At 34.1% G+C, this 144,179-nt stretch overlaps 2 protein-coding genes across 3 annotated transcripts in view; both read left to right on the top strand.

Moving 5' to 3' along the window:
• The first annotated feature begins 9,859 nt into the window (after nucleotides 1–9,859).
• On the top strand, nucleotides 9,860–101,400 carry LOC145260468 (uncharacterized). Of its 2 annotated transcripts, XM_080118555.1 has the most exons (9): nucleotides 9,860–10,073; nucleotides 27,140–27,522; nucleotides 31,494–31,657; nucleotides 35,088–35,255; nucleotides 40,888–40,981; nucleotides 43,349–43,522; nucleotides 86,654–86,787; nucleotides 93,313–93,469; nucleotides 99,394–101,400. In XM_080118555.1, exons 2-9 carry the CDS (start codon nucleotides 27,148–27,150, stop codon nucleotides 100,414–100,416), a joined length of 2,289 nt encoding a protein of 762 aa, XP_079974681.1. In that variant the 5' UTR covers nucleotides 9,860–10,073; nucleotides 27,140–27,147; the 3' UTR covers nucleotides 100,417–101,400. The 2 variants fall into 2 exon arrangements, with proteins under 2 accessions (XP_079974681.1, XP_079974680.1); XM_080118554.1 differs by lacking the exons at nucleotides 9,860–10,073; nucleotides 27,140–27,522; nucleotides 31,494–31,657; ... (1 more) ...; nucleotides 40,888–40,981; nucleotides 43,349–43,522 and adding an exon at nucleotides 63,206–65,554.
• Nucleotides 101,401–127,058: 25,658 nt separating this feature from the next.
• The window catches only part of LOC145260469 (cysteine-rich venom protein latisemin-like), a 63,643-nt gene continuing 46,522 nt past the window's right edge, over nucleotides 127,059–144,179 (top strand). The window contains exons 1-5 of the mRNA XM_080118557.1: nucleotides 127,059–127,219; nucleotides 133,186–133,397; nucleotides 136,732–136,778; nucleotides 138,888–138,963; nucleotides 144,009–144,100. Coding sequence (XP_079974683.1) covers nucleotides 133,370–133,397; nucleotides 136,732–136,778; nucleotides 138,888–138,963; nucleotides 144,009–144,100 — 243 coding nt within the window. The 5' untranslated portion in view covers nucleotides 127,059–127,219; nucleotides 133,186–133,369. The remainder of the gene's footprint in view (nucleotides 127,220–133,185; nucleotides 133,398–136,731; nucleotides 136,779–138,887; nucleotides 138,964–144,008; nucleotides 144,101–144,179) is intronic.

Consider the following 144,179-nt stretch of genomic DNA (forward strand, 5'->3'; position numbering starts at 1 on the left):
AAACCACCTTACAGGGGTTGCTCTCCATAAGAAGAAAGAAATGTTGATGTTTATGACTGCTGTAAACACATATTCGACCCTATGGCCTCGGTGGTTATAAAAAAGGATGGGAGGTGAGGAAAGGATGCCATAGAGGCCACAACCAAGAATACATGAGATGAATAACGTTGAAAGTGTGTAGATTCTGACTCCATATAATTAAAGACAGACGAATATTGAAGGTTGAGAACCGACTTTATTCACTGCCAACAATTTGTATTAGGAGGGGCAATAGGATATATATGTGGTTGGGGACTGCTTGTGAACTCCAAATTCCCAAGAAACTTCAATGAATACACTAAATATGGACTGATCTCGTGAAGGTTGCCAACATCCCTAAATGAAAGTGTTTCTGTCGAATGGACTCGACTTGAATGGCACATCCACTTAGCCACTGTTACCTCCCTAATACTGACGCTCATGGTTCTGGTTGTGGTGGTGGTGGTGGTGGTGGTGGTGAGGGATGATTTTTCATCTACAAAATATCAATATCAATTGTGAAAAACAAAAGCCTTTTCAAAATCCAGTAGAAGTTTGCGTGTCGACCTGATAATTCTTGTGATTTTACCTTTTATCTTGAAGAAGCTTTCAAATGTCTTTCTGATGGTGACTGAGATAGCCAATGAAAGTTAGAATCTGAGTAGCTTCTTAGATCAAATCTCGTTATTTATTATAACCAAATGAAATCTCAAGGATCATATTTCGTACTATTACTGTCGGCGTGAAAGTTGTGAAGACTATCAATTTGTTGCGATAAGGAAATGTTGCCGTCAATGATGTATAGTAGATACTACCTGGCGTTGCCCTGGAATGTTTTTTTTTTTTTTTTTAACTTTCTATTTCGTTTCACTCATTTTTATTTTTTTAATGTTACCGATTTTTTGTTTACCAAATTAAATTTTTTTTAAATATGATTTTAGAAGTTAAATTCAATTATTGCAGTATCTTTTTCGTCATTAAATTATGAATTGAACTAAACTGTTATAAAACAAAAAACAACAACAAAAAAAAAGGATTTTAGTGAGGTAATAGCAGATCATAAACCGATTTCGAAAGCTAGTAGATGACCTTTTCTCTAATACTTCTTTCTCACAGAAGAGACTGGTAGTCTTTTTCTATTATATTTTTATTTTCATGGTAGGTGTTTGATTGCACTCTGATCTATGGTCTCTTCGTCCTTATAAAACATTCACAACAAAAACTTGTCTAGCTACAACCACTGCCAATAATTTTCCTTTATAAAGTGGTGGTGTTTTTGAGAGTGTCGAGAAAGGAGACAGACATTTTGCTGTGTTTGACATGCATATCTAATTTGAATAAAGAAAGGGTCACCAAAGTTCAAAAGGAAAACACCAACCTCTTCACGTACCACAGGGCTCTCTGGACAAATTTATTTTTAGTTGACCTTTGACAACTAAATATTTTCGTTTACTAGCCAAATAGAAAAGTTACTAGCCAAATCCATGTGATTTTTGGAATATGACATCTTCATTCTGTGACGATTTTGTACATAATAAAGTTTTTTTTTTGTATTTTTTTTAAATAAGTGTAATTCTAAATATACAATAAATTTTATGTTGATACTTGAAAGTATAAACATTCTAATTACTTCAGATATTTTTTTTAAACAGCCTTCGTTAAAAAAAAAAGAGTGTATTGTTCTATTAAACTTTTATTGTTTAAATAATTTAACTTTGTTCGTTTTATAAAAAAAATAAAAAGTTGAAAAGATATTTTTCCCTCAGTAGTGAGCTTTGGAAGATTGTCAGGGAAAAAAATACAATCGTCAAAAGATAAGCGTTTCATTATTTCTAGTCGCCACTTTGAACAATCACTTGCAAATGCGACTATTTCAGCCGCAATGTAGAGACCTGTACCATTAACATGAATACGTCTTTTATGTAACTGGAAGAAGATTACAGGAATATGAACAGCTAAATTGATTTGCTAGATCGGCAGACGTTGTAATAGAAATGTATTATACTGTGGTAGGTGGCCGTGATTATACTTCCTGTTGATCTTGAGTTTATTCCTGCCTCTCATCCCTATGGCAATAATAACGTGAGGCGAGAGGAAATGCCACGTCCGTCTACCTTGAAGTCTTGATTCAAACTGATTTATATTACATATGAATCAAGATTTCAGTGGGACCTTAATATTCCACATGTGCAGTGATGTGTTTATATAAATCCCTGAGTTTAGAGGTGCTTGTTTTTGGCAACCAAATCAAAACTCGTCTATATATTAATACGATGGCATGTCTGTTATTTTCTGTGTCACGCTTACATCCGAGTTGTTTAATTGTTATGTACTTCAATTTCTTGTAATAAATAATTTTACCAAGAATTCCTCATAAGTTTTGGTTTGGGTTTCAATTATAGCTAATGGCACTCTAATAATCTATTTTTTAAAAATAATTTTATCAAGAATTCTTCATAAGTCTTGGTTTCGGTTTCGGTTTCGATTTTAGCTGATGGTACCTTAGTAATCTATTTTTTTATAAAATAACTATATCAAGCATTCTTCATAAGCTTTGGTTTTGGTTTCGATTATAGCTGAAGGAACTAAAGTTATCTATCTATCTATCTATCTATCTATCTATCTATCTATCTATATATATATATATATATATATATATATATATATATATACTAGCAAAAGTACCCGTCGTTCACTGGGTTCAAAAACAGCCTACAGAAAATGGACTCTGATTTATGAAAAGGTTATGAAAAGGAAGGGTTGTAAATTTGGGTTGAATTTGGGGGGGGGGTATCAAAACCAAAGCAAAATATGATGAAAGTAAAAATAAAATAGATAAACCCTATAATTTATTATAACATACCTGTTCACACTGAAACACTTATCACAATATTCTGTGGATCTATATTAAAAAACCTAGTTAAACTTTGTGACATATTACCATTCTATGGAGGTCATGTGCAAACGAACATCCCATAATTTTATTATACCATATTTCTTCAAACAGAAACATAATTATCAAAGTATACTTACACAGATAGATATGAAAAGTCTTTATTAAAGTTTGTGCCTATTTCCATTCTATGGAGGCCAGGCGCGAACGCAGACTCCACAATTTTATTATACCATCCCTATTTAAGTTAAAACATACTTATCAAAGTATTATTATATACATCTATATCAAAAACACTTGTAAACGTTTTTTTTTTTAATTTTAAAATTTTTTATTTCCATACTTTGTAGACCAGGCGCGAACGCAGACCCCACAATTGTAATGAACCACTGTTCTGCCAGATCAAACATACCCATTCCTGTGTCTCGATACATCTTCTATCATTATATGTAATCAGTTTTTTAAAATAGTCAACTATATAGGAGCCTATTCGTGACCACACACACACACACACACACACACACACACACACACACAGACATTCAGCTTTATATTATATATATATATATATATATATATATATATATATATATATATATATATATTCATAAGTTTGGGATTCGGTTTTGACTGAAGCTGATGACCCAAGTCATATGGATATATTTTTTATTTTTTTTATATTTATAACATATAAAAATCGATAGAACATTAACTCTATAATAATATATACGAAATCTGCAAGAATTAAAATATCATATTTAAGCGTATATTACAACCTGGCTATGCTAGGCGCCCCTGATAGTTTGGATAAATACTTTTGCAGTTTTAACAAAAAAGCTACAATAATATCAGAGTGTCTCCATTTACGCTAAATATATGCAGAACGCCAACATCAATATATTACACATGAATCAGTCCCTTGCGGAATTTTCACAGGTCCCGCTAGTTATTATGAAAGTGGTTGCATGTATAAAAGTAAACAGATATTTTATCATGTCATTGCTATAACCTAAAACTAACCATAACGCTCATGGACAAAGTGGAAGACAATATTATGGTGATGCTTCTCAGCTAACTACAACATGGTCATTTTCAAGTCTAATGTTAGCAAATTCTTGTTGAGTCGTCCTTTTAAATAATCAAATTCTATTCAGTTTCAATCATCGTCACCACTACTCAATGTGTGTTTTTTAGTTTTTTTTTGTTTTTTTTTTACTCACATTCACGTCTGACAAAGCATATCGTCACTTGGATGTAAGGGGCTACTATTTGAGACCATGCCTAGGAAAGATCAAGAAAATGTTCATTTACATTACATTTAAACGTCTGCATATCAGTACAGTCAGGGAAGCAGGTAGCAGGAAGGGAATTCCAAAGTGTAGCTGTTCAAGGGAAGAAACTATTAGAGTAGAAAGATTTCTGGAATTTAGGGACCTTAACAGTGAAGGGGTGAGATTTTGTTGCTAAGCAGGTTTGTTGGAGATACGTACGTCGAGGGGGTACAAATGCAATGAGTTTATCAGAGCACATTCCATTAAAATATTTGTAAAACAGGCACAGAGATGCAACATTGCAGTGATGGGACAGGGGCTGGAGCTTTGTTGATAAAATGGCACCTATTAGATTGAAAACTCCTTTTTGGACCTTATCCAAGAGGGAGAAGCTAATAGTAGATGCACCAGCCCAGATGTGTCAACAATACTCCACGTTATTTCACTTTCTGCCTAATAACTCCTATCCTCGAGTGGGCTTTTGAGCTCTGATAAGTGGTGACTCGTTTGTACAAAAAATATTTTGTCTGACTATCAATGTCTAAAAATATTGGATGTAAAACGCTTCCAAAACTTTCAATCTTTTAATATATGAGGATTTGATAAGAATTTTAAAGCCAGCTTCCAAATGATTTTTCTATTCGACAGTTTTAAATTCCATTCAAATGTTGAAGGGTCACACTGAAGGAAACAAACGCCTTTAGTATAACGATAGATTCTTTAAATTTATCTTTTAAAATTTCCTTTCTCTCGAGTATTTCCCAAATTCTGGGTTTTTTTTTTCTCTTCTCAAAATATTGACTCACATTGCCTAATTATTTCTTTATCCAGAATAAGAATCTCCAACATGCGCCCCTTTAATCTATCTGGCTGCAGTACAGTCGAAACTGTAATGGAAAAAGTAATAGACAAGAATGATAATGACAACTCATACGAATAATAAATTAATATTTATTTAATAAGATATATATAGAATAAGAGACATTGAAATGGAGTTTCATTCTATATTTCAAAGTAACTTTATTTGTCATCTTTGTTAGTAGCGTGAACAATGAGGAAACAGGTTAGTAGGTGGAAGTGTTCTTGTGTAAAGATAGGTTTAATATATATTGTCAGCTTGTTGAGGGAAGAGCAGCTGAGTTCACACATGCCTGCAGAAAGCAGTCGTCAGGAGAAGGAGGCCAGTTAAAGGAGAAAGAAAGAGCGTGTTGTAGTCGGTGTGTGTGTGTCGGTGTATTCACAAGAGCAGTTGTGTAGCATGACAAACAAAGTTTGTTTGGATATCGCCGCACGTGGAAACAAATGTGAGTTTGAAGAGAGCCATGTTGGCTTGTTGTACTCACGTTCGGCCTGAGGCCAAAGCCTCAGGTTAATATCGGGGAGCCAGGGAGAAAGAGGGGTAAGAGTTTCAGATTTCGCCTTTTATGTACTTGGTCACATGATTGAGAGCTGGCTTGCGATTGGACAAGCCAGGGAGAAAATGGATTTCAAATCTCGAGCCACGAGAATTAGCTCCTGCTTGTGATTGTAGCAAGTTTCGGCTGCTACAAATACTATGTGACACTAGCTGAACGAGAAAAGATAACCAAGTGTCAGGACCTCAAGAATGATTTAAACATGACATGGTCTCTGAAAGAAATAGACATTATACCGTTTGTGATAAGTGCAACTGGTCGAGTGAAAAAGAATTTTAAGAAGTACCTGGAAACAATCCCTGGAAGACCAAGCTCTAATGAAATACAGATTGCAGCCATAAAGGGAACAACATCTTTTCTAAAAGAAAGCCCTCGGATATAAATCCCAATCATAATGAAATCAAGTGTTAGCTATGGGAGGAGTTAACTCCCTTGATCTCTTCAAAAATCTATCAAGTAAAATAAATAAAAACAAAAAGCGAGTTTTCTTATGTAATAGCCCTATCTGCTTTTAACCAATGAGACGAAAGCTATCTCCTCCTTCTAAGATTATTGTCAATTTTACAAAAAATAACTTTGTATATTGAAATCCACACATGGACGAAAAGAACTTTGCGGCTGATACAAGCACTCTTCTCAATAAATTTATTTGTAAATAAAATTTCTAAAATAATAAATTTGAAACAAAAGTTCAGATGTATACCCTCTAAAAAGCAAAGTAAAATTATAGTTCCGGCCATTGACAGACAAAAAAAATGAAAACAATTTATGAAGTTTTTGAAGACATTCACTGAGCATTTTAATAGACTAGAATTTGGGACCATATAGCTGCAAATTCTAGTATATATTAAATTGTTTTTTATATGAATATGTAATTAAAGCCAAATAAATTGTTTCAACAATTAAAATAATTTCCAACACTATTGATAATATTTATCCATTCATTTTATCAATTATTTTTGAAAAAAGAGGGCGTATTTTTTTAGAGAGGGTATCGCCATTGGAGAGTCCCATCCGTGCAAGAAAATTTGTTTTTTTAGATGGATGGGGGTCATTTTTATTTCTATTTGAAAAAAAATAAAAATTTTCCTTACACGGATGTGACTCTCTAATGGCTACGCGCCCCCCAACCCCCAAATAATTTTCATTAAGTTCCAGTAAGCTACAAAATAAAAATAAAAATAAATTCTCCCACGTGACGTGTTTTTGTCGAGCGTTGCCAATATGGGGGATCGATTTACTAAAATGTTCTAATTAAAAACTAAGTATCTCTTTAAAATGTCTGAATATGGAGTGTTTTTGCTTTTAGTTTTTGATAAGCTAGTAAATTAGCATCCAATCGATAATAATTTGCTAGAAAATTACAAAACTCAAAAAAAAAAAAAAAAAAAATTATAAGGGGTGTGTGCATTGTTCACGCCCACCAAACATTCTTCGGAACAGAAAAAGATGACTAGGCACATCTGCAATAATTGTTGGCACTTTTGCGTTTTCTCACACCACATGTAGATAAACATGACTGAGCAAGATCACACGATGTAACAACTGCTGGCAGAGTTACCCTTTGGTGAAATATTAGTCGTGGTAGTCCATCCATGTGGATGACGATGTCTTCTTCATTTATTTACTTATTTTTTAAATTTTTTTTATTTTATTTTATTTTTTTTTAATTGACTCTGTGACTCTGTTGATGACTGACGCCCGGTGTGTGATCTACACTGATTTGCATAGATAGAGCACAGGAAGACAGAATTGGAGTTTTGATGGTGAGTAGCTGCCGCTTGTCAGTATCTCAGTGTGTGACACTCCACTCACACATGTCGCTCATGCTCGTTGTTTAAGAAGGCCATCCCACTATCATATGTGGAGCGCCAAGTATTTCTATTCGCTGCCAAAGTCTCCAAAAGATTGAAGGAGATATTGCAGCGCTTGATGCAGTCTATGTAGCGTTTCTTCAGGCAGTTGACATTTCGTCGGCCATGAGTGAGCTGACCAAAGAGAATTCTCCGAGGTAGTCTGTTTGAGGGCATCCTGATGACGTGGTCCAACCATCAAAGTTTATGACGGATAAGGAGTGACTCTAGAGGGGCAACTCCAGCTCTCTTGTGAATTTTTTTCTCCCTTTTTTTTTTTTACATTTTTCTTAAATTGTTTCTGCTAGGGGATGGGACATCCAACCAGATGTCTGACATTTACCCCTATTTTAGTGAGTCCAACCAAGAGATCTTTTCAGGATTCTAGCCGTCCCTTTCAGTGCAATCGTTTGTATTTCACTTGCACTTGGTTCACCGGGTATGCTTGCTATGTACTTTTTAAAGTTCTTTTTCATAAGCCCAGTTGCTCCTATGATGACTGGTATAATTGAAACGTCTTTTAATTTCCAATTTCGTTTCATATCATACATAAGTCCTTGATACTTTGTTATCTTTTCCCTCTCAACTCTGTTAAGCCCTGTATTATTGGGTACACTGACCTCTATTATGGTCGCTTTTTTGTTTGCTCTGTCCCAAATCACTATATCTGGTTCTGAATGGGACACCTTGTGCCATCAATGGAGGCCGAGAATCTGCTATAGTCGTCTGATGTGAAATGATTCTAACAGCCTGATATGATGGCGATATGGAGCTCATGCCGTGGAACCATACAGGAGGGTGGGTATGACGATTGTGATGAATTATGGTCCTCAACTATACTGGCAACTGCATTTCTTAGAACTTTTTGCATTCTTGCTGACGATTGGCGGGAAACATGAAATATATTACAATTTTACTAGACATACATTACAGTCCAATTTTAGGAATTAAACAAATAAAGGTTAATTAATTAAAAGTGAAAAATACAGTTTAATGTAAGATTATCAAAGTAACCTTGGTTAACGTTAATCTCTCAAGAAAAATATTTTTGCTGATTTACCTTAGGCGCCCATACAGGAGAATCCTGACAAGTTCAATCCATCCTACTTTTATGACCATCATTTATTGATGGCAGTGGTTGTGATGTAGCAATCATAAATAAAAAATTATTTTCTCATACGAAGGACTATCCCTGCTAGGTGATTGGACTACACAATGACCAATCAGCTTGCAGAGCTCATCAATTTAATCTGTTCCTTGAAAAACTACTTCATTGTTCATTTCCTGTCCATTGGAAGCTTCAGCAGTGACTATCTTCGTCTGACAGACTTTCGACACCCCAAAGAACTTTCCGTCATTCTTTTTTTCACTTGGACACTGTCCAACTTCTTCTATCTGTATCAATGCTGGAATTTTCTGTTTCGTTGCCTTCTACTTTTTTCTCCTCTACTTCTTGTAAAAGTCGACACCAAACAAACAACACGTGGGATCTGTCTTTTATACTCCCGAGGCCCACATATATGCAAATGAGTATGAGCTTCACTTTCAGCCCAGTCATGCATGCACAGTGTCATTCCTGGATGTGTCGACATGACATTCACCTTGTCACACATTGTCTACACTCCCCACTGATCTTTGATCACAGCATGCACAAGTTCATGCTGGTAATCTCCAGTGTGTGCTTTGTTGCATGTGTGGTTCTAAAATTTTTCAATTTTGTGTTGTCTGTTGGACATACAGTGTTATATACACAGTGTCATTTAAAGTCTCATGATCTGCTCCAGTGCTCCACGGCACTCCACTGCTCCACTAGACAGGATTGTATTTGTTTGGGATCGTACATTCTTCACATGTCGCGGGATGCTGTTGACACTAACAGCTTCTGGGCTGATATCGCTAACAGAGGTGATCAGCCTGATCACCTCACCTCTGTTACCGTTCTTTCGTAATTTGTGGAATATGACATCGTCGTTCTGTAACGAGTACGTACGCCATACAGACTTTTCTGTATTTTCTTTAGTTTTAATTGTCGCCATCAATGCCAATCTGAATAAGCACCAAAAATGTTTTCCTTTAAAAATATTTCTTTAACCCCCCCCCCACCACCACCACCAATCTTCACTCCAAACTGGAATCCTGGAAACTTAAACGAGTCCGTCATTGATAGGATTTTCAAGTTAAATTCAATGTTTACCTTTTGTTTATTAAATTGTTAGGTGAAAGTACAGAATAGTTAAAAAGCTACCACCCCTATGTTAACAATGGGTTTAACATTATTATTTCAGCAGGGTCGATATTCTGCATAAGTATAGAGGATTGTGATATGTATATGTAATAAAGGAAGACACAGTTGCATGTAAAAAGCGAAATGTGAACGGAAAACAAAAACAAGAAAACGAACCGGAAGTTACCGGTGTTCGACGCGCGATTCTCAAAAGTAAACAAACAGTCCGTCTTCTCCCTTCTTTCTCCCGACTCCTTTTTTTTCTCACTCCTTTTTCTTCTTTTAAGACAATATGAAACTGTTGATCATGTATCTAACAGGTTTATGCGATTAATTGCCGAACGTTTAAAGCTTTTGTTCACATCCGTCAACCCCATTTCAGTTCTTCGAAACGAAGAGGTAAGTAAAATAAAACAATAAAAAAATAAATAAAAATAAAAACAACAACGAAATTATCTTGAGAGTCAGATGCAATGCACCCACGACTTGCTTATAAGACGATCGCTTCCTTCTTTTCTTTTTAGTAGCGGTTGGATATTATTATTATGCAATGCATTGTCATGCGATTTATCATATAACGAGCTGATATTCTCTCGGCGTTGTCCAGGTGAAGATATATTCTCAAGGACTTAGAAAAGAAAATAATAATAATAATAATGATAACAAAAAAAAAATATATATATATATTGTCATGTTTACATTAAAAAAATAAATACAGATATATATTTGGTTTTTATTTAGAATTCAATCTAATTAAAACAAAAACAAAACTAAAGAAAAATCTTTATGATATACATAACCGTCACGGAACCGAAATGTCATATTCCAAAAAACCACGTAAATTGATCAAGTAGTTTTATTTTATTCTTTTTTTTTTTTTTACAAAGAAAGTTATTTTTTTTTTACACGATTTGAAGCGCTTAATTTGAAATCGGTAGCATTACAAGACTGATCTCGCAAGTTTGAATTATTGTGGACTTCTCTGCCTTTGTTTTTTTTTTTACAAGATGGTGACGCGAGACAGTCCCTTTTTGCTTATTTATAAAAGTTGATTCCCTTAATTAAAAAGTAAAACTACTTGATCAATTTACGAAGTTTTTGGAATATGACATCTTCGTTCCGTGACGGGTACGTATAAAAGATTTATCTGTATTTATGTTTTTTTTTTTTAATGAGGTTGAATTCTAAATATGAACCATTAATTCGTTTTAGTCCTGCATCATTTTAATTTTGATTTCAATGATTTCACTTTATAGTAAATACATTAATGGAATAATACAGACCGTGTTATTTTTCAAGTTAGATCGAATTTTCACGGTATCCTTTGTTTATTAAATTCTTAGGCGAAAGTACAGAATAGTTAACAATGCCCTCCCTCGCCCTATCAACGTTAAGAATGTGTTTCTACGTGATAAGAACTAGGATTAAAAAAAAAAAAAGAATTGTTTTAGTTTTGACTTATCTTATTGGCACTTGTACAGTTTAATCAAGACATTACAAAAATGAAAATATCGAAAAAAGGTTATATTGTACGTATCCGTTATGGAATTAAATTCTCCGAAAAAAAAAAAAAATGTCATTTAATTTCATAAAGTAGTTTTTTTTTTTTTTTTTTTTTTTTTTTTTACAGCGAAAAAAAAAATTGTCATGATACCGAGCAGAATGTTCGATTTTTAGGAAGAAAACTAAGCTAGTATTAAAGATGGGGAGGGAGTGTCGGCGCTTTAGACAGAGTTATCTCCCCGTGGCGTGTTCAAAAAAATTAAAAGATGGCTACCTTCAACGCGCTGTCATAAAAACGTGTTTTTCCGCTGTAAAAAAAAGAAAACAAAAAAACTACTCGATCAAATTAAGTTAATTTTTTTTTTCAGAGATCTTCAGTCCAAAACGGATACGTACAATATAACCTTTTTTTTTTTTTTTCGAGATTTTCATTTTTTAATGTCTTGATTAAACTGTACAAGTACCATTTTATTTTTGATTTCAATAAAATGATTCAATGTGTATTCATTTGTCAAAGTTATGTATAGACGAGAAACAAACACATACACAAGAGTTCTATTTATTTATTGCGGACTATTATCCTCATCTTTTATAGTTGTTGTTTCACAGCGTTTCGGCCAACAATTCCTCTGGCTTTCGTCGTAACTATAAAAGAAGAGAATAATAGTTTGCAAAAAAATATACAAATTACTCATCTCAAAAGAATTCCAATAATAAAACAATATATACAAGCGTTTTTGTATAACAATTTTATTAATACAGATTCGAAATACTGCATATATCAGTCTTTATATAAAGGAAGGCACACACACACATACATATCTTGAAAATCATATTAAAAAATAGCACGATTCATAAACTGCAGAAGTACAAACTTCAAAACTAATGAACTGATCATTATGAATTTTTGAACAGCTGCTAGGTGTAAGAGTGGGTAATGTGTATTATATTTAGTTTCATTACGTTTTTTATATACGACATAATCACATTGCCACACCGTTTTTTGCTGGATCACCAAAGTTAAGCAATGTTGAGCCTAGTCAGTAATAGATGGGTGACCGATTTGGGAATACCAGGCGCTGTATGTAGTGGGGGACGTCGGCATCTCCCTGCAAGAGTTGCAAAAACCTAATGTTGTCATCTCCACTAACAGGGATATACATGCGACTGGGGGCTACTTGTGAATTTCATACTCCCATGAAACTTCCTCCTTCGGAGAAATTTGGTTAAACCTGCATTAGGGTTAGTGTTCCGGTTTCATTTTTTTTTTTTTTTCATAATTACTGGGAGGCATTTGTGGAAATTTAGTACCTCCGATTTATATGAAATTTTAACAATCGGTATTAGATGTCAATTAATAAATATCCTCAAATTTTCAGTTTCTTTGGAATATTTTAAAGGGTTTTTATAATTAAAAAAAAAAGAAGAAATTTGAACATTCTCAATTCCGACTCATTCAGTTCGATTCTTCCGAACTCAACTCCCGCCATCTTCACTGCCGGTCTTAGATTCCCTCATTGATATGAAAATTACATCAAACTACATTCATCCCCAACCCTTAAAGATCACCTCATAAACTTAAAACCCTGCTAGTCTCGCTACTAGCCCACTCAGATCGTTGCTTCTTTAAGTTTTCCCTTTCTTAACACTTTAAATTTTTAAAAGTTCGACGTGAATCCTTTTGATCTTTCCATTTTTCAACGCTTTCACTTTTTAAATTCGACGCATGCCATTTAAGATTCCCATTCTTTTGACATTTCCAATTTTTGCAGTTTGACGTGACCCATTTAATCTTTCCCTTCCTCGGGGCTTTTAAATCTCCATGTGACTCATTTAATTCTCTCTTTGACAACGTTTTCAAATTTCATCTCGGTCAGCGACTTTATTTTTCAGGCAAAAATAGCTTATTAATTAAAAAAAAGGAAATAGATCTTTGTCAGCATTCGAACATTCTCAGCACTGACCTGTCCAGTCCGGTTCTTCCGAACTCGACTCCTATCTTAACTGTCGGCCTTATATTCCCTTATTCCAGTGTTTAGCATCATTGATATGCAAATCACATCAAACTACAGTTTTTAGGGGACATAATATCGACACAACCTTCCATTTGAAAATTGAAATATTTCAGATTTACATTAAATTTGATCCATATTCATTAGACACCAATTAAGCAAGATTCCCTATATTGCTATTTGTTATTAAGATTTTTTAAGTGTAAATCTGAAATTAAAAGACATTTTCTAGAATCAAAATCATTTAATAGATTTTGATTAAAATTGGAATAAGGATTCTAGATATAAGGTTCATTATCATTATATTTTGATTTAAATCTTCGTAAGGCCACGAAAAAGTGGTGGAAAACTGTTCTGTTCAGAGAATTAATTTTTCTCCTTGGACGGGTAGTATAACACTGTAGGTATGCAAATGCGTGCGAAAGGGAAAAATAAAGACTTTAAAAAAGGAGATCACGTTAGAGACGATGATGTTTGAGAGTACGCTCGAGAAGGCAATGAGAGAATGAGGCTAAACATTGGCATGAGGGAGGAATATAAGGCCGAGAAATGTTGTCGTACAACAAAAAAAAAAGCGAGTTAAAGTTCTTTCTATTCTTTGTCTGCTTTGGGACTGACGTCACAACGTCTGTTATTTCCTGGACAACAACGTTACAGATGTCTTCTAATATATATATATATATATATATATATATATATATATATATATGCTATTATATAAAAGTTAAAAGTCACTTTGTGTGTGTGTGTGTGTGTGTGTGTGTGTGTGTGAAAGTTTGTTTCTTCTGGATTCCGAAACGGCTTGGCTGATATTTTTGAAATTTCATATAGATGTACTTGATGTGTCTGGGAGTGTTCTTATGTAGGTTTTGTATCAGAATTAGTATCGAAAATCGCTAATCAAACCAATCTGATTAAAGAAAGAAGTCTGGTTTTGACCCATGTAAACACTTTTATACAACCTAACATCACAAGTGCATTTGAGAAGTTTCATCACCACACAAGCAGAAAGGCTCAGCGAAAAAGATCAATAGTAGGTTCTTTGATAAGACAGGAGCAGGTTCGAAATGAATGTTTCTGTTTAGAGCACAAGTGAACCATGATACTTGACTTTTGTATTTTAAACTTTAATTCAAGCCATTATATCTACTATAAAACAAAAATCACTTTTCTCTACGTGTGTATGTTAGTTCATTCTCTATGAACTCCAAGATGACTGGGCTGATTGTTTTGAAGTTTCACACAAATGTACTTGATGTGTCTGGAAGTGTTCTTACATAGATTTTGTATGGGAATGCCCTCCATAAATATTGAAAATCGATAATTGAAAACGTTTGAAACGTTAGAGAAGGGAGTCCGATTTTCACTTACGTAAACACTTACTTGCCAACCTAATAGATACTGTTCCCACAGAACATATAACACTTTCTAGACAGTTCCTTATGGGACAAACATCTTTGTCTGCTCGGCACCAGACACAGGAAGAACATAGTTTTTTTGTAGTCACAACACATTGACGTATCGTTCTGAACATGCTCCTGAAAATGCAAACCATTTTCTCCTCCAAAAACTCATGACAACCAATTGGATTTCACACATTTAACATTTATTCAAGGTTGCGACATTATATGCTTTTGGAGCGCACACAGTTTCTTTTTGGTGATTACATCCCACTGTCTTCCCAGCTGATTGCTTCTATGATTGTCGACTCCAACTTTCAGACTTGAACTGCCTAACTAGTTCGTTGTCTTCTCTAACTCTGGCTAACATGTATATATAAAAACTATTCCTTTGTTTAACTCTAAATACGTAATAATGCAATGTTTTGTTATTGTTAACTAAATTCTATTTTACCAAGTTAAAATTCCTGATACATATCTAGCTTCGTTTTCTCAAATTCCTAACGTCTATCGAAATATCTCGTTTCAATAACACTTTTTCTCTATTGCATTTTTCACATTCAAACATGTAGATTTTGATAACAACAATGATAATAATAATCGCTTAAGTGATTTGACAATGCACGAGAGTGCTAATATATAACAATATCAGTGGGTCACAGTGGAATATGAGAGGGTCTCCTGTCTATTTATATTCCTCCCATAGCAGGATGATGTGACACAAGGGTCAAAAACTGTGATTTGAAAAGCCAGCATCCTAGAAGAAAACCACTCTGGCCTGCAAAAAATATCTGGGCGACCCTGTCTGCATTTGCCGGTAGGGGCGCCTCAGATGATTAACAATAAACTAACTTCTTCTCAAAATGTGAGAAGGCAAAGCCTAGGAGGGTGAACTTTTTAGAACTGCACAAAACGAGGAGGATACCTCAGCCATCTCAACAATAACCTAGAATCTGGTGATTTTGCCCCTCCTCCCTGGCTGAGCTCCTGAGTATATATCTCACCCCCCCCCCCCCCGGGAAGGTGTGACACAGGAGTTAGAAAGTGGGATTGAAGATCCATTGTTTAGGAGGAGGAGGAGCACTCTGGCCTGCAAAAAATGCTTAGAGGTGTCAGGTGATAAACTAACCCCTTTCCAGACAGATAAGGTAAAGCCAGGAAGAGTGAACCTCCTAAAACTGCACAAGATCAACAACATACCACAGCCAACAGAGAACAAGCCCTCTCAACAATAACCTAGACTCTAGTGGCTTTGCACCCCCCACCCCTCTTCTCAGCTGAGCTTCTGGGTACTTATTTCTCTTTCATCACAGGAAATGTAACACCAGGATTGGAAGATGGGATTGAAAAGTCAGTGTCCCACTCTGATCTCCAAAAGGTGCTGAGGCAGCTCCATTGGCATTCCCTGGTCGTGGCGCCTCAGGCGATTATCAATAAACTAATCCCTTTTCAAAAAGAGAAGGTGAACCTGGGAGGATAAACCTCCTAGAACTGCACAGGACTATATCTCCCCCAACCCCTCAAAAAAAAAAGGTTGTCTGGTAATATTTAGAATATACCATTTGACTGTTGCGCTCTCAGTAGATAACAATGTTGCGATAATTAATTCCCAGTTTCTGAAGAAACAATATAACTTAAATAAAATTTTCTGTTCATAGTATCACATGTCGTTCGAACAAGTAATTGAAACATTGTGTGTTGATGTAGTGGAAAAAAAACGTAGTTAAGAATGTCACTCGTGGGCATTTGTGCGAGAGAAATGCGAGCCATTTTTTAGTCGTAAAACCACCTACAATAACACACTTGATACTCGGTAGACCAGACCAAAACGAATGTTTTGCAATAGCAGCAGGAGCAGGTGTAAAATGAAGGCTGCGACAGATTTTTTTTTTAATACATTTCTTAATTGTGAATAATATATAACTGTTTTAATTTTCTTATCATTTTATTCTGACTGAGGTTGGAGCATCCTACAGGATGCCAGACACTCACCCGCTATCTCGTACATTCCAACTGAGAGATCCTTTTAAGATTCTAATCGTCCCTTTAAGTGCAATTGTTTGTATCTCTCTTGCACTTGGTTCACTGGGTATATTTGTCAAATAGTTTTGGAAATTCTTTTTTTTTTTTACTCATATAATTACTAGAATGATGGAGATCTTCCTAAAATTCCAGTTTCTTTTCATGTCGTACATAATACCTTGGTATTTTGTTATCTTTTCCCCTCTCAGTTCTGTTTAACCTTCTTGTCCGATATCACTATGTCAGATTTAATAGCTCCGTTTTCTAGATACACAGCTGTAGGAATTGCATAGTCATAGTGGATGGTGAATGACTTATTTTCAACTGTTCTTTCTGGTAAACATGTTCCCAGGACTTGCTGCAGCACTCGATATTCAACTTTTTACAAACGGTCCAGTGGAGATATTTATGTACTCCATTGCGTTGCATTGTATAGTAGCTGTCCAGAACCTTACAGTGCGATATTTAATAGCTTACACTCTTTACTTCTGTATGGCAAAACTTGCACTTGTTATCATTGCTGAGACCACTCATTTACTTAAAAGCATTGGTTATCAAGCCTTGATCTTGGCAGCCATTAAAATCCTCTCCTGATCAGAGTGGAGCAATCCTCTTTTTAGTCAGTCTATAGAGTCTTTCTTACCTCTGGGTGAATTTATCCAGAAAATATTTGGCATGCTGTTGGTTGATCTACTTTTCCAGTTTTTTGCAATGAAAGGTCTTGGTGTATTTTTGGTGATTATTTTAGGTTATTTCAGTCTTAGAGTGTTGCAAGTGGAGAGAAGTAGAATTTAGCCTATTTGAGAATTTGAGTAAATATGTTTATTATGCTATCATAGTGCGAACATTCACGTGACTGTAAGTTCAGTAGGTATTGCAGAGCGTGTGTATATGTTTGCTTGCCTTTGTTTTAGTCAAAAGTTGTCCATGTAGTCACTTCTCTTCTTATTTTGGTTTCCTTGCTTTTTAGTTTCCTATTTCACCGCTCTTTGTGTTGTTCACCTTAGTGATGCTTTCAGCAGCAGTAATCAGCCTCTTTGTATTTTCTGCTATAAGCCTTTTCTAGTTCTTACACTGCATCATCCACAGTTTTCAATACATAGATAAGATGCACCGAGCAGCTCCTGGCCGGATGTGGCAACAGTACTCTATTTTAGGACGTATTTGGATCTTATAGAGATAGAGAATTGCATTAGCAGTGAGATACCTACTGGAACAGTACAATGATCTAACCATTTTTCTAGCAATCTTAGCAACCAATTTGATGTATGTGTTCCATTTCAGATTAGGAGTGAAGGTTAGTACTAGAAGCTTATCAAGACATGGTGCTTCCACAAGATGAGAGCCATTTCAATTAGGGTCATATGGATTATAGAGCGATTATGATGAAAAGAGAGAAGCTTGGTTTTAGATACATTAAAATTAACCAGCCACCTTTTTCCCCATTTTTCCCATTACACCATGTGCTCAAGATCAGAAAAGAGATAATTAGAAAGATCTTGGTCATTGTTAGTCTTTAAAGTGTTGCCATCAATTGTGGTGTCGTCTGCACAAATGTCTCTGAATGATCTAAGAATGTGATTTGGGAGATTGTTGAGGAAGATCGAGAAGAGAGTTGGGCCCAGGATGGAACCTTGAAGGACGTCAGCATTGATACTATGAGCTTCTGATTTCTTCTAATTGATGGCTACTCTTATAAAAGCCAAGTACGTCCAAGGATGGAGTACTGCTGCCACATCTGAGCAGGAGCTGCTAAAAACAGCCTATCCTGCCTTGACAGAGTACAAAATAGACTTTGTGATTTAGTGGGGGGGATGCCCTTTTCTCTTCCCTGCAACCTCTCTCCCCCAGAAGAGACGTTGCGAGCCTGTCTTTGTTTTATCGTTATTTCCATGGCAGGTGCTCATCTGAGCTCCAATCTCTCGTCCCCCCTCGCCAATCTTTCATGAGAAACACCCGTCTGGCTGAAACTACTGTCAATAATTTTCCCCACGCTTTATCTGTGCCTAAATCCAAACGTAGATTCCATGAGCAAAGCTTCTTTCTTAGAACTGCACGCCAGTGGAACTCTCTGCTGCTTGCCTGTTACTACAACTTGGAAATCTGACTACAACTTGGACATCTTCAAGTCCAACATAAACAAACTCCTGACAAACCGTCCCCTTAAGTAAGACACTCTATTAAAACCCCCAATACTAATGATTACTACAATACTATCTCATTGATTACTGTACACGCCCTGAGTGGCCTTCGGGCCTTGATAAGTGGTGACCCCCATGTAAAAAAAATGCAATAAAAAAAAAAAAGCCTATCAGAGAGAAAGGATGTAATAATTGAGAGGACATTTCCAGCTATTTCATAGCTGGAAATCTTGCGAAGTAGACCATTATGACATACCCTATCAAAAGCCTTGGATATGTCAAAAGCTGTTGCTCTAGAAATGAAGCCCTTGTTGAGAGATTCACTAATGCTGTGTGATATAGCAGTTAGCACATCAACTATAGATCTAGCAGAATGGAAACCATATTGCATGTCACTAAGGTTATTTCTGCTGAGGTGGTTGCCCACTTCTCTGTTTATCAAAGACTTATTGGAAGTTTTACAAGCAGACCTAAATAACATTGCATTTGCCAAATTGATATTTAATTATGTATTACTAGCGGGGTTACCTGGCGTTGCCCGGGTGTGTAGAGGTGGTGTAGTAAGGATATTGAGCAAGAGCGAGGAGTAAAAAAAGGAGAAGCAAATGGAAAAAATCACATAAATAATCCTGTTTAAATGTTAAAACTTTCAACAACAAAAATAAATAAATAAAAAAAACAGTCCGGCGTTGTCTGGGTGTGTCGACTAAAAAAAAAAAAAAATCAAAACAAACAACAACTGGGTGGAGAGAGATGTTTAATAAAAAAAAAAAGTGATAGTAGGCAGGCAGGCTCGAACCTGTAATGCGAAGGAGGAAAAAAAAACATGATGTCTTAATTGATGTTTTCATCGCGCGACCGGAAATTAAGCATAGTCAGTCAAAATAATAAAAAAAGATGACTTGCAAAAATGGCGATGCAAAAACCGACCCCTCCTTGTAGAAAACGGCCCAGTTGAGGTTGAAGGAATTAATGTTTTTGGCCAATTTTCAATATTTGTTGTCCGAAGGATCGAGTTTGAAAACGATCCCAGTTTGGTACTTTTCCAACGTGTCTGTTGGAAGTTTTTGGCAGACATACAAACACCCACACACATTTTGCCTTTTATATATACAGACTAGCGGGGGTACCCGGCGTTGCCCGGGTGTTACGAGGTGTGTGTGCTCTTAAATCAAAAAGAAACCCGGGGGAGGGGGGTAAAAAAAAGTTTTGGTAAGTTGGTAGGATCGAACCCGAAGCCCTGAAGCGAAGTTGGAAAATAAAATGTGGAAAAAAGACATGACACGTTAATCGCTCGGCCAGCCAGAATGAGTTACTGAAAGATGTTTGAATTTATTTAAGTAAGAAGAGAATTGACAGGTGCCCGCACTTCATAGAGTTAACATTTTGTGCGTGCATTACGACGAGGACGACGTAAGCAATAACTATTCAGCAGTTAACATTTTCTGCGGGACAGTTTTTAATGAGTAACCCGGTTTGTTTGTTTTTACCTAACTTTGGGGAAAAACAGCTCTCCTGTTTATTAGGGGAGTGTCTCGTCTCAAAAGCAACCGTCTGATATGATGACGGTAAGCCGACATTAACCAAACGTTACATCGCTTTCTAGAGACCATTGGCCGTGGGCCAGTGATTCGAATTGAGTTTCACTTTTTTTATGCCAAAAAATTAAAGCAATATGCGGCGATCCCAAAAATGTTGAATATTTAACGTTTCAAAGTCGGCCAAATTAAATAGACGGGCGATCCCCGTCCGTAACTCATAGATATTATGATTTCGACGTGATATAAAAAGTTTTAAAAATGAGCGACGGCCTCAAGAAGCCGCCGAAAAAAATCCTTTTGTGGACATACACAAAAAGCGAACATACATACATTTTTGCTTTTATATATATATAGACTAGCAGGGGGTACCCGGCGTTGCCCGGGTGTTTGGAGGTGTGTGTGGTTTTGGGTAAATAAAAACTCCGGAGGCAGGGGGTGGGGATCAAAATAAAGAAAAAGTTTTGGTAGGTAAGTATGAGGATCGAACCCGAACCCGAACCCTTGAGGCAAAGTTGGAAATTAAAGCGTGAAAAAAAATGTGCGACGTTAACCATTGGGCCACCGCAAAATACTAATGGAAACACGTTTGAATTTATTTAACTATTTAGAATTGGCAGGTGCACGTTTTAATGACGTAATGAGGTCAACTTTGACTGTGGGGTAGTATTTCATTTACTGCGGGAACGCTTTTTTTTATTTTTATTTTCCCAAGATGTTGTCCGAATTGAATAGCAATTGTCTGACATAAGGAAAATATTTCCACATTGATCAAATCTGATTGCTTTCGGACATTTTCGACGATCGCGACTGGAAAAATACCGTCAGAATTAGTGTCGTTTTTATTATTCGAAAAAGCCTAATCCACATGCGGCGAGCGAAAATGTTGAATATTTATCTTCCCAAAGTCGAGCAAATTAAATAGACAGGCGACCTCCGTTGTTAACTTGTAGATATTATGATTTATATGTGATATAAAAAGTTTTAAGAAGTTGTGAACCGACCGACTGCTTTTTGGAAAAAAGCCTTTCTTGGACATACACAAAAAGCGAACATACATACACACACACATTTTCGCTTTTATGTATATAGACTAGCGGGGGATAGCCAGCATTGCTTGGGTGTTTTAGAGGTGTGCGTGTTGGGCGGGGGGGGGGAGGGGAAATTAAAACAAAAGAATAAGCGAAGTAAGAACTCTGTTTAAATATAAAAAAAAACAATGTTAAAACTTCTTTAAAAAAATCGTTGCTCGGGTGTTTGTGTTGGGGGGGGGGGCTTAAAAAAACAATTTTGGTAAATAGTTAGGATCGAACCTGAAGCCTTGAGGCGAAGGTGGAAAAGAAAGTGTGCAAAAAACCTGACACGTTACTCGATCGGCCAACAAAGAGCAACTGAAACATGTTTGAATTTATTTATTTAAGTATAAAAAACAGAATTGACACGTGCCCGCAATAAAAGTTAACTCTGCTGCTTCTATTTGACCTCATTAATGAGGTCAAATAGAAGTAGCGGACTTAACTTTTGCTGCGGGGCAGCTTTTGGGTTTGTTTACCCAATTTTGGCTGGTTGTTTCCCCAAGATGTTGGGGGTGAAGGAAACCAGCTCCCCATTGTCCAGAGTGAATAGCAATTGTCTGATATAAGGAGTTTGGACCCACATTGATCAAAGTTGATTGCTTCTGGATGTTCCCCGGTTCGATTGCCGGGAACAGCGCCTTAGCTTTGAATTAGTTTCTATTTTATACAAAAAAGCTGAACGAACACAAGACGGGCTGAAATAGCAATAATTTTGTAAAAATCGACGTAAATAAATCTAGACGCAATGTGCGTTCACAAATCATACATATTATGATCTAGGGGCTATATAAACACTTCTAAGCGATAGTAACCCCCCCGAGACCGTCGGCAAAAAAAGCCTTTTCGAGACATACAAAAAATGCTTGCGTGTCTCTTGCCTTTTATATATATAGACTAGCGAATCGTACCCGGCGTTGCCTGGGAGTTTGGAGGTGTGTGTGATTTTGGATAAATCAAAACTCCGGGGTTGGGGGGGCTTAAAATAATAAAAAATGTTTTGGTAGGTCAGTATGAGGATCGAACCCGAACCCTTGAGGCAAAGTTGTAAATTAAAGTGTGAAAAAAAAAGAGTGCGACGGTTTTAACCATTGGGCCACCGCGAGATGCTAACGGAAACACATTTGAATTTATTTAATTACTTGGATTTGGCAGGTGCACATTTTAATGACTTAATGAGGTCAAGTTTGACTGTGGGGTAGTATTTCATTTACTGCGGGAACGCTTTTTTTTATTTTTATTTTCCCAAGATGTTATTGGAAAAAGACTAACCCACATGCGGCGAGCGACAAATGTTGAATATTTATCTCCCTGAAGTCGAGCAAATTAAATAGACAGGCGATCTCCGTTGTTAACTCTGAGATATTACGATTTATATGTGATATAAAAAGTTTTAAGAAGTTGTGAACCGACCGACCGCTTCTCTGAAAAAAGCCGTTTGTAGACATACAGAAAAAGCGAACACACATACACACATTTTCGTTTTTATATTTATAGAAGATTAGTAAATTACAACATTTTCTAATCCAAGTTATTCACATAATGGAAACTTAATTCCAATTTATTTAATCGATTACATACTATATCCAGCCATATATGTCCTTCTGTAAGTTAAACTTCATGATAAACGCTGCTATTTTTCTGATTTGATAATCATTTGATGTTCATTAGCCAATCATATTGCTGTGTTTGTTACAAACTTTCTACAGAAAGAGAGAGAGAGAGAGAGAGAGAGAGAGAGAGAGAGAGTGAGAGAGAGATCCTAGCCATATAAAGATTTTATTATATTTTCATAAGCAAAGCTAAAAAAGTATATTAATGCATTATTTGTGTCCATGTGTTTTTCTATGTTTCTGAATTTTTGAGATGATTGATAATTTGTCTTAATTGGACTACTATTCTCATCGCGAGTGTTATTCTCATAATATTTTGGCCAATGTAAATTGCGCAAGAACCCGTGGCACAACAGATAAAGTACTAGATAAAATTCAGTTCCATGTGACAATCCTCAGTGTGGATGATACTAAGAATACAATTGCAAATTACTTACGGCGTCTACCTGGTCATGGCTGATGGAACGAGAATATACAAATGTTCTGTTTGAATTCCGTGCAGATTCCCAAGTTCTCACAGTAAACCTGAAGAAAGTTGGACATTATATCAGCTGAAATATTGTGAGAATCCAATAAGACAACTTTATATCTAAGATATTTACTGTTCTAGGGCCAAGATCACACTGTAGTATCTGTTCTGATGCTACACTTCATCTTTTCTGTTCTCAGTTAGTGGAGGAGAAATCCTTCATGACCGAGACAATTTTTATTTTTGTTCCTATCTGTAGAATCAAGAATGCGCTTACCTTCCCTCTCCACCATTATGGACCATTTAACTAATTTCAACATATTTATGCAGTAGCAATTAGTGGTATGCTAATTGCCATTGGACCAGCCTACAATTAGTCAGGGATGGTGGATTGTTCTATTTTGAGGCGCCTGATTGGCTAAACATGCCAGGAGGGGCAGGTGCCACTCTACAAATGCCAGCTGCTCTGGCATTCAGGGGTTTTACTGTTCTAGACTTCTGCCAGGAACTACACTCTGTCAATTATCGCATCCGCTCAGCACAACATCTTCATTGGATTAGCTGGCTCACCCTAGCAATATTCTACAGAGTGCCCCTTTTTAGGGAGCTGTATTTTCTCCACATTAAAAACCGACCTTGTTTCTAACTCTGCCCTTGTGGGGAGGCAAGTAAATAGGAACATTGAAGATGAGAAGAGTAAATATCTTACATCAAAAGTTACTTGTTGGAATTCTTGATGCTTCTTCGTCATTAGAGCAAAATTCAAAAATTGAAATATTGAATTTCTTGTAAAACCAATGGTGTCTACTTAATTGTCATGTCACAGTAATGAACATATCCAAAAATTATGAAAAACGATAAGATAGAAAATTAATTATTAATGAAAATAGTTTTTAAAGACAATTAGTGAAAATTGAGTTTTGCTAAAAAAAAAAAAAGAAACTGAAAAGTTCAACTCATAAAAAGGGAGATAAGTATTTTCTGAAATCTTAGGTCAATTTAGCAAAACTCAGTTCTTTGAGAACTGTTTTCATTATCAATTAATTTTTTATCTCATCGTTTTTCTTAATTTTTGGATATGTTTATTACTGCAACATGACAATTAACTAGATACCATTGGTTTTACTTGGGATTCAATTCTTACTGTCAAACCGTCTATCTGCCAATGTGATATTTGATTCTGCTAAAGAGATTGTGGTCTGCAGATTGTGTAAGTGTGTTTTTCAAGACACACAAATAGATTTTGTTCAATTTCAAAGGCAGTGCTGGTCAGAAATGACTAGTGCTTATTTCAATCAAACATGATATAACCATAACAGTATGTAATATATCAGAACATGTACACACTCATATGCTTACACACACACCCATGCACTTACATGTACATGCACGCATTTGCACACACACCGACCTAAATAAATTCTTATTCAGTTCAAATTACAGCTTTAAGTGAAGATGATAAAATAATAATGTTTTCCAAGTCGTTATTGTCTTTTTCCCTTTACTTTTGTATAATGCTGACTTTTTATCTTCTGATGAGAAGCATTTAGCTTCGAAATGCCATGGCCTAATGAGGTTTCTTCTTTAGTCCTCTTTTCTTTATAAAGGCTAAAATACAAAAATATAAGTGAATAAGATGGAGGATAAACAAATGGTAGAATAAGAGGCAAAAAAATACAAAGGAATATGGGATAAGAGAAAAAACGTATAAAATAGTATAAAATTATAAAATAATAATAAAGGTATAAGAAATAAAGGATTTTACTCTTTATAATTTATCTTCTTACTTTTTGTTATTTTATTATATTAATTATTTCTAATAATTTATACTTCATTTAAATACTAAGTTGTAACTCTGATACCCTTACTAATATATATGGACCCAACATAAATCCCTTATTTGAAATATACCTCTTCCATAGTTATAACCCGTTAATACATATGATTAAATAAGCATCCTCTTTCAATCACATCGTAGATTCTTCCCGAGAGTTTAACTGTGCATTTGCACACATATCTGAAACCCACCATGGCATACGTGGTATACACCTACCTTCATTATGTAATAAAAGCTATACTCCTCCTATATCACAGATGTTATTTTAGTTCTCCCATCCCCCCCCCCAACTATTTTAATATTTTATCTCTCACTGCACAATTATTTCGCTCCAAATGTAACTATTGTTAGACGCTGCATCCCTATTATGTTACCTAGCATCTTCTCTCCTCTTCTGATGAGAAGCATTAGGCTTCAAAATGCCATGGTATAAAAAGTTTTACTTATCATACACCCCTAATTGATGCATCATCCTTGTTGAATAAACGAATAAATCTGTATGCAATTAGTATATATTTTTATATCGTCATTTTCTTACTTTATTGATACTCTATAAAAGCTTCAAAGCAATTTGTTGGTCCCCCAACAAATTGCTTTGAATGTATAAAAGTAGTGATTTTATCGATGAAATCAAAATATGTTAAAAATAAAAACAATTATACTGTAGTTGCTGAAATTTTATCTCATTTTTACTGAAAAATAATACAAAAATATCTCTTAATTTTTTTTTTTTTTTTTTTTGGTCCCCCAACAAAAGGAGGGTGGACCTGTAAATTCACCCTTGTCCCTTTGTCTGTCTGCACTTTTCTCAATAACTACGCCTTGGAATTTTTTGAAATTTTGCACTAACATTAAACATGATATGAGTAAAAGTAACAGAATGGATTTTCCGGGAAAACTCTAGCCCCCCCCCCCCCCCCCCAACATCCCCCACGGAGGTGCCTTTCGGATTAAAATGGATAAAATTGACATTTTTGTGTTTATTAAAAAAAAATTGATGTCTTGGATTTTTATAAAACTTTCTGAAAAGTTGTAACTAACTGATTTCTATAATTTTGTTTGTCTATACTTCGCGATCACTCTTGGGTGTACCCGAGGGGCTCATTTAGGGCTAATAAAAACACTCCATTTTTGGGACTGTTTTACCATATTTGTCCAAAATTTTCTGTGTATGTCTACTTAGTAGTTTTGCATGGTGTTGAACTCAAATTTAAATATGTTAAGGACTTTTGGGGCTAAATGGGGGGGGGCAAATAATAGACTTAGTCATTTCTGTTTTTGTATGGTTCAGAACTCAAATTTACATATGTTGAAGCCTAAAACTTCACCGTTTGTTCATTTTCACCAGGATTTGATGTCCCCTGTGGACTTTTAGGGCTAAATGGGGGGAGGGGCGCAAATGCTGAAAATGCTCATTTTTTTATGCCTCGTTCACTGTGCACTCACGGGGGACCATGCATGCTTTACTTGTTGAGCTTTGCATCATCCCGATAAGTCTCCTCTTAAGGAATCTATCTCATTATATATATATATATATATATATATATATATATATATATATATATATATATAGCTAATTACTTTATAAATATTAAAGAATTAACTTTAGTTTTGCTATCTTGGATCATTTTGGTAAACTTAACTGTAATGCTTATTTTATATATATATATATATATATATATATATATATATATATATATATATATATATCAAAATAAACATACAACACATTAAAATTGTTGATTAGCAACTGGATACCCCTGCTATTTCTGCATAAGAAAGAGAAGTTTTTGTAGAACTTCGTAAAACCTTATTTACTTTAATCATGATTTCTTTTATCTTCTTTTTTCTTGGCAGCTTTAAAAATGAAATTCCACGTCACCCTTGGTTACAAGAAGAAAGTGATCGAGGCTGTTTACCCGTACATCATCCGCAGTGTGATTACACGAGCCTTCAACCTTCCCATCTCCAACTTCACCATTCAGAAATGGAATGATGAATGGCACGACTGGGTCGATGTGGAACCACCCGAGCTTACAGATGGGGATCGGTTGAACCTGGTCATAAACCCCCCAGAATTAGTGATGGGTTTGAGTCCTGGAGCGAGCAGCATTATCGGTCATAATCCAGGAGCTCCGTGCTCTAGCCCCATGGTCACTACACCCATAGTTACGAGCAACAATTTCATATCAAATAGTTCAGTGGTTACTAACAGTTCCCTCCTTGTAAATAGTCCGATGGTAAGTTAGTATCATTCTTTTGTGTGTGCATTCTTTTGTGCATGTGGTCACGCAACAGTTTCACATTTTTTAATGCAATTCTTAACATGGGGGAAGGGAAGGGTGTTTTAGGTAAATAATGTTTGTGGTTGATATGAGAAAATAAGTCTGTGTAAGCATTTAAAAATGTTTCTTATCTTAAATATTAGTACATGAGGACTCATTTTGAGCAAAAAGTTTATTTATTTTAACCGTCTAAACTAAATAAAGTTATATCAAAATGATAAATTCGAAATAAATGATATCATAATTTAGGTATTTAAATTTTATGATTTGAAAAGGTTAATTTTCTAAATATAGAATTTTTATTGTTTGCAAACAAAAAATAGAGTTTGAAAATAAATTTTCTTTAACCTATTAGTTTTCGATGTTTATTCATCTCCTGTGAGGAAAAAAAAAAAAATTAGCAAATGTTATTAATCGTCTACACTTTGCTTGCTAAAGGCAATAAACATAGAAAATTAAAAGTTTTCAAATCATTTCAGCTACATAGAATAAGGAAAATAAGATATTGAGGCAGAATATCAAGGCCCGGAAGCCACTCAGGGATAAGGGTTATTGCAAGTACATTACGTTAGTGTGGAGATTTGATGGAGTATTTACTTAAGGGGGCGGTTCATTAGGAATTTGTTAACGTTGGACTTGAACACATCCAAGTTGTAGTCAAGTGGGAAGCAGGCAGACGGAACAGAGTTCCACAGGCGTGCAGTTCTAAGAAAGAAGCTTTGTTCATGGAATCCACGTTTTGATTTAGGCACAGATAAAGAGTGGGGGAAATTTTTCACAGTGGATTCAGCTAGACGGGTGTTTTTCGTGAAAGATTGATGAGGGGAGACCAGAGATTGGAGTTCAGACGAGCACCTGCCATGGAAATAACTATAAAACAAGGATAGGTTCGCAACGTCTCTTCTGTGGGAGAGAGGTTGCAGGGTAGAGAAAAGTGCATCCTCCACTAAGCCACAAAGTCTATTTTGTACTCTGTCAAGGCAGGATACATTATTATACATTATCACATTATTATATGAGGAGTCATTTTAAGGAAAAAGGTTTATTTTATCGATCTAAACTCAAGAAATGCACAATTAAAATGTGTGAACATTGAATGAGTAAGATAAATGAAGGTGACTGTCATTAGCAAATTCAGCCATGACCTTGCGTTTAAAAATCCAAGATCAAGTCAAAGCGGAACTAACTGACGGGACTTTGGTGAGTCTGTTTAGTTTGTGTGTTTATGAATTTATGTGGTCAAAGCAAGTGGTACAAATAAATGTGCAAAATCCTTTGCTGCATCGCAGGCATTTATTCATCATAAATTATTTATGTTAGATTTTTAAAAATTACTTTAAAAGTTGCTGTTATCCTCAAGATCTTTCAAGCTGCACCTGTTGGCCAGTAGAGGGCAGTCAAGGCACTGTTGCATCATATGGTCATCCTCTCCACATTTGCGAATGGTTGAGTTAGTTTTCTAGCCTCATCTGGTCATAGCAACTTTTTTATATACAAAATATTAATTTATTTTATTTAATTTTTTTTTACAAAAAAAAATCACCACTTATCAAGACCTGGAGGCCACTAGAGGATAAGGGCTAATGAGTGTACAGTAGTCAGTGGGACAATGTCGTAGTAATTGTTAGTAGTGGATATTTGGTAAATTGCATTCCTTAAGGAGACGGCTCATCAAGAACTTGTTTACATTGGACTTGAAGGCAGCCATATTGTAGTCAGCTGGAAAGCAGGGAAACAAAAGAGAGTTCCACAGACGTGCGGTTCTAAGAAAGAAGATTTGTTCATGGAATCTACGGTTAGGTTTAGGCACAGATATTAAAAAAAGAATAATGACCATGGCTTTATAACTACATTCACAGAGAAACTAACGCATACTTAAAAGTAAAAAAAGTAAACAATTTTGTTCCAGCAACTCCTAAGTCTTAATTGCTCTCTAAAACTATTGACAAAAAACAAACAAACAAACAAAAAAGAAGATGTACGTTTAATAAACTTTTATTCAATTAATATAATGATAAAATGAAACAATACGGAATTCATTTCAATGTCACAAAAATCTGAGTTAAAAAAAAAAAGCAAAAGGAACTGGCATGTAAAAACTGTTTAATATATCTATATATATATATGTATATATATATTTGTCTTACTATTTCTCGACGTATTAATAGATTCAAGCAACCCTACTAAATAAACAACCTCAACATACAAAAAACCTACCAACAATAATGCAATACTCCTAAATTACCATATAAATGCCCAGAAAAATATAAAACAGTTCTTATAAAAAATTTGATTTACCACTCATACAATATAGCATCAACCCAACAAATATTTTACAAAGAACTAACAAACAAAAGACAAACCTTAATAAACAATAATTTTCCCAATAAAATCGTCGATAAGCACATAAAACTCTATTTAAACTCACTCCACAATAAAAACATAAACCGTAACAAAGTGACACCATCAAAGTATACTATAAAAACCAACTACACATTAACTACAAAACAGATGAAAAAATAATAACAAACCTAATTAAAAGATACACCACATCCACTGACCAAAATAAAAAAATCAAACTAATAATATATTATACTAAATTTAAAACTTCCAATTTAATAATTAAAAATAATAATAGTACTAACACCGCACTAAACCAAACTAATGTAGTGCATGAAGTTATTTGCTTCTTCGAAGAATGTCTCTGAACCCACTTTGAAAACTTATACAACACATACACAGTCCACACAACAACACTCTTCCGACGACTAACCTATCATTTAGCTGACAATAGTGCTATAAAACAACACCTAACATCCCATGATAAAAACCTACAGTCGTCTGACATTAGAAATATCTTAACTAACAATACTAAAGTTTAGTACCTTAACAACTGCACACGATGACTAAAATTACTAGAAGCCATACTTATCAAAAAACTACAGCCCCTTTTTTACCGGATCTCATTTAACACCGGGACAAATATACTAACAGTATTTAATAACTAACAAGAAACTAAATAAATGAACTATAAAATAGGAAAACCGAAATTAAAAATAAAACAATTTGCCCCTAACCTTCTTGCACCCGCCTTTATGACCAATAAAAAAACAAATTTATAAATACAATAAGCCTCAAGGGAAACGAAAAAGAAAACGATAACAACAACAATCGCTCTTGATGATAATCGCATGCACCGATAGAAAGCGCTTGAAAAGAATATGGCTGAACAACAACTTTTGAGCGCCATTTTATACAACATGCCAGCTGAAATTAAAAAGACCGCTCGGCGAATGGAAAAGATATCCAGAAAATCAGAAAAAAGAATAACTGTCGTGTTCAATCAGATGTGCTTGAATAATGACTTGCTGCCAAAATATACAAATATATTTGTCTGTGTGTGTGTTACAAAACTCAGAAAAGCATCAATACTGTTGGTTTAAAACGGGTCCCTTTTGTTTGGATTTGAAACTGACGGTACTAATATTTTTCTGATCTTCTGTAACATGTATAAATAAATACTACACTCTTATCATTATCTAAGTATATTATCTTAATTCTTATATCTTCCCTCTTCATTATCATTTGTAACAATTTTACATTCTAAGGGAGATAACTCTGTTTAGTAATTTTTATCTACCAATTTCTCGAAATTCCAGACATTTATATTTTAATATTTTGACTTTAGTATTTATAAATCCGTTTAAATTAAAACATAATTAAAACATTATCTTCTTTATAACAATTTCAGTAATTGATATGCTGAGACTGCTGTATATTTTTATTGCTCAGTTACAGTGAACAGGTAGGGTCAGAGAGAGTATACAAACCAAAATAGCAAATAAAAAATTTGTAACTTGTTTATTCATGTTTTTGGCTTTAAATTTTATATTGTCTAATCTTTTTTCTTTTGTTTTTGTCAACAGGTGACCAACAGTTCTTTAATGAGTGGCTTTGAAGAATCCGTACCTGCCTCGTCCAATTCTTTGCAGGATATGGTTGATACTTTTATGCCAGATGCGGAAAAGCACGAAGTCGCTTCTTCAACAGTCCCAAATCACACAAAGTCAGACATCCGTAATAAATTAGTGTAAGTATCTGTTGTAGCAGCAGCACCACCACTTACTTGTATAATATTTTATTATCAGCAGCAGCAGCAGCAGCACCACCACCACCACCACCACCTCTTATTTCTATTACATTTTATTATCAGCAGCAGCACCACCTCTTATTTCTATTACATTTTATTATCAGCAGCAGCACCACCTCTTATTTCTATTACTTACTTGTATTATATTTTATTATCAGCAGCAGCACCACTGATTACTTATCAGCAGCAACAGCACCACTTATTTCTATAACATTTTACTATCGTATTTTTCTTGTTCTCGAATTTGACATTTTCTAGCAGTCTACAATCTTGGTCTCCAAGCTTGGTGATCTTAATGATTGAGGTTGTTCAAATTCCATTGTTGATGGTGTACATCTAAGTTTTCTTGGGTTGTCTTCTTTTCCTCTGTCCTTCCAACTTAATGTCTCTCCATTTTCTCATTTAAGAATTGCCTTTCTCAATATGACCAAAACAACATCGCCAGCTGAATGTCAGAAGCTGATCAAGCTTTGATATATCTAGTCTCAATAACAGGGTAATAGAGCCGATATGTTGGGTTTAATCCGACTTGATATTGCATATCCATCTGATCAGTGTTTTGTTATTATGCTCACCTTTATACGCATTACGCTCGTAACATAGTTGCTATGTACCCTCTCCCCGGTAGTAAGAAGGATAGCGTGCAATGTCAAGATTGGCAACAGTTTGCAAAATTTACCTCATATTGATTTTATCATTAGGGTACATCTGGACTCACATCCACCTGTGACATTCAACATACACCTAAGATAACAAGAAGAACCCACCATTTCAAGATGTTGTCATTCAGCTTCACCTTAGTGTGAGGTTGACAGTTATGGAGGTGTGCTTGCCCAAGACACCTTCTACACTTATAGTTGGGGACAGATGCCAACTTTCTGAAGCCACTACACATTTTGTGGATAATGTGCATAGACTGCATTGTATGGCGTTAGATCCCACTTAGTAATTGGATGATTCCAATAGTTTTCCTGATTCTGATACAATTACCGATTCTAATTTTTTAAGATCTCTAAATATTTAACTATAGAATTAACTATATTTCAGATTACCATAAAAACGTATCTAATATGTGTATATATATTCACAATTATAAAAATATACTTATGGAGTGGCGGGTGATCTATAGATTTTAGTTTTACTGGTTGTTTAAAATTAATAAAAATTTCCCAATCTATCATTAGTAACCAGCAATGGAAACTTAAAGTTTTGTAGCTAAAAACAAACAAAAAACAACAATTAAAAGAATCGTTTTTGGCATCAGAAAATATGCAAATTTTTTTTCCAAATATGGTACTGATTCCGATACCCCCCCCCCCCCCATTCTGGTTTTTCCAATTCCTGATTCTGATTAATCGTCCCATACTTGTATTCTGTGCAAAGATATTGACCAGGATTGTTCCGTTATTGACAGATTCACTCTTAACCCTTTGGTTTCTTTACCATTATTAGATAACTGAAGTTAAGCAATGTTAAACCTGGTCAGTATGAAAATGGGTGACCATTTGGGAATTCCGGGTGCTGTATGTGCTTGCCGCTTATCTCAACATTTTTTTCCAGTCAGCCAGCACTTCTTGCCATTGAACTCAAGCAGTACCGATTCAGGAGAGGTATGGTTGGAGATTGCACAACCCTTGTCTCACATATACATGCACAGTTACTGTTCCAGTGGGTAGCCATTGTCTCTTGAGACTGAATTGAGGCATCATCTATGCCACTTTAGAGAAAATAATCAGGAAAAACAACAAGGAGTAAGGATTGAAAAGACAGTTTGCTAAACACAAAATACAGATCTCATTAGTTTTTGTTCTTTTTAATGGACAAAAATCAGACAGTCCGATTCTTATTTACATACTATATGACAATATCGTAATATTAGTATAAATTTAGCAGAGATGCTTATTGTTAAATATCGTAGCCAAATCATATTCCATAAAACCTTTTAGACCCAGACATGTCAAATATGCAGCCCATGGCAAGCTTGTTTGTGGTCTGCACAGATAACAACTTTGAAAACGTGGGGGGTGCAGGAGAAACATATCAAAATATGGAAGGTGTCAGAATTGTTGTGAGAATTTCTTATCAGGTCTTTGCTATAAGGAAGTTTTTTTTTTATGTAATCCACTGACCAGAACATCATGGATACACCGTTTTTCAAATTATCACTATTTTTACTATCAAAGAAGTTAAAAGCATTGTGAAAACTCAAGAGAGATTTACATTAATTCATGGGAAAACTTTTTCACAAAACTAGGTTGACTGATCATCACTTGTCATCTCTGATAAAACCCGGAACTTCACAGAAATTTCGGCTTGACATACCAAAGATTGCCGACAGCAAGCGGTATTAAGCCTTGGAGTAAAACATGAAAATTGTTTGAATATTTGTCCATTTTGAACAATTGTAATGTATGCGCATTGGATTTGTTGCTGCTGCAGTCAAATACAATTTAACCATTAATTAAATTTTTTGTTATATTAAAGAATACATTAACCTCATGCTAATTTCTTTGGTTATATTTTTTTTGTAAAACTACCTGTATGTTTGTACTGGCATTCTTGAATAGGACCAGGCTATTGCATTAAATTAAAAGAAAAAATATTCTGCAATAATTTTGGCACTTCTATATTATAATAACAAAAACATATTGAATTTGAAGTAAAACAAATGGTACCTACGTAATTATCAGGTCTCAAATAGTAACATATCCAAAAATTATGAAAAATGATAGGTAGAAAAATAAATATTAATGAAAAAAGAAATTTATAAAAGGAAGCAAAATCACTATATTATTATGCTTACTAAAAAAGGTTGACTGGTGGGATAATTAAGTTCTGTTGCTTACATCAAAGGATGATGAATGTACTTCAAAATGTCGGACAAATTTTATTCCTCATCTAAACTTTACCAAAAACTGTTTTTCATTAATAATTATTTTTCTACCTTATCATTTTTTTGTAATTTTTAGATATGTTACTATTTGCGACATGACCATTATGTAGGTACCATTTGTTTTACTTGCAATTCAATATCTTTTCATTATTATAATATCGAAGTACCACAATTTTTATTAAGTGTATATTTTTAAAAGTGCCAGACTCTGAATTTGACATGCCTGTTCTAGACAGTGACATTTAATAACAGCTAACGTGTAGACATATTGTGGTTGATATTAAATATTAAATGCCAGGAAAACAAATCTTATAGATTTAGAAGAGTGAAATAGAAAGTGTTCTAAACATTAACAGATACGTAGAGAATTACATTCAAGTGTGTTTTATATAAATTATGTGTTGCTGTTTCTTTCCGTTTATGAGATATCGAATGTTAACTCTTCTGTACTTTTAATCTATTTCCTTTTATTTTCAGCCATTCAGAACACAGGGAGTTCAAACCATGGCCGGTTCCATTCCGTATCCCAACACATTTATTCCGTCCCGAGTTGAAGGCGACTCTAGCTTCAAAACAGATTCTAAGTCGCAAAATGAAATCTGCGCTCATACAATCAATCTATGATGAAATGATCAACTACACTGTGTAAGATTTGACTTTAACTTATTTGGAAATATCTATCTTGTAGATTCCCCTAGATGAAAAACAGAGCAACAAGAAAGTATTTATTTATTCATTTTTGGACATCTGTTATGAAAAGACTCTAGTTGAAAACATATCTCTACTTATATATAAAAGGCACTTTGTGTGTGTGTATGTGTGTGAGTTTTTTTTCCAATGGACTCCGAAATGGTTGGGACAATTTTTATGAAATTTCACACAAATATACTTTCTGTGTCTGGGAGTGTTCTTAGATAGGTTTTGTATTGATAAGTTTCGAAAATTGTTGATCCAAAAATCCAATTAAAGTCTGATTTTGATCAAAGTTAACACTTTTGTAGAGCCTAACATCACAAGTTCGTTTGAGAAGTTTTATCACTGCACAAGTAGAAAGGCCCAGCATATAAAATAAACAATAGGTTCTTTAAGAAGACAGGGGCATGTTTGAAATAGACGTTTCTGTTTAGAATAGTACTGAACCATGACACTTGACTTTTGCATTTGAAACTGTAATTCAAATTATTATATAAAAATATTTTTCTAAAAATCAACAGTAGGTTCATTGATAAGCCAAGGCGCATTCAATTTTTTCGTATTGGTTGGTTGGTTGGTTGTTTTACGGCATATCAACCCTTTTCGGGTTATTTAATGCCGAATCCAAAGATTTTGAAGAAAATTTTTTTTAATAGAATATATTTGTTGTTTTCACGTCGGTTTCTGTTTAACCCATAGTTGGGACCCTAACAGGTACTACCACTCCGGGTCAGAGTGGACCTGGGAGCAATAGTAATTAAAGGGTGGCTCCACACTCCCCAAAGCTCACAAGCTGGGGCCTCACCACTGGATATAGTTTAAGGTCATATCCAGGACCCCCATTGAGGGACTTTTACCCTCTGCAGGGGGGACAATCGGCGTATTCTAAACCCCCACCGACAGGGCCCAAGGCGCATTCGAAATGAATGTTTCTATTTAGGGCACAACTGAACCGTAACACTCACATTTTGAATTTTAAACTTGAATTCTAGCCATTATGTAGAAATAATTTTATTAAATCAACAGTACGTTCTCTACAATGGAATGTAGACTACAATGTATTATGGATACTTGTACAGTTTAGTCAAGACATTAAAAAATGAAAATATCGAAAAAATGGTTATATTGTACGTATCTGTTTTCAACTGAATATCTCCCCCCAAAATTTCATTTAATTTGATCGAGTAGCTTTTTTTTTTTTTTTACAGCGGAAAAACACGTTCTTATGAGAGCGTGTTGAAGTCAGCCATTGTGAAATTTGCTGAACACGCCACGGGGAGATAACTCCATGTAAAGTGTTGATACTCCCTCCCCATCTTTAATTCTAACTTTTCTTCCTAAAAATCAAACCTTTTGCTCGGTATCATAAGAAATTGTTTTTTCGCTGTAAAAAAAAAATACTTGATGAAATTAAGTGAAAATTTTTTTTTCGGAGAACTTTGTTCCATAACGGATACGTGTAATATAACCTTTTTTTTTTTCAATATTTACAGTTTTTAATGTCTTGATAAAACTGTACCAGTACCACATTATGGACTGAGTCACTGCGGGAAGACATATGCTTTCCTCCTGGTGCATTGCAGTGGGTTCCCAACTAGAGCAAGCAATCAATAAATTTGATTGAGAAATAGGCAATTTCCCTGGTTTCAATGACGATAAAAGTATAGCGTGAAACATTTGTTGATCCTGATTCAATGCTGGGTCTCCCTGCTAGGTACTGAATAAATGTGAAAGATTTTTTCATTTATCTCCCCCTTTTATTACCATCAAAACGGCTCACTGTTATTTAAATCAATAATTTAACACTCTATATTCAGTACTGACGAACAATCCAAAGGCAATTATTTTAATCCCTTATTCGCGTAACTAATTTTTAAACAGTTCACAATAAATTAACATTTGGTGCTATACATTTGTAATTTTATTCTCCTATGTTTTCTCTATATATGCAATAACCTTCATTTATATTAACAGTAATTAATTAAAGTGATTTAATAAAAAATTGACCGCTTACTAAAACCTTTCTAAATTAAGCTAACATTGCTCGCTAGAATTCTTACCAACAGGCGTTGGCGAAAAATAATAGAGAAAGGGTTGCTGGTTAGCTGTCTTGTTCACTTTCTTTCTCTTGCACCTCTGTCTTTCTTTTCTGTTAACAATGTCAAACTTTTTTTGTTTTATTGATATTAAATTCATTATTTTGATCTCATAGACAAACCATTTCGCATGGGGAGTTAACTTGATTTTCAGCAGTTAAAATATAAAAAAAGGGTTCTCATCTAACATATCATCATTTAGGCGAATTGATTTTTTGTTTAAAAGATAAATAAATTTGTTGATGTTTATCTATTTATATGAATAAATGCGACAGTTTTGGTCTTATGAATGAAATTTGTATTATTTGAGTTCTTTGAACTACAGTTCTTATCTTGAATGTCATTTTCACAACGTTTCAGTCGATATAACCTCCAACATTCTTCGAGAATTTGGACAGCATTTCGAACGGAACCCTTTATTTACTTCACGGGGCTAGCATACTCTTGTTCTGTCAGCCATGACTGGCTAGAGATACTAAGTAGTTTGCAATTATATTTTTTGATCGCTCATGCCGAGGATTGAACCTTCAATCTTCAGAAGAATATCACTTTTATCATTGATTTTTCCAAGTAACTGCTGCATCACGGGTCCTTGCAGATTTCTAGTACAAATTTTGGGAGCCTGTAACCTGAAAAATGAAGGTTGGAAACCTTAAATTTGAAGGTTGATGGTTCAATTCTCAGTGTGGGTGACCGAAAAATACAATTGCAAATTACTTAGGACCTGTATCCCGTCATGACTCACGGTACAAGAGTATGCTACTCCCATGAAGTAAATAAAGAGTTCTGTTCAAATTTTCATCCAGATTTGATAGAAACATTCCCGAGTTCAACAAGATGCACCTTAAAAAGGTCAGAGAACAGTAGTCCGAAGAATCCAAATAATACGAATAACCAATCCTCATCTCAAAAATTTGGAAACGTATTATGGATGAAATGTATATTATTTCAAATTCTCGTTTCATGTATTTCAAGTAAAAAACTTTGTGAAATAATAACAAACTGGCAAAGACGGCTAGTATCTATATAAAAATATACATAAAGATGTACCCACTATAATATTTGTAATTATTTTTTTATCGGACGTTTAGGAAATTGACCTCCCACCTCTAAATTCCACAATTTACACTTTTTTTTTCTTTTTTCATATTAACCTCATTGTTTAGAAGCTTAACTTTAAAAAAAAAAAAAAATTGAAGAAAAATATTTTTTATGACTTTCTTTGTCAGGGATCAGTTTTCAATTACAATGTTCTACTAAATTGAACACATACCTTGTGACCATTACAGAAAAATATTGCAACTCTCTTATACGACCAGTGTTTATTTCCGTTTAAAAAAAAGGGGTTAGGAAGGAAGCTTTTTAGAACCCCCTTGCACCCTCTCTCTCATCTATCTTATCTATTTTATTCGCGTCGTCTCGTTTGAAAGAATCCCAACTATGAAAAAATGCCCACTTCAAGACTGGACCTTTTGCAAAATTTTACAGAAAATTTGGTGACAAATATTTGTTGTGAATTTAAAAAAATTACTTATCTGCCCTGAAGTGTCGGAAAAAAATTATTTTTTGATTGTTGAATTTTTAAAATCATTTGTTTGTTTTTTTTTTTAATAAATTATTTCTTGCCTTTCGTAACAATTATTTGTTGTGAATTATAAATAAAAAACACTTGTCTGCCTGAATATACTCGAAAACCTGTAAAAGTTGTCATCAAGTGGAAAGAAAGTAAAAATTTACTTTAAGCCCCTTTTTTAGATGGGAATAAACACCAGTCACATAAAGTCGCAATATTTTTCTCTGTGATGGTCACAAAGTATGTGTTCAAACAAAACAAAACAAAACATTATTCTTTAAAAAAAGTGTCTTACACTAAAAGTCTCAGAAAAAAAAAAGAAGGATTTTAATCATTTAATGAAATATTTTATAATGTTATTTGGTTTTCTAATATTTCTAAATAACATTTTTTGAAACTTTATTTTAATATATTGTTATTGTTAAAAGTGACTCTTTATAATTTATTTTGACAATATTTTAAGTAACTGGGCTAAAATAAAATTTAAGAAGCCACTATAAAAGCACCATCCTTTCCGAAGTCATCCAGTGTGCTTTCCTTATGCCATTCAGTGGGAATATTTAAAAGTTGGTACTACTGACTTTGACTGCAATTAATGCTTCTTAATAGAAACATTAATTGCAGTCAAAGTCAGTAGTACCAACTTTTGAAGAAATTTTGTTAATTCTTTGTTTTATTATAAAAAACTAGCCTTGATGCCCGGCATTGCAAAAAAAACAAAAAAAAAAAAGTGGTAGTAGGCAAGCAGGCTCAAATTCGTACCACGAAGGAGGAAAATAATGTGAAAAAAAAAGTGACGTATTTGCCGTTGCGCACATCACCAAACCGGAAGTGACAAATGTTTAAATTAAGGCTAGTCAGTCGAAAAGAGGGGATGACTTTCCAAAATATTGCCGAAAAAAGCGACCCCTCCCTGTAGAAAAGTGCCCAGTTGAAGGTGAAGAAATTAATGGTTTTAGCCAATTTTTTGACATTTGTTGTTTGAAGGATCGAACTTCAAAACAATACCGATTTCGTGAAAATCTGTCATCTCTGTCAAAAGTTTTAGGCAAACATACATACATACATACATTTAAACAGAAAGGCGAGATTTATATTATAGACTAGTGGGGGGTACCCGGCGTTGCCCGGGTATTTGGAGGTGTGTGTATTAAAAAAAAAACGTAAAAGAAAAAAGTTTTAGTAGGAAGGTAGGATTGAACCCCGAAGCCTTGACATGAAGGTGGAAATGAAAGGGAAAATAAGCCAGACACCTAACCATCTCGGCCACAATGTGAGAGGAATTGATAAGCATGTAGAGTTAAGGGTTAAAAAGTGAGTCAAGTCAAAGAGGTTTGATTGACAGGTGGTCGTTTAATGAGGTCATCGCGGGAGTGTTATGATGACGCGGCAGTTTTTTATTTACTGCGGGGCAGCTTTTTGGGGTTTGTTTACTTTGTTTCAATGCGGGACAGTTTTGGTTTCCCCAAGATGATGGTGGGAGGGAAACCAGCTCCCTATTTAAAGGGGATTTCCAAATTGAATAGCAATTGTCTGATATAAGGGAAACTCCGCATTGATCAAAGCTGATTGCTTTTGGACATTCCCGGCAATCGCGATCGGAACAATGATGGCAGCTCCGAATTAGTTTCGCTTTTATTATACGAAAAGGCTGAATTCACACACGGCGATCCAAAAATGTAGAATATTTAGCTTTTCAAAGTCGGAAAAATTAAGTAGACAGGCGACCCCCGTTATTAACTCGCCGATATTAGGATTTCAAAATGATATAAAAAGTTTTAAGAATGAGTGACGGCCTCGAGACCCGCTAAAAAAAGTCTTTTGCAAACATACACAAAAAGTGAACATACATACATACACGCACACATTTTCGCTTTTATATATATAGATTGTTGATTTATTTTTCTCATTTCAGCTATCCGACATCTTCTCAGTACAAAGAAGTAGCAATGGCCATCATTACGGAATATACCCATCTTCGTGATAATATCCCAGGGTGCAAAGGTTATGTAAGTTGTTTATTATTTCTAATCAACACATGCACTAATAGTATAATGGATACTGCTGTAGATAATGGAATCACTTCAGCTGTGGTTGGTGCTGAGTTAGTGTTAATCTCTATATTAATAGAATTATATGACCACTTCAGTGTAGTGAAATTATGGGCAGGCTAAGAGATGATTACCAGTTTGTGTGCACAAGTGTAAGACAATGGAGACGAATAAGAACTCAGATATGGAGAAAGTATATTTGGATGACTAAGCTATTGAGGTTGTTCAGACGTTTTGCGAGGAGCAGGTGCAAGTGTGATTTCAAGAGAGGTTATAGTCAGCTAATGCACTCTCTAACTTCTGGCGTAGCACTACCGGAAGCAGTGACAAGGCAAATCAGTTCCTTCGCTTTTTCTCTTACGTCTATTTTCTTCCCTGTGCATCTACTCTTTTTTTATTACGTTTTTCCAATCTTTCTTTTTTTTTATTACGTTTTTCCAATCTTTCTTTTTTTATTTAATAATCATTGAAAAGTTTTTTCGGTCTTATTTTAATTAAGAATTATTGAAATTAATGGGTTTTTTTTTTTTAACAATTATTGAAAACACTTTGCACTCTCTTTTTTTTTTTTTTAAGAAAAAAAAAAAGATTATTGAAAACACTTTTTAAAATATTTAAAAAACTATTTCGGGAATATTATGTAGATCAGGGAGGGACTGACATGCAAGGTAGCAGAAATCTTAAGACATTTAAACATATCTGCATTATACATACATGCCTTATACATACATGAATGTTTGGATGGTGTACGTATGTACGTGTTAGCAACCATTTTGTACTTATATGTATGGGTATATGTGTTTCGTTTTTGTTTGTGTGTGGTTCGTTTGTGGTACCATTTTCAATAACACTTTCAAACATACGCGTCATATGCAATTGATTTTTTTCACTTTGAATTATTTTAATGTTCCTTGAGGGAAACTAAGTTTTTTTTTTTTGATTTTAGATTTTCTTTTGTTTTTCTCATTTCTCAATGTTTATTTTCATTATGGTTTTAAATATTTAGGTAGATAGTTTTTTTTTTTTTTTACAAAGGGGTTACCATATATCAAGGCTCGGAGGCCACTTGAGGATAAAGGTTAATATGTGTGTATTTTAGTTATTGAGACAGCAGCGTAGTAATCGTTTATGGTGGAAATATGGTATAATTAGATTTACGAGTATAGTTCAATAAGAACTTGTAATCAGTTGGAAAGTGGAACAGTTCCAAAGGCAAACAGTTTTAGGAAAGAAGCTTTATTCATGGAATCCATGTTTAGATTTAGGCGCCAATAGAGAGTGGGGGAATTTATTGACAGTGATTTTGGCTAGACGAGTGTTTTGTGTTAAATATTGGCGAGGCAGGGGGGAGACATAAAACACTTGCCATGAAAATAGCGATAAGGCAAAGACAAGCTTGCAATGTTTCTTCTGTGGAAAAGAGGTTGCAGAAAAGGGCATCGCCTACTAAATTCTGAAGTCTGTTTTGAACTCTGCCAAGGCAGGATAGGGTGCTCCGAGCAGCTCCTGCCCAGATGTGGCAACAGTACTCTATCCTAGGACATACAGCTTTTATACAGGTAGAGAACTGCATTTGCAGTGAAATATCTAATGTAATTTTCCATATATTTTTATTAAGGGTTTTCGTTCGCAATCCATCATTATCGATCTGCCCCGCGGGTTTGAATGATGTTGCTGACTCCTGGTCTAGTGGCCGCTACAGAAATAGGCTTTTTTCATGACAAAAGTAATGCAAGGAGATTCTCACTGAGAGTTTTCATATAAGGTTTTATTTGGGGAGAATTTATTCAGAAAGAGAGAGAGTAATGTTATTGTAGCTAGATAGTTACTTCTTAAATTTAACTTTCTAACTTAATGAAATGAATGACACAGATGGACAGAGATATTGGTTACATTCGCTGAGATTATCAGTTTTCTACATCATTGACTTTGGCTCATTCGCATGGTTTCCATGGAGAAACTCTGACTGAAAACCTTTGTTTCTCTCACTTTAAAATGTTATGTCTTTTGTTATCAACTCTCTGTTTTGTCTGTGGCATTTGCCGTCTGTGCTCTGCCTAAATTTTACTTTTCTTTCATTCAACACAGGGAACAATTCTGTTTTACAGATCTAGGTTATCATGCACTCAGTGTGGCCCTTGCCAAAATCCACACTAGATAACTTAATTGCCATTGTAACATTGCTTGTTAACAATGGCTAGATTTTTCTTAAATTTCAACTTTCTAACAGAAAACATCTTTTATTCATGTGATAGCCACATTCCCATCATGTTTTTTACTGTTTTAGTAAAACAATTTTGTTTTGTGTTTTTCTGCTTTATCTAGGAATCTTGGTCTGCTACACTCTCTGACAAATTCCGTAATGAACGTCGGATAATGACAAATATCGAAGTTGTAGAGAAGCGTAAGCGTCGAAGGGTTGTGACTGAACCGGAATCTTCATCAGGTGACCCAAGCGATAAGTCTATCATTGTTCCGTCCTCTTATCGACAGACCCAGGTAAGATGCTCTTCCCGTTTGTAATTGTATTAGTGTACACTCTCCCTCAAAAATGATAACAGACATCTTGCTACTCATCTCCCTTCATAATATCCCTGCAACTTATGTCCCCGATAGTAGCCCCCAACTTCAACAAAGTGGCACTGTGCCTTGTTTGGGGGGAAAATTGAATAAAAAAAAATTATGCTTTGCCAGTGTTCAAACAAATATTCATCTATAATATAAAAGCGAAAATGTGTGTGTGTTAGTGTGTGCATTTTTTTTGTATGTCCGCCAAAGGCATTTTTTTGGGGTGGGGGTGCGCTAGGAGGGGTCACTAAATCTTACAACTTTTTATATACTGTCTAGATTATAATATGTCCGATTTACGAAACGAGTTCATTTGAATCTTTTATTATGTTACAAAATTTGCGCCGTGATTTCATTTTCTCTACTACTATGGCTTGATGCTTGACCTAGAAAATCACACGTTGACGTTCTTTAACCACCTGCTTTTTTTAAACGTTTAATTTCACCCTTTCTCACTTCTCTGCCCGCGTAGCGTCGTGGTAAGTCAGCAGACTATTCGCCTCAAGGCTTCGGGTTCAAGCCTACCTCCGTCCCCAAACTTTTTTTTTTTCCTTTTTCCCCTGGGCAACGCCGGGCACCCCCGCTAGTCTATATATATAAAAGACAAACCGGCCATGTGCATTTTTGTATGTCCAGCAAAGGCTTTTTTCATCGGGTTTCTCGGTTACTATTCTTTAGAACTTTTTATATTCTCCCTAGATCATAATATCCACAATTTGTGAACGCACGTCGTATCTAGATTTATTTTGATCGACTTTTATAAAATTCACGCTATTTCATCCTCTTTCGTGTTTGTTCGCTTTTTTTCTCGTATAAATAAAGCGAAACTCACCGATGCAAAGGTGTCAGCGCCCTTTCGTGCCAGGATGTCTTGAAAGCAATTAGCTTTGATCAATGTGGGAAAAACCCTTCATATCAGACAATTGCTATTCATTTGAGAGTTTCCCTTTTTCGGGAAGCTTGGTTTCCCCAACATCGTGGGGAAACAAACAAATGAAACGGCAGAAAGCTGAACTGGCTTTCAGTTAACGTTCATTTCTGTACCTGTGTGAACTCCTTCACTTAGCAAGTCAACTTTTTAATTTACATCACTAAATTTCGACGCTTTTCACTTCCTATGGCTTCGTAGCGGTAAAATGTCACGTTTCTTTTCACTTTCTTTTTCGCCTTCATATCACGCCTGCCTGCTTACTAACACTTTTTTTCTTGTGCTCAACACACACCTCCAAACACCTGGCCAACGCCGGGTACCTCCACTAGTTTGTTATATAAATCTCACCTGTCTGTTTAAATGTATGTATGTATGTATGCATGTATGTCTGCCTAAAACTTCCGACAGAGATGACGGATTTTCACGAGATCGGTATTGTTTTGAAGCTCAACCCTTTGGACAACAAATATCGAAAAATTAGCTAAAAACATTGATTCCTTCAACCTCAACTGGGCACTTTTCTACAAGGAGGAATCAATTTTTTCGCCGATATTTTCGAAAGTCATCCCCTCTTTTCGATTGACTAGCCTTAATTTAAACCTTCGCCACGTTTAGTTTAGTGATAGACGCAACGGCAAGGACGTCACGTTTTTTTTTACACATTCTTTCCTCCTTTGTGGTAGGGGTTTGAGCCTGCCCGCCTGCCTGCCTACTATCACTTTTTTTTGTTCAACACACACCTCCAAACATCCGGGCAATGCCAGGCATCCAGGCTAGTCTAAAATAAGGTCAAACTTGGTGAAGTTAAAAGGGAAAAAGAAGAAAACATCTCAAACTGGAAAGTTTAAAGAAAAAATGATAAACATATTAATGGGAACATTGGCAAAGCATAATTTTTTTGACACAGGATGTACACTTGTATAATATAATACATATTTATTATTTTATGTATCTACATAAAATTTTATGTAAATATTTTCAGTATTTACTTTGACAGTGCTCAGTACATAAGTATGCCCATGAAAATAGCGATAAAGCGGAGACAAGCTCGCAGTGTTTCTTCTGTGGGAAAGAGGTTGCAGGGAAGAGAAAAGGCCATCACATACTAGATTATGAAGTCTGTTTTGAACTCTGTCAAGGCAGGGTAGGATGCAGAAAAGTGTCCAGTTGAGAATGAAGGAATTGATATTCAAGATGATGAAACAGAAAATTCTGTGTAGCTTGATTGCTATATATATTTTGAAAACTTGCTCATATAATACATATATATATTTTTAGTATTTACTTCCAGTGCTCAATATGTGAGTAGAGCTTGGTATGGCAATTAGCCTGATGATTTCCCTTGGATATGAAACAAACATTTCTGAGTAGCTTATAAGCCATATATATATATATAGAGAGAGAGAGAGAGAGAAGTAGTTATTATTCTAACAAACAAAAAATGTAATTAATTCACACTCATAAATTTTTATTATTTTTTTTTTTAAGCAAATGTCTGAGTTTTGGTTACTCATTGAATGTAGATTCCTTGTAAATAAATAGTATATACGAAAATCATATTGGAATAAAACTACATAATCCGTTTTCTGTATGAAAATTAGTTTGTGAAACACTTTTGTATATATTAATACAATCATGAACAAATAAACAAACAGGAATATGACATATATATATATATATATATATGAATTTTTTTTATGTTTTGAGGACTGGTTTCTTCTGTGAAAAGCAACCATTTATTAGCATTACAAGCGTATGCTGTATTTTCGTGGACATCGGCAATATTACATACCTAATGTGCTTCAACAAGTCATATCTTTTTTATTTGTGGGTCAATTTAAAAAAAAAATTACATTACTGGAAAGAAAATAGAATAAACATTCCAATGATGTTAATTTATTTTTCTTTTATGCGTTCAATGTTTTTATGCTTGAAGTTAAAAATGAAAAAAAAAATGATAAAAAATTATGGCAGCAAAAAGAGAAACTGTCTTATCAATGTTTGCATTTCATATGTTATGTTTGGATACATATGCGCTGGGTTAAATTTGATTGGATATGGCTAAAATTTTACAGGCTATATGAGCATAGAAGTCCATCTCTACTGGACTTTGATTTTGATTTTTATGACCACAGGAAGCAAAGTTACAACTGAGCAAAGTTGACGAAGAATATTTCCAAATTGATACAATAAATCAGTATATATAATCCATTTTCATATAGATAAGTTTCAGAATTATTTTCATGTATAATACGTAAATATTTGATAATTATTAATTGTGCGGAAATTTCTTTAAAATGTCATCTTTTATAGAAATTCAAATCACTTAAAGGGAAACGGCTCACTATGCGCTAATCATCGCTGTCAGCGTATGAATGAGTTTGTATTCTCTTAAAAATAGAAAACTGTTTTTTCTGCTTTCAAAACGAAGGCAGAAAAAAAGTTTCATTTTTTATTGAGTTTGTCAATTTAAAAAAATTATCAAGTTTTTCAAATTTGATTTCCAAACAATACTATTTTGTTGTTTTTAATGCTTTTAGTACACATGTACTAAAAGCGTTAAAAAACAACAAAATGTACTAAGTACATGCGTTTGTTTTTTAGCGGTAAAAATAAACAAAACAAAATATATAGCAAATAAAAGGTACTTGTGCACTTATGCTACCATGCTGAAATAATAACGTTATTATTTAGAAACTCATTCTTAACATGGGGAAGGAAGGGTGCTTTGTTAACTATTCTGTACTTTCACCTAACAATTAAATAAAATATGTTGTGAAACTTGAATTTATTTTTAACTCATTGTCAAGACCATTTTTTGAATCTAAAACAAACCCGTTTTTTTTTTTTTAACTGAAGATATCTAAATAATAATAATAATAATTAGACGGTTCGATAAAGAATTCCATTGTGATGCATTTTGTAAAGTTTTACCTTGTTTCCACCATAACATTTTTTTTTAAATGACTATCTACTAAGGTTTTCGGGTATGCTGAAAACGAATATCGCATTTAAATTTTCCGCAAATAAGGATCTTTCTGGATATTAAGCAATGCCATTTCTTATGTTATTGCTGGTGGCCATCTTGGTACATGCATTTGCACATAATTTCTTGGGGTTAGGTTTGCGCACTCGCACGTACCAAGATGGCCACCAGCGATAACATAAGAAATGACATTGCTTAATATCCGGAAAACTACTTATTTGTAGAAAATTTAAATGCGATATTTGTTTTCAGCATACCCTAAAACTTATAAAAGTAATCATTTTAAATGTTAAGGTGGAAACAAGATAAAAAATTACCGTTTTATATCTTTGTTTACATAATTGAATTTTCAGTAAAACAACAGAATAGAAATGACAAAAAATACCATCAACTGGTGAATATGTAGTTCGTTGCTTATCAGGATTCCTGGTATCCTGATACTGTGAAAGCTACATCAAGGATTCATGTAGAGTACGATTTATAGTTGCATCTCAGAAAATAGGGGTATATTTTGGGCCAGATAGAGAGGATTTACAAAATTGAAAATCGGACTGGTCCCAAAATGCATAAGTTCTGGTCGACTATGGAAATTTCCATCTTTTACAGAAATCCAAAATCTATATAAAAAATTTTCTTCGATTTATTTGTGAGATTAATTCATATCTACTCATTTTTTTTTTTTGTTGAAAGGAGTAGTAAATACCGGCCATGAATGCATTCAATGGCTACACTCAAGATTAAGCTCTCCTTTGGTGAGGAGGCAGGAAAATGCCTGCTCTCAATAAAGCTATATTTAAATGCTATAATACTTAGTTTTGTTTATGAATAGACACCCACTGTATGATACCATGTGTCAGTTTAACAAAAATTGAAATTTGTACATCTGAATTTATAATTCATAGCTTATGACTGCATAATCAGAAAAAGCACACAATTTTATATAAGAGTGCCAAGTTTCATGAGAATAGCTTGAAAAATAAATAAATGGTGACGAAATTACCAAATTTCTTGAAATGTTGAGGTCGGTAATTTAGCCCACTTTTTCTAAAGAAAAATGTCCACGGAAAAGCATAAATTTTGGCACTTAAAATTCTCATAACTTTTGAACTACTGATGGTATTTGCATAATTCAAACGGTTTTAAGCATCTTTTACATAGCTTTTTCATGCAACTTCATACAATAACAATTATCTAAAAAGAAAAAAATCGACTTGTAATGCTACATTTATTAAGTCGCCTGATGAGAACATCTACTTTTAACTGACCATTTGTCCGAAACATTAACATATCCAGTGTCGCAACATGTAAATTTGCTTGTATTAATAAAAATGATTATTGTGCTTCTTTTATTGAGCACTCTTAATAATCTTGTTAAATTTATTAGTTATCACTCTTGAATATATTTAACAAAAAATACTGTCTTTTATCTATTTGGCTGAAATATGCTCAAATATCAATAAAAACCGACATAGTATTCCAAAACCAAATAAAAGAGAAGAACAGTCATATATATATATATATATATATATATATATATATATATATTAATAGCACCTTATTATTAAAATAAGACTGATGATGAGGGGAGGTTCTGTCATAATTTTGCCATTGCCTATGACCTAACTCAGATTGTCCGCGAGCCCACCCGTGTGCCCGATACTACCGGTCAGTACGCAAGCCTTCTAGACCTTTTCTATCCACTTCCCCTGAGCTATGCTCATGTTCCGTTCTATCTCCTCTGGGATCCTCCGACAACTGCATCGTATCAGTTAAGATAAAAATGAAATATAATAAATCTACAGATGTACCTCTCCACCGTACTGTATACCGATACTCTATGGCGGACTGGGATAGCTTCCGTACATTCATATCTGATCTATCTCTCCATTCCATGTTTAAAAAGGATGTGTCCTCTATAGTATCAGACCTGACCGAATGGTTACTTGTAGGCATAGACCAATTCATACCATCCAAAAAATTCCAACAAAAACCTAACAGCCCGCCATGGTTCTCCCCTGAATGTGCTGCTGCCATCGCACACAGAAATCACTTTTTCCGTAGCTACCAACGTAATAGATCCACTGAAACTAAAGCTGTTTTCAGGACTGCTAGCAACCACTGTAAAAGAGTAATAAAAAATGCAACAAAACTATATGCTCAATCCGTTAAATCCAAAGTAGCTGAGCAGCGGCTTGGTTCTCACCAGTTCTGGCAAATAGCAAATAGGATCCTGAACAGAAAAGTGCGTTCTATCCCAAACATTATCAATGGACCAGAGGTCATCTCAACAGCATCCGACAAAGCCAAACTATTTGCCAAAAACTTTGCGGCAAATTCTACCCTGTGCGACGAAGGCCATCAACTCCCCATATTCCCTCCTATAACAGACAACACGCTATGCGACATACAAATATCTGTGCGTGAGGTCGCCAAGCTAATCAAGAACCTTGACTCCAGTAAAGCAACTGGTCCTGACGGTATTCCAATTATAGTGTTAAAATAATTATAACCAGAACTTGCCCCCATACTTACCAAACTGTTTAAGCATTGCCTTAAGGAGAAGTGCTTCCCAACACCCTGGAAAACCTCATCAGTATGCCCTGTATTTAAGAATTCAGGTGATAAGTCATCCCCCTCTCAGTACAGATCAATAAGTCTCCTGTGTGTCATGAGTAAGTTGCTGGAATCCACAATAAATAGAGAAGTAATCAACCACCTCAACAGAAATAACCTTCTTAGCAACACGCAATATGGTTTCCGTTCTGCTAGATCTACAGCAGATGTGCTAACGGTTATATCTCCTAGGATTAGTGAATCTCTCGAGAAAGGCTTCATTTCTAGGGCAATTGCTCTCGACATATCAAAGGCCTATGAAAAGGTTTGCCATAAAGGCCTACTACACAAGATTTCCAGCTACGGTATGGCTGGAAATGTTTTCTCAGTCATTAAATCATTTCTCTCAGATAGGCTGATAAGAGTAGTGGTTGATGGGCAGAAATCAGAGGCCCACAGTATTAATGCTGGAGTCCCTCAGGGGTTCATACTGGGCCCAACTTTCTTCCTGATCTACATCAATGATCTCCCAAAACACATACTAAAATCTGTCGTTGACATCTATGCTGATGACACAACCATCTATGGCAACACATCAAAGGCCGTAAATGATGATATTCTCTCTGATTCTCTCTCCTCTGATCTTGAGCGTGTGGTGCAGTGGGGAAAGAGGTGGCTGGTTACCTATAATGCATCTAAAACCAAGCTCCTATCCTTACATCATCAACGCTCTGATCCCCATCTGGCATCAATTGAAATGGAGGGCTCTCGTCTAGGGGAGGCCCCATGTTTTGATAAGCTTCTGGGGTTGACCTTTACTCCTGATCTTAAATGGAACACATACATCAAGTCTGTAGCCAAGGTCGCTGGGAAAATGGTGGGATCCTTCTACCGCTCCAGAAGATATCTCACTAATGATGCAATTCTCTATCTATATAAGAGCCAAGTACGCCCAAAGATGGAGTACTGCTGCCACATCTGGGCGGGAGCTGCTAAAAACAGTCTATCCTGCCTTGACAGAGTACAAAATAGACTTTGTGGCTTGGTGGGGAATGCCCTTATCTCTACCCTGCAACTTCTTTTCTACAGAAGAGACGTAGCGAGCCAGTCGTTGTTCTATCATTATTTCCATGGCAAGTGCTCGTCTGAGCTCCATTCTCTCGTCCCCCCTCGCCAATCTTTTTCAAAAACCACCCGACTAGCTGAAACCACCGTCAATAATTTCCCCCACTCCTTATCTGTGCTTTAATCAAAACGTAGATTCCATGAAAAAATCTTCTTTCTTAGAACTGCATGCCCATGGAACGCTGTTCCGCTTGCCTGTTTCCCTCCCGACTTCAACCTGGATGTCTTCAAGTCCAACACAAACAAATTCCTGATGAACTAAGTAATGACACCTTACCAATTCTCCAATACTATTGCTACACTATCCCTTTGATTAGTGTACACACAATAACCCTTATCCCCGATTGGCCATTGGGTCTTGATAAGTGGTGAGCTCCATGTAAAAAAAAAAATAAATATGGAAATTATATTCCAATGTGATGGAAATCGAAAAAGAAAGAAAAAAAATTATTTGCATAATCATCAAAATTTTGTGTTTATTGCAAGAATTTCTCAAGATGATCGATCTGAAGAAATAACACACAAGGAAAATATTTGAAAACATTTAGTGTGTTTGTAAAGTGAATAGAAATATTATTTTTGTCAGTAACGAAACATAGTCATTAGAATTAAAAAAAAATAGTGTGATTATGACGCGAAAATGTTTTTACTCTTTTTTCAAACAGATCATAGTTGTTTGAATTCAAAATGTGTGAAGTGTTTATGGACTAAAATTAATATATATTTTTTTAATCTTTGTATATATACATATGAGAGCGAGGAATTTGAATTGGCAGCTAAAACAAATGATGTTGGATGTTAAAAATTATTAAAGACGTTTGCTGGATCGTAAAAAAAAACAGCATGGTGAAAAAAAAAAAAGGTCTCATCGTGGAAATACAGTGGAGATGTGGAAGGTCTTTAATCTTTCTTTCCTATTTCGTCAAACATTTTTATTAGTGTTGGGACGATTAATCGGAATTGGGAATCGGAAAAATTCAACAAATTTTGGGGTATCAGAATTGGTATTGGAATCGAAAAAATTGATGCCTATTTTCCAATGCCAAAACGATTCTTTCAATTTTCTATTTTTTTAATTTGATTTTGTTTTAAGTAAAATCTTCCATTGCTGGTAATAATGATAAAATAATAAATGTTTATTGATATAAAAAATACTTGTAAAGCTAAAATCAATAGATCATCCTCCACAAATGTGTTTTGGCATTTAGGAAAATATCTGCACATTTAACATTTTTTTTTTACAGAAATCGGAGAAAATAACAACTCTATAGTTAAATATTTAGAGATTTATAAAGAATCGGAATCGGTAATTGTATCGGAATCGGGAAAAATATTAGAATCGTCCCATCACTAATTTTTATACTCATTAACTTTTGTGTAATGAAAAATATTATTAATTATTAGTAAGTGGACGATTCCAAAATTTCTCCAGATTCGGATACAATTACTGATTCTGATTCCAGTTTCTTTTAAAATTTCATAACAGTTAATTAAAGATTTGATGCCTTTTTAAAATGTTCAAATGACTGTATCCCCACCCGCCTCCCATATAATGTTTGCATATATTTTGCAAAACATAAAAATACCTTTTAAAGGGGGGGGGGTGCATATATGAAAAAAGTAGATCTTTCTAAATATGTTTCTCTAATGTTTTTGTTGTAATTTGTTGAAAATTGTGAGACAAGATTTGTTTTTCTTTTAAAACATATATCATTTGCATTTGGTTGTTGTTAATGCCATTTGAAATTTCAAAAACGATTAAAAAGAATCGACGATTAGTATGAACGATAAGAAAGCAGTTTCAGAACAGAATAGTTAACAAAACCCATCCCATGTCAAGGATGAGTTTCTATATATTAAGTTGAGAAGAAGGTTCTTGCAGAGTTTTTAATTTTGATTTCAAATGATGTATTTTCAAATAAGTCTACTTTATACATCATTTTAAAGAGCATTTTTGCGCTTTATCTAATCGTTTAAATTACAATTGTTTTATTAGAACATTGAATACAAGATGGAAAAAAAAAGAAAGTAAATTCACACAATTTTCTTCTTTCAATTTAAACTAGACCGAAAAGCTGCTGAAACAGCTAGCTATATAAGCAAAGCATTTGGTGTAAGAACCACTACTGAACACACAACACAATGGTGGTTTAAGAAATTTTGTGGTGGCGATGAGTCTTGGAGATGTTCGAACAACAATCAATAAAAGCCTCATTTAAAACCAATCCACACACAACTGTTTGAGGTCCTGGATATGACCTAAAACTATATCCGATGGTGATGCCCCACCTTGCGGGCCTTGAGGAGTGTGGAGCCACCCTTTAATTGCCATTGCTCCCAGGTCCACTCTGACCCGGAGTGGTAGTACCTGTTAGGGTCCCAACTATGGGTTAAATAGAATCCAACTTAAAAAGCTCCATTAAAAATCGTTCCTCAAAATAACTAGATTTGGCATTAAATAACCTGAAAAAGGTTGATATGCCGTAAAACAAAAACAACCAACCAACCAACCAACAACTTGCTTCTGAATTAGGCGTAATGTATACAACGATTTCCAACCATGTGAGAGAGATTGGAAAGACAAAAACACTTGATAAATGGATTCCTCATGAATTGAACAACAACCAAAAGAAACGCCATTATAAAGTGTCATCTTCCCTTCTTTTACGCAACAAGTACGACCCGTTTCTTTACTGGGTTGTGACTTGCGGTAAAAAGTGGGTTCTTTATGATAACTGGTGATACTCAGCTGCGTGGTTAGATGCCGATGAAGTTCCATGACACTTCCCAAAGCCAGAGTTGCACCAAAAGAAGGTCATGCTGGCTATTTGGTGATCTGCAACCGGTCTCATCCATTGCAGTTTTTTTTAATGCAGGCAAAACCATTACAGCAGAAAAGTACTGTCAACAAATAGGTTGGTTGTTTTTGTTTTACGGCATATCAACCCTTTTCAGGTTATTTAATGCCGAATCCAAAGATTTTTACGAAAAATCTTTTAAAAGAATATATTTGTTGTTTTCAAATCGGTTTCTATTTAATCCATAGTTGGGACCCTAACAGGTACTACCACTCCGGGTCAGAGTGGACCTGGGAGCAATGGCAATTAAAGGGTGGCTCCACACTCTCCAAAGTCCGCAAGCTGGGGCCTCACCACTGGATATAGTTTAAGGTCATATCCAGGACCATCAACAAATAGATGAAATGCATCAGAAACTTTGATAACAACACCAAGCATTAGTCAATAGAAAAGGCCCAATTTTCCTCCATGACATTGCTCGACTGCCCGTTGCTAAACTGACCCTGCAAAAGTTGAACAAATTAGGCTACAAAACTCTGCCTCATCCACCATACTCTCCAGATCTCTCACCTACCAACTACCTCTTTTTCAAGCATCTTGACAACTTTCTGTGTGAGAAATGCTTAAAAAACCTAAGCGATATCATCGTCACCAGAATGTAAGATTTTTATGCCTCTGGCACGTTTTGTGTTGCCAAAAATGTGTTGATTCTGATGGTGCTTATTTTGATCAATAGACTTTTGTTTGAGCCAAGATATGTTCATCTGAATTTAAAAGTTAAAAACCGCAAGACATTTCTTGTCATCCTGATAATAATGTTACTATTAAAAAAACATTCTTAACATTAGGACGGGTCTCTGTTATTTATTTCCTACCTTCCTTCTAAGAAGAAATGTTCATGTTCTTTTTTTTTTTTTTTTTGGCAACTATAAAGATTTGTTTGGTTATTAGATTGATTTGCGTTAATATAAAAAGAAAAACAAAATACAAATAATAATAATAATAATAATAATAATAATAATATGAATAATATGAATAATAATAATGGCAAATAGATTAACACCTTTAGCTAAATCATTTCCCTCAAATGAGATTCTACTTTTTTTTAGATTGCTATGTGGTAGAAAGAAAAAAAAAACAAAACAATTATTTTAGAATTTTGAGTAAGAAAGAATTTTGACGCATAAATTTAACGTAAAATGATAATAATTTCTGGCCCATTCTGCCTTTTTAATCTTGTCTAACCGCTCAAAAATTTAAAACTGAAAGAACATAACATTTTCGCTCGATTGTTGATATTTATTTGATTTGTTTCTACTAGTTTTTTGTTTAATTTTCGATTTTAGGCAGTTGTCAAGGGTTCTTCTGAAGGTCTTACAATTAGTTATTTTTTATTCTAACTCAACAGAGTGAACACTAAGTCTGTTTTGAACTAAATAATGCTTTAAAATAAATTTAAACACAAATCAACTTATCCAGGTAGGTAGAAAAGTCTTGCCTTTGGTAATATTTATTTGCTGCATATTTGTTTTTCATTTGTTTTTTTTTGTTCTGTTAATTACATTAACAAATGCTCAAATCTCATTCTTCTCTAGGGGGTGGGGGTCTAAGCTTAAATGTAGGTATAATTTCCTTTTTAATTTGAAAAAATTCTAAAGATTTTCCCTTTATGTATTTTATCCAAGTTTTTGATAAATTCATCGTGAGATTTTTAGTTATACTTTTCACTTGTGTCCAAAGCAAAGAAGTACCACAAAAATTGATTATTTCAGAAGCTGACAACAGTGCCCAGATGGCACCAACAAAATGTAAAAACCTTGTCCAGAGCATTTTAAATCTTTTAATAATCAAGTGTGAACTCCCTGAAACATTTAGCGAATATGTGAACAAAGGTTTACAAAGGGATGTTTACAATCAAAGAAATAAATTAAACTCTAAGAATCAATGTTAAATCTGAGAGTAGGATTTATAGCCCATTCCGTGACCTTTACTTTTAATTTGTAAATGCACAACTTCTAATAGATAAATAAATTTGTGTTTGTTTTATTTTTTTATTGTTAAAAAATTGAAAGAATTGTTTTGGAATCAGAAATTGGGCTAGAATTTTTCCAATACCTATTCTGATACCCCAAAATATTCTGATTTTTGCGATTCTCGATTCCAATTAATCATCCCAACACTAATATATATATATATATATATATATATATATATATATATATATATATATACTAACTTAAATGTATTCAAGAGTTAATACTCATCATGAATTAAAAACGAGGTTATTAAGAGTGCTCAATAAAAAAGAGCAAAATATATTTTTATTATTATACACAAATATTACATAGTCGCCACATTGAGCATGCTAATGTTTTGGGCAATTGATTGGCAAGAACCAAAAGTCCTTGTTAGGCGACCGACCGCTTCTCTGAAAAAAGCCTTTCTTGGACATACACAAAAAGCGAACATACATTTTCGCTTTTATATATATATAGATGGTAACCTTCGACCGTCTTTGGGTGTATCTTATCAAATTTGGGAATCTTTCAATCAAACTCGAGAATCTGGACAGAATTTTGAGTTCGACAAGATATACCTGAAGAAAATCAGAAGTTACACTGCCAGCATCATCACGAGAATAACACTTAAGATAAAAATGATTGTCCAAAGAATCCAATAATACAAAGTGTTTTTGGTTTAATCATTTTTCTCACTTGCTATTTCTGTCTGCCAAATTCCTGGAGCATGTTAATACCTATTATAGCTGAAAGAGAGAAATAGACCAAATATCAAAGTCTCATGTATGATATGAAAAGAAACTGGAATCTTAGAGAGATATCAATAGGTGCTACGGGGCTTATGAAGAAGAACCTGAAGTACTACCTAACTAATATTCCTGGTGAACCAAGTGCAAAAAAAAAGATCCAGACAATTGTACTTAAGGAAACAGTGAGGATACTAAAAAGAACTCTCGGTTGGTTTCAATAAAAAGTAGGGCAATATTGGCAGCTGGTTTGGCTGCCCCATACCCAGCATTACAATCTTCAAAAAAAGAAAATGAAAAAAAAAAACAAAGAAAAACGGTAGTCTGAACTATGTTGAACATACTTGTTTCTATGAATTGCCAGGAAAAATACAGGAAAAATATTTAAAATCATGCAGGCTTTTTGACCCAACTCGTTTCATTAGGCAGTAAATGATTGGTCCTTCCCTGACAAATCACAGGCATCATTACTATAACAAACAATAGTTAATCATTAAGAGCAAAAAGTTTTTTTCTTTTATTTGGGAGTCACTACTTATAAAGGCATGAAAGCCACTCGAGGTGAGGGTTAAATGAATGTTAGGTGATAGTATAGTTATCGTTAATGGTATAAATTGGTAGAATGTGATTATTTATGGGGACGGCTCAACAAGAACTTGTTTACATTGGATTTGAAGGCTTCCATGTTGTATTCAATCGGGAAGTAGGCTAACAGAACAGTGTTCCACAGCCGGGTAGTTCTAGGAAAGAAGCTTTGTTCATAGAATCTGTATTTAGATTTAGGCACAGATAGAGAGTGGGGGAAATTGTCTCTAATAGTTGTAGCTAGTCGAGTGTTTTTTGTGGAAGTTTAGCAAAGGGGGACCATAGAGTGGAGTTCAGTCAAGCACTTGCCATGTAAATAACGAAAGAGCAGAGACAGGCTCGCAACAAGGAACCGTTTGGTGCAGGAACCACTACTGAATGCACAGCACAATGGTGGTTTAAGAAATTTTGTGGTGGCGATGAGAGTATTGAATATGACGAGCGTAGTAGTTGGCCATCGGATGTTGACAACGATCAATTAAGAGCGTTAGTCACAGCCAATCCATGCATAACTGTGCAAGAACTTGTTTCTGAATTAGATGTAATGTATACAATGATTTCCAATCACTTGAGAAAGATTGGGATAACAAAACAACTTGATAAATGGATGCCTCGTGAATTCAACGACAACCCCCCCAAAAATGCCTTTATAAAGTGTCAGCTTTCCTTCTTTTACGCAAGAAGAACGACCCGTTTCTCAACTGACTTGCGATGAAAGGTGGATTCTTTACGACAACTGGTGACACTCAGTGGTTAGACGCTGACGAAGCTCTATGACACTTCCTGAAGCCAGAGTTGCACCAAAAGAAGGTCATGCTGACTGTTTCGTGGTCTGCAACCGGTCTCATCCATTACGGTTTTTTGAATGCAGGCGAAACCGTTACGGCGGACAATGTACTGTCAACAAATGGATGAAATACGTCAGAAATTTTGACAACAACAGCCAGCATTAGTCAACATGAAAGGCCCAATTTTCCTCCACGATAATGCCCAACTGCACGTTGCTAAACCGACCTTGTAGAAGTTGAAGGAATTGGTCTGTGAAACTCTGCCTCATCTGTCATACTCTCCAGACCTCTCCCCTACCGACTACCACTTTTTCCAGCATCTCGACAACTTTCTGCATGAGAAATGCTTATAAAACTTTAGCAATGTTAAAAACGCTTTCAGCGACTTCATCATCGCTAGAATGCAAGATTTTTACGTTACTGGCATAAATACACTTGTTTTGCGTTGGCAAACGTGTGTTGATTCTGATGGTGCTTATTTCGATCAATAAATTTTTGTCTGAGCCGAGATATGTTCATCTGAATTTAAAAGTTAAAAACTGCAAGAACTTTCTTGTCAACCTTTTAATAATATTTTATTATCTAACATCAACAGGTTATGTGATTTTGGTGGAACCATCTTCTATTTATGTAACCCGCACTCGACTAGGTTACCCATAATTTTATGGTGGTACTTTTGCTGCAGCATTTTCTTTCTTTTTTTTTTAATACAGTAATAAATAATTAAATTACAAATCATGAAAAACAAACTGATTTCGTTTTAATGACGATTATAGTAAATAGTAGTGATGGGACGATTCCAATATTTTTTTCCCATTCCGTGCTAAATTTCTGATTCCGATACAATTACCGATTCTGATTCTTTATAAAACTGTAATTATTGAACTATAAGATTGTTGCTTTCCCCGATTTTCGTAAAAACACATGTTAAATATGCCGATATTTTCCTAAACATCAAAATACACTTGTGGAAGATGATCCATCGATTTTAGCTTTACTGGTAATTTAAAATCAATAAACATTTATTATTTTATCATTCTTACCAAAATTTTATTTTAAACAAAATCAAATAAAAAAGACAATTAAAAGAATCGTTTTGGCATCAGAAAATAGGCATCAATTTTTCAACCTTCTTAGTGACATGCAATATGGTTTCCAATCTGCAAGATCTACAGCAGATGTGCTAACGGTTATATCACATAGGATTAGTGAATCTCTTGACAAAGGTTTCCTTTCCAGGGCAATTGCTCTTGACATATCGAAGGCCTTCGATAAGATATGGCATAAGGGCCTACTTCACAAGATTTCCAGCTACAGTATTACTGGAAATGTTTTCTCAATCATTAAATCATTTCTCTCTGATAGGTTCATAAGAGTAGTGGTTGATGGACAGAAATCAGAGGCCCAAAGTATTAATGCTGGAGTCCCCCAGGGGTCCATCCTGGGCCCAACTCTCTTCCTGATTGACATCAATGATCTCCCAAAACACATACTTAAATCATTCGTTGACATCTATACTGATGACACGACCATCTATGGCAACACATCAAAGGCCGTAAATGACAAAGTTCTCTCTAATTCTCTCTCCTCTTATCTTGAGCGCGTGGTACAATGGGGAAAGAGGTGGCTGGTCACTTTTAATGCATCCAAAACCAAGCTTCTATCTTTACATCATCAACGCTCTGATCCCCATCTGACATCAATTGAAATGGATGGCTCTTGTCTTGGGGAGGCTCCATGTTTTGACAAGCTTCTGGGTTTGACCTTTATTCCTGATCTGAAATGGAACACGTACATCAAATCTGTTGCCAGGGACGCTGGGAAAATGGTAGGATCCTTCTACCGCTCCAGAAGATATTTCACTACTGATGCAATTCTCTATCTGTATAAAAGCCAAGTACGTCCAAGGATGGAGTACTGCTGCCACATCTGGGCAGGAGCTCCTAAAAACAGCCTATCCTGCCTTGACAGAGTACAAAATAGACTTTGTGATTTGGTGGGGGATGCCCTTTTCTCTTCTCTGCAGCCTCTCTCCACAGAAGAGACGTTGCGAGCCTGTCTTTGTTTTATCGTTATTTCCATGGCAAGTGCTCGTCTGAGCTCCAATGTCTCGTCCCCCATCGCCAATCTTTCAGGAGAAACACCCGTCTGGCTGAAACTACTGTCAATAATTTTCCCCACTCTTTATCTGTGCCTAAATCCAAACGTAGATTCCATGAGCAGAGCTTCTTTCTCAGAAGTGCACGATTGTGGAACTCTCTTCCATTCGCCTGTTTCCCACCTGACTACAACTTGGATGTCTTCAAGTCCAACATAAACAAATTCCTGACAAACCGCCCCCTTAAGTAAGACACTCTATCAAATCTCCAATACTAATGATTACTACAATACTATCTCATTGATTACTGTACACACAATAACCCTTATCCCTGAGTGGCCTCCGGGCCTTGATAAAAAAAAAAAAAAAAGAGCTAGGCGTAATAGTTAAATAAAACCTATTAGCCAATAAGATACCACAAAAAATGAATAATTAATTAAAGTTTGTTTTTTAAAGAATATGCAAATTAGATAACCTTTATTTAATCTCTTGCATATCCATGACTGAGTATAATGTTTTAATAATTTTTAAACAGAAAAATTAGGATCTGGTCTTCGGGCTAAGATCACAATGTAGTATCTAAGATTAGCTAGGAATAGTGTAGACCAATCAAAGATACAGTGATGAGGAAGACCATAGATCCCCCTCCCCAATTTTTTCATTGGCCTTGTGTCTAATTTTATTTTGTTGATTTTCTTTGGCAAAATAAAATATATAAATCACAGTGTAGTATCTGTTCTGGTGCAACACTTAAGTTTATTTTGTCCTTAGTCACTGTAAGGGAAATTTTTGCCTACTTCCAGAGTACCCCTTTTTGGGGAGATGGTTTTCTTCCACATTAAAAACAACCTAGTGTCACATTTTGCTTTTGTGGGGAAGCAAATAAACACCAATAGAAAAAGTAGGCCTTTAATATCAATGTAAGTGCGACGAAAAACTCAACTTTATATATAGATAACATTATTATTTAGAAAAGCCCTTTTTAACATGTGGGAGGAAGGCTTCCCTTATCTATACTGTACTTTCGCAGAACAATTTGATAAGCAAATGATACCATTAAGAATCAATTAAAAGTGAAAGAGCAACCGGAAGTGAAGTGGAAACAATAATTGTAAAGATAACACCGTTTTAATTATTCTTTGCCTCTTGTAAAAGGTTATATTAGTATAGAAAGTAGACTTTAAAAAGAAAGAGAAGCTGTTTACTTAGAATTTAATCTATTTCTAAAACAAAAGTACAGAAAAATCTCTTTAAAAAAAAAAAAAAAAAATCAGCACTTCTTCATTATAATAACAAAATTTGAAAATCGAAATATTGAATTTCGAGTAAAACCAATGGTATCTTCTTAATTGCCATGTCGCAGTGATGAACATATTAAAGAATAAGAGACCACGGAATGGATTTTCATTCTATATTCAAAAAGCAACTTTATTTGTCATCCTCGTTAGTAGCGTGTACAAAAGAGAAATGGATTAGTCGGTTGAAGTGTTCTTGTGTACAGATAGATTTAATATATTGTCGGTTTGTTGAGGAGAGAATAGTTCCGTTTACACGTGTTTATAGCTAGCAGTCGTTGGAACGAAGGAGGCCGGTTAAAGGAAAAAGAAAGAGCAAGTCTTCAGTGCATTTACGTGTGTAGTAGGTGTGTGTGTGGCAGTGTATTGACAAGAGCATTTCTGTAGCATGATAAAGAATGTTTGGATACCGCACGTGAAAACAAATGGGAGTTAGGAGGTTGTCGGGTTAACTTGTTGTACTTGTGTTCAGCCTGGGGCCAAAGACCCAGGCAAAATCTGCTGCCGGCTGAAGCCAGAGAGAAAGAGGGGTAAGAGTTTCAGATTTCGCCTTTTATGTACTCGGTCACATGATTGAGAGCTGGCTTGTGATGGAACAAGCCAGGGAGAAAATGGATTTCAAATCTTGAGCCGCGACAATTAGCTCCTACCTGTGATTGTAGCAAGTTTCGGCTGCTACGATATCCAAAAATGACGAAAAACGATAAGGTAGAAAATTAATTTATTATGAAACCGTTTTCAAAGACAATTCGCGGAAATTGAGTTTTGCTATATATTTCAGTTTTCAGACGAGTCGACCTCTGGTTGCTTTTTTAGCAATTAATTTCATTAATAATTTTCTACTGTATCGTTTTTTGTAATTTATGGATATATTCATTACTATGACATGACAATTAAGTAGATACCATTGACTTTACTGGAAATTCAATATTTTGATTTTCGAATTTTGCTATTATAATGAACAAGGACCAAAAATCTTTGATATATGTACCTGTCACGGAACAAAGATATCAACTTCCAAAAATCACATAAATTGACCTAGTATTTTTGTTTAAACTAAGAAAATCACATTTTATTACAGAGCGAGACGTTATGTTTTGATCCGCCATGTTTAATAAATAAGCGCTAGACAACTCAATTCGAACTATCGAGATTAAAAACAGGTATAATTTCCTATTTAAATTGCTAAAAAGTGCAAAAAATGATTATATATATATATATATATATATATATATATATATATATATATATATATATATATATACACACATAAAGTTACTTGATCAGTGATCAATTTAAGTGATTTTTGGAATACGACATTTAAGATTTTTCTGCAATTTAGTTTTTGAAGATAGACTTACTTCTTTCACACACGCACACATGTACATAAATTCATCTACAAAAACGATTGGGGTTCAAATAAGTAGGTGTGAATGCGGTATTGTGGTGATAGTGACCGGCTAAGAGTAATGATCTCAAAGTTTCGTAGACAACTAGAAAGATCCACGATGGATATTGTATTGATTCATGTTATTGTAATTTTGTATTATTCGGTGTGCAATAAACTATATATGCGAGAGAGAGAGAGAGAGAGAGAGAGAGAGAGAGAGAGAGAGAGAGAGAGAGAGAGAGAGAGAGAGATAATAAAATTATAACAAGGGAGTCAATTGCGTCGTGGACTCTTTAGTCAGTGCGTCAATTTCATTTGCGAAAGGCACATTTCAGCGATTATTGCTGCTACTACTACTGCGTCGCCTTTCGTGATATCACACAAAAGACGAAAAAAAATCCTTATTTTTTTTAATAGACGAATACTAAAAAGGAGTTCTCGTTTTTCTACAGCTAAAAAGAAATATCTCTACAACTGTAAAAAAAAAAAAAAAAAAAAAAAAAAAATCAAACTCCCAAAACAAAAAATAAACAAGTATCTCAAGTGATGAGATTATTCGCGTCCAGAACAATGATATCAGTTTGACGCGAAGGGAGCATTTGTGGAAGTGATATCGACTTTAGGCGAGATGTGTTGAGAGAAAGACGAAACCGATGATGCTAGCACATATCTAACGAACTTTCATCCAGTGATTTATGGTGGCTGAAAGATTAAAGAGGTTGGTAGAATCGACGAAGAAATCTGTGATTATTTCCGAGATTAGCGACCAAAAGAAGTAAAATAACATTGACCCTTATCGTAGTATTAATAGCAGTAATAGTTATAAACACGTTTATAATAATAATGTTACAGCAAATAGGCCCGACCTGAACCAAATTCTGGGCTGCGTCCTCGTCGATACAGATAAGGTCGCTTGTTTTAGCGGTGTTAATAATGAGGCTAATTAACGCATTGAGAAAATTAAAATAAGTTGAACTTTTTTTTTTTAAACATGGGAGTCACCACTTATGATCAATGCTCAGAGGCCACTCGATGATAAGGGTTATAGAGTGAACAGTAATCAATGGGACAATATCCTAGTAATCGTTAGTTGTGAAAATTTGGTAAATTGGATTACTTAAGCGGAACGGCTCATCAAGAACTTGTTTACGTTGGACTTGAAGACAACCATATTGTAGTCAGCTGGAAAACAGAAAAACGGAGGACAGTTCCACAGGCGTGCAGTTAAGAAAGAAGCTTTGTTCATGGAATCTGCGTTTAGGTTAAGGAACAGATAAAAACTGATGAAATTGTTGTTCAGCTTGATAATAATAACACAAAAAGCGACAAGAAATCTTTAGCAATGAAAACTCGAAGTCTGTCAAAAAGGTCAAGCACATTTTGACAATAAAACTAAAAAAGTATATCACAAATAAACGTTACCAAAAGCAAGATAAGTTACTCTTCTACCTACCTGAATAAGTTTTTGGTATTTTAAAGCGTTTGTTTATTTCGAAACACAAACAGTGTTACGTTAGAACAAGAAAAAATTAGCTGACATAAGATGTCATATTGGGAGTTTTCATAGTCGCTCAAAAATCGAAATTAAACAAAATACTGATAGAAACCCACCCAATAAATGTCATCGTGACATTTTTCATTTTATTGTCCATGCTACAGAATGCCCAAGACCAATAATAAAACTAAAAAAGAAAATAAACATCGCTATTCGCAAATAACACACACAACGACAATTATTCACAACAAGACAATGGCTACCCCGTTGTTCAAAAGAAAATTCTCTGGTCCAACAACGGTCCCTACAAAAGCTAGTCGACACCCGACCCTTTTTCGGACAAGAGAGCGCAAATGGAACAATAAATGGAAAGCAGACTTTCCCTGGTTGGAACGAGGGGTTAACGATCAGGGTCGAGAAGTCGCCATGTGTCTGTTATGTCGAAACGCCGGCATGAAAAATAGCTTTGCTAACGTCGGGAGCACAAACTTGCAATATTCGGCTTTCCTGAGGCACAAGGTAAACCGAGGACACAGACAGGCGGCTTTGGTTAAAGAAACCAGAAATCAAGAAACCGGATTTCTTATTACAACAACAACCACTGATTGTCCCGCTACTGCGCCCCCTCCCACTATCGTAAAAACCGAACCGCGTTTTGTATGGACGGAAGAACCCGCCCATCCTAGCAACCCTAACAGAAACCCTATATGTTCTTCATCATTGTCACCCACATCACCACCAGAACAGACCGAATTGCAAAAGCAGCATGTTAGTCTTAAACAAGAAGAAGTGGTTATTCCGACTTCTTCTCCATCGCCACCAACGCCAGATTTTTTTGACATGGCTGAAAACCCGATTGGCCCTCAGCAACCCGTTTATCCTACTTCTGTCCAGCAGCAAGTGCAGGAACATAGCCACCCTATTGTCTCGCCATCTTCCTATTATTCTACAAATGCTTACGTAGATGTTGTTGCTGATGATCGTCATGATGCTAACGATGATCTCGGCAGTAACATCCCACCTTCCGATTTTGTGAAGATCAACGACCACAATGGTGACCATTCGAATAAGCCCTCGTCTCGTCCCCAAAGGATATTTTTGCTCTCCAAAAAAGATCCCCCTCGTCAGCTCTCTGGAGATTTAATCATACTTGAGGTAGGTGTCAAGTTTAGCCCGACAATTCCACAATATTTTTTCTCCAATTTTATGTATTTTTAGTGTCTTGATTATTCGGATAAAGGTACTTGTACAGTTTAATCAATACATTAAAAAATGAAAATATCAAAAGTTTAAATTGTATGTATCCGTTATGGAATGAAGTTCTCCGAAAATTTGTTTTCACTTAATTTCATCAAGTAGTTTTTGTTTTACAGCGAAACAATTTATGATACCGAGCAAAAGGTTCGATTCTTAGGAAGAAACGCTAGTATTAAAAATAGGGAGGGAGTGTCGGCACTTTAACTGGAGTTATCTCCCGTGGCGTTTCTAAACTCCAAACAAAAATTAAGAAAAAATCCAAGATGTCTACCTTCAACGTGCTGTCATAAAAACGTGTTTTTCCGCTGTAAAAAAAAAAAAAAAAAAAAAAAAAAAAACTACTCGATCAAATTAGGTGAAATTTTTTTCTGAAGATCTTCAGTTCAGAACGGATACGTAGAATATAACATTTTTTCGATATTTTCATTTTTTAATGTCTTGATTAAACTGTACAAGTACCCGGATAAATCCCCCAAAATGGTACTTCTAAAGTTTATCGCCGGAAATGGAGACGCCATTTTTTTTCGGGCACCTGTCATTAGAATCAGAGGGATAAATCAATATTTTAAACTATGACCGAAGTAGGAAATAAATAACAACAACAAAATTAAATTTCTCTGCCCCTACAATACTAATTAGTAATTAGGTTTACAAATGGCGCTTGCCCAGTTTAAATGATTATGAATGTCATTTTCATTTTTTAATAATAATAATAATAATAATATATACATTTTATTGAAAAGCTTTCCCGTTTTCATTAATTAAAACGAAATATTTCCAATTAAACAATTACGGCTATATGTTCTCTTTCACTTTTTTTTTGTGCTAATGCAGAGAGTGATCCGCGTTATTTTTTAAATCGTATTTACACGTTTAATTAAAGTTTTATATGTTTTTTTTTATTCAATTGTCAGGTTAAAGTGCAGAATAGGTAAAAAACACTTCCCTCCCGATGTTACTTCCGAAAAGAACTATGAAAAAAAAAAAAAAAAAAAAGAAAAAAAGGTACTCATGCAGAGAGTGATCCGTGCTGAAATAATAACGTTAATTTTTAAAAAGCAATTCTTAACATCGGGAGGGAAAGGTGTTTTGTACCTATTCTGTACTTTAACCTGACAATTGAATAAAAAACATATCATAAAACTTTAATTAAACGTGTAAATACGATTTAAAAAATAACGCGGATCACTCTTTGCATTAGCACAAAAAAAAAAAAAAAAAAAAAACGTGAAAGAGAACATATATCCGTAATTGTTTAATTGGAAATATTTCGTTTTAATTAATGAAAACGGGAAAACTTTTCCATAAAATGTATATATATAATTATTATTATTAAAAACAGAAAATGAAAATGACATATTCATAATTGTTTAAACTGGGCAAGCGCCATTTGTAAACCAAAATGTTTATTGTATAAAAATGTATCAAAATATAATTGTAAAGACATTTATTGAAAAGTCTTTTTAAGAAAATATAATTTCTGTAATTTTTTTGTTATTTATTTCCTACTTCGGCCATAGTTTAAAATACTTTTTTTTTTTTTTTTTTTTTTTTACATGGTCACCACTTATCAAGGCACAGAGACCACTCGGGGATGAGGGTTATTGCGTGTACAGTAATCAATGGGATAGTATCGTAGTAATCGTTAGTATTGGAGATTTGATAAAGTGTCTTAATTAAGGGGCCGGTTCATCAGGAATTTGTTTATTTTTCCCTCTGATTTTAACGACAGGTGCCCGAAAAAAATGGCGTCTCCATTTTCGGCGATAAACTGTAGAACTACCAAAAACTTTGGTAATGCACTTACTGATCTGCGCTATTTTTTAAATCGTATTTCCAAGTTTAATTAAAGTTTTATGATGTTTTTTTTTTATTCAATTGTAAGGTTAAAGTACAGAATAGATAGAAAACACCCCCTCCTCATGTTAAGAATGGCTTTTTAAATAATAACGTTATTATTTCGGCAAGGATAAATAAGTGCATGAGGTGTATCAGAATTTTGAGGGAATTTTTGACACCCCTTACACAAAACTGCGAATAAAATATAAAAAAACTCGTAATTTCTCATTTTAAAGTGGGTTGTTTATTTTCTTTATGGATTATACTTCCAAAATAAACTATTAAAGTTGTTTAAAAAATAATAGAAATATTATTTTTTATTTAAAAAAAAAAAAACAGTGTTTACAAAGTGCTGGCGCGTCTTCATGCCGCCATTTTTTTCTACGTAATAAAATCAATTGAATTTTACGAATTAAATATTTTTCAATCTTTAAACTTTAAAAATCTATTCAAATTTTTCTATTGGTTCAATTTTTATGATATTTTCAGGGTCAATGTGAAATTTTATGCTCTTTCCAATAAACTAAATATAATATTTTGGACAAACTTTTCTTTTAAAATTCACCCCCCCCATTTTGAAATGTCTATTAAAATTTTAATAATTAATTTATGTACCAAAAGTTTATATATCACAAATTGAAGATAAAAGATCAATAATATATTGTAATTTAAAACAAAAAAAAAAAATAGTTTTTTTGGAAATTTACCTGTAAAGTTCAAAGTGTAAAACCATGTAAAAAAAAATAAAATTCAATGTCGTTTTTTAAGTGGGAGCTTATATTATGCTTAGAATGTCAAGTAAATATGGGATGCTTACAACAATTTTTTTCTATTTCATTCAATGTTTTCTTTCTTTTTTTTTTTTTTTTTAGAAAAAAAAATTCAGTCGATAAAGAAGTATTAAAATATGTTGATCAAAAACTCATGTATTTCATTAAGAGAATAAAAAAAAATCGGTCAACTGTTTTTTTTGTTTAACAATAAAATTTATAAGTGAATAATTTCCGTTTTTAAGTACGGAGGACCGAAATACTAGATTTAATTTAAAGCACGCATTAAAAAGGCACATTAATTGTGTCCCTTCAAGGAGCCAGAATATAAAGGCGAATAAAATCAGACTTGTCTCCCTTTATTTGAACAGTTAAAACAAAATGTGAGTTCGCGTTTGTTTTTAATCCTTGTTTAGAAAAGTATTTTATTTAAAAAGGACATGGAATATAAGTATAAATATGGATAAATTCTTAACAATTGAACTCCTCATCGAATACTAGTTTTTATAGGTAAGTATTTTTTTTGGAATTTATATATTTTTTATAATCGAAGGAAGTAAAATTTTGTTGTTTCTTAAAAAAATCTTTTTTTAAGGAAAACCGATTTAAAAAACATATTTCATAATTTGCTATTAAACCTGTTATTTTTTAAAAATTTTTTGGTCTTTGCTCCTTTAATTAAAAAAAAAATTAGGGTTTGAATTACAGTTTTCAAGAAGTTATAAGCTTCGAAAGACAGGAAGTCTAAATATTTCAGTGTTTACCGCGAATTTTTACTGACGATTTCTGACATTGCTAGTGCATGAGTAGCAAAAATTTAGTACACAAAGTTAAGATGCTGGAAATGGACTATGTTTAACTAAATATGGAACGGATATCACTTAGCATGAAACGAAATACGCAATAATACGGAAACACTTTTAATCATGAAACAATAAAAAAATAATAAACTTCTGTTTTATACATTTTTATAAATATTTTTTTTTATATTTAAAATATATTCATATGGAAATATTTGATTTCAAAAATGTAATTTAAGCTTTCACAGTTTACATTTCTATAAATATTTTTCTAAATAAATATAAAATAAATATATTTTTAAAAATATTCATATGGAAATAATTAAAAAATTTTCACAAATTTTATCACATAATTTTGTCATAAATAATAAATCATAAAACCTTCAATTGAATTACGAAACCGAAATCAAAGTTTATTATTATTTATTTTTTCATGATGGCGCAAGAAGTGTTAAAGCTAAAATAATCGTTTGCAATAAATAATTTCCATATGGTTTTGTATTTCGTTTCATGTTTAGTGACTTCCGTTCCATATTTTATCTGAATCGAGTCCACTCCTGGCGTCTTAACTTTGTGTACTGAATAACCATTTTTGCTTCATGTATACGACCGGTACAACACTATCCCCTATATATTTTCGTCTTGTTTTTCAATTTTTTTCAGCAGGTTATTAGGTGTGTCAGAATGTTTTGGGAATTTTTGACACCCCTAACTCAAAACTGTGAATAAAATATAAAAACCTCGTAATTTCTCTTAAAGTGGGTTGTTTATTTTTTTTTTATGGAATATACTTCCAAAATAAACTATTAAAGTTTTTTTTAAAAAATAATAGAAATATTATTTTTTAAATGACAGTGTTTACAAAGTTCCTGCGCGTGTTCATGCAGCCATTTTTTCTACGTAATGAAATCAATTAAATTTTACGAGTTAAATTTTTGGTTCTAGTGCACCTATTGATCTGTGCTGAAATAATAACGTTATTATTTAAAAAGCCATTCTTAACATGGGGAGGGGAGGGTGTTTTGTACCTATTCTCTACTTTAACCTTACAATTGAATAAAAAAAAAACATGTCATAAAACTTTAATTAAACTTGGAAATGCGATTTAAAAAATAGTGTGGATCAGTAAGTGCACTAGCAGCAAATTTTTTTCAATCTTTTTACTTTAAACATCTATAAAAAATTTTTTATTGGTTCAATTTTTACGATATTTTCAGGTTCAATTTGAAATTTTATGCTCTTTCCAAGAAACCGAATCTAATATTCTAGACAAGCATTTTTTTTACCCCCCCCCATTTTGAAATATCTATTAAAATGAAAATAATTAATTTTCTTACCTCGGATTTATATATCACAAATTGAAGATAAAAGACCAATTAATAAAATAAGCTAATTTAAAACAAACCAAAAAAAAAAAAACAATAGTTATTTGCATATTTACCTTTTAAACCTTTTTTTTTTTTAAAAACGCGTTGATTTTTTTTTTTTTTTTTTTTTAAGTGAAACCTTATCATCTTATTATATTGTCCGGAAAACTTTGTACAATTATGACAATTTTTTCTATTTCATTCAATGTTTTTTTAGATATTTAAAAAAAAAAATCAGTCGATAAAGAAGTAATCAAATATATTAAATCAAAAGCTCATGTATTTCTTTGATGGAAGAAAAAAAAAATCGAAAATCTGTCGAGTGGTTTGCGTTTAATTGGCGAAAACTGATGAGTGAAATGTGATCATTTTTTACGTATGGTAACCCATATCGACCAACTTTATTGACTTCAAATATCTAATTAATTACAAAGGGGAGATAAGGGAAGATAAATTAAATGATTGTTTCTTCATATAGTTACTATCGAGATTACTTTGGAAATGTATTTGATTTAATGTGCTGTTTTTACGTTTTGGAAATAATTATTTATGTCCCTTTGAGGCATCCATATTTGACACCTTGAAAAACCAAGAAACACCAGATAACGCATTGCGAAAACGCGATTTTCGGGGATCCTTGCTTTAAAAAATCCTTTTATTTAAAAAGTACATGGAATATAAAATATAAATATGGACAAATTCTTATAAATGAAGAATGGAAGCACCCATTGATTAGTGTTTTTTTATAAGTAAGTGATTTTTTGGCATTTATATATATTTATTAGATTTGGATTAAGTTAAAATTCGTGGAATCTTTTTTAAAGAAAACCGCTGAAAAAAAATATGGTATATTTTTCGATTAAACATTTTATTATTTTAAAATTTGGTCTTTGCTCATTTTAAAAATTACATTTTCATTTTGTTATAAGCTTATATATATTATCTATATTTTGATAGAGAGTCTAATTAATCAAATGTTTATTCACTACTTTGTAATGGTGACTTCTGACACTGCTGGTGGATTATTATCGAATGGACACTAGTCTATCAGTTTATAAAAGAACATTTTAGCAAATTGGTCACCCATTTTAGAACCACTCGATGTTTGTTAGGCCAAATTTTGCGAATTTCCCTCTTTTTTTTTTTTTTTTTTTTTTTTTTTAAATTTTGCTTGGAATTTGCCCTTTTCCTATTATTTTATATACATATTTATGGTCATCGTCAAGTTTCGTCACCCGACATTTATAAAGTTTTTTGCTTGGGTAATTTTTATTTTTTTATTTTTATTTTTTTTTGTTTAATATGCAATGTTCATGTTTCGTCAACCGACATTTACAATTTTTAAATTAACAGGAAAACTCTGATATACTTACGTGCATGGACAGCAATACAATAAATCGATCCCCCATATTTGAACCACTTAACAAGAACATGCATGCCCCTTTTGCATAAAGGATTTTTCATTTATCAATCTAAGGGCAATAACTAATGGTCAACTAAAGACTTACCCTTAAAAAGTTGATTTTTAGGGTATTCAGATCTGTATTCTATACTGTTTTCATTGGTCGCCATGTTTGTTTTCACGTGCGTGTTGTCATTGAATGGTTCCAATATGGAGGATCGATTTATTGTATTAGAAACTGTGCACTAATTTAAGTACAAAACAAACATGGCGACCAGTGAAAACAACATAGTATACAGACGCGAATACACCTAAAAAACTTTTTAAAGGTTAGTTGGTACTCTAACGCACGTCCTTAAACTGATAAATGAAAAATCCTTTATGTAAAAGGGATGTTAGTGTTCTTGTCGACTGGTTCCAATATGGAGGATCGATTTATTGTTGCAGAAACTGTGCACACACATAAGTATACCAAAAGGTTTTCCTGTTAATTTAAAAATTGTAAATGTCGGGTGGCGAAACTTAAAGATAACCATAATATATGTATATAAAATAATCAGAAGGGGCAAATTTCAAGTGTATGTGTGAGTGGGGGGGGGCAAATTGCTTAACAGAGGCTAAATTCACAAATTATGGCCTAAAAACGTTGATTGGTTCTAAAATGGGTGATCAATTTACTAGAACGTTTCATAAGAAATCCAGCACCCCCTACAAATATTTAAATCTTGACATTTTTGCTTATTTTATTTTTGATAATCTGGTCCATAGTGTCCATCCGATAATAATCTGCTGAAAAAAAAAAAAGACAAAAATAAAAAAAAATATAGGGAAGGGGTACCGCTCATACATGAGAACCCATTTTATTTTTACTTCATTTTATTCCCTTTTTCCCTACACAATGCGGTCCTGGATATGACCTTAAACTATATCCGATGGTGAGGCCCCAGCTTGCAGCCTTTGGGGAGTGTGGAGCCACCCTTTAATGCCATTGCTCCCAGGTCCACTATGACCCGGAGTGGTAGTACCTGTTAGGGTCCCAACTATGGGTTAAATAGAAACCAACTTGGAAAAAACCCCAAATATATTCTATTAAAAAATTGTTCTTCAAAATCACTGGATTTGGCATTAAATAACCTGGAAAAGGTTGATATGTCGTAAAACAACCAACCAATCCAATCCTACACAATGCATATTTCCAATTGAACTTACGAGGTTACTATTCGGGATCATGTCTAACAGGGACTGTGAGAAATTAAGCAGTGAGATGTCTGTTTACATTACATTTAAACATCTACAGGTTAGGGAAGCAGGTAGGGAAATTCCAAAGTCTAGCAGTCTGAAAGAAGAAACCATTAGAATGGAAGGCTGTCCAGGATCTAGGGACCTTAATTTTTATTAGTTTTTACCTGAGTATTCCAATCAACTCTCTCTCTCTCTTTAATATATAAAATTATATGAGGTGTCTTCAATAAGTTTCCAGACATTTTTCATATGGGTACTTTTATTGATAGTACACACATGAAACTTTACTTCTCTTCGAAGTAATCTCCTTCGGCTGCAATGCATGTGTTGTACCGTTCAAACAACTTCTGGAAGGCTCCATGGAAGTCCTCTTGTGTGAGCGTGTCAATGACCCTTGTCACAGCCTCTTTCATCTCCTCAGTTATATCATAACGACAGCCTCTAACGTTTTCCTTGAGTTTAGGGAATAACCAAAAGTTAAAGGGAGCAAGGCCTGGACTATAGAGAGGATGAAGAACTGTTTTGATGCCCATCTTGACTGTGACAAGGATGGAGCACACGTGGGACAAACTTTGCACATCTTTAGTTCCTCATGAATAATTGTGTGTGCAGGTCCCACACTGTCATCAAACTGTGCACTTATTGTTTCTATAGACACACAATGGTACTTATCCATGAAATTCTATATTTGGCCAATCAACTCTGGTTTTTTGACTTACTTATCCTTCCACACATCTCATGATCTCTCACAGACTCCCTGCCTTCTTTGAATCTCTTATGCCATTCAAAAACTGATGATTGATTCATGTAAGCTGGTCCAAAAGCAGTCTGAAGCATTCCATACGTTTCTGTGGCATTTTTTTTTTTCAAGTTTAAAACAGAATTTTATTGCATATCATTCTTCTAAAGTTTCCTCATGTTCAGATTGTATTTTTGAAATTCACTAGCTATGATAATCAGGCTGTAGTAGGGTGCATTCCAATTCCTGATGTAGCTGTTCATTTGAACCTGAAATCATAAAAACTGATCAGTCATCTCATAAGATGTAAAGCAATAACAATGAATTTTCAAGAGTCTACGACAATTTTAAATGCCTGTACAAAAAAGTCTGCAAACTTATTGCCGGCACCTTATATAAGCATTGTGAGGAGTCTATGCAGATCGACTAACGTCGTTACATTCAAGAAATAAACAAGTTTATGACATTCATTTATATTCATTCCAAAAATCCCATAGTAACAAACACACAAAAGAATTTTAGCTTGAAGATTCCCTACGGGGGATGAAACACGGGCACTTCTGTATCTTAATTGTTATATATTTTCATAACTTAAGACTAAATTTCAGTTTCTTTGAAGCGTTTAAAATGGTTTTATGGGAGAAAATATTGACACAAGCTCCCATTTAACATTTCAAATATTTCAGATTTGCATTAAATTCAATGCATAACCACACCACCACCGGACACGGCGGACACCAGTTAAGCCAGATTTCATAAGCCTAAAAAATTGGAGACATTTTCTAGAGTAAACATCCAAATGGGAATAAGGATTCTAGATCTAAGGTCTAGTATCATTTTATCTTGATTTTATAATCTTTGCAAGTAGACATAAAAGTGGTACCAAATGGTTTCGTTGGGTGTGGGGGGTTTATTTTATCTGCCCTGCTGCGACAAAAATAAATACGCTGGGGCAGGGCACGTCGTAAAAATTTACCGAAAAAACAAAAACAAAAAAACGATGAGAGTGGAGTTTGGAGAGTGAGTGATGTTCTTTCAAGATGAATGAAATGTAGAAGAGGCTGAGGACGAAAAAGCAGTTTAATTCTTGCCTGAAGGCGAAGAATCATATCAATTGAACTTCATTTCGTTTCGTCGTTTTAGTTTCACTATTTTTATGCAACCGTGATTGCTGCTGCTGCTTGCAAATACTTTTCCCTTGTTTCTTCTTTTATTATTTACATCCAAGTCGCGGTAAAACCGAAACAAGAAAATACTAATTAATATATTGTAACCTCCATGTAGCTTGACAGCAAATATCACTTGACGATTTTACAGCTCTCTGTATATCTGTCGAGATATCCTAGCATATGAAATGAAGACTAAAACGGCATTGTTACCGAGTGTTACTTCAGCTGTTGTAGTAGGTGCACCGTCTCGTCGGTGCCCGGCGAACCCATACGCGAAGAAGCGAAATCGTAGATTCGAAGGGGCCGCCAAATATAAATCTTCCTACAAGACTTCATGGGAGTCCATGTTCAGTTTTGTCCGGGCGTCATCACAGCAGCAACAACAATCTAAATATTATTTTTATTGCACAATATGTGGAAAAGATGTGTCGATCAAGCACCAGGGATTCACGGACGTCGTCCGCCACGCGGAGGGTAAAAAGCATAAACAACAGGAGTTGGTCAACACGCTGGCGGCTTTTGGTCAAGTCGGGACACGGTTGTCGATGCGACTACAAAACCAGAAGGACAGTGATAATAATGATGACAAATCTAGAATTTTTTGTAAAGTAAGTTAAAAATAAGAATAATAAAAAAAAAAAATATTGGCGGAAGAGAGGCTGCTCCTCTCCAGTGCTCCAGGGGGGAATTCTGGTCATTTTGCAGTATAAACAACAAAAGGAAAAAGTGTCAAAAAAAAAAAAAAAAAAAAAAAAAAATATATATATAACAAATAAATGTTACCGAAGTCAAGATGATTAAATTTTTACTTACTTTTCACTCTCACATTAATCTTTAAAATGACGACTTTTATAAGTTTTCGGGTATGCTGAAAACGAATATCGCATTTAAACTTTCCGCAGATGGTTTTCCGGATATTAAGCAGTGTAATTCCTCCTGTTATAAGTGATGGGTATTGTACGCACAAGCGCACCAAACATACGCGTGCTTGCGCGTACAACAATGCCCACCACATATAGCATAATGAATTACATTGCTTAATATCCGGGAAACTATTTATTTGCAGAAAATTTAAATCCGATATTCGTTTTCAGCATACCCGAAAACACCCAAAGTCGTCGTTTAAAAGGTGATTGTTAAGGTGAAAAATAAGTAAAAATTTGCCTCAATTACACTTCTACTTACCTGGATAAGATGTTTGTGTTTTGACTTTAAGTTACTTTAAAACACAAGTAGTGCCGAGTCTTACAAGAAAAGAAAATGGCTGACATGAGACGGTCATCTTGGGGAGTCTTGATAATCACTCAAGAATCGAAAATTAAAATAAGTGGTACGGTACACGGTGTATTTTATTGTATGGGTTTCTAAGGCGCTTCTTCATAATAAAAAACGGAGATCGAAATATTGCATTTCAATTAAAAACCAATGGTTAATTGTCGTGTTGAAATTAGTAAAATATCAAAAAAAGAAATACCGTATTTCTTTTTTGATATTTTTTCAAATACGCAAAATGAAAATATATTTTTTTTTTAGAAATTGCAAGTTATACTTAAATAAATAAATAAATAAATAAGACAGAATAAACCAGAGAGGTAACTGCGGTTTGCCTTGTTACATTTCCCCTCAAAATGATGGCGGAAAAATGGATAGTGAAATCGTGAAAGTACGTGCGTTATGCAATAATACAGTAATATGTTTTGTAACATGGTAATTAAGTAGATAAAATTGCAATTAGTTGATATTGACATAAAAATTTAGTAAATAACATTTTTTTTTTTTTTTTTTTTAAAATGGAAATTCATTTTTTCAACTTTGGATTTGCATGCTAATACCGAAAGCGCCGATTTCTACCATTATATTAATTATTTTTTGAGCGATTATTGATGCTCCTCATCACATGTCAGCCATTTTTTCTTGTTCTCATCACCACTACTTATGTTTCGAAGTAAATAAACTCTTGGTAAATTTGTAGTTAAGCAAGCAAGCGGCGTAAATCATTTGACAGACAAAAAAAAAAAAATAAAAAATAAATAAATAAAATAAAATAAATAAATAAAATAAAATAAAAACTAGTTATTTTTTATATCAAACACATTATTAGACCCCAAGGTTGAAATAAAACTAGAAAAAAAAAAATTCAGTTTTATTATTTTTTCATCATTTTTTATTAGAAGGCCGCCGTCCGTATTGCTTTTAAAATTTGGCTTTTCTAAGATTTGACAAGTTGGTCAAATATGTCCTTTTTTTACGCTCGTTCGTCACAAAAAAAAAATATAGCGGCCAAAAAGATCGTTCCATGAAAGAGCGTAGAAAAGGTCAAATTTGGCCTTAAAAATGCCAAATTTTAAAAACAATATGGAGGCCTCGAATGTCGTACATTTATTCTAATAAAAATAATGAAAAAATAACTGTTTTATTTCAGTTTTTGGGTCTAATGTGTTTTATATAAAAATGAATAGTTTTTATAATTTTTTGTCTGTCAAATAATTTACGCAGCTAAACTACACATTTACCAAACCTTTTTAAGTTAGTTAAACCACACAGACACACATAAAAATTATCGGTCTTTGTTATTGTAGCGAAAATAAAACCAATAGTATCATCTGAATTATCATGTCATAAGGAACATATCCAAAAATTACGAAAAACGATGAGGTGGAAAATTAATTATTAATGAAAATAGGGTGCTTGTGCAGTTTACCAAAGACATTAAAAAGACTAAAGATATTGAAAAAAAATTATATTGTACGTTAGGCATTGCCAAATGAATGTGAAAAAAAAATACACATGATTCCATGACGTCAGATTTGTGTTAACTATACGAACTATGGAAAAGCAGAAGCGACAATGATTTTTAAAACCCTTGTTTATCTTCTTCAAACTGCAATTAAGTAATCTTTGTTATAATTTTGTTAGGTTTTAAGATTTACAGTTTAATTATTAATAATATTATAAACATTTGCATATTAAATATGAAATACGGTTTTACTAAATGTTCATTTGGTTAACTATGGCTTCCATATTTTGTTCGGTAAAAAAAGACAAACAATATATGGGGGGGGGGGCTACAAAATGCTTAATATTTGTGCAATAATATTTTCAAATCGGTTTTAATCTGGCAATAAAATAGCTAACAAGAGCTATGTTTATATTAAAACTTAGCATTAAAAAAAATGTAAACACAATTAATTAAAAATATATGTTGTAACGGAACATTTTGAAATAATGGAATTTTATTGTTTTAATCTTTTAAAAATCAATTAATTTTTATGGAGTTTCTTTTTCTTGGCAATTCAGCTGATTATTGACACGTCTAATCCAATATAAGCCCCACGTATATATTAATTCGAAAAAAATGCTATTTTAGAAAAGAACATATTAAATTTATATCATTTTTTTAATTGTAACTTCAAGGTAAGTTTTTGTTCAATATGTGTAGTTAAATTTAAAAAAATATGGTATTTGTACAGTTTAGTCAAGACATTAAAAAATGAAAATATCGAAAAAAGTTTCAATTGTATGTATCCGTTATGGAACGAAGTTCTCCGAAAAAAAATTTCACTTAATTTCATCAAGTAGTTTTTTTTTTTTTTTTTTTTTTTTTTACAGCGAAAAAACAATTTGTTATGATACCGAGCAAAATGTTCGATTTTTAGGAAGAAAAGCTAATATTAAAGATGAGGAGGGGGATCATCGCTTTAACTGGAGTTATCTCCCTTTGGCATTTCTAAAATTCAAACAAATTTTTTTTAATCCAAGATGGCTGCCTTCAACGCGCTCTCATAAAAACGTGTTTTTTCGCTGTAAAAAAAAAACTACTTGATGAAATTAAGTGAAATTTTTTTTTGGAGAACATCGTTCTATAACGGATACGTACAATATAACCCTTTTTCGATATTTTCATTTTTTAATGTCTTGACTAAACTGTATAAGTACCAAAAATATGTTTTACTTATTTGAACTCTTATGTTTCATAATAAATAGAAATTTCGATAGATTTAAATATATTTTGTTCAAATTTCGAAAAAATAAATGGGAGGTGGGGACACACACTAAAAAAAAAAAAGAATTCCCCTTTTATATTTTACGGAAACTGCATTTTATATTTCATTTTATATTTCATTTTAAAATGAATAAGTATTGAAAATTTCATGAAACTCTGACCATTAGTTGATTTTTGCTAGATTTATTAAGCACGGGTATGTTTTCACGTTCGAAATACTTATTACATGGGAACGTTATTTTAAAACGCCAATTATGTAAACACGATTTTCATCTTGCAATTTCATTATTTTCGTAAAAAATTAAAAAAAAAGTTTATTTTGCCCTTCTTTTTTTTAAATGGTACAAAAGTTATATTGATGATATTTATTATAAAGTTACATCGTTTTACATATGGGGGAAGGGTAATTCTGTGGTGACTTTTGGAGGTGCCTATTGTACGTACCCGTTATCGAATAAAGTTCTCATTAAAAATTGCTTAATTTGATCAAGTAGATTTTTTTTATAAAGAGGAAAATCAAATTTTAATGAGATCAATAGTGTCACCGCCATCTTGCTTATTTCTGTGGACTAGGAGGGGGCGCCAGGGGAGATAACTTTATCACTGCTTAAAGTTTGTTAAAATTTAACAAGATTATTTTGAAACAAAGACAGAACGAATACTTAGATAAATATATATATATATATTTTTTTTTTCACTTTTTTTAAATCCCTTTTTCATTTTGTCCTTTGTTAATCTCTTTTTTGTTTAAAGGCACCCCCCCTCCTCGTCCGCGGAAATCGCTCAGATGGCAATGATACAATCGATCCCATTAAGATTTTATTTTCCTCTGTAAAAAAAAATTACTTGATCAAATTAAAAGATTTTTTCCTTTCTTTTTTTGAAAACTTTATTCCATAACAGGTACGTACAATATAACTTTTTCAATTTCTTTGGTAAACTGCACAAGCACCAAAAATAGTTTTTGAAGACAATCTATATATCTATAAAAGTGAAAGTGTCTGTCTGTGTCTGTGTACATTTCCTGACACAATAACTCTGTCAATTTTCAGTCTACAGACTCGAAATGTGATATACAGGGTAGGGAGATTTGGGAAAATCTTTGTAATCGGTTTTCTGCCAGAAATTTGACTGTTATGGGGTCAAAATTCAACAATTTGACCTTTGAGAACTCTACCAAACTCCTCCGCCAATTTTTGGTCAAAACACCTGAAATTTTAGATATATATTCCTTGGACATGGATCTAACTTAATAACTTGATTTGAGCCCAAAACAATACATGTTAAGGGATCATAATAGGGGTGAAAGTTAAAAAAAAGTTTTTTTACCTCTACCAAATTACTCAGACAATTTCTGGTTTAAACATTTGAAATTTTGAATAAAGGGGTATTCAGAGATAGGGCAAGCTTTTTAATCAGTTTGGGTTGAAAATTTGAGCTACTAGTATATAAATGTATGTATGTTTGCATGTCTGCCTAAAACTTTCGACAGAGGTGACAGATTTTCATAAAATCAGTATCGTTTTGAAGTTCGACCTTTCAGACGACAAATATCGAAAAATTGTCTAAAAATATTAATTTCTTCACCTTTAACTGGGCACTTTTCTACAGGGAGGGGTCGCCTTTTTTGCCGATATTGTCGAAAGTCATCCCCTCTTTTCGATTGTCTAGCCTTAATTTAAACCTACGTCACTTCCGGTTTGGCGGTGGTCGTAACAGCAAAAGACATCACGTTTTTTTCCCATTCTTTTCCTCCTTTGCGGTATGGGTTCGATCGAGCCTGCCTTCCTACTACCACTTTTTTTTATTTATTTATTTTTTTTGCTCAACATACACTTCCAAACACCCGGGCAACGCCGGGCTGAAATGCTAGTTAGTAAAAATTGAGTTTGCAAAAAAGTAAATAAATAAAAATTAAAAATTAAAAAAAAAAAAGAGTGCTTAATCGTAACAAGTGAGATAAATCTTTTCTAAAACTTAAAAATCTTTGGCCAATTTAGCAAAACTTAATCTTGGGTAATTGTTTTCAAAAACTGTTTTCATTAATAATTTTCTACCTTTATCGTTTTTCTTAATTTTTGGATATTTTCATTACTGCGACATGACGATTCAGTAGATACCATTGGTTTCACTTGAAATTTAATATTTCAATTTTCGAATTTTACTACAATAATGAAGAAGAATCAAATAATCCAGGTAGATAATGTTTTTTGATCATTTTTTTTTTGTTTTATTGTCTATACAACAAAATGCCCTTTTAAATGGGGTGGGGGCAGATTATTGTCCATTACCAAGTGTGATTTCTGATTATAAAGATAAAACAAATCCGTATTATTTATCCTTTGCTCCCATCTTGCCAACTGAAAAATGCAATTCTATTTTCTTTCGTGTTTGAACACCATGGCAATACATAGAAAAAAATATTTTAGAATGAAAGTCCATTTTATTATGTAAATTTAACTTAAAATGGGCATTTCCTCTTTGACTCTATAATAGGACAGAACGAGTAACCATTGTTTTTCTCTATTTCCAAAAGAACTATATTTCAATAACTGGGTGATAACGCTTTCTGGCCAGAAAGTGAGCGAATGCTGAACATTAGAATGTTATAAATAAGCATTTGGTCACATCTTTGAAAACTAGTGATGGGACAATTCCAATATTTTTCCCGATTTTGATACAATTACTGATTCTGATTCTTCATTAATCTCTAAATATTTAATTATAAAGTTATTTTTTTCCCAATTACCGTAAAAAAAGCACATGTTAAATGTGCTTTTTTTTTTTTTTTCTAAACGTAAAAACAGACTTGTGGGGATATCTACGGATTTTAATGTTGCTGGTCATTTAAAATCAAATATTTATTATCTAGGTACGGGCAATTCTAATGGCTGCTTAGGCATAGGACCTGGTTTTGAATGCCGGTTAATCATAATATTTAAAAATTTTTCGGTTATTTTTGATTATGTTTAAAAGATTACAGCTTAAAGTTAATTTCTCAAAGAAAAAATAGTGTGTGAAATAAAAAATACATGGAATAATTTTATCTCAAATCTGAAAAACCGTATATTTCACGTAAAAATTCATCATGACAAAAATCGTATTTACATTTTTCTGGCAAGAGAAATATAAGTTTTCTGGAATTATTTCCAAGTGAAGTATTAAGTTAAAGTCTTAAAATAATGAATTAATACAATTAATGTACTTAACTTTTGCTAAAAAGGGTAATAATCATCCAAATATATGGCCATGGTAGCAACAAAATTAGTTTCGTGTCAAAAAAAAAAGTCATGGCGGCAAAATTCAAAGAAGTACGGAAGCACATTAATGACATAATTTCATTATCATTTAACAATGTTCCGCCTTATCGAGCATTTTTTTTTTTTTTAATTTTTTTGCAGTAGCAGACCCCTCGCTGCCCTTAAAAATTCATAAAAATTCAGGAAATAAACCAATTATTATGAAAATTTCAGTATTTATTAATTAACTAGCCGGGGGTACCTGGCGTTGCCCGGGAGTTTAGAAGTGTGTGTGCTCGGGCGGGTGTGTGGGGGGGTGTTAATCAAAATATAAGAATAAGCGAAGTAAAAAAAAACATAAGGCAAACGAACGATGTTAAATGTAAAAATCAGAAAAACAAAAAAAGAAAACGTGAAACAGAAAAACGAACGTTAAAAAATCTGAAAAATACTCCCCCTCCAAAAAAAAACATGTGAAAAATGGCTTAAATAACCCTGCTTCAATATTAAAATTTTAAAAATCGAAAAAAAAAAAGAAGACATCTCACACCACGATTCGAACCCAAAACGTTTAGATAATGAGGCCGCGCTCTAAGCAACTGAGCTAAGACGACGTCACTGAAATTGTGTTGCTTTTTGAAATATTTAAAGTAAATCAGGTTACGATGTCGTATGACGCATGAGAAGAGAGTTTTTGTTGACCCCCCCCCCTGTAAAAAAGTGATGATTTTAGGGTGAAAAAATTAACGTTTTTGGCCAATTTTTCGATATTTGTCAGGCGAAGGTTGGAACTTTAAAATGATACTGCTCTGGCGAAAATCTGTGACCCGTGTCAAAAGTTTTTGTGAGACATACAAACACACATACATACATACACACGTTTTTGCTTTTATATATATAGACTAGCGAGGGGTACCCGGCATTGCCCGGGTGGTTGTAGGTGTGTATGGTATTAAATAAAAAAAGAAACCGGGGGGGGGGGGGTAGGATCGAAGCTGAAGCCCTGAGGCGAAGTTTGAAAATAAAATCGGCCAGCCAGAAGTGAAAGATGTTTGAAAGTCGTTGAGCGTTACGACGACGACGACGATGACGATGTAAGCATTGTTATAAGCAAAGTAAAAAAAGAAAACAACGGTCGGTGGTTTTCTTAGTCAGGAATTCAAAGTCTTACATTCTATGTTTCAAAGGTGACCGTCTTGCTTCCAGACGTTCGACTGTCCATCTCTCGACTCCAGACTGTCGTCTGTCGTCCTCAGACTCTCTGCTTAACTCTAAAGTTTCTAACTATATCGAGAACTTCCCATTTTCCATGACGTCTTACCCATGTTAAAACATGTGTCTTCTTTCACGTGTTCTGAAAATGCGTGTCCAAAACATTTTCCTTTGTTTACAAAAGGAATTTTAACCCATATTTCCAATAACCTATATTTCCAATATGTTAAAAACACATTTATTAAATTATCCTATAGTTGCATTCCTCAATTCAATTTCATAACAAAATTGACAAATGCACATTCCTTTTCTTAAAACTATTTTATCTCTAAGCTAAACAATGGTTTGTTTTTACATTCCATTTTCTAATTCTCTCTCGTAATCTATTTCTAAACCTAAATTACGAGGTTCGAATTTCGTCTATTCTATTTCATTTTTACATTTAACTAATTCCCTATTTTTATACTTACATGAAAAGGGGACAACCCTTATCATGTAACAAGAGCATCCAGCATTAAAATACTTGTAAAATAGGCAGAGGGATGCAACATTTCATCGATGGGCCAACGGTTGAAGCCTAGCTGATAGTGCGGGACTTATTAGGTTGGCGACTCTTTTGAACTCTGTCTAAGAGGGAGATATTTGGGCCAGTGCGTCTCCAGTAGCACTGGCCCAAATATGGCAACAATACTCCATACATGGGCAAATGGTGGCCTTGTAGAGGTACAGGATACTTTCAGTCATAAGCAACTTTCTAGCATGGTAGAGAGAGCCCACCTTCTTTGCAGTTTAGTTTAATGTAATCTAATCCCCTTTTTTGGAATTTATATTTCCCTGTGGATATCATAATTATCCTCTTTTAAAAGTGTGTGCTAAATGAATACTTGGGAAATTATTGTACTTCATTTCATTCTTTTAAGAAAAAAAACAAAAAACTTTGGATTACTATAGCAGTTAAGCACCCAATTCTTAGAATATCAAAAACATTTTGAGAAACAAACTGTTTAATTTTAAGAGAGTAGTCAAAGGTATTACTATTGCATTCTAATCTATAAAACATAGGTGTATATATTTACATGTTTTGTGTATGTGTATACATATTTATAAATGTCTCTTATCTTTTGGTGGTTATAATGTATGTACACATTTAGTTAATATTATTGTAATGTTCTTTTTCATTAACTGGCCAGTTTTGGGAGAATGGGTATAAATATAAAGGCTGTTCATTTACTATGTGGCAATATATAACATACACTGGACACATACCTTCTTCGTCTTGGTTGGTCTATAATTGAAACAAAACACCAAATCGAAGTCATACTTTTTATATAACTTTATTCATTGGTCGTTATTTCCCATTGGAGTTGCAAGACATTGTAATTTCTAAATTATGCTAAATTCCTGTTTCTTCCAGCTTCCAAAACGCGGAGACTATATCTTTCATGCTAACTTGTCCAACTTTTCGGATCTGACTCCAAACTCTAAACTGAAACTTAACGCGTCTCTTCTATCTCATTATGTCATTAGTACACGTAGCATTAAGATCACCATTTATGTCTTTCTTGCGTTGAAAAACAATTCTTCAAAGCTTAACTTGCGTTAACACTGTTCTTGATCAATAAGCAAGGAACACGACCCAACAGTGCGGGCATTAAAGAAACCGGAGTTTAAAAAAAAATGCCCGGTAAAGTAATGTTTTACACCCATGACAGTAAAAATGTATACAACTATGTTTTACATATTTTTACCCTATATTATTTTATCTGTAAAAATATCTTTCGCCTCTATACATATTTTCTAAACATCAAAAACGATCATAACAGCAGCATTCAATTACTTGCTTCCCCCCTCCTGCAGTGCTCTAATATCTTTGTTTAGCCTATCAAGTGATAGAATCGGAGGTGGGGGGGGGGGATGGGAGGAAAAAGATGACAAGAAAAAATTAATTTTGTATCTATATACTAATTTAATATTCGTATTATACTAGGCTACCGGTGACCCGCTGGGTCAGTATGTTAGATTAGCTATGGAATTAATGTATGAGTGTGACATTTCTGACGTAAAGAAAATAGTTTTTGTGACATAACAGAAACATTTTTATGAAAGTATATTACAATGAAAAAAGAATATAGATAGATTTCTATGAGTCGTCCTGTTTATTGTTTATTTTTGAAAAAAAGAAAACTTACAGCCATTGAATTAGAAGTCGTTTGCCATACTTATAGGTAAATGTGCACTGAACAGATATCGTAATACTTCAAGTTAAATTCAAATTTTGATATATCTTTTTTAAATGAAATTGTTAGTTGAAAGTACAGAATAGTTAAAAACACTCTCCCCATGTTAAGAATGACTTTTTAAATAGAAAATGAAAATAAAATGTAACTTTTTCATTTATTTTAAACAAACATTCATGACCCATTGGGTCAAATATTTAATTTATGTTAATAATAAGGTCAATAAAACTAAGTAAGACTGTGGAAATGAACGATGTAAAAAAAAGCAGAAAGTTTTAACAATTGTTTATTTGGATAATTTAAACATGAAAAAAAAAACAATTGGGATGCTGAAAACGTACACAGTAAAACAATACGTTTTATTGTGTTGATTATTTATTTGTAAAAAAAACAACATTTTCGGGATTATTTATTTATGTTGGTAGTGTAGAAGAAAATGTATGAATGTTTTTAAGAAAGGTGTATTAAAAAATGGAGAATAAAAAAAAAAGGAAGAACGTGGGTAAATCGCCATTGTAAAATGCTCTTATAGTTGTCAACAGGTCAAAGTTGATTTATTTGTAAGAAATTGTGACAGTATAATTGTAATACAGAATAGTTGCAAAACATCCCCACCCTTCCCATGTTAAATAATAATTTCTAAATAATAACGCTAATATTTCAGTCCACAGGTCAAATTCTGCAAAAGTAGCAATTTGTGTTTATTTGTTTACGCTGTTATGGGTTTATGTACACATGCGCAACCGGAAATCGTAAACCGGATGTGTGGTTACAACAACTCATTACAAGGTCATTTGAGTTTTATAATTATATAGATTGTCACCGTTTATCCTCTTTTTTAATAATAGGAGCTCCCGATCGAATTATTTATAATTTGGAAACCGTGATACACGTACATACATTAAAGGTACTACGGTATTAACATATAGATAAGTTTAAATATGCTTAATTATTTTTTTTGTTTCATTTTAATTGCAGGAAGGTCTTGAATCTTGGACTACAAGTTCTGGTATTTCTTCATTAATTGAATCCCTGGAAGGTTGTTCAGCTGCTACCACTACCACTTTGTCCACTGCGCCTTCTCGAACAACTGGTCCGGAAGAATTGCCAAGGTACATATTTATTTTAAGACATTTTTATATATTTACTTACATTTAATTGCGTTATATATATCTTCTATAATATGAAAGTGTGTGTGTGTGTGCATTTTTTGTGTATGTCCGGCAAAGGCTTTTTGGGGGGCGCACTCCGGGGAGGTCACTCATTCTTAAAACTTTTTATATGCTCCCTAGATTATAATATCTATGATTTACGAAATGAGCTGGTGTGTATCTTTAATTTCAGCGACTTTTACGCACTATTTTCGCGATATTTCTTGGTCTACGCGTGTTTGTTTGGCTTTTCAGTATAAAAGCAAAACCGAATCCGTAACATCAGTCAGCTCCCTGGCACTCGTGCTAGGGACATCCAGAAAAGCAATAAGGTTTGATCAATGCAGGGGAAACTCCCTTATATCAGACAATTGCTATTCATCATCCCCCTATTTATGGGGAGCTGGTTTTCCCAACATCTTGTGGGAAACGCAGACACTGGCTTGCAGCCAAAGTTAAGTTTCCCTATATGGCATATGTTTGACCTCATTAAGTTCACACACCTGTCATTAAAGTTTTTAATTGTTAAATTAGAACACTTTTCATTCCTCTCCCGTCGTGGCCGAGGGGGTAAGATACCAGTTTTTTTCCCCTTTCTTTTCTATCTTCGTGTCAAGGCTTCGGGTTTGAGCCTACCTACCTACCAAAACTTTTTTTTGTTTTGCACCGACAAAAACACAGGCAACGTAATAAAAGTGAAAATGTGTGTGTGTTCATTTTTTCGTATGTCCGCCAAAGCTTTTTTTTTTTTGGAGGAGGCGGGGGTCACTGTTTCTTAGAACTTTTTTATATACTCCCTAGATTATAATATGTGCGATTTACGAAAGGAGGTTGTCTGTATTTTTTATTTCAGCGACAAAATTTGCACTGTGATTTCATTTTCTCTACTACTATGACAAGATGTTTGACCTAGAAAAACACAAGTTGACGTTCGTTTAACCAACTGCTTTTTTAAATGTTCGCCTTAAGGCTTTGGGTTGGGGCCTACCTCCCTACCAAAATTTTTTTTTTTTACTCCAACAAACACCTGGGCAACGCCGGGTACTCCTGCTAATCTCTATATATAAAAGGCAAAACGCGCGCAAGATTTTGTATGTCCAACAAAGGCTTTTTTCACCGGGGTTCACGGGGTGGGTGGGGGTGTTACTATGTCTTGCAACTGTTTATATACCCCCTAGATAATATTATCTAGGATTTGCGAACTTGCGTCGCGTCTAGATTTATTTATATTGACTTTTACACAATTCTTCCTATTTCGGCCCGTTTCGTGTTGATTCGGCTTTTTTGTATAAAAGCGAAACTGATATGAAACTAAGGTGTGATTCTCGGCCTACGGGTTGGGAGCATCTAGAAAGCAAATGGACGTTTGGTCAATGTCAGTTTTCACAGTCATATCAGACAATTGCTTTCATTTAGACACACTCCCCTAATAAAGGAGGAGCTGGTTTTCCCCAACACGTTGGGGAAACAAAACCAGACAAAGTTGGGTAAAAAACAAACACAAAAGGACTATCCTGCAGTTAAAATTACGTGTGAAATTTAATTTTCTTTAACCTAATTAGATTCGCCACGCACCTGCCATTTATAAATGTTAAATGGAAATTGTTTTCAGTTACTTTCCTTTCATGTGCTAGCGGGTAACTTGCCAAGTTTTTCGCCTCAACATTTCGGGTTCGATCCTACCTACCTACCAAAACTTTCTTTTTACGTTTTGTTTTTATATCATGTTCACTGATTGTTTTTGGATTTCCGATTTTTTAAAAAGAAGTTTAACATAGGGTTTGGATCTGTCTCCCCCCCCCCCCCCAACACACCTACAAAAAACTTTTCGCTGTTTTTTTGTTTTTTTTGTTTTTGTTCGTTTTTTTAATATTTGTTTTCGAGTCTACCTTCCTACCAAAACTTTTCTTTTTTGATCTACCCCCCCCCCCAATAACACACACACACCTACAAACACCCGGGCAATGCCGGGTACCCCCGCTAATCTATATATATAAAAGCGAAAATGTGTGTGTGTGTATGTATGTATGTATATGTGTTTGTATGTCTCGCAAAAACTTTCGACAGAGGCCACGGATTTTCACCAGATAGGTATCATTTTCCAGCTCGAACCTTCAGCCGACAAATATCGAAAAATTTGCCAAAAACATTCATTTGTTCATCTTCAACGGCTCACTTTTTTACAGGGAGGGGCAGAAAAAAAATCATATCTTCATGACAAGATGGCTTCTATGCATGCGCAAATAACGTCGGAACTTGAATTAGTTTAAATACTAAAAAAAACTGACCCAGTTTTGTCAATGTCCTCTTAGCCCAGTTGATTAAAGCGCGGTGTCATTATCTAAAGGTTGTAAGTTCAAATCGTGATGTGAGATGTCATTTTTATTTTTTTCAATTTTTAAAGTTTTAATATTGAAACAGGGTTATTTATGCCATTTTTTCACGCTCGCTGTTTTTTTTTTATTTTTCAGATCTTAAGTTTTTTTTTTTCCATCACATTCTCGTGTTTTCTTTTTTTGTTTTTATTTTTCTAATTTTAAGAAATTTTAACATCGTTAGTCTGCATTACGTTCGTTTTTTTTGTTTTTTTTTCGATTTTTTTAACAAGTTTTAACATTGTTTTTTTTTTTTTATAATATTTAAACAAGGTTATTACTTCGCTTATTCTTTTGTTTTGATTTAAGCACACGCACTTCTGGGCAACGCTGGGTACCCCCGCTAATATAATATAAATCTCACCTTTCTGTTTAAATGTATGTATGTATGTATGTATGTATGTATGTCTGCCTAAAACTTCTTAGTGGCATCGGACCAGGTGGAAACTGGTACCATCTGAAACGGCGATGTCTTGGTTGAATAATATGTGAAAATTAGAAAAAACGGTCAATTATTTCCTATAGAAATGGACGTTTGCGATGAGGGAGGTTAGCAAAAAATCGTTCCTTCATGACAATTTAGCCAAACATGCATGCGCAAAAAAATGTTCTTTCTTGAATTAGTTTAAATATAAAAAAAACGACATAACTTCGCTCACGCGATCATAGACCAGTGGTTATAGTGGCAGCGTCGTTATCTTAAGATTGCATGTTTGAGCCGAGATTTCGAATATTTTTTTTTATTTGATTTTTAAAGTTTTAATATTGAAACGGTTATTTATGCCATTTTTGCGTTCGTTTTTTTTTTTTTTTTTAATTTTTCCATCAGGCTCGCTGTTTTTTTTTGTTTTTTTTTTCCCCGATTTTTTAAGAAGTTTTAACATTTAAACAGGGTTATTTATGCCATTTCTTTTTCGTTTGCTTATTCTTTATTTTTCATTTTGTTTTGATTTACCCCCACACACCTCACCACACCCGGGCAACGCCGTGTACCCCCCGCTAGTAAAAACTAAAATGCACAAATGCCATCATCCGCTCTTTTCGATTGACTAGCCTTAATTTAAATCTTCGCCACTTCCAGTTTGGTGATGGATGCAACAGCAAAGACGTCACGTTTTTTTTTTTCACATTCTTTTCTTCCTTCATGGTACAGGTTCAAACCTGCCTGCCTACTACCACTTTTTTTTTTTTTTTTTTTTTTTTTTTTTTTTGCTCAACACACCCCTCCAAACAGCCAGGGCAACGCCAGGCACGCAGGCTAGTTTAATATATAAATCTCACCTGTCTGTTTGAATGTATGTATGGGTGTTTGTATATCTGCCTAAACTTTAAACTGGGTCGAAACCGGTACCCTCTGAAAGAGCGATGTCTCAGTTGAATAATATGTGGATATTAGAAAAAACGGTCAATTATTTCCTATAGAAATTGACGTTCGCGATGAGGGAGGGTAGCAAAAAATCGTTCCTTCATGACAATTTAGCCAAACATGCATGGGTGAAAAATGTTCTTTCTTGAATTAGTTTAGATATTAAAAAAATCTACATAATTTTGCTCACGCAATCATAGACCAGCGGTTATAGTGGCAGTGTCGTTATCTTAAGATTGTGCATTCAAGCCAAGATATAGGCTATTTTTTTTTTTTTTCGATTTTAAAAATTTTAATATTGAAACAGTTAGTTATGACATTTTTTCATTCTTTTTGTTTTTATTTTTCCATCGTGTTCACTGTTTTTTTTTAATTTTTGTTTTTCCGATTTTTTTAAAGAAATGTTAACATTTAAACAGGGTTATTTATGCCATTACTTTTTCGTTTGCTTATTCTTTATTTTCCATTTTGTTTTGATCTACCCCTCCCCCCCTCACTTGGGCAATGCCGAGTACCTTTGCTAGTGTGTGGGTGTGTATATATATATATATATATATATATATATATGAGAGTATTTAAACTATGCAAATTAAAATTTGCAAAAATTATTGAACAAAAAACAAGAAAAACAACATGGAAAAGATTAGTTCTTCATTCCATGGAGTTTCAAAAATTTGGATTTTTTTCATCAAAGGAAAATAACCATTAAAATAAATGTATAGAATTGCTATTGATTTCCTAGTTAGCATAAAAATTGAAAACTTCGATATTCAAACTGTAATGTTGAGGTGCCATTTTAAAGCCTTTAAAGTAACGGATCTACTTTAACTTACTAATTAACTTTGAACTGTTCAGACTGTCTTGACTTTGGGAAAAGGCTCCCTGTAATGTACAGATTTTTAATAACCAATTTGTAATGACTACTGACCCAACAGGTCACAGGCGGTCTAATCTACTATTATATAAAAGTTACTGTGTGTGTGTGTGAGTTCCTTCCTCATAGGCTTAGCTGTCTCAAAACTTATCTTTTGCAAATTTCACACAGTTAATTTATATGTCTGGCAGTGTTCTTAGATATGTTTTGTACAGAAATTCATCCGATAAGTATTGAAAAAAAAAAAAAAATCTTTCTTTCTTACAGATAAAACAAATTTGCAGGGGAATATTTTTGTTACACTGGCTAAGACGATAATTCTCAGCAAGTCATTTCTTCTTAAAAAAAACAAAACTATTATCATTTGGAGATATAGCTCAGTGGTAGAGTATTCGACTACAGACTGAATGGTCCTCAGTTCAAGCCCGGGTGTATTGCACAATTTTATTTAATTTTTCCTTATTAATTTACGATAAAAGAAGAGGTACCATTTAAAATCACCACAAATCATTTCTTCGTTTGCACATTTTAAGACTAAACATTAATCAGAAGTGACTTTTCCAGGGCATTCATTGTCAAGCCCCAATATCAGCTGACATAATAATGTAAATGAACACAGACTGAAATTTGATGAACAATATTATCATTATTATTCTTTTATTTTTTATTTTTTTGCAAATTGGTCCGCCAAGTAAATTATTTCTTGTAATAATATATTATATATTATTACAAGAAATAATTTACTTGGATTGATTCTATAATAATACATACACAATCTGCATAAATTATCATGTTTAAGAGTACTGTATGTCCAGTCAACACCGAGCATCCAGCTAGTATATATATATATATATAAATTTTTTTTAATTATTTGAGGGTAAACAATTACATATGGTCACTACAAATAGCCATCTGTTTCAGTCAATGAGACTTCCTCAGGCGACCTGGAACCTATCGATGCCACAAAAAAACAAAAATATATACATACACACATACACATGTATGAAATGTCAGACAAAATGGAATATTAGTATATGGAAAAGTGGGTAATAATGTTAACAAATTAGTAAAAATAAGAACACAAACCCATTTCTAAAATAGAACCCAGATATTCTGGTCGATTAATACAACCATTATTATTTTGTGTTGCACCAAATACAAATACTTATGAGTCAACTGAAATTTTTTTAATTTATTATTTTTTTTTTATTACATTTTCACCCCAAACAAGGCATATTGCCACTTTGGTGTAGGGGGCTACTATCAGGGGCAGCAATTACTGGGGAACTATGTTGGGATTTGGACAGCAAGATGTTGTTTCACGTTACACTTGAACTTCTGCATGTCAGTACAGTTAGGGAAGCAGGGACCTGGAATGGAATTCCAAAGTCTAGCGGTTCTGGGGAAGAAACTACTGGAGTAGAAAGATCTTTTACATCTAGGGATCTCTACTGTGTGGGGGTGAGATTTAGCTGCCTGTCGGGTTTGTCGAGGGTGTCTACGTCGGTGGGGCACAAGTGATTGCAGTTCGTCAGAGCATTCACCATTAAAATACTTGTAGAACAGGCAGAGGGATGCAACGTTTCGTCGATGGGACAGAGGCTGAAGCTTAAATGCCAGTTCAGGGCCTATCAGATTGGTTCTGTTTTAGAAATGTTTTTTGGTGTTCTTATTTTTATTAGTTTGTTGCTATACTTATCCAATATTCCATGAATAAAATTTTTTTAAAATTAGTTGACATATTTGAAATTTCAATATGTTACAATGTATCCAAAACAAATTGTAATGTTTTATTGTTTGAATAAAATAATGTTTTGTTGTTTGCATAAAATAATGCTTTGTTTAAATTCTCTTTTTTATTTTTTAACCAGTTTTCCATTTACATCGTCTGTTAAATCACCAGCACCATTTAAGAAAGCCTATGTTGAGTCGGAGCATGCAGATGGGATCCTCAAGTCACTCTCCTGGCTGTGGAGGACAAACAAACTCTGTGATGCGGTCATTTGTAGTGGTGAAACCAGAATTATGGTTTGTAGTGATTTTTATATTTTCCTTTGATTAAAACTTTCTTATTAACTTTAAATGTGTCATTTCGGGCAAAGATCACAGTGTAGTAGCTCTTCTGATGCTACACTTCATCCTTTCTGTCCTCGGTTAGTGGAGGAGAAATCCTCCATGACTGAGATAATTTTTATTTTTGTTCCTATCCAGAGTGCCCCTTTTTGGGGAGCTGGATTTTCACTACATTAAAACCGATCTTGTGTTTAATTCTGCCCTTGTGGGGAGGTAAGTAAATAAGAACTTTTAATGTGACACCATGATAGGTCAAATTACTGGATGGTGCCTATCTCAGGTCAGTCTGTGTGTTAAATTATATCAGGGCAATATCAACTGGCCTTACTTATAATTGATTTAGAACATTGACTATTATTATTAAAAAAAATAAAATGTTAAATAATGAACATTATTATTGTTTTGTAAGTGTTATGTAGAAAAAGGTATGCAGAGAGAATGTTTTGAAATAAGGAAGGTTTGGTAAAATATATTGATTAATTTAGAAACAATAACAAGGAAGGAATGCGGTGATGAACAAAATATGTTTCTAACACATTATAAAACCTGATTCAAGAAGTCACGTGTTAAAAGATGTGATTTGAATTACGTCATACCAAGGATTAACTTGAACATATACAAGAGAGTTAGGAGTTAGTGGAGAGGAGACAGTGAGTTATAGTTGAGAGAGGAACTGAGATGGTTCTTAGAAGATGGCTCCAAGTAAAGGGGATCAGAAACGGTGATAGTGAAAATCAGTGTTGCAACTTTCGAAAAAGGGGAAAAAACACTCTGGAATAAAAAGTTGCCGAAAATAAAACCCAATGCTCTGTCATTTTCTTGGAAAGAATTTCCATTGCAGCTTTCCGTCGAACAAGACCACAGATGGACCAGATATATTCCCGTTTGGCCAGATGTTAAAACCCCAAATACATGTTATTTGTCCTTTGTGTTGTAAAGGTATTTATGTATATTCTTGTCCCGTCATAAACTGTAATTAAATGTGCATACACACACAACGAATTTGAAATTAGACGATTACAACGCTCGACAATCATAGATGAACACAGGAGTATACACGTCATATAGATGACTGTGACGCATATATACATATATATATTCTGTATACACACATTCATTAGAAGAACATTATATACCACGCGCTTTATATACAGTGCTTTACAGATATATTGACCTTATACCTCCACAATGTAACATGTGTGCCGGTTAAGTATAAGAATTTGATTTTGTAAAATGTTAGAATATTAGCTGGTTTTGCCATTTGATGCCTACTCACTACTTGAAATCAACAAAATTAAACTAATTTATAAGAAGGCAAGACTAATTGATAAGAAAAAGAAGGCAAGACTAATCGATAAGAAAAAGGAAGGCAAGACTAATCGATAAGAAAAAGGAAGGCAAGACTAATCGATAAGAAAAAGGAAGGCAAGACTAATTGATAAGAAAAAGAAGGCAAGACTAATTGATAAGAAAAAGAAGGCAAGACTAATTGATAAGAAAAGAAGGCAAGACTAATTGATAAGTAAAAGAAGGCAAGACTAATCGATAAGAAAAAGGAAGGCAAGGCTAATTTACTATTTTTGTACCTTTTCTCCACGTTAAAAAACGACCCTGGTATCTAACTCTGTCCCGTGGGGAGGCATAGTAAATAGGTACATCAGTTTTAGAATTCAGGTGAATCAGACAGCAAAAGGACACTTCAGACTGGCTCTCAACTTGCTAACCAACAGGACGTTTGATGAAACTTCTTAATGTTCTGAATATATCCTCAATGGCTTTTTTAAATTTGGCAGTTGAAAAAGATTATCTTTACTGTTATATAAAAAAGAAACTTTGTGTGTAAGTTTGTTCCTTATAGACTCCAAAACGGCTGGGCCAATTTTTATGAAATTCCACGCAAATCTTCTTTATGTATCTTACAGTGTTCTTAGATAGGTTTTTATCAGAATACCTTCGAATTAATCCGATGAAAGAAGGAACAGGTGATTTTAACCAAAGTTGACACTTTGCACACCCTAACATCGCTAGTACATTTAAGAAGTTTTATTGCCACACAAGCAGAAAGGCCCGATAACAGTAGGTTCTTTGATATGGCAGGAGCGTATTTGAAATGAATATTTTGTTTGAAGTACTATTTCACCATGATACTTGACTTTTTCTTTTTAAACTTAAATTCAAGCCATTATCATAGCACAAGCAAAAAGACCAGGTATATAAAATCAACAGTAGGTTCTTTGATATGACAGGGGTGTGTTTGAAATGAATGTTTCTGTTTAGAGCAGCATTTAACCACAATGTTTTAAACTTTAATTCAAGCCATTATATATAAAAATAATTTTATAAAATTGTACATGAAAAGAATTCGTCAAACCAACAAGGCATCCAATAAAACTTTCGGGTTTGTATTACTGTACACATAGATTCGAAAAAGTTGTCAAAAACAAATATATAACAAATAAATGTTATCAAAGGCAAGATAAGTTACTTTTCTACCTAACTGGATATGTTTTCAGTGTTTTTATTTAATGTAACATGTTTATTTAGCTCGAAAAACATACTGTGTTTACCGATGTATTGGAAAATTCAAAATGGCACCCGACTCTCCCTTTAACACGGTAAGTTTGGGAAAAGGTGCTATAAATATAAAACTAGACAAAATACTGTTAGAAACTCGCTCAATATATGTTACCGTGGCATAGGTTGACATATATTCGGTGGGTTTTTAAAAGTATTTTGTCTAATTTATTATTTATAACACCTTTTCCCAAACTTACTGTGTTAAAGAGTGTCGGGCGCCATTTTGAATTTTCCAATACATCGGTAAACACTGTATGCTTTTCGAGCTGAATAAACATGTTACATTGAATATAAACACGAAAAATATATCCAGTTTGGAAGAAAAGTAACTTATCTTACCTTTGATAACATTTATTTGTTATATATTTGTTTTTTGTCAACTTTTTTGAATCTATGTGTACAATAATACAAACCCAAACTTTCTTATGTTCCAACCATATCCTCAAAGACCTTTTTAGATTTAGCCATTGAAAAAAAAAATATTTGGAATAGCGCATCAACCAAATGTTTACATGAACTTTAAAATTTTATAAGTCTAATAATGCGTTTTGTCACATTTTGAATTATGCCCTATCGGCTGGGCTACAAATTCTATGGAAATAACACCATGCAGAGGGTTAAATAAAAGAATATGGTCACCTATAGACCGTGGGTGGTGACTCCTGATGTTTTAGATTATGATCCTGTTGATGGAGCCATTTCTTTTAATGTCTAATTTGATTAAACCGAAGATTGGAGAAACTCAATTCGATCAATCAGCTGATTATGATGTGTCCTAGTATAAATAAAACTATATCCGATGGTGAGGCCCCAGCTTGCGGGATTTGGGGAGCCACCCTTTAATTGTCATTGCTCCCAGGTCCACTCTGACCTGGAGTGGTAGTATCTGTTAGGGTCCCAACTATGGGTTAAATAGAAACCGACTTGCAAAAAACAAATATATTCTATTAAAAAGATTTTCTTCAAAATCACCGGATTCGGCGTTAAATAACGTGGAAAGGGTTGATATGCTGTAAAACAAAAACAACCAACCAACCATCATGGACAACATCGATACTTTCACAACAATTTCAAAAATAAAAGAATGGATAAAAACATGTAAATGTAATCGCCCAAAAAACGAAGTATGTGATACCCTCTCCACCATATATTTCGGCAGAAGGGATGCAAAGAGAAGAAACTATTCTCTGGATATTGAGCACGTTTTGTTGCCTGTGCGTTAAAAAGAAAACTCCTCCCCCCAAAAAAAATAGATAGTAGCGAATGCCCGCGCCCCCAAAAAAAAAAAAAAATTTAGCCAAGTAGGAAAGCTCGAACCTGAAATGCAAATGAAGGGAAAATTTAATTTGGAATCTACTTTGCCCAATGTTCTAAGACGAATTATGACTTTATAAACCTGAAAAAATAACTTTATAAGCATTAAGTGTGTAATATGCATTTGTTTTTTTTATTTTTTCTAAAGGCACTTTTTTCACTTTTTTTTTTTTTTATAAATAAAGGAAATTTTCATTTTGTTGCTTCTTTTTTTTTTAGGAGGGGTGGGGCTTTTTCGATTTGTTTTTTTGAGGTTGGGGGGCTGTTTTGTTTCTAAAAGTTTGAATTTGAAGCAGTCAAAGTTTCTGTATAGCCGTTTCAAGAATAATAAAAACAAACAAATGAAATCTTTTCAGTTTATTCGTAAGTGTTTTTTTGTTTGAATATGTAAAAAAAAAAAAACCCAAACATTTCTCTATTTACACGGAATTATTTTTTAAGCTAGAAACTTATTGAGATTACCAAATTATTTTATTTGGTGAAAAGTTTTTTATGTTTCAAAGTTTCCAAGGGGAAATAACTCTACGTCTTTAAAAAAGTTGACGTCGGAAATAATTCCAAATAAATTAAATATATTATCAATTAAATTGTTATTTAAAGTTTATTAAATAACAATTTTAAATAGAACACTTAAAACAATTCTCTCACTAGAAGCGTTAACTAATATACAGCTATTTAGTAAAATTGATTTTCCTTAATGTAATATGCAAATGAGGTGGCCTCTTAATCGTATATTTTGCAAGAATCATACCATATATAGAAATAAATGAAAGAGTAAAGTAACAGACCTTTTGTATATATTAATCAAATTGTGAACAAACAAACGAACAAAGTAGCAATACAAATTTATATATATATATATATATATATATATATATATATATAGATGACTTGAGTGCCAATAGCTAGAATCAAAACCAAAACACAACTCTCCACCTATAATCCTCTGAGCCATGCCCATATGCATAATATATATATATATATATATATATATATATATATAATTAGGCTGTTATCCCATATTTAAAAGATGGAATAAAAAAGATGATCGTCGAAGACAAAATGCAAGCAAGCAAAAGTCCACAGTTTTATAATTATATAGATTAATTCGGCGCAACACTAATTAAAAAAAAAAAATATCAACTTTGTGGGTCTTTGTTTTGTCATTTTTTACTTTTAGTTGGTAATACAAGTATACACACAAACAACTGCCCTTTATATAATAGACAACCTCATTCATGATTAAATAACCCATAATTATCTCCACTAGACCATCTGTAAAAAATTAAACATCCTGTGTAGCAGCAAGTCCTGGGAACATCAATCTGAAAGAACAGTTGGAAACGACTTTATATCATACATTATGACCACGTAATCCCTACAGCCCCCTACCTTGAAAATGCTGCTGTGAGACCTGACATAGTTATATGGAATAAGTCAGAGAGAGTTGCAACCTTGGTTGAAGTGAGTGTCCCTAATGATGGAGGTCTGAACAGAGCTGAAAGAGAGAAACAGACCAAATATCAAGGTCTCATGTACGATATGAAAAGAAACTGGAATCTTAGAGAGATATTAATCATACTAATTATTATAGGTGCTACAGGGCTTATGAAGAAGAACCTGAAGTCCTACCTAATTAATATTCCTGGTGAACCAAGTGCAAGAGGAATCCAGACAATTGCACTTAAGGGAACAGCGAAGATACAAAAAAGAGCTCTCGGTTGGTTTAAAAAAAAAGCATGGCAATGTTGGCAGCTGGTTTGGCTGCCCAATACCCAGCATTACAATCTTCAAACGAAGAAAATGTAAAAACAAAAAAAAAAAGATTGACATGCTGCAAAACAAACCAATCAAAAGTTGAATTATGTATTTATTGAGTGAATATTTTTTTTTACAACAAAACATTATAGACTGAACAAAATATTTTAAAATGTATTTAATTTTTTCTTTTCTTTTTTTTCTAACGTTTTTATATATTTTCTTTCTAGTTGCATCGTCTCATACTGTTTGCCGTGAGTCCTCATCTATTGGAGAAGAACATTCGAGATGGAGCCGAGTTGGAAGTAAATCTTCCTCCGGGTATTAGTGATGAAGCTCTTGCTACCTTTGTAGCCTTCCTCTACGATGGTGTCCTGAACTTAACTGAATACAATCATAAAGATATCGAACGTGTCGGCAATTTGCTTAAAGTGGAAAATGTCCAACGGTATTGTCGTGAGTTTGCTAATAGCCTGGCTGAATATAAACTTCATCAACAACTACCAGTACCAATGACTGTTGTCGTAGACCCAGCAAACCATGAATATACCGGTAAAAGAAAACGTGGCCGACCGAGTAAACAAACTGTAGTGCTCAACTTGGGGGACGATCATACCCTTGGAGAACGATCAGACCCAAGTCATTATTTACAGTCGGCCGAACTGTCCAATTATCATAGCTTGTCCTTAAGCGGCTCGACCATATCCAGAATGAATAGTGATATGCCGGTAGTATTTCCTGATAGCCAGGAATACTGTCTTCCGTCCACCAGTCAAACTTCGCAGATTTTTGCGAGTCACCAAGGACATGTTAAAACAGAACCATATCAGCAACCGCCAGAGTTTTGCTCACCGTTCCACATAAACCCTAAAAGCAGCAGTAAGTCCCATAACAAGGACGATGCTGACAACATTAGTTCTTTAGGCACCCATGAAACTTCTAGAAAATCGTCTACACCAGTAGACATTCAAACTAGTATAACTGCTGCTAATAATAATAATAATGATGGTGATAATAATTCCGCATCTGCTAACAGCAACACTGACGATGACTGTAGAAACTTAACCAGTTCCGCTGGTTCGACTGAGAAGAGCACGAGCAAGTCTTCTGCTAAATCTCTCAGTTCTCCTTCGTCGAAAGGAAGCATCACTGCTTCATCAGAGACGCTGCAGCAGCCCTCAACATACGCTCCGAATGTAATCACGTCTTCGGCAGCAGATAGATTTTCTTTGTATTCGCTTGCCTCAAGCTGAAGAGGGAGAAATATTTAATTTTTTATTTGGTTAAAAAAAAAGAATTTTATGAATCTCATTGAGAGTGAGAGATGAACGGAGATTTAAAAAAAAAAATTGGTACTTATATACAGTTTAATGAAGACATTAAAAAATAAAAATATCAAAAAAAGGTTATATTGTACATATCCATTGTGGAATGAAGTTCTCCGGAAAATTTTTTCACTTAATTTGATCAAGTAGTTTTTTTTTTAATTTTTTTACAGCGAAAAAAACGGTTTGTTATAATACCGAGCAAAAGGTTCGATTTTTAGGAAGAAAAGTTAGTATTAAAGATGGGGAGGGAGTGTTGGCGCTTTAAACTGAGTTATCTCCCCGTGGCGTGTTCAAGAAATTCAAAGATGGCTACCTTCACTGCACTTTCATAAAAACATGTTTTTCTGCTGTAAAAAGAACAAACTACTTGATCAAATTAAGTGAAATTTTTTTCCAGAGATCTTCAGTCCAAAGCGGATACGTACAATATAACCTTTTTTCGATATTTTTATTTTTTAATGTCTTCATTAAACTGTACAAGTACCAAAAAATTAATTTCATATTTAGATGGGGGCACTTGTTGAAGTTGAATAGTGAGTCATTTTAACTAGATTGCCCCCCCCCCCCCAAAAAAAAAATTCCCTTTGTTTTTGCTTAAATTACTTGTGTACTTGTGTTGGCTATTACCCAAGAAGGGTTGATTCTGCGGTCATTGCGAAATGTTCACATTTTTATAATAGACACCAACCGCCATGATTAAATGGTAAAATTGAGTCGATCCAACTAATTTGGCTGTGGGTTTACATCTTAACAAACTCAATTTTTTGAGTTTATTTTATCAATTAGGGTTTAAGGACTGCAGCAAAGGGGGGAACCATAGGAACAGCTTTCGATTGACATGGAGTAATTATGAAAATATAAAATAATTATCCCTCGTTTATTAAAAAGTTTTGTAAATAAAAAAAAAAAGGAACCCTACATTAAAAAAATAAATCTTGCTGGCAAAAACTGATCAACTTTTTTTTTTTTTTTTTTTTTACAAAAATGCCATGTGTGAAGGTCAAGGTCAAACCAATGTCAGGCGAAATCTGTCGCTTTTGTTTCCTCTATCTGCTGAGTTCCTTAAACCCTAATTAATCCTCTTTTTTTTTTTTTTTTTTTTTTATATATATACGAATGTTTTTATTTTATGATAATTGAGTGTGCTGACAAATTTCTTAGATTGAGGAGAAGAAAAAAAAAAATTGATCTTTTGTTTTATGTTGGTCTTAAAAAAATCTATCGTGATTAATTTCATAGTTTATCTGAAAGTCAAAGTTATTTGACTATTGATCAAATGACATGCATGAATCTGTATGATCTCTTGTTGCATATATACACCGGTGTTAGATGAAAGCATCTTCCTTAACTTATGTGGTAGTTATTATGGATACTCTAGCTCTTTGTCTTATTTTCTTCTCCCTCTACTTTTCTCTCTCCCATTTTCCCACTTTCTTTCTTTCCCACTTTATCCCTTTCTCTTTCTATCTTCTCTTTTGCTCCCTTTCTTTTTCGCATAACTTCTTCTCTTTAAACCTCCTTTTCCTTCGTAACCCTCACTCTCTCTCTCTCTCTTTCTCCTCCTCCTTCTTACCTTCTTCATTCTCCTCTTCCCCATCTCTTCTCTGCCTCTTATTTCTCCCCTTTCTTTTATGTCACCATCTCTTCCTCTCATCCTCTTTCTACCCCTTCCCTTTTTTTGGCTATTTTGATCTTTCTGTGATTTCATTTTCATTTCTTTATGTATCAGTGCTCATCGTTTTTTTTTTTTACTCTCTTAAAAAGAGATCATCATTGTCATCCTTATCATCATTGCTAATTAGATGAACTGTTTTTTGTTTTATTTTTTAATATTTTAGTACTTATGCAGTGTAAGGACCATGGTTTACAGAAAATATGGGAAGGTATCAAACAAGTTTGTGCTTTTTTTTTTTTTTTCTGTGAAAATGCTGGCCAATTTTTTCAATGAAAAAATTTGAAAATGAAAACAATATTCTTTACAATTTTTTTACAAAACTTAAGAGAAAATTGAAATAAAATCAAGAAAAAACATTCATTGTAAGGTAAGTTTCATGAATATTTATTTTTTTGAATAACCAAAAACTGATACCAAACAAACATTTTAATTTGTTTTTCTGTTTTTTATGGTTTTTATATTCAAACAAGATAAATATTCAGATTTTTTTTATAACAAGTCAATGATAGCAAACTAATGTTTTGTTTATGATTTTCTGTATTTTTTAAAGTGCTTAGCTTTTCAGCACACTCCGGTGTTTTACCAATAGCATGGTCCTTATACTATATAAATATCAACATTTCTATTATGTTTTCATAAAAACAACTTATCATCATCATGAATGTCAAAATCATGTAACGTTTCTTTTAGATGAAGTTAAAAAAGAATTTCTTCAATTGTGTAAAAATTAGTAACAAAATAAAACATTGATTTGTAAACAGAATGCATAATTAGCCAAATTGATATCATCAAAGTCTATGAAATTGGCTTATCATTCATTCAAATGCACACAGATCTAAACTGTTGGGAATGGTATGAATCTGTAACCACACCTGACAATTTCCAAACTAGGGGAAAAACAGCAACTTGTGCTTAATTAATTATATATACTGAATCATTTACAATGTATATTTGCTTTGGCATAAGCTAAAAAAGGGTTTATGTGTTGTTTAAAAAAAAAGGCATTTATGCATTTAAGTTTTGGAAGACAATTCTTTTGTTTTCATTTTTGGAGATGGTCATTCGGAACAGGGGGGAGATAAAACAAAACAAACACTAAATAAATGTAATAACATAAAATAAAACAGTAATTATCTGAATATTTTCTAAATTACGATGGGCATTTTATGTATTTAAAAAAAAAAAAAAAGAATGAATGAACGTGGCGATTAACTAAAATAAAAAAGAACTTCTTTTAAAACAAAAAAAATCATTTTTATATGAAATTTAACTTTTTAATAAGTAAAAATAATCATTAAGATTTATAAATAGTTTTGAACAGTTCTTATTTGAAAATATGTAACTTTTTTTTTTTTTACAAAATTTAAACTTTTGTAAGAATTTCGTGGATGTCTCCAAAAATGAAAAGAAAAATGTCTATAAAAACTAAAATATACAAATGCCTAAAAAAACGAATTGATTTTGAAACCAATTTATGTTTCCTGTGTCATATTTTTTCATGGCATACAAATCCCGGTTTTAGGTTAATTTTGTTTTGTCTTTTTATCTTGGTTTCAAATTTCAATTTTAGATTTAAAAACAAAAACGCATATAATTTAGTACATATTTTTGTCTGTCACTATTTCATGTAGAAATTAACTCTTAAAAAAAAACAAACTTTTGTTACTAATTTTATCTCCATATCTGGATAAATTACATAACAAAAACCATTTATTTAGTGGATGGGTTAGTTTGCATAAGCACATATGATTCCCCATAGCAAATTGTTAGTAAGAACGGTTGGTGCTTGTGTAGATTGGTTTGAAAACATTAAGTATTTGTGTCATGTCGAAATTAGTATAAATCCAAAAATGAAGAAAAATAATCCAGTAGAAATGTGCTAGATGTATTTTTAACAAAAAAATCATCCACAGTCATGTTTTCAGATTTTTTTGTTAAAAAAATAGTGATCCTTAGTTAAAGCTAAGGATTATCTCCCTTGTTTCTCAGATTGAATTGGTTGCACAGCTTGTCCACATTAAAACATGTCAGGGCAGTGAAGCAGGATGCTGAACTGATTCTGGGCCCTCACCTTCACACAGTCCATTCTTGAAACTGTGAATGGCTTGCACTCCTAATGGAAGCAGTCTTGAATTGCCGTGCCTGGTCATCCAGTGTTTAGGACGTGATGAATTTGTTAGAAAGAGCTGACCCAACAGACACAGGGTGAATGCCACAACTATGACATCTCTCTATAGTTCTCCATTAACTGGGGCATTGTGCTGGTCTGTTGTTAAAAAGATGATCATCCACATATTTATGCAGTTCTCTGATCTGCTACTACACTTTTGTTGAATGCCACAGGAACTCCTGCTACCCACGGATATAACAGGATTGTTTATTGAGGCTTATTACTGCTATGTTCTATCTATACCCGAGCATATTAACAGGGTTACCGCTTTGAAGGATGTAACTCTTTACCATGCACTGACAGTCATCCACTATGACGAATCTGTTTGCAATCTGCACCTGTAAAATGGACTGTTTTACGTAGTCGAAGACGTCATAGAAGACCATCTTGGAAAGGCACTACTCTTCTGCATCAGTGCTTGGACTCCAAATGTAAAATTAATTCAAAAACACTAAAAAAACAAATTTCTATGGGAAATAGATTCAATTCAATTTGGTAAAAAAATAAAATCCTACTTCAAATGCCATGTAGGGAAAATGTACAAATTTATACAAAAAAAGGACATAATAACCTAGCACCTGCCTTAATTCACCTTAAATTATTGCATTGTTGTTGCATTTATTAACTCATTCGGAAGTCTGTTCCAAGGTTCACGGATCCTGAGTGAGAAAGCATCTGTCTAGTTCAATCGAAATCAGCAATAAAACAGTTTCTTGTAGTGTCTGCATAGACCGCTTTTTGGTGCAAGAGTGAATAATAGGTCCCAAGGTGTGTCATAATGATCAATGAGGAGATTGTACTGTTTCATTCATGTAGGAAATCATCAGCTGATGCAGGAATGAAACGTGAACTTACCATAGATATATTTTCATACTACTACTAAGCTCTACTTATATATTGAGCACTGTGGAAATAATTACGGAAAATATAAAAATAAACATACCCAATACATTATATCACTATGTAACGTGGGTATATACATGAAATAGTAATAAATTATATATATATATAATATTTTTATTTATATAGACAAATATTACATAGTCGCTACACTGAACATGCTAATGTTTCAGACAATTGGTTGGCAAGAACCAAAAGTCCTCGTCACGCGACGTATGCCTTCAATAGCACATAAGCTTTATTATGTCGCGTGATGATGACTTGGTTCTTGCCAACCAATTGTCTGAAACATTAGCATGTTCAGTGTAGCGACTATGTAATATTTGTCTATATAAATAAAAATATTATACTCTGTTCTTTTTTATGGAGCACTCTTAATAACCTCGTTTGAATTTACAAGCTTTCCCTCTTGAATACCCTTTAACTTGTTATATATAAGAGAAAAGAAAGTAAAACTGTAAGTTCAAATTTACAATCAAATTTATTGTTCGACCAAATACTGCAAAAAACAATCTACAAAGTCCTTATTCTGCGGAGTTTCAAAGAATGCTATTCTTGCTATTCTTCTCGTAAGAGGACAAAAAGAAATCAGCAAATTATATTTGTAGCAATGCTAGAATTTGCTGGTTACGGCATTAAATGAAACCACAATTTATTATAGTAAAAAATTGCAAAGATGTACATGTCTTTTAAAAACGAGTGAAAAAAATGTAGGAAATGTAAAAAATAATAAAAACAAACCGGGCATAAAGACTCTTTCAAAGGTAATCCAAAAGGTGAAAATAATTCTTTAGAAAGAATCAAATCCATATTTAAAGCCAGTTGAATACGATTAGTCTGGTTGGAAAATTTTCAATGCAGCTGAAATTATGGAAATTGTTTTTGTGGATAGTGCAGTAATCCAAAGATAAGTTGATCCCCAGTTAAGTGGATTTGAGAAATTAGATGGAGAGGAAAATCAATATGTCAGCTCCCATTGTTGGCTTAATTAGAAAATCAACTGCTCTTGTTCCATAAGCCATGACCATGTAGAAGTCCTAAGTATTTTGCAATTCTACTTTGAGTGTTGCCTGCACTGAGGTTTAAACCTTCAATCTCCAGAATAGTGTAACTTACAACTGAATTTTACCAAATATTGGAAGGATCCGTGGCATAGTGGATTAAATAAAGAGTTTTGTTTGAAATTCTGTGCAGATTCCTAAATTCAACAAAATACACCTGAAGAAGGTCAGAGGTTACATCGACTGAAATGTTGTGCAAATAACACTCAAGATGAGGACAGTTGTCTGAAGAATCCAAATAATCCAAATAATCAACCTTCATCTGAAAAATTCAGAAATGTAGCTTAAATGACTACATTTCTGAATTTTTGAGATGAGGATTTATTTGTATTATTTGGGATTCATTGGACTACTGTTCTCAGCTTGAGTGTTATTTGCACAACATTTCAGTCAATGTCACCCACTGATCTTTTTCAGGTGAATCTTGTCGAATGCTGGAAATTTTTCTGTCGAACCTGGGAATCTGCACAAAATTTCAAACAGAATCCTTTATTTAATCCACGAGGATAGCATGTTTGCATTCTGTCATCCATGGCTGCTAGAAGTCCTAAGTAATTTGCAATTGTATTTTTGAGTGTCGCCTGCACTGAGGATTGCACCTTCAACTTCTAGAAGAGTGTAACTTATAACTGAATTTTACCAAGTACCCACAAGGACCTGTGGTGTGGATAACATTTTTAAAGGGTTCTCTTTGTATTTCTGAGTTTGACAGAAAGATTCCCGAGTTCGAGAAGATACACCTGAGGAAGATCGGAGGTTACATCAACCAAAATGTTGTGAAAATAACACTCAAGACGAGAACAGTAATCTGAAGAATCCAAATAATATGAATAATCAATCCTTGTCTCCAAAATTTTGAAGCGGCCATTTAAGTTGTTTTTAATATTTTTTTTCTCAATGCCATTTTCACACACACATGCATGCAGGGATGAGGATGGAATTCATCTTGATTTCAGCAATTTTTTTTTTTTTTGTATTGACTACTCTTGTCACTACTTATGCATTTACTATTGTTTTAACGTTGTTTATATAACTCCTTACCCCTATTGTCACAGATTGGTAAAATAAGACTGCCCACCTGTAACTATAAAAGTGTGATTCTAATAAATTCTTGTAGGGGTAATTATTAGACTGGGTTAGTGTTCAGGAGAGATAGAAAATGGTAGGTTATTTTAGCTTTTAATGCAAAGTGCGATTTTCATTAATACTTGTAAGGATGCAAATTTTTTAACTTTGTCATTTTTTTTTTTTTTTTTTTTTAGCGAGGGGGCGGGGATGACTTTATTTTTACTTTTGCCTCTTTCCATTTTCTTTGGTCTTTAGTTTCATCACTTGACATTTACATTTTACCAGAGGTGGGGGTGGGGCTTTGAAAATGGCTAAAATAATTTTTAAAAAAACCCAAAAAACTGCAGAATAATTATAACAATCTTTTACTTTGTGTTCAAAGATTCAAATTAAATATTTCTATATATTTTTTTGTTTTCGTCATGTTTTACTCAAAACAAAAACAAAACAAAAAAGTGATCCGAAAAGAAATATATAACAAATAAATGTTACCAAAGACAAGATAAGCCATTCTTCTACCTACCTGAGTAAGATTTTGCTGTTTTAATTTATTTTAAAACTCAAAAATAAATAAAATTAATGGTAGAAATCCACCAAATAAATATTCCTACAACATTTATTAGGTGGATTTTGAGACTCCAAACATGACAATCTCCTGTCCGCCATCTTTGTTGTTGTTTTAACTCAAGTGCATGCCCTACTTGTGTTTCAAATTTTATAAATGCTTTAAAAAAAGTTAAATCACCAAAAACTTATCCAGGTTAATATAAGAGTAACTTATTTTGCCTTTGGTAACATTAATTTGTTATGAATTTGTTTCTGGACCACTATTTCGTTTTATTATGTGCAGTAAAATATGTCCTTTTCTTTTTGTTTTTGTTTCTCTTGTCAAAAGTTTTTTTTTTTTTTTTTTTTTTTTTTTTTAAAATTTAATTTATTTTTTTATTTGGCGGACTTAATGACACATTTACCTTCATTTACCTGTAATATTTTTGTTATTTAATTTATTTAAAAAAATAATCTTTGGATTATTATCGATAAAGTAGAACATTTTCATGTGTTACAATAGATTGCTAAAAATGATTTCTGGGGAGACAGATATAAACAAAAGTTGAAGAGTTTGACATAGATGACCAGATATTGGTCCTATTTGTTTTATGATTTGAAACAGACGGTACCAATGTTTTTCTGACAGACTCGAAATTTGATATACAGGGTACTGAGATTTGGGAAAATCTATGTGATCGGTTTTCGGCCAGAAATTTGGCTGTTAAGAGGTCAAAGTTCAACAATTTGACCTTTTGAGAACTCTACAAAACTCCTCCGACAAGTTTAGGTCTAAACACTTGAAATTTTAGATATAGATGCCTTGGACATGGATCTAACTTAATAACTTGATTTAAGCCCAAAACAATAAATGTTAAGGGGTCATAATAGGGGTCAAATTTAAAAAGAATTTGACCTCTGCAGTCTCTACCAAATTACTCAGACAATTTCTGATCTAAACATTTGAAATTTTGCATAAAGGGTATTCAGAGATAGGGCAAGCTTTTTCATTGGTTTGGGTCGAAATTTTTAGTTATAAATATATAAATGTATGTATGTTTGCATGTCTGCTCAACACTTGACAGAGGCGACGGATTTTCTCAAGATCACTATCGTTTTGAAGTTCGACCTTTCAGACGACAAATATCGAAAAATTGGCTAAAAACATTAATATCTTCACCTTAAACTGGGCACTTGTCTAGCCTTAATTTAAAAAAAATATCACTTCCAGTTTGGCGGTGGTCGTAACAGCATGTACATCGGGTTTTTTTCCCCGTTCTTTTTCTCCTTTGTGGTACGGGTTCGAGCCTGCCTTCCTACTACCACTTTTTTTTTTTTTTTTTGTTCAACATACACATCCAGACACCCGGACAACGCCGGGCTGAAATGCTAGTATATAATATAAAATAAAAGTCTTAATATTGAAAATTTATTCAAATTTTCAAAAGAACCTTATAAGCCTATAAGTATAAGTAGGAAAGTATAAAGAATTTTAATTATTCGACAAGAAATAAAAATAAGACAAGAACAACCTTATTCCATGGAGTTTTGAAGAATGCAATTCTTCTCATCAGAGGGAAGAGGTTTGCAAAATATACAATAAATTTTGCATCACAGGAAACAAGTAATATGAAATTTATCATATTTATATCAAAAAGTAATTTAACAGTTTTTAGACAGTTTTGGATTGTCTAATGTCTGTGCCCGAATTGGTGCATTTATTAATTACTAGCCTGGGTGCCTGGCATTGCCTGGGTGTTTGAAGGTGTGTGTTGAGCAAAAAAAATAAAAAAGTGGTAATAGGTAGGCAGGCTTGAACCCGTACCGCGAAAGTGAAAAAGAATGCAAAAATAAAAATGTGATGTCTTTGCTGTTGCACCCATCGCCAAACCGGAAGTGACGTAGGTTTAAATTAAGGCTAGAAAATCGAAAAAAGGTGATGACTTTCGAAAATATCAGTGAAAAAAGCGACCAAGTTGAGGATGAAGGAATTAATGTTTTTGGCCAATTTTTCGGTATTTGTTGTCCGAAGGGTCGAGCTTCAAAACGATACTGATCTTGTGAAAATCCGGCGCCTATGTCGAAAGTTTTAAGCAGACATATAAACATACATACACATAAACAAACAGGTGAGATTTATATTATAGATTAATTCCTTTCATTCTCATGGCAATTGTTTGGATGCCTGAAGGTAAAGGCTTAATAAATGGAGTCAGAGGTGGCTTAGTGAGTGGTTTGTATCTGCTGACCAGCAGGAATTGTTCACTTCTTACACTGATGATTTCATTAGCACGAAACATTAACACCTCTATGTATAAAAGAATGACTATTATTTAATTGTATATATGTATATTTAGGCAACATTTTTTTCCCTTAAGCATATTTCAGTAAATAAAATAGACATTTTTTTTGTCTATTAATTCTGGTTTTGATTCTTTCCAACTTCTGAATAACGGTCTTCACTTCTGAAGGATTGGAAAGTATTTGGACTAGCAACAAATATGGGGATTTCATTAGCTAGTTCCTGTTAGAAGTTAAGACCTTTATTCAGAAATTGGAAAGGATCAAAAACAGAATAGACAAAAAACGTCTATTTTATTTAACTAATAGGCAGGCTCGAACCCGTACCGCAAAGGAGGACAAGAACATAAAAAAAAATGTGACGTCTTTGCCGTTGCGTCCATCGCCAAACTGGAAGTGAAGACGGTTTAAATGAACGCTAATCAATCAAAAAGAGGGGGATGATTTCCAAAAATATTGGTGAAAAAAGTGACCCCTCCTTGTAGAAAAGTGCCCAATTGAGGGTGAAGGAATGAATGTTTTTAGCCAATTTTTGATATTTGTTCGTTAAAGCAAATATATATATATATATATATATATATATTTGCTTTAACATTTAACAGACTTGTTACAATTTTAGGTAGAGTTCAATTTATTATTCAATGTAAAATGTTCCTACTCTTTCTCTCTCCATGTTTGGAGTTAATAACTCCTTAAGTATTTGTGCAGCACTGTTGACATTTTTGTTATTTAATTTGAGGGCAGAGAAATTATATTGATTAAACACTAAATTCCTAGATTAAATTTTCTAGGTATTAGAGAGCGTGGTAACAACACCATGTCTATTATGATGTCAATGCTCAATATTTATGCGTTAATTAATGAAACAAAATCTTTTGCCTTGTGTGAGGCAAATAAATAGAAACTTATTGAAATAACTTTTTTTTATTGCTTAAATCTTAAATATGATTCAAATGTTATGTTATGCAGATTTGTTATTCTATAGAAATTTTAGTGAAAAAAAAAAAAAAAGAGCTTCCATTTTATTATTTAAGAATTTAAAATTTTAATCCTCTCTCAGAAACTGGTTTGTAAGGCGCTACCATTTTGAACGTTTAAATGAGGCAAGTACATTCACTCATAACTCATCAGGAGAAGATAACTCAATGAGATTTAATCGAGGTTTAATCTTCCAAATGGTTGTTTAATTTCTCAGAATTGAATAACAAAAATATTTGAGAGTTGGTGGGGTAGAGTGATCATGTTATGTACGTCCGCCGCAACTTCATATGATCCAACCGGTGTGTTATAAATCTGTTAACTTGTCTTCACAGAACTGCAATTTTTTATTAGCCGTTCTGATTACGTGTTTCTGCAAGCAAACAGATCAAAATTATTCAGAATTAAAAATAAAAACTCAATTATATTTGTACTGTAAATTATGTTTTTATTCTTTATTTTTATCATGCAGTCATCTTTTTATCATGCCTCTTTTTTTTGCAGTTGTTTAATTGCAAGTTTTACCTGTTGTATAGCGGCTATAGTCACAACCCTTTCTATAACGACAAACAAAAAACAAACTGAATTTTTTTACAATGAAACAAAGTAACAGACTTTTTATTTTTAGGCATAGAATAAAATATATACATAGCATAAACGCCACAGGTATTTTTACATGTATGAAAACCTCTCTGATATGGCGAATTTCCTAACGCTGTGGCTTGAAACGGGGAAAAAGTTGCAACAGGTTGCCCTGTTGCGACCACTAAGGTCTGGAAGCACTAATGTGCGTCCAACCTCTCCCACTGCTTGAATGCCAATGCCAAAAAAAAACAAACACTCCCTATGCAGTATTCAGCCGCTTTAAATAGGAAGCGGGATGAGGGGGCATAACGCAAAATCATGTTTATACATGAATAACGCATGCCCAAGAATTAAAAGAAGGCACCCCAAACACTCAGTAGCTAGAACCTATGTTTCATCTCGACTTTGATTAATTTGCAGAACATTTCAACAGTGGCTTTATTCATATTAGAAACCCATTAATGCAATGGATACAGAGAGAGAGAAACAGAGATGAGCATTAAAAAAAATTTTACAAGGGAGTCATTGCTTATCAAAGTCCGAAAGCCACTTGAAGATAAGACTTAGTAAGTGTCAGTGTTATGTAATTGCTGTAGCCGGTTGTTTGGAACGCGTTTGTTTAGTTATTATAATGTTAGCATGTACTTTCGTTGCTGGGACAAAATATATACACACTGATAGAGAAGTAAAAATCACAACACAGTTGATCTACAAATTTATATTGTTTTATTTCCCACCGCTAACCACCTTTTTGGTGGCAAGTTGTTATTTTGTGTTTTGATGTTTACTGAAAGGCGAAGAGAGGTGTGTGTGTTTAGACGTTTGTCGGTAGTGAAGAGATGTGCTGCTTTTTTCTCTTACTGACTTTTCTCTGTGACGATTTTATTTATAAAAGCATTCTTTCCTATTGTAATGTTTAATATTTCCTTTGTCTATTGTTTCAACGTTTGACCAATATATACTCACATATTTCTGGGTCAAATTATGCATTCCGTTAAACAATGGTGGAAAGTTCTGAATTCTTTACATTTGAATCCATTTGCGTGTGTGCAACCCATTGAATGTTTTTTCTTCTCAGGGTTGCCTGCTAATATCTAACAGGAGATCATTGAGACACCGTAATGAAGGGCAATCATAGGAATTGGGTAGAATTTCATTATTTAAGAGGATGGCACACAAAATCTTGTTTACATTGAGCTTGAAAACAACCATGTTGTAGTTAACTGAAAAGCAAGTTTGCGGTTATGGTACCACAGGCGGGCAGTTCTACGAAAGAAACTTTGTTCATGGATTTGCGTTTAGTTTTAGGCACAGATAGAGAATAATGGAAATTGTTGATAGTGATTGTAGCTAGACGAGTGTTTGTTGTGAATCTTTTACAGGGGGGGTGCCATAGATTGAAGCTCAGTCGAGCACTTGCCATGGAAATAATAATAAAGCAGAGATAAATTTGCAATGTCTTTTTTGTGAGAAAAAGGTATCATAGAGGAGAAAAGGACGTTGCCTACTAGATTTCAAAGTTATTTTGAATCCTTTCAAGGGAGGAAAGGGTGCTTGCTGCCCAGATGTTGCAACAGAACTCCATCTTAGAACATATTTGGCTCTTCTATAGATCTTATATAGACACAGGATTGCGTCAGGAGTGAGATAGCTTCTATAGCGGTAGAATGATGTAATCATTTTTACAGTGACCTCAGTAACAGATTTGATGTATGAGGTGCCTTCAGTAAGTTTCCAAACGTTTTGTACAGGCATTTAAAATGGTCACAGACTCTTGAAAATTCAGTATGTTAATGCTATACATCTTATGAGATGACTGACCATTTTTTTATGATTTCAGGTTCAAATGAACAGCTACAGCAGGAATTAGAATACACCCTACTAAAGCCTGATTGCCACAGCTAGTGAATTTCAAAAATGCAAAAAAGGGTTTTAAGTGAGGACTCTTTACAAGAACAATATGCAATAAAATTCTCTTTAAAACTTGGAAAAATGCCACAAAAACGTATGGAATGTTTCAGACTGCTTTTGGACCATCTTATATGAATCAATGATCAGTTTTTGAATGGCATAAGAGATTCAAGGAAGCTAAGGAGTCTATGAGGGATGATGGGAGGAGTAAGGAAGTCAGAACACCAGAGTTGATTGGCCAAATAAAGAATTTCATGGATAAAAACCATTGTATGTCTATAGAGAATAAGTGCACAGTTTGATGTCAGTTTATGAATTGTACACACAATTATTTATGAGGGACGGGGGTTACCATAGATTGAAGCTCAGTCGAGCACTTGCCATGGAAATAATGATAAAGCAGAGATAAATTTGCAATATCTTTTGTGAAAAAGAGGTTTCATAGATGCGGAAGATTTGTGCAAAGTTTGTCCCAAGGGTGCTCAGAGAAGATCAGAAAGAAAGACGTTAGTATGACAGCAGGGAGATGGTCGAGATCCCGCAGTTCTTGATGATCTGGTGACCTGCAATGAAAGCTGGATCTGCTGCTCTGACCCAGAAACCAAGAGACAGTTCCTAGTAGAAGCGTGTTAGCTCTCTCAGATCTAAGAAGGCCAGACGTAGCAAATCCACCCTGAATGATGATGATTTTTTTTTTTTTTTTTTTTTTTTTGACAGCACGGGCTAGGACAATGTACCAGTTCACAACTCCATCCTTGTCACAGGCTATTTGACCAAGATTGGCATCAAGATAGTTCCTCACCCTCCCTATTGTCCAAACCTTGCTCCCTGTGACTTTTGATTATTTTCTAAGCTCAAGGAAAACCTTAGAAGCTGTCGTTATGAGACAATTGAGATGAAAGAGCCTCCTATGAGTCATTGACACGCTCACACAAGAGAACTTCCATGGCGCCTTAGAAGTTGTTGAAACGGTATAACAAGTGTATTGCAGCTGGGGAAGATTACTTCCAAGGTGCTAGAATTTCATGTGTGTACTATCAATAAAAATGCCCATATGAAAAAGTCTACGCGCAGCTGCCCCTACAGGGGGTATCCTTTGTCTTTCGAGATTGATCAGAGGCATCGATGAAAAAAGTCTGGAAACTTATTGAGGGAACCTTGTAAGTTTTCCATTTCAGATCAGGAGTTAAGGTCAGTTCTAGAAGCTTGTTAAAGCAGGGTGCTCCCTCAAGATGAGAGCGATTCATTTCAATTTGTGTCAAGTGGGGCTCAGAGCGTTAGTGGTGAAAGGAGAGAGGCTTGATTTTGGATGCATAAAGTTATTCACTCACCTGAGAAAGGCTGAGATACAAGATTCAATTTATAGTTAATTCCAACGCACGAGGGCTGGGATGAGTGATTGCTTTATGCATCCTCTTGCTTTAAAAGTTTACAGAAACAGATGTCCCAATACCTTTCTAGGGAAATGACATCAGATTCTCAACTTCCTCATATTAGCCGGGATCACATTTTAACCCTGGATCCGTTATCCATTGCTGATTCTGTCTTGTCATCATGCACTCCATCTTTTTTTTTTTTTTTTTTTTTTTTTTTTTACATGGGGGCACCACTTATCAAGGCCCGAAGGCCACTCAGAGATAAGGGTTATTGCGTATACAGTAATCAATGAGATAGTATTGTAGTAATCATTAGTATTGGGGGTTTTGATAGAGTGTCTTACTTAAGGGGGCGGTTTGTCAGGAGTTTGTTTATGTTGGACTTGAAGACGTCCAAGTTGTAGTCAGGTGGGAAACAAGCAAGCGGCAGAGAGTTCCGCTGGTGTACAGTTCTAAGAAAGAAGCTTTGTTCATGGAATCTACGTTTGGATTTAGGCACAGATAAAGAGTGGGGAAATTATTGACAGTAGTTTCAGCCAGACGGGTGTTTCTCGTGAAAGATTGGCTCAATGGAAAGAAACAATTAAAATAGGTTTTTCATCGTCGAGGGACTTCAACAGTAAAGGGATGGGATTTTATTGTTTGTCGGTTTAGTCAGGATTATTATGTATGTCAAGGGGGCACAACTGCTAAGAGTTCATCAGTGCACATTCCATTAAAGTACTTGTAAAACAGGCACAGGGAGTCAATATTGCAGTGAAGGAACAGAGGTTAGAGCTTGGCCGGTAGTGTGGAACCTATTAGATTTGAGACACCTTTTTGGACTTTGCCGTAGATTGAGGGAATAGTGGTAGATGCAGTAGGTTTGGACACAACATTCCAATCATAGATGAATTGTGGCTTTGTAAAGACATAGAATGCTTTTTGGTGTAATTTTCTAGTACAGTAGAGGAAGTCCACCTTCTTAGCAGCAGCCTTGGCAATGTCTTCAATGTATTCGTGTCAATTTATATTGCCTGTGAATGTTAGACCAAGAAGTTTGAAAGATAGACTTTCAGATAGGATGTTATTTGTCATGGCATTCGGTGAGTGAGCAGGTTTTTGGTAGATGTTAAAAGAAGCTTAACCATCGTCGCATTTAAATGTCACCATCCATTTATGACCTCATACACTACAGACTGAAGGTTGTTTCACGGGTTTTCTGCCTCTAAATGTCATTTCAATATTCTTTAATATAATAATTCAATATATAATTTTTTTTTTTTGTCCTTCAGTCCTCATTTCCAATGAGTGATTTTTCTGACAAAGGGTGAAGAAAAAGCTGCTTTCCAAGTCGGTAGTACTTTGTAAACAGTAGCCTGAAATGTCGGAAAATTTCTGTTTCTATGTCTATCATTGTGGTCATGTCACTAGTAAGGGTGCTGGAGGTAAACATTTTATCTGGGCTGACGTTACCCGCCTGATAGTCAGGGACCCGAACCTTGGATTAACAACTAAGGAGGCTGTCCTATCAGCAGGTGCAAAGTACCGGGGCTGCTGTATTGCCATTTGGTGAATTTAAAAAGTCAGCAATATGCTCCCCCACACCCTCTAATCGAAAACTTTTGAGATCTTTGCCCTAGAGCATTTACTAAATGTGCTTGCTTTGTTAGTGGGGCCACAAATTCGACTGCAACCCCATGCAGAGTAATAAAACCCCCCTGCCTGACTCGGCACCGGCCCACAAGTTCAAAGAGACCCAAGCTTGGTTTTAGAAGGAGTGCGACGACTTTGTACCCTTCTCTCATTGGCCTCCCTCCTTCCCTGACCTGAACTCGCTGGACTACTCCGTTTGGTCATATGTCGAGAACATCACCAACATGACCTCCCACAACACCTAAGCTAGTCTGATCACCACCATCCGACGAGTATTCGCTAAGCTCCTTCTGGCGCTTATGGTTAAAGCATGCTCCCAATTCTGGACCTATACCGAGGTGACGATTGAGGCTAAAGGCGGCTTAATTGAATAGAATTCAGTTCTACTACATAATCAAATTACCTGAATTGATTTTTTCAATAAAAGTTTAAAAATAAAACTGTAGTGTTGTTTTCTCTAGGGCGACACTTTTATCATTCTACTCTGGAGAGTGACATTTGGCATTTAATGTCCATCGTCTTATTAGTCTCCTTTGTAGTAGTAATAAACATTCATACCTATTTCTTCATGCGAAGAGCAGCCTCTGTTTGCTGGTTGGGTAACAAGATAGCCAATCAGATTTCAGTGCGAATTGATTTTCATCTATCCTGTGAAGGACTGCTTCAGCCCCTTTCAGATTTTGAAACAAGTAAAGACGCTCCCATTTTCTCTCTCCTGCCTGCTGATCTACTAGATTCCTGAGCACCAGCTATTTTCACCTAAAAATATATATCTTGTAGACTTTCAAGAGTTAACTAAATTTTTTTTTTTTACTTTTTTCACTTGAAAACTGTCTTGACTTTGCTAACAGTATAGGTAACTTGAATAAATGTAAACATGCGCTGGGCTGCATGTTTTAGTGCTGCATACGAATGCAGACATTGAGAGTGGTAGATTATTGACCAAAAGAAAACAGGAGAGGGAGAGAATTAAAAATATCTCTAGTAAGAATCTGGCCATGCAACAAAATGTCTTCTTTCTTAAAACTACAATAAGTATTTCACTGAACAGGGAATCATGCTGGAAATAACTTCTGTGAGAAAAGATTATCCAAGATTATCTGCAGATAAGCTCCTTTTTTTCCCCCTGTTTAGCCGTTATCTCCATTGAATATATTAAGTAATCAACTTCTGGGTGGTCGAATGGGGATCATGGACAAACACCAGCATCTAAGATTTTCAGTTTAGAGTAAAGGGATTTGAGATGAACAAAAATTTAGAGTTCTTCCTGGGATAGGGGGACACCTGTGACGCTCAACGATGTCCATCTTAAAAGACTGGAATGTGGCACGCCGTTATTAATTTAAGTCTGCTGCTTTATCCCCAGTGAATACAGCCAGCCAGAAGGTTTGGCGAGGGGGATCATAGATTGAAGCTCAGACGAGCACTTGCCATGAAAATAACAATAAAGCAGAGACAGGCTTGCAACGTCTCTTCTATGAGAAAGAGGTTGTAGGGAAGAGAAAAGGAATTCCCCCACTAGGCTATGAAGTCTGTTTTGAACTCTGTCAAGGAGGGATAAGGTCTTTCTAGCAGCTCTTGCCTAAATGTGACAACAGTACTTCATCCTTGGACGTGCCTGGCTCATATGGTTAGAGAATTGCATCAGCAGTGAGATAAAAAGGCTTCCTTCAGTCTTGACAGACTATGGATACCCACGGTAAGAGTGCTTGCGCATGAAATTTTTGTGGCAAGAGTTGCGCAAAATCCAGCCACATCTCTCCTGTGTTGACATTGTTGAATACCAGTGGCAAGTGGAGGTTCAGGACGACTGGAAACAATGCCGAGATAAGCGGAAAACACATAGAGCGCCTAGAATTCCCAAATGATCACCCATCTGGTACTAGCCAGGCTCAACATTGCTTAACTTCAGTGATCTGACGAGAACCGGTGTGTTAATGTGATTATGCCGTACAGCAGTGATATATCTACTGGATCGATAAAAGGATCCCACCATTTTCTCAGCGACCTTGCCAGCAGATTTGTATCCATTTTTATTAAATCAATTTAATTAGTGACAGTTGATACAAGAAAAAAAAAAACTCTTGCACATAACATATATAAAAAAATAGGACAATAAAATTACAACTAAACATCACCAAATATTAATTTATTATAATATGTTTAAAAATAGTTATCTGAATTAAGAATACAAATAAATGTGTTTCAGCGTTCTTACTCTATTATTTTCTTTTTTAGAAATATTTTACTGATGCATCAGCACTTATTAAGGCATGCAGGTATCTCGCGGATAAGGAATAACGAGATTGTCAGTTGGACTATAATCGTCTCTACTTCACAAGAGGATCAAAAAGAAAAGAATAGATTGGATAGTAGAATATTACTTAAGAGAGATTAATTATCCAAGAGGACGACTCAGCAAGTATTTGTTCACATTAGACTTGAAGACGACCATGTTGCAGTCAGTCAGGAAACAGACTCATCGTACTTTATTCCACAGATAAGATGTCACAGGAAATACACTTTGTTCATGGTAATTTCGTTTGTATTTTTGGTAAGGAGAAGTAGAAAGGAAAGTTCTTTGCTGTAACTGCACATGGAAGAGTTCTTGTTGTAAATATTGTATGGGAGAGTACCAGTGATTAGAGCTCAGCTAAGCACCCACCGTGAACATGACAATACAGAAGAAATAGGTTAGAAACATCTCTTATGTGTGAAAGAGACTGTACGGATGAGAAGAGATCATCTCTCACTAGATTTCGAAGTCGATTTTAAACTCTGTTGGACAACAAAGAGTTCTCCAAGCAATACTTCGCTAGATATGGCAACAGTACTCCATCTAAGGATGTAGTTGCCTCTTCTGCAGTTAGAGGATTGCACCAGGGATGAGATGCCCCCTGAAACGATAGAATGTGGCGGATGAATCGCGAAGTGATTTATACGAACACTAAATCGCAAATGTCTCTAATTGTTTACCCTCTTTCCTTCTCTATTTTATTCGAATTCATTTTCTTCTTCACCCTCAAAAGCAAGTAAGCTTTCACAGAAATATGTGAACTCAAATGTTTCCCAATCAATGAAAATCATTTAAAGTGCCAAAAGTAACATGTCTATAGGTAAAGAATAAGCCAATGCAAACTTGAAATTTCTGTAAGTCCTGGCCAGAAAATCAAACTCTAGAGACTTCTCAAATAGGATGAACGAAAAAAAACCAAAAAAAAAAACCCCAAGAATGTCTGCTCAATCCCCTCTCCATACTTTTGAGGTTGGGGGAGGTGGGAAGCACTCAACGACTCACGTATCAGACTTCATTAACTTGCACACATCTATACACGCACTAACAAGAACAAAGTAAACCAACGCACACACACACACCATGCTTAAAAATACTCACATACATATGTTGCTTATACATGCATACTCACACTAAGAATATAATAACCTACACGTTTCTAAGCCTTGTGACAACTAACCCAACAAACGTGGATGTAACTTTTATATTCTCATCTCTTGTATTAAAAGAGTTTGTTATAAAATTTTGTTTTTTCTATATTTCTCATTTACAAAACTGTTTATGTCTAGGTAGCACTTGATACCTGGTGACCCTTCTGCTTTCTCAATTTTGAATTCATTTTCATGTTATTAGGCATGCACGTGCATATATATATATATATATATATATATATATATTTAGCAAAAATGGTAATTAGTAAAAACCTGAAGAAAGAGCAAATATATATTTTTAATAACCGTTTTATCTGCTTAGTTACATATGTTTCGGTTACCGAATCGTATCAACGATACAATAACTTCATCAGACTTTACAGGAAGCACACAAAAGTGGGGCGGGGAAATAATTTAAATTCTAATTCGACAAGGTTTAAGATTTAAGAAACATTGGAAGGTGGTAAGTGGCGAGGAGGAGTATAAAATATTCAACCAGACACGGCTAGGAATAGAAGGAGGGAGAGAGAGAAAGGGTGGAACAGAAGGGTGTAAGATGGGTAAAACTTTGAAGGCAGAGGTAGGGGGAGAGAAAGAGAGGGATAACAACTAAAAGGAAAAGGAGAGAGACAAACAGTTAAGAATGTGGCGCTAAATTGTGGACTGTAGCGGTTAGTCGTTGGATACATGTCATATGGAGTTTAACACGTTAAAGATCTATGCGGTTTGGGATGGGGGCGTTGTTTGCAATAACTAAGATGCGTCCTTTCAAAACAAGCTTAGTTACATCCAACTTAAGTGCATTTATCTATTTAAATGCATTGACTATAAAAAGTCTAAGAAATTAAGTAAATTAAATTATATGTAAACTAGGCATATAAACGGTAATATATATATATATATATATATATATATATATATATATATATATATTTTATTGCATTTTCACCCCAAACAAAGCACATTGCCACTTGTTTGTAGGGGGCTACGATAAGGGATATAAGCATCAGGGGTACTGTGTAGGAAGTTGGGCAGCAAGATGTCGGTTCACATTGCACTTGAACTTCTGCATGTTGGTACAGTCGGGGAAGCAGGCACCCGGAAAGGAATTCCAAAGTCTAGCTGTTCTGGGGAAGAAACTACTGGAGTAGAAGGCTCTCTTGCATCTAGTGATCTTTACTGTGAAGGGGTGGGATTTAGCTGCTTGTCAGGTTTGTCAGGGGTATTTACGTCTAGGGGGCACAAGTGTTTGTATTTCGTCAGAGCAATCACCGTTAAAGTACTTGTAGAACAGGCAGAGGGATGCAACATTTCGTCGATGTGGCAGAGACTGAAGTTTAGTTGACAGTTCAGGACCTATCAGATTGGCGACTCTCTTTTGAACCTTGTCTAGTAGCGAGAGACTACTGACAGATGCACCAGCCCAAATATGACAACAATACTCCATACATGGGCGAATGGTGGCCTTATAGAGGTATAGGATACTTTCAGGCGTTAATAGCTTTCTAGCATGGTAGAGAGAACCCACCTTTCTTGCAGTGGCCCTGGCAATGCCTTCAATGTAATTGTTCCAACTCATGTTTCCTGTGAACGTTAGGCCGAGGAGTTTAAAAGATGTACTTTCAGATAAAAAGTCATTGCCCATTGCTATTGGCGGTAGGGAAGGTTTCTTGTAATTATTGAAGGAAACAAGTTTAGTCTTGGCAGCATTGAAGGTGACCATCCATTTTTCCCCCATTCCACTACGGATCAGAGGCCATCCTCTAGTGTTTCTGTCATTTTTTTAGATATGTGTTCATTTGTTTTCCTGTCGTGTCTGTTATAGAGTGTAGTGTCGTCAGCATACATACCCATCTCACAGACAATTTTGTCAGGGAGGTCATTTATGAATATTAGGAATAACAGAGGTCCAAGGATAGATCCCTGGGGCACTCCCGCATTTATATCATATTCTTCAGATGTACGACCGTCAAGGACAACCTGGATTTTTCTCTTATCTAAGAAGGATTTAATTATGTTATGTATTTTTCCAGTGATGCTGTATGATCTGATTTTCTTGAAAAGACCCTCATGCCATACTCTGTCAAAAGCCTTAGATATATCTAGAGCTACCGCTCTACCCTCCCCCGCTTTGTCCAGTGACTGGTATATACGTTCTGAGATTACAGTTAGGATGTCTGCTGTGAAACGGGCTTGCCTAAATCCATATTATTTGTCAGTCAGAAGTTTAGCATCTGTAAGGTGATGGACTAGAGCTTGGTTAATTATGGTCTCAAATATTTTGGCGAAAAGTGGGACGAGGCTAATGGGGCGATTTATTTTTTCTGCAAAACAGCTCCTCCAGCATGTTAAAATTTCGGTACACTCTTTACAGATCTGTTTTGTTATGCAGAAACAAACGGTTATTATTATGTCCATACCGTCTGTTTTCAATGCATATACTCTTCAGAAAAGTTACATTTTTTTTTGCTTAGAATAAAATTGCATAACAAGAAGAAAACGTTCACAGAAGACTCAACATCGTGTGTTTGTTCCGGCACGACAACCATCTTTGTTGATTGAACAATTAATATATATATTGAAGAATATATATATATATGTGTGTGTGTTTTGAAAAAAGAAAAACCGAATGAATTTATAAAATGGTGATCACCGTTTCGTCCCTTATTGCAGGGGACATCTTCAGGATATTAAAATAATAAGGACGAAACGTTGATCACCATTTTATAAATTCATTCGGTTTTTCTTTTTTCAAAACAACATAACGGCAACCATCGCTGGTACTTTTATTTTATTTTTATTCATATATATATATATATATATATATATATATATATATATATTCTTCATTTTATTTATTCATTGAAACATACCTTTTATAGACAAATAATATTGGTATTGCGCATAAGGCGAGACCCTAACGTTCAAACACCCGCGTCTATCAATTGAAGTATGGAAACACAAACTGAGTACAATGTCCAAATATATTTTATATTTTTCTTATAATAAAAATCTATAAAAAGATGTAAACTTTATTATGAATTAATTTTTTTATTTTTATTGCACATCTTTTCCAATAACTATGTTCATTTAAGTTGATATGTTATATATTTTTTCAAACTGTTTAGATATTTCAAAAAATATATTTATTTACAGAAACATGAAAAGAAAACAAAGCAATTTTTTACACAGTTTTAAAAAGGTGAATGTTTAACAGTTTCAAAATGTGAATATTTCACATATTCGTAATATTTGGATTCATCGGACTACTGTTCTTATCTTGAGTGTGATTTTTAGAACGTTTCGGTCGATGTAACCTCCGACCTTCTTCTGGTGTATCTTGTGAGAGGTTACATCGACTGAAACGTTCTAAAAATCACACTCAAGATGATTAAAGTAGTCGGATGAATCCAAATAATACGAATAACCAATCCTCATCTCAAAAATTCAGAAACGTTATTTCACATATGTTAAATAAAAAACCCATTAAATTCAAACATAAGTACGAATCCAGTAGATGATATTGTCGAAACATTTATTTTTAAATCGGTGACAGCACATAAATTCCTGTAGGTGGCTGTAGAAATTTTCTGAGCAAGTGCCTCTCATAGCTCTTAGTTTCACCTTACATAAACTCCAAGATCCTTGAACTGTGTTTGTGTGTATTGTCGGATCATCCAGATCCACAAAATTATACTTGTGATTGACCACAAACTCATTAGGCAAGGCATTATATGCTCCCCAGCCATCAATTATAATGTGTGATCCTTTATTAGTATGTGTTTCCACACATACTAATAAAGTAACTAACAGTTTTATGCCGTCTTTATTAATGTGTAAAACAAAACAATTACAACTTTTTCAATTCACTTGAGTATTGTCATGTTAGGAACGGCTTTTGTAAAAGACATTCTAAACTGCACTTGTTAAAAACAGCTTTAGGAATAGACACAACAAACCACCGCATCATAAGAACTGTGTTTGGGATAGACACCTTCAACATCCCAATGTCAAAAACAGCTTCTGGAGTAGACAATTTTTTTTTTTGGGGGGGGGTTGAAAATAATTCCGCCGCATTTAACCGTGAAAATCGTTGTCAGCATACCTATCTGCAAAAAAAAAAAAAAAATAAAATAAAATAAAATGGGGTATTAGAGAAGTAGGTTTGTTTATCGTGTGTGCGTACAAACTTGGCAGTCAGTGAACTACAGTTCATAATACAGGTCTTTATATCTCTATAAGTACTTGGCTTCATAAAATTTGAAAGAAATTTTTCTTAATCAGCATAGTCGAAAACTTTCAAAAGTCGTATCATATTACTGAATGATTGGTAAAAGAGTTTCTTTTTTTTTTTTTACTGGTATCAATAGATGTTTGAAAACAAAATGAATACTCCATGCATGGCCGAACTGTTTTCTTGGCCAGAAAAGACTATATATTAAAGAAAATACTATTCCAGATTGAAACACGTACTACACTTTCATATTAGCCCCCCCCTCAAAATGCTGTGTATACAGGATCGTGATTTATATTCTGCCATGCGTCCCTGAACGTCCTTTCTGTTAATTCCCAACCTCACATTAATCTTGATTTTATGTCGTGTTCCGTTCTCTTGGAGAGATTGATAAGATTATTTTCAACTGCAACATACGTAGATAGACATACAGTGCATGCAGTCAATTATGCAGTATAGTTAACAACAAAAACTTGAAAACAAAATATACAACAGATATTTTTTTTTACCAAGCTCATTAATATTTGAATTTTAACCGACGTGTATAATCCAAAAAATGTAGAAACTGATTGGAAGATCTATTATCTCTGAATATGTTATCATTACTCTGACTTAGCTGAACACGAATCGATCAAAGACGATGATCACTAATTTCAGCCTTAAAAGATAACAAAGAAGTATTTATTCTAGAACTAACCATAAGTCCAAAGGGTGCTTGCTGGTTGAACTTAAGGTAAGTGAAAAAAGTAATTATTTGTGAGAAATTCCATATACAGTCGCCATCTTTCTTGTTTTGTTTGGCCGCCCACGCAGGTTAGTGGTTGGCCGTCATTGGTTAATTTTTAATGTGTCAGGTGATTTGCTTGGCGCACTTTTTGTATCATGCTTTCACTTTCAGTCCACACAGGAACTCAGCACACGGATGGACTCAAAACCCAGTGGCCCCTACACTGGAAGGAGCCACGACAATTTCTTCTTGTTGTATCACCAAACAGTTAGTGAACAAGGAACCACATCTCTACAAGTAGAGGCAACTTATCCTGCTGAAACCATCCAAATTAAAGATGACATTCAAGAACAGTTCTTCATGTTTATTTACCAAATATTGGATCTTATTTCAATTCACCTAGAGTCTCAAGTGACTCACATTATGCCTAATTATAGACGCAAATATTCCGTCCGAGTCCACCATAAACATTTATGGATCCTTTCAAGGAACAAAGAACTACCATTCCGACAATAGAAATTCAGACTACTGGCTCCATGCGTATGGAGGCAAAACAGGCCACCGTTTTGCAAATGGACAACACCAGAACCAATAAACTTTCATTGCTGTTACGTTTGAATAAATTTTGAGTTTGAAATGTATGGCTTTTGTATTTGTGGATTTTTTTTTTTACCTCTGCAAGGGAGTAAATTGGGATGTGAGAAATAATTTCTTACATATTTTACTATCTTGCAAAGGAATTAAACACCGTCAACGACAGAGATGGTTGGAGATATTTGATTCTAAATGTGTCCCAAAGATACTTATAAGATATAGGATACTTTTGGCGTGAGTAATTTTCTAGCACTGTACAGGGAGCTCACCTTTGCAGCAGATTTGGCAAAATCCTCAACGCATTTGTTCTACTTCATGTTGCCTGTGGATGTTAAGCTGGGGAGTTTGAAGAATGAGCTTTCAGCCACGGTGTCATTTGTCATGGCTATAAGTGAGTGAGACTTTTTTTTGTAGTTATTAAAGGAAAGAAAAGCTTAGTCGTGATAGCATTAAACGCCATCATCCATTTACGGACCCATTCCGCCACCGACTGAAAGTTATTTTTTTTTTTTTTTTTTTTTACAAAGGCATCACCACATTATCAAGGCCCAGAGGCCACTCAAGGATAAGGGTTAAAGAGTGTATAGTAGAAATTGGTCAATATAGTAATCATTAGTAATGAAAATTTGGTAAATTTAATAACTTATATGGAACGGCTCATCAAGAACTTATTTACTTTAGACTTGAACACAACCATATTGTAGTCAGCCGGAAAGCAGGAAAACGGAAGACAATTCCATAGGCGTGCAGTTCTAAGAAAGAAGCTTTGTTCATGGAATCTACGTTTAGGTTTAGGCACAGATAAAGAGTGGGGGAAATTATTGATAGTGATTACAGCTAGACGAGTGTTTCTTGTGAAAGTTTGGCGAGGGGGGAAGTTTTCTAGGGTTTCTGTCATTGACTTGGATATGTGTACATTCGTTTTTCCATCATGTCTATTAACGTTAGGGATGAGGTTAAATGGAAGATATCTTTCTTTTTTTCCTTTTTCAGAAGTAGCATATCACTGAACTTACGAGGGTTATTGTTGAGGCTAATGAACTTTCTTTTTTTTTATTTGCGTTCAATTTATTGAAACATTCTACACCACACCGGATATAAAAGACTTATTATCTGGCCCGTAAAACTCTCCTATATCCGGGTCACACTTATATAAGTGTTTCTTATATCTGGGTTGCAGTGTACATTAATGCAGGCTCTAATTTGGGACGAGAGAAAATCTCTCTTATCTCCGTTTTTCTTATATTCGGGTCTCTTATATCCGGGTTACACTGCTTCAAAAGAAAAACGTGTTGAAAATCGAATCGTGCTTGACGCAATGTTTGTTTTGTCGGAATGTCGTTTATTCTTTATGACGTTTACAAATGTGAACGAAGAATGACGGAAAATAATAATTGTCTTAGCTTTATTCGTTCTTCTTTCACACATAAAGTCAGTTCTCTGGCGGGAATAAAACAGCTGTTTCAAAGAAAAACGCACCTCAGATGACCGGTAATAAACCAACATCCTGACAGAAAGTCATTGTAAGTAAAAATATTTAGAACCTTTTCTTTAAAATCCATCTGTCTGCGGCCCTGTCGGTGGGGCATTAGAATACGCCGACTGTCCCCCTGCAGAGGGTAAAAGTCCCTCAATGGGGGTCCTGGATATGACCTTAAACTATATGCAGTTTTTGCAGTGGTGAGGCCCCAGCTTGTGGGCTTTGGGGAGTGTGGAGCCACCCTTTAATTACCATTGCTCCCAGGTCCACTCTGACCCAGAGTGGTAGTACCTGTTAGGGTCCCAACTATGGGTTAAATAGAAACCGACGTGAAAACAACAAATATATTCTATTAAAAAAATTTTTCTTCAAAATCTTTGAATTCGGCATTAAATAACCCGAAAAGGGTTGATATGCCGTAAAACAAAAACAACCAACCAACCATCTGTCTGTCTGTCTGTCTGTCTATCCATCCATCCATCTACCTACCTACCTACCTACCTACCTACCTATCTATTTACCTACCTACCGATCTATCTATCTATCTATCTATCTATCTATCTATCTATCTATCTATCTATCTATCTATCTATATAATTTACGAATCGCGGTAAAATTTTGTTATCTAGGTTGTGTCTTCTCGCCATGCACATATCCTAGGCATATCACTAATTTTCGACATCCATATGACAAAAATGCAAGTAAAAAACTAGTAAAACGAAATTAATTCATCGTAATTCTTACTCTGTATCGAAGAAGAAGGATCACGGTTTAAATCACATAAAAAACATTATCTATTTTACACCCCGTAAAACCTGCGAAATTTGATTTGAGCATCGCAAAATAAAAACAAATTAAAAACTGAGAAAAATATCCATGGTGGCAGATTTTTGTAAATACAAGAACAATCAGCCCACATTAAACTTTAAAAATGCAAGAAAAAAAACAAAAAACTTAGCTCAAATATACATTATATATTGTTAAAGTTGTGGCTCAATTATTAGTCAAGTGAGATATAACTGTAAAAGTCTTACATTTGGCTTGAAATATGATGAAAAGATATATATAAATGTGTATGTCCAGAAAAATTGTTTCCTTGAGCAGACAACATCTAAAACAATTATCTTCCGGTATCTATGGACGGCTTTAAGTGACAAAATTTCCTTGTTAATAAAAATTTATGAATTTTCAGTATCATAATTTGTAGCTCGAAATAAAGTAATATTGAAATTAATTCTATTAAATTTATCTTTATTCTAGGAAATAATTTTTAATTCCTAAAACTAAGCATTACTCCAATTTTTACTAAATTCTTAAATTAACTTTATCGGAAATTATTTTCTAATTCAAAATTTTTGTGTGGAATTATAAATTAAAGTCATTGTTTTGAAATCAGCCGTAAAGAAATTTAATTAACTCTGACTCATAATTATTTCAGTTACTTGGTTTAGAAATTTGCTTACTTGCTCATTGCCGAAAAACGGCATCGATCAAAAATTCAAAATATATACGTAGACAGTAAGATTGTCTGATTATTCATAATAAGCTTTAGGAGATAATCTTGCATGATTTTATTTTTCACAGAGTTTGAAACATTAAACCATTAAAAAAAAAAAATGAAATTATTTCGTGAATCTTTAGAAAATTCACAGGCTAAAATTTTAAAATGTAAATAATAAATATTTAAACATTTTTTTATAAAACTTAAATAATTTGAATATATTTTCCAACTTCCTTTTTTCAGAAAAATCGAGAAAAATCGTATAAATTGGCCACAATTGTGACCCAAAATCTATAATATAAAGCTGAATGTGTGTGTGTGTGTGTGTGTGTGTGTGTGTGTGTGTGTGTGTGGTCACGAATAGGCTCCTATATGGTTGACTATTTTAAAAAAACTGATTACATATAATGATAGAAGATGTATCGAGACACAGGAATGGGTATGTTTGATCTGGCAGAACGATGATTCATTAAAATTGTGGGGTCTGCGTACGCGCCTGGTCCACAAAGTGTGGAAATAAAAAAATTAAAAATTAAAAAAAAAGAAAGCGTTTACAAGTGTTTTTGATATAGATGTACATAATAAGACTTTGATAAGTAGGTCTGCGTTCGCGCCTGGCCTCCAAAGAATGGAAATAGGCACAAACTTTAATAAAGACTTTTCATATTTATCTGCGTAAGTATACTTTGATAATTATGTTTCAGTTTGAAGAAATATGGTATAATAAACTTATGGGGTGTTCGTTTGCGCCTGACCTCCATAGAATGGAAATATGTCACAAAGTTTAACAAGGTTTTTTTAATATAGATCCACAGAATATTGTGATAAGTGTTTCAGTGTGAACAAGTATGGTATAATAAATTATGGAGTTTATCTATTTTATTTTTACTTTCATCATATTTTGCTTTGGTTTTGATACCCCCAAATTCGAAGCTATCTCTTTACAACCCTTCCTTTTCATAACCTATCATACTTTCATAAATCAGAGCATTTTCTGCAGGCTGTTTTTGAACCCAGTCAACGACGGGTACTTTTACTAGGTAAATATATTTTATTTCATCATTCCAATATATTTTAATATGTAAAAAAACTAAGATGGCAATCCTCCCTACCCCCCAAAAATTTCTGATGAGATCGCGTTATGGAGGGAGGGAGGGAGGGATTTTTTTGTTGTATTTTATTTTATTTCAGTTTATATATAGTTCAGTTTTTTTTTTGTTTAATATAAATCTGTAAAAAAAAAAAAAATGAACGAAATTGATCAATTATTTGATTTTTGAGAGAATTTTAAAAAATCGCGTTGTTTTCATTGTTTACGTGAACATTTCCCGTTTTTAGCTTTTTTTTTGGGGGGGGGATTTAAAAACCACGGAGAGCAAAAAAAAAAATAAAAAAATAAAAAAAATAAAATAAATAAATAAATAAAATAAAAAATAAATAAATAAAATAAAATAAATAAATAAATAAAATAAAATAAATAAAAAATAAAAAAATAATAAAATAATTTTTTTATAATCTTTCTTGAGAATGCAGCAAAAATGACGATGAATCAATTTTATTTTACAAGTTTTTACTGTTATATGTTATGGAGGTCGAAAATTCCGTCTTTATTAGTGTCACACCTAACATATACTGATATATTTTATCACTTTTTAACATTTGGATAATTCTGACTACTGCTCTGGTCTTGAGTGTTATTCACGGCCGATGTAATCTGCGATATTCTTCAAGCGTACCTTGTTGAATTCAGGAATCTTTCCGTCGAACTCGGGAATTTGGAACGGAACTCTTATGGCAATCTACGTCAGTAGCATGCCATTGTTCTGTCAACAATAATTCGCAGCTGTATTCTTAATATCGCTCGCACTGAGGATTGAACCTTCAACCTCTAGAAGAGTGTCACTTACAACTGAATTTCACATTCCGTACTTTCGTGGTCGCCGCGAACCCACGGGTCCAATCTTATCATAAGTATCTTTTCTGATAAATTTATTTCTATATATCTAAAGAAAACTTTTTTTGAAGTTTTACTTCAGTACTCGAAGTGTTATCCTTTGAAATGTCACCTTACTTCTTAAACTTAGTACGATCGTTCAGAACAGTTAACATTTTCTGAGTGTAATCATTACTGTTCAGAATGACCACACTGGCACCCTAATCCGGTTTAGTAACATAAATATCATTAGACTTTAAAAGTTTGGCGGCCTGATTGTGAATCTTGCTCCATGCAAATTTTTGTGTTGATAGAATTAGTGAAACTGTATGCGAGTTCAGCTAATTTTGCCTTCATATAGATGAAATCATCATTCGACTTAGGCTCATGGTGTTTGAACTGGGAATGTAGTACCTCAAATTACGCAAAAATATTTTCTTTATCAATGCAAGGTGGGGGGGGGGAGGGTACCTACACATCCAAACCTTTGGCATATACTAATTTATCCGTGTGGGAAAGAAAACCATCAGAGAAATGGTCAACCTCGATCCCAACACCATGCCTAGCACAAAAAAAACATTACATCTCTGATGGTAGAAACAAGCTTTGTTTCTACGATAATTGTCACCAGCAGAGTGATATTTAGAGAACCATATTCAAAACGAGAGGCTGATCCACATGAACGACCAAAGCCGTCGGTATTTAGCAACAATTAAAATCAAGGATACGACCAAATCTAACTAGGGGCGACGTAATTGTCTAAGCAGAACTTCAATGTTCTATCAAGATTTTCTACTCACATTGGACAAAAGTTTTGTTATTTATGAATTAAAATGTCAGTGTGGTGCTGACTATGTGGGCCGAACTCTTCAGCGCCTGGGGTCAGACTGGCCCAACATGTACCTGCACGAATTCGGAAGTCCTGTATGCCCAACAAAAATATATCGACGAGCACATTCCGGCGTTTAAAGAATACCCCCGGAATTTTACTTAGCACACCCGGGCACTCACTAATTCACGAGTCGGCAATCGGGCAGCATCTGCTCGACAATAAATTCTGCGGAGATGCCTATTCGAATAGTTGCTTTCGTATCGTACACAGGGCCCGCTCTAAACGCTTACTAAATATCTTGGAGGTCTTTTGTGTTACGATACGTAAGCCCTCACTCTGTAGACAGAGCTCTCCCATAAATTGGAAAATTGGAGTTTACAGAGTTTTAATATATATATACATAATTAAAAAAAGTACTTCCTTATATGAATTTGTGTTTGTGTGTTTGTGTCTTATATATATATATATATATATATATATATATATATATATATATATATATATATATATATATATATAAATTCAAACACTACTGTGTTTGATTATATGGTAAAGTGGCAGTTTTAGTCATTTAGAACTGCTTTAAAGCTTCACCGTTCTCTCATTTTTCTATCAAATTTCAAACAATTATTACAGTTTATAGATCATCTTTTCAGCTATATTGCGAAATGTTTTTTTCAATTTTCGTTCAGTAAAACAACAGTTATGATAAATTTACTGGTGTTCAAAATTGTAAAAAAAAAACACGTACGGAGGTGAGCGACGTTTTTTATGATTGGTTTCCATAGCAACCACGTCGCTTCAGTTACTACTGTTGCTATCAATTCACCGCTCTTGCGAAAAGAGAAGTAACAAGCGAAACAGAGAGAATGAAAGCATAAAAGGGAGATATTTGAGGGATTTTATTGAGTGCCGCACATTGTTATTACATTTGTATATATTATGTTTATGGGGCAAAAAAAAAAAAAAAGACTGAAATTAAACAAAGAACAAGTGAATTTACTGGAAGCCTGGAAAAATCATGGATTACAATAGAAACATACGAGCATGAAAGTAATATGGTTAAGCTTAAACATGGAAAAATAAAGGACTAGTTGTTTACACTGGAAAAGAAAAGGACAAGATATTCTAGTAAAGAATATAATAAATTTATAACTTAAAATATTGCAATATTAAGAAACTTTTTAAAAATTCAATTTATAACATTATATAATCAATTTATAATGCTGCAATATTTTAAGTTATAAATTTATTATAATTTTTTTGCTGGAATATCTTGTCCTTTTCTTTTCTAGATTTACTTTTCAACGCTTAAGCTTAACCATATTACTTTCCATGCTCACATTTTTCTATTGTAATATATATATATATATATATATATATATATATGTGTGTGTGTGTGTGTGTGTGTGTGTGCGCGCACGCGCGTGTGTGATTGTCACTTCTTGATAGAAGCTTACCATCTCTTCAGGTTGACGGCGAACGTCCATGTTCACTATGCATGTAAATGGCTCTTCAGTCCAGCTTCACTCTTGCATAATCGTTTATAGGTGTAGCGTGTGCATGCGTGTGTGTGTGTGTGTGTGTGTGTGTGTGTGTGTGTGTGTGTGTGTGTGTGTGTGTGAATATGCGTATATATGTAAGTGTTATTTTGGTGAGCGTGTACTCTTATGTAATTGATAATATGCGTGCGTAATTTTCATATTGTCCGTATTCTTCTCATTTCTTTTTTATTCTTGATAGGGTTTGGTGAATCCTTTGTGTCATTTTCATCGCGTCAGCAACGTCCAACGGAAAACCTATTCAATGCACTGTAAGCAGTGAAGAAAGCTGAGTTCAATTGTTCATAACTTAATATAAGGCCGTGACACAGGTATCGATTCAACAAAAGAAAAACAAAACTTCTCAAAAAAAAAAAAAAAAAAAGATGAAGGTTACTATATTATATATTATTGGTGAGTTATTTTCTGTTTTTAAATTACTTTAGTTTTTCGATGTAAAGAAATTCCGATTTGTTTATTAAGATATTCTTATGTCACTAAATCTAATGATTTCTAATTTCTCATTGAGGTAAAGATAACAAGATGTGTTTAGAAATGTGTATATTCTACCTTACATAATTACTTTCACTTAATTATTGGCGTGTTATAATTATCGATTAATGACAAAAATATTAAGCAAATGATACTTCATTTTTAAAATATTTCAATGAAGGGACATTTGTTTCTTTAAAAGTATTTCCTGTACTATGTATGTAGAATCTATTTTATGGTTGATTTTTTTTTAGTTTTATTAGTTACGAAAAACACAACACAGGGCCTTATAAAAACAAAAAAAATTATATCTAGAAATATAACGATTGTTTTACTAAAACTCGTAATGCAGATGAAGTGCTTATAAAAAGACAAGGCATGAGTTTTAACAACAAAACTCATCAAATCTTTTTTTTACTTTTAAATAAATAATAAAGAAAAAGTAAGAGAAAAATTAGTGTTTTTTTTAGACAACAATGTTTTGTTGTTTTCTTTAAATCTTATAAGACTTTTATTGAAAAACTAGCCCGGGTGTCCGGCGTTGCCCGGGTGTTTGGAGGTGTATGTAGAACAAAAACAAAAAAAAAAAGACAAAAAACAAAAAACAAACAAAAAACAAAAAAAACAATAAAAACAACAACAAAAAACAAACAAACAAAAAATAACAGTGGTAGTAAGCAGGTATGTTCGAATATGTACTGCCAAGAAGGACAAGAACGTGAAAACAAAAACGTAACATATTTGCCGTTGCGTCCATCGCCAAACCAGAAGTGTCGAAGGTTTAAATTAAGGCTAGTCAATCGAAAATATCGGCGAAAAAGCAACCCCTCCTTGTAGAAAAGTGCCCAGTTGAGAATGAAGGAATTAATGTTTTTAGCCAATTTTTCGATATTTGTCATCCGAAGGGTTGAATTTCAAAACGATACCGATCTCGTGAAAATCCATCCTCTCTGTCGAAAGTTTTAGGCAGGCAGACATACATACATACATACATACATACATACATACATACATACATTTAAACAAACAGGTGAATTTTATATTATAGATATCCGGCTTGGTTTTTATAAATGCCTCGTCTGTAGTAGCAATTGGTGGAGAAGCAGTAATTTTACCTTTCTGAAGTTTTGAGATGAGGATTGGTTATTCTCATTATTTGAATTCTACGGACTACTGTTAAGTGTTATTTTCACAACATTTCGGTAAATGTAACCCCCGGTCTTCTTCAGGCGTATTTTGTCGAACTCGGGAATCTTCACGGAATTTCGAACGCCCGTAGATTAAATAAAGGGTTTTGTTTGATACTCCGTGCTGATTTTTAGAGTTCGCCAGAAGATTCCCAATTTCAACATAGACTGGAATGCTGCGAAAATAACTCAAGATAAGAACAGTATTGTGATGAATCCAAATAATAAGAATAGCCGTATTCTTTTAGATAAAAAGCAGTTTTCTGTTTAGTGGTTGCTAAATAATTTATAACTGCTCTGGAATACAATGTTAGTACAGTGTAATTTTCTAATATCCATTAAGCTATGTATCTAGTTTGAATACTTAAGACCTTTTTTTCCGATAGTAATTGTCTGTATTTTGTGCTGAGTTCAATCCTGAACGAAGGCAGTGAAAAAGTAACATTCAAAACAGAGAATCAGCAACTATGTCCCAGAGCCTAGCTGGAGTCCGAACACGGTACCCCCGTAATAATAATAATAATAATAATAAAGGGTTGGGTTCGAGACTCCTAACAAACGGTTCTCCACTTCGATACAAAACACTTGATGAAGGCTGGAGGGCAACACGGCCGAAACGTTGTGACGATAACAACCAAGATGAGGAAGTCAGTCCGACAATCTCAATCACTTTTTTTCCGAGTTCCAATATATTCATGTTGGACAATTTATAACATTGAGCAGCAATTTTTTTAATTTTTGACTGTTGTCTAGATTTCTACAACTGATTTAGGGTATTCTTGCGCTGCTGAATAAGAAAATGGCATAAGTTTTGGTTTCAATTAAAGCTGAAGGAACTCAAATTATATACATATTTATGTTTCGATTCAAGCTGATGCAGCCAAATCACATGGATATATATTTTTTTATTTTTAAAATCACAACTTAATAACATATAAAAATCGATAGAACATTAAATTTATAATAATATATACGAAATCTGCATAAATTAAAATATCATATTTAAGCGTACTTTATGACCGGGCTACGCTAGCTTGGATAAATACTTTTGTAGTTTTAACAAAAGCTCTACAATAATATCAGAGCATCTCCATTTATACTGAACATTTACAGAATGCCAACATCAATATATTACATATGAATGAGTCCCCTGTGGAATTTCCACTGGTCCCACTAAGCATAATAATAATGACAATTTTTTAGATTATCACTCTCAGCTAAATCATCATTCTGAAAAGAAATATTATTTTTATAAGTGATTACATGTGAAACCCTTAAAAAAACTTTACGGAAAGAAAAACAATCATTTTAATATTTAGAGTGGAAGATCAGTTTCAAATATACATTAAGGTAAAATAATGGGTAATTCTTTTCTGGAACACCAGATTTCAATCCGCCATTTTGGTGTGCGCAAAATTTTATTCCGTCATAAAAACACATTTCTACAGTAAAAAAAATATTTGTACATTTTTATCTAGCGAATAAACATGAAAACACATATGAAAAATTACGTTTATTATTTTTTAATTCCAACAACGGAGCTGAAGTCGATGTTTTGCTTCTAAAACAAAATTTTGCCCTTAACCCATCAGAAGAAATAGCAACAATCAATCCCCAAAAGGAAATAAAATGCGTTTGAACATGATTAAAAAATCCGAAAATTGGAAGACAAGCTGCAAATACCTTATAGTTTGCCTACATTACGCCATTTTGAACTTAGAAAGTTCTTCTGATAAGTTAAGGGCATAATAGATTCACTGATTGATATAATAATTAAGTGAATGATTTAATGCTACGAAACATACTGTCAAGAATTGTAAGTGTCAAGTGAATGTCAACTCAATTAAAGCAATAAATTATAAGATGGTCAACATCATGAATTTTGGCATATAGATTTTTGTCATTTATTCATTATATATATATATATATATATATATATATATATATATATATATATATATATATATATATATATATAATTAATTAATTCTATATTATGAAGAATCGTCTATCACATACATGACTTTTGTTGGCTTTATTCAAAGTTATGTATGTTATTCTATTTGCAGGAATTTTCATAATTTCGCCAACGCTTTTAGCTTCAATTGAAGGTGACGTAAGTATTGAATTCTCTTCAGCTACTTTTACTTTATGCAAATACGAATCGTTGGCATATTCCAAGGAGTTTACTTAAATCGCTGGAAAGTGCCGAAACGTTTAAACAAAAAAAAAAAAAAAAAAAAAAAATCACAGCAGCCAACAATTGGCAAACGATATGTTTTGTTTTTATTAAAAAGGGTTAACAGTTAGTTTATTTTCTCTTTTGCCAACCAGGAGACTAAAGCAAGCTGACGCCTTTTACGGCACTTCTTCCAATCCCAATCTACTTTCACATAAAAACCTAAATAATATTACAAGCAAGACATCGCAGATGGAATTCAAGTTATAGAGAGCAAAGATCGTTGTTATATATATATATATATATATATATATATATATATATATATATATATATATATATATATATATATATATATATATACTCGGGTTTTTTATATTCAAAAGTAATGGACTAATGAATTCAACGAGGTTGTTAGATAGTGCTCAATAAAAAGAGCTGATAATACTTGTTTATTGTTATATAAACATGCTCACATCCCGCTTCTACAAATAGCCACTTGTTTCAATCAAACAACAGATATCATCAGGCAGCGACTTGACTATTCAAAAGTTCAATGAATAATCATAAGATTATTCATTGAACTTTTGAATAGTCAAGTCGCTGCCTGATGATATCTGTTGTTTGATTGAAACAAGTGGCTATTTGTAGCAGCGGGATGTGAGCATGTTTATATAACAATAAACAAATATATATATATATATATATACATATATATATATACATATATATATATATATATATATATATATATATATATATATATATATATATATATATATATGAAAATAATTGAAATAGTATTCCGACAAAATAGAGAAATAAAAAGGAACAAACCGTATTATGTGTTCATCAACGTTTCGTCTTCTCTCTCTCTCTCTCTGTCTCTCTCTATCTCTCTCTCTCTCTCTCTCTCTATATATATATATATATATATATATATATATATATATATATATTTATATATATATATATTTATATATATATTTTTTTATTTATATATATATATTTTTTATTTATATATATATTTATATATATATCAACGTTTCGTCTTATATATATATATATTTATATATATATTTTTTTATTTATTTATATATATATATATATTTTTATATATATATATATCAACGTTTCGTCTTATATATATATATATATATATATATATATATATATATATATATATATATAAATTTTTTTTGCTCAACACACACCTCCAAACATCCGAGAAAAGCCGGGCATCCAGGATAGTCAAAAATAAAAATGAAATTTTTTCCTCTAATTTTCGAATAATAAAATATTAATGTTCAGAAAATTGGACAGTTTTTTTTCTTGCTCTTATATGCCATGGTGGTGGTAAGTCATAGCATGACGTGTTTGGAGTTAAGTGAAAATGATGTTTATGTGTCTGATTACAGTTTATGGAGTCTGTCGAATGCGTGTGTAATAAAAAAGGGTACACTGTTTGAAAGACTCAATAACAATTTAAGATTTAACGGTTAAGATGAAATTTTTAAATCGGCTAAAACTTTTGCACCGATCTAATATTCTACCTGGGAAACACCGGGGTTGCTTTTTAGTTATAACTAACTTGGGTGGCCGGCGTTGACCGGGTGTTTTGGAGGTGTGTGTTGAGAAGAAAAAAAAAGTGGTAGTAGGCAGGCAGAAAAAAAAATGTGACGTCTTTTCTGTTGCGTACATCGCCAAACCGGAAGAGATGAAGGTTTAAATTAAGGCTAGTCAATCGAAATGAGGGGTGACTTTCGAAAATATCGGCGAAAAAAGAGCCCCCTCCCGGTAGAAAAGTGTCCAGTTAAGAGTGAAGGAATTAATGTTTTTAGCCAATTTTTTGATATTTGTCGTTCGAAGGGTCGAGTTTCAAAACGATACCGATCTCTTGAAAATCCGTCGGCTCTGTCGAAAGTTTTAGACATACATACATACATACATACATACATACATACATACATACATACATACATTTAAACAAACAGCTGGGATTGATATTATAGATAATACATTTCGTTTACGTTATTTATTTTTTAGAATTGTCCATTGAAGTATCAAGGAATTATGGACCATACCGCTTGTATTCCGAAATCTGAAGCATATATCTCTGGTGGTAAGTTTTCTTCAACTTTTTTTTTTACAAAGGAGTCACCACTTATCAAAGCCCAGAGGCCACTCGAGCATAAGGGTTAATAAGCGTATAATGTCGTAATCATTGTTAGTGGAAATTTGATAAATTGGATTACTTAAGGGGAACGGCTCATCAAGAACTTGTTTACGTTGGACTTGAAGACGACCTTATTATAGCCAGCTGGAAAGCAGGCAAAAGGTCGAGAGTTCCACAGGTGTGCAGTTCTAAGAAAGAAACTTTGTTCATGGAATCTACGATTAGGTTTAGACACAGATAAAGAGTGGGGGGAATTATTGATAGTGTTTTCAGCTGGACGAGTGTTTCTCGTCTAGCTGAAAACACAGAACGTTGAGATAACCATTGATGACGTGAAGAAGGATGAAAAACTGGAAGGCACCTGGTCCAGATGGAGTGATGGGCTTCTGATTTAAACAGTTTCAATGCCTTTATCCACTTATAGCTGCTGCCCTGCCAAGGGTTGTAGAGTCGGGAGATGTCCCTGATTGGCTTGTTAAGTGAAGAACAACACTGATTAGGAAAGATCCTGAAAAGGAAACAGATGCCAATAATTATAGCCCAATTACATGTCTATCACTAATGTGAAAACTGTTAACTGGAATCTTTGCAGAAAAAAAATCATGAGCATCTTGAAAGTAATGGTGTTTTCCCTGACGAACAGAAAGGGTGTTGGAAAGGCTTAAGAGGTACCAAGAAGCAACTACTAATTGATAAAGCATTTTGCAGGATGCAAAAAACAAGAGGGGGAATCTGAGTGTAGCATGGATCGATTACAGAAAAGCTTATGACATGGTTCCTCATTCATAGATACGTGAAACACTATTGACGATGAAGGTTGCTGAGAATGTGGTAGGGCTTTTGGAGACAAGTATGGCTCAATGGAAAACGGTGCTGACAGCAAACAGAGAGGTGATGGGGCAGTTTGGCATAAAATGTGAAATATTTCGAGGAGACTCGTTATCTCCACTTCTTTTTGTAATGATAATGATGCCACTGAGCATCCTCTTGAAGAGAGAAAAACTGGGGTATAACTTTGGATCTGGTGACAGACGCCTCAACCATCTACTGTTTATGGATGATTTGAAAATATTCGGTAGAAATGAAAAGGAAATGGAGAGACTGGTAGAACTTGTGGGGACATACTCAGAAAACATTGGGATGGAGTTTGGGATTAGTAAATGTGCGGTGCTGGTGATGAAAAGAGGAGTAAATGTTCATTCGAATGGAATAGTGCTGCCAAATGGAGAAATCACGAAAGAAATAGAAGTATAACAGGGTATAAGTATTTAGGAGTGTTGGAGGGTGTAGGCATCATGCATAGAGAAATGAAGGAGAAAGTCGGGAAGGAGTATCTTAGAAGAGTGAAACTAATTGCAAAGTCGAAACTGTATGGAGTAAACCTAACGAAAGCAGTGAATGCTTGGGCAGTCAGTGTTTTAAGATACAGTGCGGGAATTTTAGAATGATCTGACAAGGAGTTGCATGCCATGGATATCAAAACAAGAAAAGTTTTAGCAATGTTTGGTATATTTCACATTCAAAGTAGCGTAGCAAGGCTGTATCAAAAGAGCAAAGACGGTGGGAGATGATTGAAAAGTGTAAAAGATTGTGTTAGAACCGAGGAGATGTTGTTGAAGGAGCATGTGGTTAGAAGTGAGGAGAGATGCTTAAGGTTGTGGCCAATGAAGTGGAGGTATGTGAGACCAAGGCTGATTATGTGAAACGTATGGATATAGAACAGGCAGAGGAACTGGCTAGGAAGAAAATGCATGGAAGGTTTTTTCAGGATATAGCAAAAGTGGCCGATGAATGATCATGGCAATGGCTTAGAGCTGGGTATCTGGCTACAAGTACTGAAACTTTTGTTTGTGCAGCACAAGAGCAGGCATTAGGAATACGATTGTTCAAAAATGGTTCTAGGAGAGGAAGTTGCTGCAGAATGCCGGATCAGAGTCAATTGCTCACCTTGCAGCAGGATGTAGTGGACTGGCCCAGAGAGAGTACCGCAAAAGACATGATCGCATGTGACTCCGGATATATTGGGAGGTGTGTAAGAAGGTTAGGGTGAAGTGTGCTGGAAAATAATTTGAGGAGGTGCCTGATGAAATGAGAACAAGTGAGAATGGCAAGGTAGAGGTATGGTGAGACAAAAGTGTCATAACGACCAAGCAATTGGAACATAATCGTCCGGATTTGGTTGTCATTGACAAAGTTTAAAAAAACTGGCAGATTGTAGACTTTTCAGTATCCTGGGACAGGAATATGAGAGAGAAAGAGAATGAGAAGTGGAGCAATTATGCTCGATTGGCCTTGGAGATAGGGCGTATACACGAGGTTAAAACATAAATAATCTTGGTCATAGTTGATACACTAGGAGTAGTATCAAATCGCCTGGAAAGACAATTGAAAAAACTACAAATCCCCGATGTTTTAGGTCCTGGATATGACCTTAAACTATATCCAGTGGTGAGGCCCTAGCTTGCGGGCTTTGGGGAGTGTGGAGCCACCCTTTAATTACCATTGCTCCCAGGTCCACTCTGACCCGGAGTGGTAGTACCTGTTAGGGTCACAACTATGGGTTAAATAGAAACCGACGTGAAAACAACAAATATATTCTATTAAAAAATCTTTGGATTTGGCATTAAATAACCTGAAAAAGGTTGATATGCCGTAAAACAAAAACAACCAACCAACCAACCCGATGTTTTAGGTGGCCTTCAGACCTCTGCTATTGTAGGTACCACCAACATCCTTAGAAAAATCCTTGATCTTTTAAGCTCCTGGTTTGGAGCCGGGATTAAGGGAAATCCTCTGGAAATGAATCCCACCCCTTTCCAGAGAGACGTTGATAAATGAAATCAGAATAATTATTTTTTATTTTGACTATTATTATTATTATTATTATTATTATTATTATCACTACTACTACTACTACTACTACTACTACTACTACTAATTATTATTATTAGTAGTATATATATATATATATATTAGCAGGAGGCACCTGAGGGATACTACTCTAACACAATAAAATATCAGTAAATAATCTGGGTTTGAATAATAAATTTATACAAATAATTATTTTGTAAATTTCCCTTCCTGTTCCCCGTTTCCCCTCTACCGACTCTACCGACATGCAGATATTTAAATGTGATGTGAACAAACATCTTGGCTGCATAACTCACGACTTAGGATGCCTCCTATACATCTGGTCTCATATCTCAATGGCAATTTGTCTTGTTTCGGAGTGAATAAAAGTTTTCAAATGTGTTACCACTCAATATGGAAGTCGGAGAAATACCAAAGGTGTCCGTTTTCCTATACATATATATTCCCGTTTTATATTACTGTCTTTTTTTTTATTTGTAATACACCTGTTATTCGGCCTAATCGCATATTTACCGATTTAAGCAACTTCCTGTTTTGGAAGTCATCCGTAGTAAACGGTACGACTTAATCTGAATAGCTCGGTCTTATTATGTTCCATGTATTTAATTTGTTTTAATTCATTATATAATTTTTTAAATTCACACACACACACACACACACACACACACACACACACACACACACACACACGCACACGCACACGCACACACACACACACACACACACACACACACATTCTCATTAAACATTCTTTTGGAGGTGACGAGATTCAAAGTGGCTAACGATATGGACTAACGATCTGGGTATTCCACGTTCGAATCTAATTGTTTCCAAAAAACCTTCACGTAATCCTTCCCGTAAGCACTTATATTTCTAGAAAGAATTCTGATTAAAAATATATCGAAGAAAACCAATGCAAGCAATAGAATCTTAAGATATAAAGATGAATCTTTATTTTAAAAAAAAAATTATTATCTTAAAAAATGCTTTCAATATGAATTATATCTGTAAATAAACATCTATTTTTAAAAATGCATCCATAGATGAGCATATTTCAATGAAAATCGATTTTTTCGGATATTCCTATGTGTTGACCTACATTTTGGTTAAGTTGAGGGTCTTCAGATTAAGTTACATCGGACAAGAAGTCGCTTGGATAGATAAATATGCGATTACGCCAATCGATTATTGGTTATCCTCAAGTTCAGCCTGTCTTTGTTTACTTATTTTCTGCTGACCGTTCTGCGTTTGTTTTTCTAATTTACTTTAACTTCAACCGTTAAATTGACATCTTTTATAGATTTTTGTGTATGCTGAAAACGAATATCACATTTACATTTGAAGCAGACAAATAGTTTTCTGAATATTAAGACCTTTATTATCCAATATAATCCATTAAGTTTACACTGTCAGCCATGTTTTCTTCCAACTGAACAAGTACTAATGCGCAAGCGCGTTACAAAACACGCTCTCCCATGTTAAGAATGGCAAAGGCCAATGAAATTAGTTAAGTAATATATTGGAAAAAATGTTTTTATATCCAGAAAAGTACGTGTCCGCCTCAAGTTTGACTGTGATATTCGTTTTTTAGCAGCCCCGAAAACCCAGAACATAGTCAGTGAGTGTTGAATTGCAGTTAAAGTACACATTTACTGAAGTCGATGCTAATTAATGTTTTTATTTACTTGCCTCTCCACAATAGCAGAGTTAGAAACAAGGTCAGTTTTTAATGTGGGGGAAAATCCCCCCCCCCCCAAATAAAAATTGTTTCGATCATGAAAAATTGTTTCGGTCATGAAAGATTTTCCTCCACTGATCGAAGATAGAAAAAGGTAAAGTGTAGCACCAGAACATATACTACACTGTGATCTTGATCTGAAGGGCAAGGAACTTCTGTTATGCCGAAAAAAAAGAAAGAAAAAAGACAAAGAAAAAAACAAAGAAACAAACAAAAAAAAACAATCAAGTTCGTTTGCTTATTTTAAAATTGGTAACCATTAATCAGAAGGGACTTTTCCAGGGCATCCATCGTGAAGCACAACGGTCAGTAGAAGACAGAAGTAGACAAAGACATGCATAACTTTGAGGATAACACACCTATTTTATTTTATAAATTGCAGGTGTTACGGATGCGGAAAAGAAAATTATAGTCGATCTTCATAATGAGATTAGGGCTGCGGTGTCACCCCCAGCTTGTGTGATGATGAAACTGGTAAGACACATTTTTTTTCACGTGAACATACTTTTTATGGATTCTTTTTTATTATTATTTTAATTCTGTTTCTTCAAAA

The sequence above is a fragment of the Euprymna scolopes genome, chromosome 36 (genome assembly GCF_053919585.1).
Source record: "Euprymna scolopes isolate OS-2025 chromosome 36, ASM5391958v1, whole genome shotgun sequence".
Classification (NCBI taxonomy): domain Eukaryota; kingdom Metazoa; phylum Mollusca; class Cephalopoda; order Sepiida; family Sepiolidae; genus Euprymna; species Euprymna scolopes.

Bases quoted from the DNA above. Each gene is read 5' to 3' on its own strand.
- LOC145260468 (XM_080118554.1), top strand. From the start codon at position 64,565: ATGCCCAAGACCAATAATAAAACTAAAAAAGAAAATAAACATCGCTAT. The intron at 86,788-93,312 runs GTACATATTTAT...TTTTTTAACCAG, and splicing joins GGTCCGGAAGAATTGCCAAG to TTTTCCATTTACATCGTCTG. The intron at 93,470-99,393 runs GTTTGTAGTGAT...TTTTCTTTCTAG, and splicing joins GTGGTGAAACCAGAATTATG to TTGCATCGTCTCATACTGTT.